The sequence below is a fragment of the Lactuca virosa genome, chromosome 4 (assembly GCF_052849685.1).
Source record: "Lactuca virosa cultivar CGN04683 chromosome 4, Lactuca_virosa_CGN04683_v6, whole genome shotgun sequence".
Classification (NCBI taxonomy): Eukaryota; Viridiplantae; Streptophyta; class Magnoliopsida; order Asterales; family Asteraceae; genus Lactuca; species Lactuca virosa.
Window position 1 is genome coordinate 186,561,367 of NC_136429.1, and position 144,179 is coordinate 186,705,545.

General features: G+C 36.0%; 5 protein-coding genes and 1 long non-coding RNA gene across 17 annotated transcripts; 4 read left to right on the top strand and 2 right to left on the bottom strand.

The window, feature by feature from the left end:
• The first annotated feature begins 56,729 nt into the window (after positions 1 to 56,729).
• Positions 56,730 to 57,548, top strand: LOC145168658 (ethylene-responsive transcription factor ERF003-like). The gene is made up of 2 exons (XM_079087410.1): positions 56,730 to 56,923; positions 57,038 to 57,548. The coding sequence occupies exons 1-2, from the start codon at positions 56,841 to 56,843 to the stop codon at positions 57,468 to 57,470; spliced, it is 516 nt and encodes a 171-aa protein (XP_078943536.1). The 5' UTR covers positions 56,730 to 56,840; the 3' UTR covers positions 57,471 to 57,548.
• Positions 57,549 to 65,836: 8,288 nt separating this feature from the next.
• Positions 65,837 to 70,023, top strand: LOC145107836 (uncharacterized). 11 transcript variants are annotated; one of them, XR_013707993.1, is made up of 11 exons: positions 65,839 to 66,387; positions 66,458 to 66,526; positions 66,725 to 66,777; positions 66,953 to 67,201; positions 67,330 to 67,398; positions 67,504 to 67,535; positions 67,618 to 67,748; positions 67,820 to 67,895; positions 67,970 to 68,030; positions 68,885 to 69,004; positions 69,379 to 70,023. It is a non-coding gene; the product is annotated as an uncharacterized LOC145107836 (long non-coding RNA). The 11 variants fall into 11 exon arrangements; XR_013707997.1 differs by having other exon boundaries at positions 65,840 to 66,387; positions 66,953 to 67,105; XR_013707998.1 differs by having other exon boundaries at positions 65,838 to 66,387; positions 66,953 to 67,535; positions 69,379 to 69,441; positions 69,659 to 70,023.
• Positions 70,024 to 71,313: 1,290 nt separating this feature from the next.
• Positions 71,314 to 82,926, top strand: LOC145105428 (uncharacterized). Its single transcript, XM_079042532.1, has 12 exons — positions 71,314 to 71,990; positions 72,082 to 72,680; positions 72,735 to 72,809; positions 76,315 to 76,782; positions 80,918 to 81,006; positions 81,103 to 81,219; positions 81,328 to 81,537; positions 81,763 to 81,942; positions 82,049 to 82,123; positions 82,233 to 82,319; positions 82,676 to 82,780; positions 82,825 to 82,926. Exons 1-12 carry the CDS (start codon positions 71,314 to 71,316, stop codon positions 82,924 to 82,926), a joined length of 2,784 nt encoding a protein of 927 aa, XP_078898658.1.
• Positions 82,927 to 86,510: 3,584 nt separating this feature from the next.
• On the top strand, positions 86,511 to 91,423 carry LOC145107837 (ATPase 9, plasma membrane-type-like). 2 transcript variants are annotated; one of them, XM_079044793.1, is made up of 13 exons: positions 86,511 to 86,727; positions 86,827 to 86,946; positions 87,354 to 87,452; positions 87,517 to 87,969; positions 88,274 to 88,720; positions 88,809 to 88,931; positions 89,022 to 89,126; positions 89,220 to 89,529; positions 89,717 to 90,231; positions 90,330 to 90,503; positions 90,590 to 90,772; positions 90,860 to 91,005; positions 91,124 to 91,423. In XM_079044793.1, the coding sequence occupies exons 1-13, from the start codon at positions 86,674 to 86,676 to the stop codon at positions 91,209 to 91,211; spliced, it is 2,817 nt and encodes a 938-aa protein (XP_078900919.1). In that variant the 5' UTR covers positions 86,511 to 86,673; the 3' UTR covers positions 91,212 to 91,423. The 2 variants fall into 2 exon arrangements, with proteins under 2 accessions (XP_078900919.1, XP_078900918.1); XM_079044792.1 differs by having other exon boundaries at positions 86,514 to 86,727; positions 90,860 to 91,043; positions 91,124 to 91,421.
• Positions 91,424 to 91,494: 71 nt separating this feature from the next.
• Positions 91,495 to 92,481, bottom strand: LOC145107839 (RNAse THREE-like protein 1). Its single transcript, XM_079044794.1, has 3 exons — positions 92,297 to 92,481; positions 91,961 to 92,072; positions 91,495 to 91,795 (listed from the first exon to the last, which is right to left on the bottom strand). Exons 1-3 carry the CDS (start codon positions 92,418 to 92,420, stop codon positions 91,630 to 91,632), a joined length of 402 nt encoding a protein of 133 aa, XP_078900920.1. The 5' UTR covers positions 92,421 to 92,481; the 3' UTR covers positions 91,495 to 91,629.
• Positions 92,482 to 98,418: 5,937 nt separating this feature from the next.
• Positions 98,419 to 101,774, bottom strand: LOC145107840 (putative receptor-like protein kinase At1g80640). Its single transcript, XM_079044795.1, has 11 exons — positions 101,458 to 101,774; positions 100,994 to 101,167; positions 100,655 to 100,908; positions 100,450 to 100,582; positions 100,023 to 100,086; positions 99,832 to 99,928; positions 99,649 to 99,748; positions 99,452 to 99,570; positions 99,261 to 99,350; positions 99,062 to 99,191; positions 98,419 to 98,792 (listed from the first exon to the last, which is right to left on the bottom strand). The coding sequence occupies exons 1-10, from the start codon at positions 101,642 to 101,644 to the stop codon at positions 99,069 to 99,071; spliced, it is 1,341 nt and encodes a 446-aa protein (XP_078900921.1). The 5' UTR covers positions 101,645 to 101,774; the 3' UTR covers positions 98,419 to 98,792; positions 99,062 to 99,068.
• Between the last annotated feature and the right edge of the window lie 42,405 nt (positions 101,775 to 144,179).

Sequence of the window (144,179 nt, forward strand, 5' to 3'; positions counted from 1 at the left end):
GTTAGAACAACATGCTAGTACTAGGCTAGGGATCTTCAGGAATTGCATGATAGAATTGTCTGATTATATGATACCTGATAGCCTAGGGTCTTTCCTTATATGAAATTGACATCATTACTGTAGTTGCTTAGTGTATGCATCACGGTCGTACATAATTAAGATCTTATAGCCTGAGAATGTTTGGTTTGGCCTTATTTCCTGTTCTTGTTTGATGAAGGGCTTAGGGTAGCATTAGGTATTCGAAAGTCTATAGGGTCCAGCGTTATGTATGGTAAGCATACACGAGTGCTGCAGGGTTGATGGAAGTTTCATGGATGGGTTGTTTGGTTGAGTCCACCGATTATGAGATATTTAGCCTTCCTCTAGGAGTGAGGACTGAGTGCATGCCATGCTTATGTATAGTTTTAGGGCGTTGTGATGATACTTGAGACAAATATGGGTAGGTGTGGAAGGTAGTATGGGCCCAGACTACTGAAAGGACAGGACCCATATGCGTAGCAAGGAAGTCACAACCCCTAGGGTTTTGTTGGGAGTTGGTTTCCGGATTGTTATGTGGAATATCTGATATCTTTTTGGTATGTTTTCAGCATGGTGGTTACGCGACAATTCGTGACTGGATCCGGGTCAGGATTAGGAGAGGGCGGACAGGAAGCGCCGACAGCGCCCGAGACTATTGGCTAGATGAGGCCAGATGAGATGGATGACAAGATCCGGGAGATCCTGCATGATGAGGTTGCTGCTATGTTTCGGGCTTAGTTGCCGGAGATGTTTGGGTCTATCAAGACCGCTATGGTGGAGTACTTTGATGATCGATATGCAGCCCTCACTGAGGCGGCTGCTGCAGCAGCCACAACAGCTATATCGGCGGCAGGATTGGGAGCCGGACGAGTTTTTCAGTACCGGGACTTCGACAACATGAAGCCCCCTACTTTTGATGGGACTCAGGACCCCATCAAAGCCATGAGGTGGTTGTCTGATGTGGAGGGGTGTTTCTTCACGTGCTCGTGTCCTACTGACCAGAAGGTCAGATGTGCCCTGAACTTGCTGAGGTTCGGGGCAAAGGACTGGTGGAGACTAATTACTGGGTCGTATTCGAATGATCAGAGAGATGTTGTTACTTGGGAGCAGTTCCGGGATATGTTTCGCGCTTGCTACATACCGCGGGTCCAGCGTGAGCGTTTAGCTCAGGAGTTCTTGGATCTGATACAGGGTACTGAGTCGGTGACGGAGATCACCCACATGTTCACCGAGAGGGCGATGTTCTGCCCGAAGTTTGCTTCTGAGCAACCTCAGATGACTTTATCTGAGCATGCTCAAGACGGATATTCGATAGTTTGTGGCGACCCGGCGTTGTGATACGCTTCTGGATTTACAGGAGGCAGCTAGGCAACATGAGCTTGAGATTAAGCTACAGTTAAGAGAGCAGGGTCGGGCCCCGGCACAGACACAACCGGCGCCGAACCGGTTGAAGACCGCTTATTCCAGACCAGGGGGACAGCAGGACCACACTTGTGGCAAGTGCGGGAAGGGTCACTCGGGGGTATGTAGATTTAGTGGCGCGTGCCGCAAATGCAGCCAGGAGGGGCATTATGCGAAGGATTGCCGTCAGGCGGCCCCGGTTCAGGATATGAGGATCTGCTACCACTGTCATCAGATTGGTCATGTGAAGACCAACTGTCCACAGCTCGCAGCCAGGCCGGCGCAGGCTCCAGTGCCGGCTACATTGAGGATTACTGACGGGAGTCAGGGTCGAGCAGCGCCCCCGAGGGCCCAGGGACGCGCTTTCCAGCTTACAGCCGAGGAGGCCAGAGCAACACCGGATGTAGTTGCTGGTATGTTTCTATCCCTTATCTTACTGATTATATCTATTTTATGCTTATACGTTTGTATCTATGATTAGGTACATTTTTAGTGAACTCCTTACCTGCTTTTGTATTATTTGACTTGGGGGCGAGTCGGTCGTTTGTTTCTCAGACTTTCAGTAGGGAGTTCGGGTTACCAGTGGGAGGGTTAGAGTGTCCGTTGCGAGTCTCCATCGCCAACGAACATGGGATTTCCACTTCTTCAGTCTATCGGGGTTGCATATTGGAGATTTTCGGAGTATCTTTTCCGATAGACCTGATTCCGATTCCCATGGGGGGATGTTTGTGTGATTGTGGGTATGGACTGGCTTAGTCGCTTTGGAGTTATGATCGATTGTGAGGGTCAGCGAGTGGTGGTTCGAAACCCAAGTGGGGGAGAACTGATTGTCTATGGCGAGGGTACCAGGTTGGGATCAGGGTTTTGTTCAGCTACCAGGGCTCGGCAGTACATTCAGCACGGGTGCGCGGGTTATCTAGCGTACGTGGTAGATACGCGAGCCAGAGATCAGGTTTCAGTTTCAGAGGTTCCGGTGGTCAGGGAGTTTGCTGATGTGTTCCCGGAGGAGTTACCCGGAGTGCCTCCGGAGAGGAAGGTCGAGTTTAGGATCGACCTAGTGCTAGGTGCGACCCCTATCGCCAAGGCGCCGTACCGGTTGGCATCGCCAGAGATGCAGGAGCTGTCATCACAGCTGCAGGAATCCTGGGAAAGCAGTTCATTCGTCCGAGCAGTTCCCCGTGTGGAGCACCGATGCTTTTCGTAAGGAAGAAGGATGGTTCACATCGGATGTGCATTGATTACCGGGAGTTGAACAAGTTAACGGTGAAAAACCGTTATCCACTCCTGAGGATAGATGATCTTTTCGATCAGTTGCAGGGAGCATCTTGGTTCTCCAAGATAGACCTGAGGTTCGGGTACCATCAGGTCAGGGTCAGGGAGGAGGACATGGAGAAGACCGTGTTCCGAATTCGTTATAGACATTACAAGTTTGTGGTGATTCCGTTTGGGCTCACCAACGCGCCAGCAGTATTTATGGACCTGATGAATCGGGTCTGCAGGCTGATGCTCGATCGCTCGATCATAGTATTCATCGACAATATCTTGGTGTATTCCAAGACCCGAGAGCAGCATGAGGAGCATCTGTGGGAGTTATTGGAAGTTCTGAGGCGAGAACAGCTTTATGCCAAGTTCTCGAAATGCGAGTTTTGGTTACGAGAGGTCCAGTTCCTGGGAAACCTCGTTAACCAGGAGGGGATTTTGGTCGATCCGGCCAAAATTGAGGCGGTTATGCAGTGGGAGGTTCCGAAATCTCCCTCAGACATCAGGAGCTTTTTGGGATTGGCAGGGTACTACCGGAGATTCATACAGGATTTCTCCAAGATTGCAGTACCCCTCACTCGTCTGACGAGGAAGGGGGTGGATTTCCGGTGGGGCCCCGAGTAGCAGAGGCCGTTTGAGTCCCTCCGACAGCGACTATGTGAGGCTCCAGTTTTGACTCTCCCGGAGGGAGTGGAGGATTTTGTGGTATTCTGTGATGCATCCATCATGGGACTGGGAGCGGTTCTCATGCAGAGAGGATGAGTGATAGCCTATGCATCGTGGCAATTGAAGCCGCATGAGACGAGATACCCTACTCATGATCTGGAGTTAGGAGCGGTGGTATTCGCTCTCAAGATCTGGAGACATTACCTCTATGGGGTCCGTTGTACCATCTACACGGACCACAAGAGCCTGAGGCACATCATGGATCAGCCGAACCTGAACATGAGACAACGCAGATGGTTAGATGTAGTCAAGGACTACGATTGCGAGATCCTTTACCACCCAGGTAAAGCGAATGTGGTTGCGGACGCTCTGAGCCACAAGTCAGCTGGGTCTTTTATTTCAGTGACATGCATGAGGATTTCAGTAGATTCTCCGCTTGTGGGCTTGATCAGGGAAGCCTAGGCTGAGGGTATGCGTCTGGAAAACTGGAAGAATGAGAGGATCAGGAGTGAGAACACCCGGTTTGTACAGGATAGTCGGGGATTATTGACCTGTTGTGGTCGGGTCTGGGTTCCGATGTCTGGTGGGGTCAGACAGACTATATTGGAGGAGGCTCATAAGTCTCGCTTCTCTATTCACCCGGGGGCCACCAAGATGTACCGGGACTTGCGATTGAGTTACTGGTGGCCGTGCATGAAGCGAGAAATCGCTTGGTATGTTGAGAGGTGTTTGACCTATAGGATGGTCAAGGCCGAGCACCAGAGGCCGCCTGGCAAGCTGCAGCCTCTGGAGATTCCCATGTGGAAATAGGAACAGATCACGATGGACTTCATCACTAAGCTTCCGAGAACGGAAAAGGGGTTCGACACTATTTGGGTCATCGTGGATCGATTGACCAAGAGTGCTCACTTTCTGCCCATTCAGGAGAGCTCATCGGCCGAGAAGCTGGCTGATGTGTATATACGTGAGATTGTCGCTCGTCATGGGGTTCCGGTCTCTATCATCTCAGACCGGGATGTTCGGTTTACCTCTCAATTTTGGCAGAAGTTCCATGAGGAACTGGCCACACTGCTACACTTCAGTACAGCCTATCATCCGCAGACGGACGGCCAGAGCGAGCAGACTATACAGAATTTTGAGGACATGTTGAGAGCCTGTGTTATTGACTTCGGTGGGAGTCGGGACTCCTACCTACCCCTTGCAGAGTTCTCCTACAGCAACAGCTTTCACTCCAACATTGGTGCTCCACCCTATGAGTTGTTGTATGGGCGGAGATGTCGCACCCCAGTCTGTTGGGGTGAGGTGGGTCACAGGGTGATGGGTCGGACCGAGGTAGTCCTGCAGACTACCGATATGATTCAACAGATTAGACAGCGGCTGCAGACCGCACAGAGTCGGCAGAAGAGCTACGCCGACCAACGCTGATCTGAGTTGGAGTTTCAGGTCAGTGACATGGTACTCCTGAAGGTCTCACCCGGGAAGGGTGTGATCCGCTTCAGGAAGAGGGGGAAAATGGGTCCCCGATACATTGGACCGTTCCGGGTCATTTCCAGGGTTGGCAAGATGGCATATAGACTCGAGCTACCAGAGGAGCTTAGACAGATCCACAGTACCTTCCACGTTTCGCAATCGCGGAAGTGCGTTCTGGACGAGGAGGCGGTGGTGTCATTAGATGATATTCAGGTCGATGAGCGCCTGAACTACGTAGAGAGTCCAATGGCCATTCTGGAAAGGAAGGTGAAGGTTCTGCGGAAGAGGGAAGTGCCTTTGGTAAAGGTACAATGGGAGCATCGGAGGGGATCTGAGTGGACTTGGGAGCCGGAAGCTGAGATGCAGGAGCATTATCCGGAGTTGTTTGTCGCAGCTGACTTCGGGACGAAGTCTAGTTCAAGTGGGGGAGAGTTGTAACACCCCGACTCCCAGGTATATATCTTTACAGTAGGGATGCGTTTGTCTACGTGGTATATATCTTTAAGTAAGGTTATTTACTTATACACTACATTTATAAGTATTGGTTATTTACTTATAGACTACATTTAGGAGTAAGGTTATTTACTTATACACTACATTTATAAGTGTAACGTTGTAACACCCCGAATCCCAGGTATATATCTTTACAGTTTTATGTTTATATCAGAAGATCTACTCGACGAGTTGGTGCCCAGACTCGTCGAGTAGGGACGCGTTTGGCCACGTGGTTTAAGTTACCAACTCAAAGATTCGGTGAACCTGACTCGGCGAGTTGGAGCTGGAATGAGAAACCCTAATCCCCGGGGTTTTGCACTCTATTTAAAGGATCCTTTTCCCCCTTAGCCTCCCCTTACAGCCCTTGTGAGTCCAGAAACCCTAAATCACCGTTTTTCTCTCTTTTTGTGTGATATTAAGCTTTATGGTGAATTGTAGAAGGAAGATCTTGAAGTACTCAAGCTTGGAACAAGAGGAAGGCTGTAGATTCGAGTTCTTTTTCATCTTAGCACCATTTTTGAGGTAACAAGTTGTTACCTTGACCTTCTTCTATCTAGATCTATGCATGTATGAGATTAGGGCCATTTTGGCAAGGTTGATATGTTATTTTGGGTATTACGCGTGATCTGAAGTTGCAACTTCAGATCTAGTCTTATCTTGGTCTGGAAGATCATAAAGTTTCAGCCTTTAGTGAGTTAATATCTTCTTCATCCCTTATAACCTTTCTTTAGCTTGATTTGGGCCATTATCACCTTGTATGTACGTAAAGTTTGCAACTTTACGTAAGAAGTATGCCTTAAGAGCTTAGATCTGCATTATGGAGCCTTAAAGTGGCTTAAAAATCGTCTGGATGGAGAAAGGACTGAAGGGACTCGACGAGTTGCATGGCTAACTCGGCGAGTCCGATGAAGATTGTCGTGCAAGGATTTATGCATGGACTCGGCGAGTCAGTAAGGTGACTCGGCGAGTCAGATAGGGATTTCCCGACATTTGGACATGCATGAACTCGGCGAGTTGCAGGGAAACTCGACGAGTCAACTGGGGATTTCACGACTTCTCGAGTTCAGGAAGGACTCGACGAGTCGGTGAACTGCACTCGACGATTCGGGTCAACATGGATTGTTGACCTTAACCGTTGACCTTGACTTTGACCAAGGATTTACTAGTTGACTTCTAGGGTATTTTGGTAAATTGGAAATTTATGGAAATGATTTTATGGTAAATATAGGTGGTGGAGTTCATGGCCGTGGTTCGAGAGTTTGAGTTTATCACTTCGATTCGTCAGCTGAGAGGTGAGTTCTTCTCACTATATCAACAGGGTCTAAGGCACCAATGTCGGCCCTTATCGGATTTGTATCTGGGTTTATTGCATGATATGCTTATTGATTTACATCCTGGTAGTTAGGATGGTGATATGCTTAGTGACCTGGTTAGGTCGGTATCCTGGTATATAGGATGATGCTATGTTAGTGACCGCTTAGGTCTGTATCCTGGTTATAGGATGGTGCTATGATTGATGATCTGTTAGATCAGTTTGACTGTTGTATATGCTAGCGTATGATATTATGTGCACATGTTTATTTTATTGGGGGATTGGGTTGAGGCGGTCCTGCTTTGTGCTGAAGTCCAACATACCCAGGGCGGTCCGGATAGGCTAGAGGCCCAGGAGGGGATGTTGGTCAGACCGAAGGCCCGACGAGCGGTCCGGATAAGTTGTAGGCCCTGCGAGGCGGTTTAGTTGTGCCGAAGGCTCGGAGAGCGGTCCAGATAGGCTGAAGGCCTGCGAAGAGGTCCAGTCAGGCTGAAGGCTCATTATGCATGTTGTTTGTTTATATGTTATTGATATGTTTATGGCGTTGGTATTTTGGGGGTAACTCACTAAGCCTTCGAGCTTACATTTATCGATTATTGTTTCAGTTACTTCGGATGATCGCGGGAAGGCGAAGGCGTGACCGTACACTTCCTCGATTTATGATTATGATTTCTGGGAACTCTGATATGATACTATTTTGAAAACGAATTGTAATAACTTAATGATTTTAATTGTTTTAAAAAGTTCAAATTTGGCATGATTTTTATGGTTGTTACAAACGCCTTGTTTCGATTTGTTCCCAGGTTGGGGATGGTAATTAGGCTGGGTATTATCAGGCTTTGGATCCTCGAGGAGTTGGGTTTTAGACTAAGTTGGGGTTGGATAAGGTATCTTGGATGGTTCGGGTATTCGGTTTGTGTTTTGGAATCTAAGGGCATTTTGGTAATTTGTCAACACGGGCTATTATGGAAAGTAGATGTTAGTTCGGGACATCATATGGTGAGTATGAATTGATAATAGTGTAGAGCGTCTCGATACCTTTTTATGGATATATAGATGGTTGAAATCGGAGTTGTATCGAGAGAGTTATGGCCTTCGAAAGAATTAGGGTTTGAGGAAAACCCTAGTACGTAGAGGGTACCAGGGAGGTAAGCGGGGCGTACTGATGCGAAGCTGTTTACGTAAGGCATAGTGTAGAGTACGCACAGCGTAGGTGCGAGGTTTGGGTCGTGATGTGAGACCTAGTACGTTGGGCGTACAAGGTGGTACAATGGGCGTACGAGGGCAGATTGAAAACCCTAATTTTAGGGTTGTACCCTATATAAGCATTATGTTAGCCTCTTTCTTCATTTCCTAAGTCAACCCCCACCCTCTAAAACCCTAGAAATCGTCATTAAGCCTTCATGGTGGTATCTTGAGCTTATGGTGTCCATTTTTGGTGTATTTGGTCCATTTCTAACAAGATGGAGCTTGGTGTAAGGATGGGAATCAAGGAAGAGCTTATGGATCTTTCTTATGTGTCTCATTTCCAGCTTGTTGGAGGTATAAAGCTTTGAACTTGATCATTGATGTCTTAGATCTACCATTTATGAGTTTTGGTTCATTTTGGTCCCAAGAATGAGATCTAGTGGTCTTGATTCCATTCCATGAGCTTTGAGTTGCCCCTCTTAGTGTTTCTGAGGTTCAAGGTCAATAAAGTTGGCACCTTTAGAGTTTAAGTCCATCCATGCATGAGTTGGGGCCATTTTCATGATAGTAGAATGTTATATTTTTAGGTTGGGTCCATTTGGGGCATGTAAAGTCACCAAGTCAGTGACTTTATGGGTCTATACGTTGTTTAGGACTCAGATTTGTGGTTTGGACCTATGGGCTAAGCATTAAGTGCTTAATGGCAAAAGTGGGATTAAGAGGGGAGTACGCTGGGCATACAAGTTTGTACGCGCAACGTAAAACCCATTAAGCGAGTGCGTGCAGCGTACAACTGAGTACGCCCTGCGTACTCAGTCAAATTGGACTTCAAAATTATGGGCCTCAGGTTAGGCCATTTCTTGGACTTAGTTGCTGTGGGCCTTTTTGGACCATCTGGAAAACAGGTGTTAGACCAAGGAAATTATTGGGTATTAGGATAAGGCCCATTGGAGAGGTTTGGGCCAAATTTGGAAAACTGGGCCATAAGTGGGCCATAATTGGGCTTTGGATGATTATGGGATAATGGACCATCAGAATGCCAAGTGTTTTGGACTAGAAAGATGGTTGGGCCTTAAGGTAAGGCCCATGTAGAGGCTTGGGCCCAATTTGGAAAATTAGGCCATTGATTGATTAATTAGCCTTTGGGCCTTTCAGATTACAGTTTGGGCCATAGTTTGGACAAGGTTAGGTTAGGGGTAAAATGGTCTTTTTACCCCAGGTTTGAAGTTATGATTATGGATTAGAACCCAATTGTTAATTGGTATTGTTTTGTTATTGATAGTTGAGGATCTGTCAGCCAGCAGCCAAGAGTTTTCTGTATGTTTTAACAGTTCGAGGTGAGTCTCCTCACTATATTCATTGGTCGAAGGCACCAATGTCAGCCCATTATATGCTATGTGGTATGTGAGTTGTTTCCGTGTTATGTGGTATGCTAGTTGCTTATGTGATACTTGCATGGAAGACTCTGGGAGGAGCCCGTGGCAGTTGGATATCAGACCATGGGGGGAAGCCCATGGCATTCCAGGTAAAGACCATGGGGGAGCCCATGACATAATAGATAAAGACCATGGGGGGCCCATGACAACTATATGTATGTGCATGATAAACTGTGGTTGTATGTGGTATGGTGTTTTGGGGAACTCACTAAACTTTGTGCTTACGGTTTTCATTTTATGTTTCAGGAACTCTGGTTTTCAAATGGAAGAGCTCGAGTTGATTGCAGAACACACACCACATGGTTCCGCATTTTGTGAATTACTCTGGTTAAAAGATGTTTTGCTAAATATTGGTTACTCTGGTTTTATAGAAACAATCTGTATTAACGATTTATTAATCTAAAAACAAAAAAAATTATGTCGTGATTTTCGGGTCGTTACATTAAGTATGGTTATTTACTTATACACTACATTTATAAGTGTGGTTATTTACTTACACACAACATTTATAAGTATGGTTATTTACTTATACACTACATTTGTAAGTGTGGTTATTTACTTATATACTACATTTATAAGTATGGTTATTTACTTATACACTCGATTTTTGGATAATAAAAATCACATGACAAGTCACATTTTTATAAGTTTAGAAGTTATGAGAACTTTTATTTTATAAATGATTTTGGATACATACTACATACATTCTTTTTTTACGCTGAAGGCGTACAAATACAAAACTTTTTACAAGACGAAGATACGATTTTCATCTACGGAAAGTATCGGATTATTCTACAACTGAACTCTTATGAACTCACCAACTTTATGTTGACTTTTAAAATGGCATGTAATGTCAGTAAGAAATTAAGCTCGGATCAGTGGAGCTACTTTTGAAGGCAAGACACCAAATATCATTACGAGAACTACTTTATTTGATAACATGCAAACCTTGTAATGTATTTTGATACTAAGTTACATTTGGGTCATGTAACTGATATAATCATATGACATGATGGTTGTTTATGTACTTGTGTTTCAATGTATACAATTATTGTGATATTGTGATTCTCGTTCCACCCCCCAGACGTTTCCGCCATCCGGTTTGGGGGTGTGACACATATATCATACATTGATATGATGATTTATTCATTGAATTGAAATTGTTACAAAATAAATAAATAAATAAATACACCTAAACATGTCACAACTAACCTAATACTACATTTCTTAAAAAGATAAATACGTATTTACTTTCTTGTCTAGCATACAAAATATTGATAATTGTTTTCATTATAGTTACATCAACAAAAAAAAGTTTTTTAAGACCAAAACTTTTAAAATTTTATTTGCGGGTTACCATGGGTCAAAATGAATTAAACTATTCGACTTTGATTTCGATTGAGAATGAGAGACTTGAACATATTTATAATATATGAAAGTATAATAGTATATGAAAATATTATAGATTAATTTACTTCTAAAAATACTCAAAGATCGTTGTTTCAAAATAGTATTGTGTTGGTTGTTTATTCTCTTCTGGAAAATTATTTTTAGCAATTTCAATCTATTACTAATGAGTAAAGACCAATATATGGTGCTTAAGTGGGAAATTTAGGAGATGCTTATAATAACCTTTAAGTTTTAAATTTAACCGTAGAGAATTTACTTAATAACATTTTACAAAAATAAATTATGGAGCCTCAATTTGATTTCCACAAAAGACCTCTGAAATGTTAGGATCGGGCTTGTATGGTTGTTATTGGATAGTAACTAGATTAGAATTGGTAGGATAATGGATACTAACCAAATATATATCAAATGAATAAAATCAATCCAATCTAATATCCAATTGGATTAGTTCGATTTGGTTGCATATAATGAATTGGATTGAATCGGTTGACAAAATCCAATATCCAATGAACAAAATGGATTATATCGGTCTCACTAAAATCCATCAGATTTCAAATGAATAGCCTTAGTTAGATGACTTGTTATATTATTTTTTGTTTAATGACTTATTTGTAACTTCTTTTTTTTTGCAAATTTTAGAGTCTCTTTAATTTTTTTTTGAACGGTTATATGAAATTAAAGGCTAGCGAAAGACTAGCAAACCAAAAACAATTAGTTCATAAGAGGATTTTTTTTTTCATCCGCTCATTCCAGTTCCATCTAGAATTACGATTCCTATTGGAAAACCAATTAAAATAAAAAGAAACAATGGAATCAAACAAAAATTCTTTTTTCATTTTCTTGGTTCCAAAGAGACGCGCATTCCGAAACGTCCACAACACCCAAATCAAAATATAGCAAATTGACTCCATAATCACCCTTTGAAACCTCGCAGTCACCAAGCCATCAATCCACTGCAAAAGGTCAATGACATTCGAAAAAATGGGGATTGACTTATCGACCCAAGACTCTAGTTTAAACCATAATTGACGAGCTAGAATGCAATTAAAAAACAGGTGATTTAGATCTTCTCACTCTTGTTGGCAAACCGGACACAACAGGGAATAGAGAACAGTAACACATACACTTCCATTAATCCTACTTCTAGATCTACATCCTTTTTCCACTATTGGATTTGAACCTACAACTATTTAGGGAAGAAGACATTTCCAACATATTTTGGTACGGCTAGGCCAAAGACCCTTTAGTAAAACAAACCATATATTGGATTTTTTTTCAATTAAACAAAACCCATATATTTTTCCATTTTTATTATTTGGCTGTTTCAGCAGGTTTATTAGTAATTTTTTGGTTTTATATATTTTTTTTCCTTGTATGAGCTTTTTTAGAATGAAAAAAATAAAAATAAAGGCAATGTGTAATTTGAAAAAAGATTCAATATATAGGTTTTTTTTATGTAGTTAACTCTAACTTAAAAGAGTCAATTTGGAAAAAATGAAAAAAAAATATATATATAAAAGCCGTTTTAGAAAAAAAAATTAATTCGAAAAGAAAACTTAACATTTATGTAATTAACCTAACCTATAAGCTATCCTTATAATAATTTATGCAGCAATTTCTTAGGTAAATGACACAAGTTTTAACAACATATGACGACTATTATTACTTAATTTATGTTTTGGGCTGCCAATCTTATAATTATACTCAATAAAGCAATAAATAATTTTTTGTGTTTTACTTTTAATTATTTCATTAGGATTAGGGTTGTAAACGAACTGAACGTTCAACAAATTGTTCGCAAACCGTTTGTCGGAAAGTTCGTTTATGTTCGTTTATTTAATAAATAAATTAACATGAACAATGGTATCGTTCGTTCAATTATGTTCATGAACATTCGTTTATGTTCGTTCGTTTAAATACTATATTATATGTTTGTTTATGTTCATATATGCAGTGGCGGAGTCAGAACGAAATGTCATGGGTAGCACACGTAAATTTTCAAGGTATCACACACAAAAAATTGCACTACACCAAAAATATTCTCAAAAAAATTTCACTGCACCTGAAAATTTGAGGGGTACCACGGGCTACCTCGGGCACCTACATAGATCCTCCCTTGCATATATGTTCAATTATGTTTGTTTATCTCTGTTCGTTTATGTTCGTCCGTTTATATTCGTTTAACTTGTTCACGAACATAAATGAACGAATATGAACAATGTAATTTGTTAAACGAACAAACATGAAAAAGAAAACTTGTGCGTTTATCCCTTTGTGTTCGTTCATTTGTTCGGCTAACTAAAATGAATGAACATGAACAAGCCTTTGTTCGTATTCGTTCGGTTCGTTTACAATCCTAACTATGATGAATTTTAACCGGATAAACCGATATTGAATCGATGGTATTGAATCCGAGGTTAAGTCCACTTCGATATCATCAATATGACACGCTTTGTTCATTTCTATCTGCGAGATGTTGACATTGTGTCTAATATAGCATCCATGATACCAAAATTACGGTTTTGAATTTTATTCAAATGATGTAAGTTTGTAACGATAAATACAATTAAAAAAAATACATAACCCAAATAACAAAATCGATAACGACTTTAATTCAAAATATTTATATCGTTTAAAACATTCACGTGAGCCTTTTCAAACACCAGTGACATGCATGTTGACCATGTCTTCAACAATTGTGTGATATGACATCCATGTGTTTATGTTCGTGGTTAAAGACATGGAATTTTTGTTCATCATTAACCATTTCTTCAAAGTCAAATCGGATGATCAACTATAATTGTGCAAATTCTTTTTGCAATTAACACTGAAATCTGCAATAAAATAACATTCAATCTAAATATACACCCCTTATGTGCACATAAACAAAGATAGGGCTTAGGGCCCCCACTTTTAAGGGGTCCCACTTAAACCCAAGTTCTGATTACCTTGTCTATATTCCATTTGGTTGTTCACAAAAAAATCGAATTCCTTGCACGCCTTTGCTGGAATCGTTGCACGCCTAACGCCTCAAAAGAAGTTTTGTTCTTCTTATTGTACAAGCGACGATTATTGTCTTCTTCTTCCTTCTCCATTCTCGGCTTTAACACTCTGAAGTCTGAACCATTGAAATACATTACATTCTGTTATTCTTCTTCCTTCTCCATTCTCGGCTTCTTCATTCTCCATTGAAGGCTGTCACAGACTCACAGTATCAATTAAGCGGTAATATATTTGCAGTTTTTTCACTTTTCACTTTTTATTTTTCCATTATCTATCATGTTGTCATTTGATTATCTAATTAGAGTTAATACTTAAAGCTGATTAGGGTTATTAGCTTTGGTTTGTGGAATTGGAATGGAATCGGAATTTATTTTTTTCGATCAAAATCATGTTTGTTTTAAAAATCCCGATTGAAGGCAGATTGGTAGTGACCATGTTCAATCAAAATCGTTTCTGAGTTGACTGACTATACAACATCTCTTGTTCTTTAGCAGATTCAAACAATAATGAATCTTTCTTGATCTGACTTTTTATTCCATGGGTTAACACTTTTCAGTTCTTATTTTTCATTTATCTGATTTTTTATTCCATTGTTCATTTATTACAACAGATTACAGTATATACAATCATTGAATCAAGTTGGATTGTTGGAACGAATTTGAGTTTTCCGATTTCAAAATTTGACAAGGATACCTAAATTTTTGGTTCACTTAGAGCCCCCAAACTTGTTGAGACGGCCGTGAATATACATACCCAAATTATTATTTTTACATTTTTTTGACAATACATCTTACAAACTAAAAAGTGTTGTTAGTATTTTAGTACATTCTTTTTTATATTATTTTATGATAAAAAGCCAATTTACATATACAAAGTATAAAAAATATGATGTTAGTCGATTTTCGAATTTAAACCCCACTTCTGTGTTATGTTATAAGTTTATATCAGATAAATTAAACATGTAATTACCGAAAATAGAATTTCATTTTTGATAATTGGATTTATTTAATATCTTATTTAATGACAAGCCTATAAAAAACATATAAAATAAGTCTATAAATAAATGTTGATTTTTTTAAATATTTATGCTTCTTATAATAGAATTCATATAAAAATACATTCTCTTTACATATGACTTACCCTTATAAAATTGTAATAGCACATCTAAAAAATAGTTTATCTTAACATTTATATTAAAAACTAAGGAGTACTTGATATGTATATAGTTCATAATCATGTCTATATCTTGATCCTATCAATTAGGCACATGGGTTGTTTCCTATAACTTGGAAGTTTAACGTGATGCATGTAGGATGTCCTTAAAATTTAGTATATAATCGGGTATGTTGAATTGTTGATGGTATATTTGAACTATGTTCTTTTGATTTTATTCTCATGTTTAATAAAGTTAAATCGAGACATTTAAGTCGGTGACATGTAGGTTCTCGTCACTTTGTCAATGTTTAGCAACATGAAACATAATAATTGGCAAGAGATTTTCAGCCTTTTGTGTTAGATTCAAGCAAAATTCAATGATAGGTTAAACTAAATAAAATTTGAATTAGAGTGAGTTTTGTGGTAGATTATTTATGAGGTTTTAAACAATGTTAGACATGTTTTACGGCAATATGAAACTTCAAGCATTTACGAGTCGTTTGTAATGTGTGAGTTAAGATGGTAATATTATATATATATATATATATATATATATATATATATATATATATATATATATATATATATATATAACTTAAGATTTGTTAAAACGTGGCGTAAATTACAAGCATTTGAGCCATAACAAGCTTTTTAGAACCTTGATTATTTTCGTCTAAGATGACTGCTTATATTTTTGAATGCAAAGTTATGATGAAGTCTACCATCTTTGCATGCTTATTGTACTCCCTCACCATCCTCATCAACGGTGAATTCATCCTAAATAGCATCATAACAATATACTGATATTATTGATTACTTAAAATCTAAATAACTGTTTTACAAATTACCTTAGTTGTAGACATATCCTTATAACCATCATAATTCTCATCGACGATGGATCCTTCCTAAAAGACAACATACTAATATTTTTGATATGTTAGAAAACCGAAGAAATTATTAAACAAATTACCTTTCTTTTTAGACATATCTACATCCCCCTCATCAACCTCATTATTATCTACACTTACAACCCTCATATTTCCATCGTTCTCATCTTCTTTATTGGCATTCCCTAAGGACTTGCATATATTCACCATTATTAACATACATATCATCCAAATCATCCATCACCCATGGCGTATTGTTGGTGATGTTATTGCCATCCACAGTCTTACCCATTGATCTCATAAAAGTCATTTCATGTCATATCTTTGCGAAACAATCATATATTTCCTTCCCAATATGCACCGAACCGTCTATAACCCGAAAGGTCTTGAATTCATATATTGTGACCTTGATCGTTGTCAATTTCTCTAAATATGTATGAAATAATGGCATTGGTGAGACCTTATGAGTTACATATGAGGATGAGTGTAACATCCCAATTTTCAAGACCAAAAATTTCATTTTTATATAACGATTTAGAAAAACATTTATAGGAACCATCATTGATTCATATCATTTCATAAAACATAGTCACGTGTCTCAACACCATATCATAAAATAGTAATAATGTCATAGTACAATCCCAAGAATCTCATAATGCGGAAATCATGTGTGTGTGATGCGCTGCTATCGTGCTGGCTCCTTCCCCTTCGACGAAGAGGTACCTGAAACAACACTGAAAAGTGTCAGCACAAAGCTTAGTGAGTTCCCCCATCATACCACATACCATACTTTAAACATACTGCCAGGCATATCTAGCTGCACGACCTACCCTGCTAGGCATACCGGGGTGCCTAACCTACCCCTGTCAGACATACTGGGGTGTCCGACCTACCCATCCGGTCTATCTCAACTGGTTACGGGGACTATTTCACCCCTACTACTACCACATAATAACATAACATAATCATATTGTCAGGCATACCGGGGTGCCCGACCTACCCCCTTTGGTCCTTACAACCGTAACATGGGGACTATTCCCCCTACTACCACTATTGATGGGTTTTAGTATACTACAACATCCTATGGTGCACATACAACCCTAATTACCTTGGATCTATGTTTTCACTAATTATACATGCAAAATGTTTCCAAGGTAATATGCCTATAACTAGCATGCAATTTACATAAAAAAATATAAGACACTAGTTAGGATAACATACCTCTTTGTTGTAGCTTGATTCCATGGAGCTTAAGAGCCTAGTGCCCCAAGTGTGACACCTCAAATGGTTCACACAACACCACCAACAACTTGGAATAACTTGAGAGAAAAATTATTATGCTCAAAATCGGCTAGTCCTCTCATGTGAATCCCTTAGGGCCGATTTCTTGAGCTATGGGGTCTTTATATATTGTGGCTATTAGGGTTACACCATGTAACTCATGACTTTCCATATTCTTCATGCTCCATGGGTTAAAACCTCCATGGACTATCCATGGGTTACTCCATGGGTTTAGCCCAACATGAAGAACTATGGATCATAAGCCCACATATATAAGAATGAATGATTTACACAATCAATCCCCATATATTTAATTAGTCTCTTTTGATCACAAAATTAATTCCAAATTAATTCTTGATCAATACTAATTAAACAATATGATTTCATATTAATATATTAGAACTTATAATATATTAATAAATCATAAATATCATTTTCTCACAAAAGTTTATCCAAATTGTTCCGATGCCATGCAACCCAAATAGACCATGCCAAATCGGGTCAAGTGCATACCAATTATAGTTATGGACTTAGACACTAATCCAACAGTCTCACACTTGGATAAGTCTAATAACTATTATTGCAAGTATGACTTTGCAACCTGACTAGCAATCGTAGCTCTTAAAAGCCGCTGTCGAACTCTGAACAAATCAATGACGCATCCATTAGATAAGGGATCATATATTCCTCCATTCAAGATATCATATGGACTGAGACATGGATTATAATCATTCTCTCTGTCCATCTGTTGTTTTCCGATTTCCGATTTATGACGACCGACTAATTGAACAAATCAAATCAGTCCAGGCCTGGCCGAGCACTTACGTTTGTCATCACTAAATCATCGAGGGGCCCACAGATATCGCTTTTATCCCTCCAAGGGTAAAAGGAATGGATAAACTTCGACTCATATGCTTGTACTAACCACTTGTTGAATCATACACAAAGGTACGTTTTATAACATCAAGTTACTGATGCGTTTTCGTACAATCAATGTATAACCAACTCATAGTCAACAAATCATATCTCTAGGTTTGAAGAATATAAGATATTATCGTCTCATGATCACTCGTGATAAAATCCATGAAGTGATTCAAATGAGCGTGGGTTTAATCCAATACTCGAATCTCATTCCAGGAGCACCCATGAATGTTGCAGCAACTTTTGCTATGTCTAAACACTTTAGACATCTACAAGCCCAATTCATGACAGTCTTGATTCATACCTACTTCCAAAGTATGATTGACTGTGGAGAGTTTGAATAACCTAGTTATTCAGGAAGTCAAAACATGCAAAGTGAAACACAAGAATAATACTAATCTTGTATGGCCCCAAGCACCTTTGAGAGTAAATAAAACACCTTTTATTTAAACACCATATTGATTACTCATTATTCATTGTATAATGTTTCGGATAATCAACTTAATACTTGAACTGAAACAATAGTCATGCCATGCTCCAAGCATGCACACTATGTTTGCCCAAACAACAGTTATGCCATACTCCAAGTATGCACACTATGTTTGTCTATGATCCTTACTTTGTGAAATAGACCAATTGAACATGATTCCAATGATGCTCATTTCACAATCCCAAATCCTTACCGTAAATGTAAGAATACCAAATTCTTGTCATTTACTGTAATTTGTTAGATTTTAAACTTATATGCAATTATCCTCTTGTAAAGACTATGCACAAAAGTCACAGAGACTCGGCAACAGACATTACAAAGTATTCCAATGGAGAGCAATTCCATGGAAACGAAGTCTCAAATTCAAAGTACATTCCTTTGAACATCCTTCTTGCATTAAGTTTTCTAATCTTACACAGATTTAATGAATAACTTCCACCTATGGAAACATTTCCACATTCCCATTTTGACTATCACTTCTGAACCAGAGTTGCCTCCTTTTAGAATATGTCAATATGGTCCTTCCAAAATTAACATTGTACTTCCAATTGTCCATGAGCAACCAATCTTGGGTAAACCTCAGATTGTCCTCGACAATTGCTTAATCATTTTAGTCATATCCAGTTCTAGACCTTTTCCCCTCTTAATGCCCTAGGCATCTGGAAAATTTAGAAAGGTTAAATATTATAGCACATGTAATCGATCCTATACCCGAAGTATATGGGACACGATTCATGATCTCTCACATAAATACATGATCCTAGACCAGTCTTTTGCTACAATATTTTTTACTTTCCATGTTTTCATAATTCGACTATGAAGAGAGATGTCGTAATCATAATCGAATTTTGAGAACGCAATATATATATATATATTATATATATATATATATATATATATATATAGAATTTCCTTATGTTGAACCATTCCAACATAAAATTCATATATATATATATATATATATATATATATATATATATATATCATTGACTAAAGATGATTAAAATCTCAATCTAAGCTTTTAGAATTGAAATGAAGTTTAATTTCCTCTCCCTTAATTATAGCAAAACAACTTTTCCCAATTGAAACTTTTGTTTTCTATAATTAACATTGCTAACTTGCAACACTTATCATAATTGATTATGCACCCACTAGCATAATAATTACTATCATAACAATTATGCTCCCACTAGCTTTGACATGTATCCAGAAATCAGTTGGACTTCTAGAAATCAATACTTTATTGACTTTCTTACCAAAGTTCAGATTTCTGATACGAGATGCTTTGATAAGACTTTATTAATATCTTACACCTTCTTTAGATAGCTCATATGTGTGTCTAAACAATTTTTAGAACTATAAAAGGGATGTCGTAATCATAGTCTCAATTATTTAGACCTTTGTCATTTCTCACAAGTCCTTGTTAGTGTGCCGGTTAACCACACATGCTCCACTAACGACTTTGAGAATGCAAATATCGCAATTGCTATCTACTTAAAAACTATTTAGCGAAAGCGTTTCCTCACCATCATTTTCATGAATCGGAGAGAAACCTTATGACACTTAGATTTTATGGTGTATGTGTTCCTATCCATGTGAATTTCTCATAACCACAAGAGGAGGTTAGTGACAAATCTAAACTTATATGGACTGAACTTGTTCAATCTTAACTTCTTGTCACCTGGCAGCACAAGGCCTACCATTGCTTCTAGGTTGTTATGCAAACAATTGAGAACTCATAGAACTCACAAGCATATTCAACTTTAACTGGAATGGGCATAGAAATAAGAAAATGTCAACACGATAGGTTACAAACCTCAAGTCGTGTGCTAGTGAAAAACAATAGGTTTTATTCTTGATTAGTTCTTGAGACCCTTTTCAAGATCATTAAGACTCCCACTGACCTCTTGACATATTAGATTCTCTTGTCAAGAACCATTCCTTGACAAAACAAATATTCAAGAGTTAGTGCGAATACTTATCAAGATGAACACTTCACACAATTGGTCTTAGTTGGTCTTTGTTTTTATCCAAAACATCACAACTTACCAATTTCAAATGCACAAGAGTAAGAAAACATTTTATTCTACATTTGACAAGTGTTATAAACCTTCTTAACATTATGTCACTCAAGGCTCGATCTTGGAGTGTTACTCTAAGACTCAATTTTGGAACGAAGTATGATTCATCTTTTGCTTTAACCATTTCAACAATTCACGATTCCTATTCTTAGTCAACCAAATGCACTAAGATGTCCTTAGAGGATCAATTGTGAAATGGTTTTTTCCTAATCTTTAAGATGGTCATAAACATGATACTGAAGTACTCTCCCATCTTTTCAGATTGGAGAAACTTTTATCTTTCTGCCTAATTTGATTCTTCTCATTCGTCCTGCCATACATTGAAACTTTTCCAATGTTTCAGAATTATACTTAAACTTGTAAGCATAACCATATTTACTAAACTTTAGTAAATCATGACGAATAGCCTTATCGTTCTTTGTGGTGGACCTGATCAGCGCACAACCAAGTGTACCCGATCTCCTAGTCCTTCATTTGACTCACATATACATGTGCACAAGGAATTAGTCTTAATTTCCCAAAGATGAAAATTCACATTCATCATACAATACAAGTTGCATGATTCCAAGTTTCTATCCAACTGAAACTTGGGTGATGAGAATCTTTCCTTATTTGGTGAATTATGACACTACCACAAACGAAAGAATCAAATCCATTTTCCAATATTGCTATCAATGGAATCATATAAACAACAAATTTTCACAAATGCCATTGTAAGGATACTTAAAATAAATAAAATCAAAAACTTTTCTTTTATTTAAAACTTGCGGAAAAAACTTATCCTTACAATGAAAATGCATATGAAAAACATGTTGTTATCTATTCCTAAGCAATATATCATAACTCTTAAGTAGCAGCTCAAAATTCTGATCTTCAGATCATGCATTTGAAATCAATCTCTTCACGATCAGAATTAGCTTACTCTTCCTTTAAGCTTCCTTTCTTCGATTCTACAAAACATCAAAATGTGACCTAGTCACATCATGTAATAAAAATCTCCATATAGGAACTTAATAGAGTTAAATAGCAGACTTTACCCGAAGCACAGTCAAATTTATTGACATTTACCATCCTAGTAAACTTTCAGGTAAATAGGGCAGCTTCGCAACCAATGCCCCTTCCTTTGGCAATGGACTCTTTAGTAATGGTACACGAGACTGTCTCAGACTTATCCTTTCTCTTTACCAGTTGGTCAACTGGGTTGACTATGGTCAATCTCTTTCCATTGGGAAGAGAAGACTTTTCTGGGCTTCCAATGTTTCCATTGTCCATGTCCATGAAAGTTTGGGAAGTAGATATTCCAATCAAATTTGATTTACCAGTGCCCTAAATCATTGTTGATTCAGCAACAATAAGCAAATAGGTAAGATCATTAAGGGTCATGTCATAGTCTCTTACATAGTAGTCCTTAAAGAACTCACTATGTGACTTAGGAAGTGATTGAAGAACCCAGTCAACAGCCAACTTCCTTGAGACTTTGACACCCAACTCTCCCAGCCTATCAATATGTGACTTCATCTCCAAGATGTGAGTGCACATACACTTGCCAATAGGGCTTGAGTGACCTTTGTCACACCCCCAAACCGGAACGGCAGAAATGTTCGGGGGTGGATGACTTCATGTATAGTATCACAACCATTGCATTACAGTAATCAAAGTAAACACAACCATTACATTAATTAAGTAAAATATTTACATCGGTTTGATTCATGTTTATAGACATCAAAAGTATGACAAAAGTAAAAGACGAGACTCTATACGCTCCGTCTTCTCAAAACTCCAGGAGGTACCTGTCTACTGATTTCCTGAGATAACAAGCAGTTTTGAAAAAGTATCAGCATAAAGCTGGTGAGTTCATAAGCTTGTTTTTGAGAGGAAAATCGGTTAATGAATCAATAAATGTATTTGTATGCTTCCAAGAAAATCCATTATTTTCTAACTTGTGTATTTTGTTACTGAATCTCATTGAATGTGTTGTGCATTGTTTGATTTAATAAGAAACCTCTTTTTACATGAAAACCCCTGATTATCACCAGTATGTATAGTAAGTTCGGAAAGCTCTGAAAACTGTAATATGTATAGTAGTTCTATTACTTTATAATAAAACTAATTAAAGTTATTACCATTCATACATTAATCATATTTTCTTAGAAAACTTCCCTTATGCTCTGCATAATACAAAAGGGATAAAATATCTACATATTTTATAAAAGTATAGAAACTGTATGATTGTATCAATTGCATCCGTTTTAAGTTTATTGAAATCCTTTTGTATAAGTTTCACAAAATCAATAATGTTTGGCTTGTATTCCCCCCTGAAAACGTTAAAAACAGTAAAGACATAGGGGTATGAACTCACAGTTAGTTGTGTGCAAACATCGAATCAACGAACTGGAATGAAGACCCTCGAGTTGTAGCGTGTGGCACTTAACGGAATCCTAATAACAATTAAATACATATATGTATCTAAATTAGTGATTTCGTTAGATAAAGTGTTAGAAAAACACTTGTTTTCGGTTAAGGAATGTTACTGAGACTTGATTGAATCGAGGAAAGTGGGTTTTCAGTCTAATGCACCACTTAGGAAAGGTGTGTACAGCCGTGAATGGGGTTTATGTCACACCCCAAAACCGGAACGGCGGAAACATTCTGGGGCGGAGGACGTCATGTTTAGTATCACAAGACATGCATCATAGTAAGCAAAGTAATAAACAACCATTTCATTAGAAAGAAAGTGTTTACAAAGTATGTGATTCACATAATATTGAAATACATAGCAAATAACAAAAAGACATGAAGCTATATTGCTCCATCTTCTGAATACCATTGCGCGAACCTGTCTACTGGTCTCCTGAGAATACAAGTTATTTTGAAAGCGTAGATCAGCATTTAAGCTGGTGAGTTCATAAGATTTTAGTGACGTAGTAAGTAGTAAGAAAGTTTGTAGAAAGTTGTAGTAAGTTGTAGTAAGTTCTTGTTTAGAAAAGTTTGCCTGTTCCTCCAGAAAATCCTATATTTCCTGCTTTGATGAAAGATAAGTAAAAATGACTCTACAGTCCTTTCTATGAGTATTAAATGGATACAAGTTATATAAAACCCAGAGTAAACAAACAATCGGTTGTGTGTATCTGCCCTAAGCCCACAACCAAACAAGGAACATGAAATGAGGCGGAAGACACACATCCCATTGTTTGTTAGATCATCGTTGTATATAACCCCTGCGTATTCACTCGGTACTCACGGAGTTAACTGTAATAGTTCCTTTATATTTGATGAAAAGATCCTTTAAGAAAACCCTTATTTCTTATAATAAAATGATAACCACAGTAGTTCCTTCTATAATCACTTAGTTTATACTAGTTATATATAATCTAATATCGAACAGATAGTTAACTGTGTGAATCTGCCCTAAACCCACAACCAAACAAGGAACAGGGAATGAGGCGGAAGGCATACATCCAACTACCTATCGGATATTAATTATATATAACCCTGGTATATAAACTAAGGTATTATAGAATTAACCACCTAAGGTCCTTTAAGTTTTACTGGTTTAATAAAATAGATTAAACCCTTTACTGGTTAAGTTTCTAGTTTTGAATACCAAAAGTTCTTTATTTGAAAAGTATGTTTTGTACTAGAAAATGGTGCATTGAATTAGTGTCCTATGACCTGACCCATACATGGTACCCCTTATGATTACTTGGTGTATACGGAACATATATATAGCTAAGCTCGGATAGATAGTAGGCTGGGTGTATCTGCTCTAAGCCCACAACCAAACAAGGAACAGGAAATGAAGCGAAAAGCACACATCTTACTACCTGTCGGACCCGATTAATATATATCCCTGAATGCATACACTAAGGAATCATAAAGTTAGCATTATAGATCCCTTTCTACTGAATGTACTAGACTCGACTGTTCTGTGTGTCGTTTGTAAAATGTAAGTTTTCCCTAGTTTATAACTATCGTGACTCGAAAATAGTTTGTATTAGCTTTCAAGTGGAACTGTCACTTACTGAAAGTAATGGGAATTTATAAGTACACAGTTGTCTTTTGAATTGACATTCTGTAGTACTAATTACCTTAAAACATGTTTGTTTTAGTAAGGTCATAATGTGAAGGCTAGTACCCATACAATACGCTCTCCTTGTCAAGAGATTCTGGGAACCAAACGCGACTGCAACAAACAATTGCTAGCCGTGTAATTCACATTAAAGTTATATGATCATGTATACCCAATTTAACTATCACCTTTTGTTAAGAACAATGAGTTAGTGATTCATTGGTATAATTAGATCTTGTAGTTGTTCTATGCTATAGCATCTTAGTATGTTCGTTCTGTTATAGTATCTTAGTATGTTCGTTTTGTTATAGTATCTTAGTATGTCTCTCTGATGTATTGTATCTACCTCCCTGTTTCTCTTTATGTTATCGTGTATTGTATCTACCTCCCTGTTTCTCTTTATGTTATCGTGTATTGTATCTACCTCCCTATTTATCTTTATGTTATCTAGTATGAACTGAACCTCTAATCTATACCCCTTATAGTTTACTAGTATTTTACTTGAACTGTTATTGAAAAGACTCATTTTACTACTAAGTTATGCTTGTACTTTAAAAATGGAGTTTTGTTAAACTATAAAGTAACATAACTTTAAAAGAGTTTTTGAAATGTTTTGATTACTTATAAATGACATAAGCAATCCTTTAAAAATGTTTATAACAAACAATTACACAATTATCATTGTGTTCAACTTGTATTCCCCCCCCCTTAAGAGCATTTAAAACAGTTAAAAGATTGATTATGGGGTATGAACTCACCTTATGTGGATGATTCAAACGAATATGCGCGTAAGGATGAGAAGTTCAACGAATGAAGTCCCGAGACACAAACGAGTCCTAAATGACATATAAGGCATGTACTGGCATGAATATAGTGTTCAGAAGCAAACACATGCAAGGAAACACCTTTATGGACTAGGAAACACTTGGACCAAGTGTTAGAATCACATGTGATTCATCAAAGGGGAGTGTACGGCCACTAAGTGGAGTTTACGGTCAAGGTGTTTACGACCCTATGTGTTTACGGCCCTATGTGTTTACGGTCGTAAACACGTGAAGTTTTGTGCCAAAGGGGTGTTTACGGTCTATGGGTTTACGGCCAAGGGAGTTTACGGTCGTAAACTCCTGGAGATCATCCTCAAATCGTTTGTTCCAGGTGTTTAGACTACTGATTCTACTAGATAGCAAGTGTATTGAAGGAATACTCACCTTTGGAAGGGTTTGGGGTGTTCACAGCCACCAAGAACAAGTGTGTGTTCTTGGTGTTCTTGGTGAAAGTTGAAGATCTAGCCAAAAGACGTTTTCATGGATGAATTCAAAGGTGATTCAAGAATAAGAGATGTATTAACACATAGATGGAAGGAATCACTTACATTTTGAGGGTTTTGAAGCAAAATCCTATGATACGTGAGAGAGTTTTCAAGTTCCAAGCCTTGGAAATTGAAAAAGTGAAGAAAATGGCCCAAGCTTCATACTTATAGGCTAGAGTTTTCGGCCCTGGTTGAGTTTACGTCCGTAAACTCATGTGTCTTGGCCGTGAACTCCTTTTTGGTGGTGCTAAGGCTTGAATGTTGCACAGTGTCTCTAGCAGGTACATTCTAACACTCAATCCTCATGTACTAGGCTTAAAACCCAATAGAATGACCCTTAACCAGGCTAGACGACAACAATATTTCAGGTTGTCACAGTTTACGGCCGTGAACAGGTGTACGGCCGTGAACAGGCTCTTGAAGGGTGTACGGCCTTTGAAGTTTTGAAGTGTGTACGGTCGTAGACTGGTGTACGGTCAATGAAGATTTGCAGACTTGAAGGGTGTACGGTCGTACACTCAAGAACGAGGATGCTGGATTCGACGAAAAACGTGTTCTAGGTGCTCCGAAATGACTCCCAATGACGATTCTTGATGATTTTCGGAAGGATAAGAGTGTTTTAGGGGTGTACGGTCACGAGTTTAGAGAGAGAAGGAGTGAGTGTCCGGCCAGAAAAGTGTAAATGAGGGGTAGGGCCTCGTATTTATAAGGGTTTTCGAGGTCGGTGGTGGGGTCCACCTGATGCTGGCCGTAAACTCGCTTAGGCCGAAAACCGATGTTTTGATCGATGGATAATTCGAAATTTCTTGAAGTTTTGGTTCCGACTCATATAAAAATTTAATCATATAACACTAGATGATTTTCTAAACCAAGAAGTTTGACGAAAACTTAATAAAATTCAAATTTTATTAACGGAAATCGGATAACGGAAACGGAAAAAGGTTCGGGTTGTCACATCATCCCCCCGTTAGAGGGAATTTTGTCCCGAAATTCAAACACTGAATACAAATCATGGACTCGGAAATAGATGAGGGTACTTCTGTTTCATTGAATCTTCGCGCTCCCAAGTAAATTCAGGTCCCCGCTTGGCATTCCAGCGAACCTTCACTATCGGGATACGGCTTTGTTTCGTTCGCTTGACTTCCCGATCCATGATTTCTACGGGTTCCTCTACGAAGTGTAAGCTCTCGTCTAGTACGATCTCATCGAGGGGTATCACAAGTGTCTCGTCGGACAGACAGTTCTTTAGGTTCGACACGTGGAAGACGGGATGTACGTTGCTAAGTTCTCGTGGTAGGTGAAGTTTGTATGCTACGGGACCGATCCTAGCGAGGATCTCGAATGGTCCTATGTATCTCGGATTCAGCTTTCCACACTTTCCGAAGCGTATCATGCCTTTCCAGGGTGAGACCTTCAGAAGAACATGGTCACCAACCTGGAACTCCAAGGGTTTTCCTCTCTTATCGGCGTAGCTCTTTTGTCTATCTCTTGAAGCTTTTAGTCGTTCCCGGATTTGTATGATCTTTTCAGTAGTCTCTCGGATGATTTCTGGGCCCGTGAGAGTGCTATCGGGGACTTGACCCTTGAATAGCTGCGTGTCACCCACCTCAGCCCAACACAGAGGGGATCTGCACTTACGGCCATAGAGGGCTTCGAACGACGCAGCCTTAATGCTGGTATGGTAGCTGTTGTTGTGGGAAAATTCGACCAAGGGTAAATGAGTGTCCCACGACATGCCGAAGTCGATGATGCAGGCTCTCAACATATCTTCCAATGCTTGAATGGTTCTCTCACTCTGCCCATCTGTCTGTGGATGGTAAGCTGTGCTCATATCCAGCTTAGTTCCAAGAGCCTTCTGTAGTGACTGCCAAAATCTCGAGGTAAACCTGCTATCTCGATCGGAGATAATGGATACAGGCACACCATGAAGGCGAACTATCTCTCGAATGTAGATTCGTGTCAGTCTCTCCATTTTAAAGTTTTCTTTGATTGGCAGGAAGTGGGCGGATTTAGTTAGTCGATCGACAATTACCCAGATGGCGTCGTGCCCACTCGGAGACTTGGGCAACTTAGTGATGAAAACCATTGTAATCCTTTCCCACTTCCACTCAGGTATTTCCGGCTGCTGAAGTAGACCTGAGATCTTTTGATATTCCACCTTCACCTTGGCGCAAGTCAAGCACCTGCCCACGAAGGTAGCGATCTCTGCTTTCATGTTCGGCCACCAATAGAGTTGTTTGAGATCCAGATACATCTTATCTGAACCTGGGTAAACGGAGTATCTAGTCTTGTGAGCTTCGTTCATGATAACCTTCATGTAACCACCGTACCTCGGGGTCCAGATCCGGTTCATGAAATAGTAAACTCCGTCTCCTTTGACCTCTAAGTTATTTCCCATTCCTCTCAAGGCTTCGTCTGTCATGTTCTCTGGTTTGAAGGCTTCCAACTGAGCCTCTCTGATTTGTGCGGATAATTGGGAATGGATGGTCATTGTCAGTGCCTTCACTCTATAACCTGAATACTCTTTTCGGCTGAGGGCATCTGCTACCACATTGGCCTTGCCGGGATGGTAGCGTATTTTGTACTCGTAATCACCGAGTAGCTCTACCCATCGCCGCTGTCTCATGTTCAACTCTTTCTGATCAAAGATATGTTGTAGGCTCTTATGGTCGGTGAAGACAGTGCACTTGGTTCCGTAGAGATAATGTCTCTAAATCTTTAATGCAAATACCACTGCTCCCAACTCTAGATCGTGAGTTGTGTAATTGACTTCGTGTGTTTCATATGTCTCGAGGCATAGGCAATGACCTTTCCTCGCTGCATAAGCACACAGCCTAGGCCATGATTGGATGCATCACAGTAGACAACGAAGTCCTCCGTCCCTTCGGGCAGAGACAGGATAGGTGCGCTGCATAGGGCCTGCTTCAATGTTTGAAACGCAGTGTCTTGCTTTTCTCCCCAACTAAAGGTTACACCTTTCTGTGTCATGGTGGTTAAAGGCTTAGCAATTTTGGAGAAATTTTGGATAAATCTGCGATAGTAGCCAGCGAGACCCAAGAATTGACGGATTTCTGTGGGCGTCTTCGGTGCTGACCAATTCTCAATCGCTTTGATCTTGGAAGGGTCCACGTGTATGCCTTCCTTGCTAACCACGTGACCAAGGAAAGTTACTTTTCGGATCCAAAATTCGCACTTTGAAAACTTTGCATAGGGCTTCTCCGTCCTTAGAGTTTCCAGTACTAGTCTCAAATGTTGTCTATGATCTTCCTTGCTTCGGGAATAGACAAGTATATCATCAATGAACACGATTACGAACTTGTCTAGGAAAGGGCGGCACACCCGATTCATCAAATCCATGAATACCGTCGGTGCGTTGGTTAGACCAAAGGGCATTACTACAAACTCGTAGTGTCCATAACGAGCTCGAAATGCTGTCTTGGGGACATCATTCTCATGAACTCGCAACTGATGGTACCCTCATCTTAGGTCTATTTTCGAGAAGTAACTGGCTCCCTGAAGTTGATCGAAGAGGTCGTCGATTTTGGGTAAGGGATAACGGTTTTTGATGGTAAGCTTGTTCAGTTCTCGATAATCAATGCACATCCGAAAGGATCCATCCTTCTTTTTCACGAATAACATCAGGGCTCCCCAGGGTGAGGAACTTGGTCTGATGAATCCCTTGCTGAGCAGTTCATTGAGCTTACTGGATAACTCTTGCATTTCCGCCGACGCTAGACGATATGGGGATTTAGCTACGGAAGTAGCTCCGCGGATTAAGTCGATATGGAACTCGACTTGGCGCTCGGGAGGGATTCCTGGAAGATCTTCGGGGAAGACATCAGGAAAGTTGTAGACTTCGGGGATGCTCTCGAGGTCCTTATCTTCCTGCTTTTCGTTAACGACGTGAGCTAGGAATGCATGGCACTCCTTTCGTAGATATTTCTGGGCTTGGATGCATGAAATGGTACAAAGGTTTGAGCTGAGTTTATCACCGTAAACTATGAGACTTTAGCCAGAGGGTAGATTGAGACGAATGGCTTTTTCATAACAAAGGATATCGGCACGATTGGGGCTCAACCAATCCATACCAATGATGACATCAAAGCTTTTTATGGAAACCGGCATAAGGTCGATTGGGAAGGAATGATCGTTTAAGGTAAGAATACAGCCTATGAATATGTCGTTAGTGCTCTATTTCTTTCCGTTAGCCATCTCAACGGTAAATGTTTCGGTTAAAGGTTGGGATTTACATTTGAGTAGATGTTTAAATGTATGACTAACAAAACTTCTCTCCGCACCAGAATCGAAAAGAATGCATGCATAAGAGTTGTCGAGGAGGAACGTACCCGTAACAACTGTGGGATCATCAACTACCTCCTACTGGCCCATCGCCAGCACCTTCCCTGTGTTACCACCTGTTGTTGCCTTGGGGAAATTTCTTTTGAAGTGCCCAACCTCCCCACAGCCATAACAGGCTTGTCCCACACCTGCTTCAGTAGCCTGGTTGGTCGGTTGAGCTGGTGTCTTGCAGAATCGCGCTGTATGCCCCAATCTGCCACATTTGTTGCATTGCATTTCTCTACAAACTCCCAAATGATGGAAGTTGCATTTGTTGCACCAAGGTAGGTTTCCAGCATAGCGGTTGGGAGTTGTTGGAGTAGTGGGAACAGCGGCAGGAGTAGTAGCAGCGTGAACTGCCACTGTTTGTTGTTTCTTGGAGGGCTCCTGCGAAGACTGGCCCTTAAGCTTGTTCCAGAATCTCTTCTTCCCACCACTCTCCTTTGGTGGTTCGGGAGCAGTTGTTACTTCATCCAGATCAACCCTGTGATCTATCAAGGTCTGCGTCAGGCAATTGGCGCTGTCAAATGTGGTAGGCTTAGCAGCCAAAACATTTCCTTGTGTTGGGGGGCGTCAATTCCAAATGTATCTTTCTATCTTCTTACTTTCCAGGGTGACCATCCCCGAGCAGAGAAGAGCTAGATCGCATAATCTAGCTGTGTAAGCGGTAATGTCGGAACCCTTCATTTTCAGGTTCCAGAGCTCGTGCTCTAACTTCTGTATCTCGTCCCTCGGGCAGTACTCGGCGAGCATGAGTTCCTTTAAACTCTCCCAACCCATTGCATTCGCTATCGGCAGGGTTAGGGATTTGACCCAGCTATTCCACCAAGTCAACGCTCTGTCAGTGAAGGTGCACGCGGCAAACTTCACATTGTTTGCCTCTGAACACGTGCAAATCTCGAAAATGGATTCGATCTTCTCGAACCATCGAGTTAAGGCAATGACTCCTCAATTGTCGTCGAAGGGTTTGGGTTTCGCGTTCATGAAGTCCTTATAGGAACACTCCTTTTGATGTCCCTGATCGCCAAGATTTTGGGGATGAGTACCTCCTCCGGATCCGCTAGCCCCACCGGGGTTTATTTGTGCCATTGCTGCAGTCACGACGGTTGTAACTGCTGCCTGGAACATGGCAGGATCGAACTGAGGAGGTGGTGGCGGCGGAGGTTCGTTGTTCTTCCTGTTGGGTCTCTTTCTGGGAGGCATCTTTTTCTAGAAATAATCAGGAAGAAGAGGATGGTAAGTCCCCTAGATCTTAAATCAAGAGATATGAAACAAGATATATCTCATCTTTGATAGATAAAGTGTTCTACTAAGAATTAAACAGAGAAAAGTTACTAATGCAGGTAAACTATCGCTAAGAAGAAATAAGTAGCAACACTTGGAATGAATTTCTATATTGTATTAGGCTTTAGCTAAAATACTCCTATAGTATTTTAAGTTGTATGCTCTGTTCTATCTATATCTTGATGTATGTAGCTCGGTAAGTTTTAGGCTTGCTGCAACACCATGATCACTCCCAGACACATGTTGGTCATGTCTCAAATAAATATAGTTGATTAGGCTATATTGATCCCAGACATGATTACATAACTATCCAGGTTTAACCGCAGTGTTCAACATCCAAATACTTTTGTTTTGTTCTACTTATGATATCGTTTTCTGGTACTTATTGATACTTATATACTTTTTATAAAATACTTATATTTTAAAAGTATACTTTTAGTTCAGAGCACTTCGGCCCCATAGTGTTTATAGTTGTGAACCATGTAAGGTTTGGTATACTTAGTTCACTATAAACAAGAGCTCTGATACCAATCTGTCACACCCCCAAACCGGAATGGCGGAAACGTTCAGGGGTGGATGACTTTATGTATAGTATCACAACCATTGCATTACAGTAATCAAAGTAAACACAACCATTACATTAATTAAGTAAAATATTTACATCGGTTCGATTCATGTTTATAGACATCAAAAGTATGACAAAAGTAAAAGATGAGACTCTATACGCTCCGTCTTCTCAAAACTCCAGGAGGTACCTGTCTACTGATTTCCTGAGAATACAAGCAGTTTTGAAAGAGTATCAGCATAAAGCTGGTAAGTTCATAAGCATGTTTTTGAGAGGAAAATCGGTTAATGAATCAATAAATGTATTTGTATGCTTCCAAGAAAATCCATTATTTTCTAACTTGTGTATTTTGTTACTGAATCTCATTGAATGTGTTGTGCATTGTTTGATTTAATTAGAAACCTCTTTTACATGAAAAACCCTGATTATCACCGGTATGTATAGTAAGTTCGAAAAGCTCTGAAAACTGTAATATGTATAGTAGTTCTATTACTTTATAATAAAACTAATTAAAGTTATTACCATTCATACATTAATCGTATTTTCTTAGTACCAAATTTATGATTTGTTATAACCATACTTGACCATTGAATTGCCTGAACGACGTTCTTCATGTGTCGGAATCGAAATGACTTTGTCACCCAGGCCTTCCGGCCTAACTGTAGCTAACAGTTATGGTGCGGGATTGTCAATCTCGTATAGATCTATACACAAACTCACGTTCTCCCTCCAGGAGACTCTGGTTATAATCTCAGGACTTTTGTTATTACTTAGATAAGTACGCGAAGAATGCTTACTCATAAAATGATATACTAACGATTACATGTAGAATTAAATGAATCCATTGAATTTATCTTGCTGTCTATATGTCTCATAAACTACACATTATATAGTTTATATGTCTGGTTGCATTGAATCGATGATTTGTACATTGATATGTTAATTGTTCCATAAACTATACCTATTATAGTTTATATGTTCATTCATGTATTCAATTCATGTTTTACATTGAAAGCTTTGTAATTAAGATGAAAACTTCCCTTATGCTCTGCATAATACAAAAGGGATAATATATCTACATATTTTATAAAAGTATAGAAACTGTATTATTGTATCAATTGCATTCGTTTTAAGTTTATTGAAATCCTTTTGTATAAGTTTCACAAAATCATTTATGTTTGGCTTGTATTCCCCCTGAAAACGTTAAAAACAGTAAAGACATAGGGGTATGAACTCACAGTTAGTTGTGTGCAAACGTGGAATCAACGAACTGGAATGAAGACCCTCGAGTTGTAGCGTGTGGCACTTAACGGAATCCTAATAACAATTAAATACATATATGTATCTAAATTAGTGATTTCGTTAGATAACGTGTTAGAAAAACACTTGTTTTCGGTTAAGGAATGTTACCGAGACTTGATTGAATCGAGGAAAGTAGGTTTTCAGTCTAATGCACCACTTAGGAAAGGTGTGTACGACCGTGAATGGGGTTTACGGCCGTGAACAAGCTCTTGAAGGGTGTACGGCCTTTGAAGGTTTGAAATGTGTACGGCCGTAGACTGGTGTATGGTTAATGAAGATTTGCAGACTTGAAGGGTGTACGGCCGTACACTTAAGAACGAGGATGCTGGATTCGACGAAAAACGTGTTCTAGGTGCTCCGAAATGACTCCCAATGACGATTCTTGATGATTTTTTGAAGGATAAGAGTCTTTTAGGGGTGTACGGTCACGAGTTTAGAGAGAGAAGGAGTGAGTGTCCGGCCAGAAAAATGTAAATGAGGGGTAGGGCCTCGTATTTATAGGGGTTTTCGAGGTCGGTGGTGGGGTCCAACCGATGCTGGCCGTAAACGAGTGTACGGCCGTACACGGGTTTACGGCCGTAAACTCACTTAGGCCGAAAACCGATGTTTTGATCGATGGATAATTCGAAACTTCGTGAAGTTTTGGTTCCGACTCATATAAAAATTTAATCATATAACACTAGATGATTTTCTAAACCAAGAAGTTTGACGAAAACTTAATAAAATTCAAATTTTATTAACGGAAACGGAAAAAGGTTCGGGTTGTCACAACCTTGAACTATTCAAGTCTTTAAACTTGTGGGTTAGGGAGAATTATTGGAGGAGATGGAGAAAGCTTGTTCCAAGAGATTTGGGAAGATCATAGTTGTCTGAACTAGACTTCTATGTAGGAGAAATTCAAGTTAGTTGATCTAAGTCCTTAATATAACACCCAATATGAAATATTAAGGCTAGGACCCAACACAATATTTTATAACTTGGAAGAGGGATGCCGTAATCCAAGCTACAAAATATTTGAAGGTAGGTAAATGACGATTTACCAATTTCCACCATGAAAAACGAAAAATAATTTTAGGTCTTAAGTGAATTGAAACTCCTGGATCCTTTGAGATTCATTGAACTTTTCAATGGCATGTTTAAATCTCGATTGTTCCCTCTCAAGTTTGTGACTGGGATGCCGAGGATCACAAACAAGATGTGAATAACCATGCAAATTAACTTGGTACCCTTAATTTTTATCACCTAATCGATGTGCCGGTTACCCACACGCGCTCCACCAATCTATGATAAACATTAAGTTACCCTTTGCCACTCTTACTAGTCCATGTTAGTGTGTCGATTACCCACACACGCTCCACCAACGACTTGGTAAGGTACAAAGTGTAATTTCATGGGTTAGCACCAAATTCACATTTTCCTAAAGTAACTAAGATTGGGAATTTAATAAGGTTTAGTTACCTTATATGTATCTTTATACTTTTAATGAAAGGAGAATTAATGTCCTGTCAAACCCGTTCGGCTAACGACCCTCCACCAGTCAAGGAAGCGGTGGGTGAGAGTGGACACCCATTAAACTGCCATTTTATAGGCAATAACCTTATACCCCCTTATAGACCGGCTTCATGAATGAGGCCTACTAACGGTAAGACTGACTTTGTTCTTATACATATATATAACTATTAACTATTAATATTATAATAGTATAAGGGTTGAATTTTAACTTTTAAAATTCTAAGGGTTTAACTTGGAATTAAAGTATTCATGGGGAAAAACTTTACAAATTCCAAAACTTGAGGGCAAGTTTTGAACAATTCAAAAAACTTTTGGTTTCCATAACATATGAGTTTAAAGTAGTTTTAATGAAAAAACTCTTCAAGTTCCATAACTTGAGGACAAGTTATGGAAGACTTTAAAACATTTAAAAATGACACTCTTCATTTTCATAACTTATGGAAATCTTATGAGTTTTAAAAATCATAAATGAGACTTTTCATATAACTTGAGGACAAGTTACAAAAACACATATTATGAACACCTTTTAGATCAATTTGGATCGAAAACAAATTATCACATAAATTTTCTATTAATCTAAACTAACTCATAAGAACAAGATAATTCATATCATCAATCTTCAAGAAATTAGCATAAACATATAAACTAATACAAATCTTGAAAATATGACAATTATCTTTTGAATTGGATTAGCATGAACATTACCACATCAAAAAAATAGGTTTATAAGTTCAAAAACAGCTTAGGGTAATGTTCCTAGTCCAATTCCAGGCTTAAAAGTCGAAAAACTGCACTCTGGAGCACCAACTCGTCGAGTACATGAACTAACTCGGCGATTTGGTCAGATTTGTACTTGGACTCGGCGAGTCCATCAGTGGACTTGGCGAGTCCAAGGCAAAATGCATGCTACTCGACGAGTCTGTCAGCGGACTTGGCGAGTCCACTGTCCAGACAGCTAGAAAATCAATTTTTTCAGCAATTTGCATCTAGTATAATTAAAAACAAGCCTTGGCTCTGATACCACATATGGATTTTAGTATACTACAACATCCTATGGTGCACATACAACCCTAATTACCTTGGATCTATGTTTTCACTAATTATACATGCAAAATGTTTCCAAGGTAATATGCCTATAACTAGCATGCAATTTATATAAAAAAATATAAGACACTAGTTAGGATAACATACCTCTTTGTTGTAGCTTGATTCCATGGAGCTTAAGAGCCTAGTGCCCCAAGTGTGACACCTCAAATGGTTCACACAACACCACCAACAACTTGGAATAACTTGAGAGAAAAATTATTATGCTCAAAATCGGCTAGCCCTCTCATATGAATCCCTTAGGGCCGATTTCTTGAGCTATGGGGTCTTTATATATTGTGGCTATTAGGGTTACACCATGTAACTCATGACTTTCCATATTCTTCATGCTCCATGGGTTAAAACCTCCATGGACTATCCATGGGTTACTCCATGGGTTTAGCCCAACATGAAGAACTATGGATCATAAGCCCATATATATAAGAATGAATGATTTACACAATCAATCCCCATATATTTAATTAGTCTCTTTTGATCACAAAATTAATTCCAAATTAATTCTTGATCAATACTAATTAAACAATATGATTTCATATTAATATATTAGAACTTATAATATATTAATAAATCATAAATATCATTTTCTCACAAAAGTTTATCCAAATTGTTCCGATGCCATGCAACCCAAATAGACCATGTTGCATACCAATTATAGTTATGGACTTAGACACTAGTCCAACAGTCTCACACTTGGATAAGTCTAATAACTATTATTGCAAGTATGACTTTGCAACCTGACTAGCAATCGTAGCTCTTAAAAGCCGCTGTCGAACTCTGAACAAATCAATGACGCGTCCATTAGATAAGGGATCATATGTTCCTCCATTCAAGATATCATATGGACTGAGACATGGATTATAATCATTCTCTCTGTCCATCTATTGTTTCCCGATTTCCGATTTATGACGACCGACTAATTGAACAAATCAAATCAGTCCAGGCCTGGCCGAGCACTTACGTTTGTCATCACTAAATCATCGAGGGGCCCACAGATATCGCTTTTATCCCTCCAAGGGTAAAAGGAATGGATAAACTTCGACTCATATGCTTGTACTAACCACTTGTTGAATCATACACAAAGGTACGTTTTATAACATCAAGTTACTGATGCGTTTTCGTACAATCAATGTATAACCAACTCATAGTCAACAAATCATATCTCTAGGTTTGAAGAATATAAGATATTATCGTCTCATGATCACTCGTGATAAAATCCATGAAGTGATTCAAATGAGCGTGGGTTTAATCCAATACTCGAATCTCATTCCAGGAGCACCCATGAATGTTGCAGCAACTTTTGCTATGTCTAAACACTTTAGACATCTACAAGCCCAATTCATGACAGTCTTGATTCATACCTACTTCCAAAGTATGATTGACTGTGGAGAGTTTGAATAACCTAGTTATTCAGGAAGTCAAAACATGCAAAGTGAAACACAAGAATAATACTAATCTTGTATGGCCCCAAGCACCTTTGAGAGTAAATAAAACACCTTTTATTTAAACACCATATTGATTACTCATTATTCATTGTATAATGTTTCGGATAATCAACTTAATACTTGAACTGAAACAATAGTCATGCCATGCTCCAAGCATGCACACTATGTTTGCCCAAACAACAGTTATGCCATACTCCAAGTATGCACACTATGTTTGTCTATGATCCTTACTTTGTGAAATAGACCAATTGAACATGATTCCAATGATGCTCATTTCACAATCCCAAATCCTTACCGTAAATGTAAGAATACCAAATTCTTGTCATTTACTGTAATCTGTTAGATTTTAAACTTATATGCAATTATCCTCTTGTAAAGACTATGCACAAAAGTCACAGAGACTCGGCAACAGACATTACAAAGTATTCCAATGGAGAGCAATTCCATGGAAACGAAGTCTCAAATTCAAAGTACATTCCTTTGAACATCCTTCTTGCATTAAGTTTTCTAATCTTACACAGATTTAATGAATAACTTCCACCTATGGAAACATTTCCACATTCCCATTTTGACTATCACTTCTGAACCAGAGTTGTCTCCTTTCAGAGTATATCAATATGGTCCTTCCAAAATTAACACTATACTTCCAATTGTCCATGAGCAACCAATCTTGGGTAAACCCCAGATTGCCCTCGACAATTGCTTAATCATTTTAGTCATATCCACTTCTAGACCTTTTCCCCTCTTAATGCCCTAGGCATTTGGAAAATTTAGAAATGTTAAATATTATAGCACATGTAATCGATCCTACACCCGAAGTATATGGGACACGATTCATGATGTCTCACATAAATATATGATCCTAGACCAGTCTTTTGCTACAACTTCTCCTGAAACTCCTACACGTAACAGCCTTCCTTAATTACCATTTCATACTCGTAACCCCTTCAAGGGTCAACTCAGGTCAAAGTCAACATCCTGGTTGACTAAACTCGCCGAGTTGATCCACCAACTCATCGAGTTCCATAATTCAGAGAAACTCGTATTCGCGATCAGACTCTTCGAGTTACCCTCTAACTCGCCAAGTTTCTCCTTATGACAGAATCGAGACTTTCCACTTGAACTCGTCGAGTTCTTCCTTGGACTCGTCGAGTTCTCCTTCATACAGATCGGATTCGCCGAGTTCATCCTTGAACTCGTCGAGTCCAGCTTCATAACAGTTGGGACATTGTCTTGAACTCGCCGAGTTCATCCTGGAACTCGTCGAGTTCTTTGATCTTCAAGTCCATATTCACGTCCATCTTGTTGAGTCCTCTTCTAGACTCAACCAGATTGCTCAAAAACAGAAAAGGTTGGGGAACCATGACCTGAATCGCCGAGTCCCATGAACGACTCGTCGATCCCCCAAAGTCCAAGTCCATACAGTCGATTTCAGTCGGGTTTATTGCATCCAAAGCATATATCTGACCTCCTAGGGTCGATATAACACGTAAAGTTACAAGCTTTACGTGCATTCATGGGTGTCATGAAGCTAAAACACCAAACTAAGCCATAAAGGAGTTCTAATGCATGGGATAGGGCTATAGCTCAATAAAGGCGACCACTTTGATCTTCCGGAGCCCAAAAGTTCCCAGATCTGAAGTCATTACTCTATTATGCACTCAAATCCTGAGAGTGACTTAGAAATGGCCCAAAAACGACAAGATGCAAGCCCTAAAGAAGATCTAAGTGATGGAAAGCCAAGGTTGAAGATTTTTACCTCAAACAAACTGGAAATGTCACTAAAACTCTGGATCTACTGCCTTCTTCTTGAACCTCCAAGCCTTTCCTTCCTTCTCCAAGCTTCAGATCACTAAAATGGCACAAAATAGCTCAAGAACACTCACAAACTGATTAGGGTTTCGAGAATAAGGTCTTAGGGTTTCATTCAGACAGATCTACTTGTCGAGTCGGGGCTTCCGACTCGTCGAGTAGACTCTTCCACCCGCGTCTAAGATTAGCCCCTACTCGACGAGTTTGGGTCCACCAACTCGTCAAGTCCCAATATAAAAATGTAAAACTCATATTTAAAATACGTACCGGGAACCGGGCGTTACAAATATCCCCCACTTATTTTAGACTTCGTCCTCGAAGTTTGCTGGTGCATTTGGAAAAAGCTCGGGGTAGTGTTCCCTCATCTCGTCCTTCGGCTCGTTAGTCCATTTTGAGCCCTTGCGATGCTGCCATTGCACCTTCACCAGCTCGACCCTCTTGTTCCTCAGATCCTTCGACTTCCTGTCGAGGATAGCTACTGGTCGCTCGATGTAGTTCAGAGTGTCATCCACCTGAATATCCTCTAGAGGCATCACCGCAGAGTCGTCTACCAGGCACTTCCGCAGCTGGGAGATGTGAAAGGTACAGTGAATCTGGCTAAGCTCGGCTGGCATATCCAGCCTATACGCCACCTTTCCCACCAGGGCTGCAACCCTGAAAGGTCTAATGTACCTGGGGCCCAACTTCCCCGCTTCCTGAACCGGATGCCACCTTTCCAAGGTGACACCTTCAGGAGAACCATATCCCCGACCTGGAACTCCAGGTCTAAACGGCGCTTGTCGGCATAACTTCTCTGCCGACTCTGAGCAGCTTGAAGCCTGATCCGAACCTGTTGGATCCTCTCTGTCGTCTTGAGTACCACTTCGGTACTCCCCATGACCCTCTGCCCAACCTCACCCCAGCATATCGGGGTCCTGCACTTCCTCCCGTATAACATCTCGAAGGGAGGACGGTCAATACTCGCATGGTTACTATTATTGTAGGAAAACTCTGCCAAGGGAAGGTAGGTGTCCCAGCTACCACCGAAGTCTAATACACAGGCTCGCAACATATCCTCTAAGGTATGGATAGTTCACTCACTCTGACCATCCGTCTGAGGGTGGAAAGTCGTGCTAAAGTGCAGACGAGTACCCAACTCGTCGTGGAATTTCTTCCAGAATCTGGAAGTGAATTGCATGTCACGATCAGAAATCACGGAAACTGGCACTCCGTGTCGAGCTACTACTTCTCGGATGTAGATATCGGCCAGCTTCTCGGCCGAGATGCTCTCCTGGATCGGTATGAAATGAGCACTCTTGGTCAACCGATCCACGATGACCCAAATCGAATCCACCCCTCGTGCGGTCCTGGGAAGCTTTGTGATGAAATCCATAGTAATCTCTTCCCATTTCCACATAGGGATATCCAAAGGCTACGTCTTGTCGTGAGGCCTCTGGTGCTCGGCCTTGACCTTCCTGCAGGTCAGACATCTCTCGACGTACCAGGCTACATCCCGGTTCATACAGGGCCACCAGTAATCAGGACGAAGATCTCTGTACATCTTCATCGCCCTAGAATGGATGGAAAACATGTATTTATGCGCCTCCTCCATCAAGACCTGACGCACACCTCCATGATATGGAACCCACACTCTACGGTGTAGTGTCAGCAACCCACGACTATCATAATCGAAGGAGGAAACCTGACCCACAATACGCTCACTCTTCTGATGTTCCTCCTTCATAGCCTCCTGTTGGGCCTCTCGGATCTGCTCCAGAAGCGGAGTCACTATTGTCATCCGCAAGCAAATGTCCCTGATCGGGGCTGCCTTACGGCTAAGAGCAGCGACCACAACATTGGCCTTCCCCTGGTGGTAGAGGATCTCACGATCGTAATCATTCACCACATCTAGCCACCGACGCTGCCTCATGTTCATATTCGGCTGATCCATGAGGTACCTCAGACTCTTGTGATCCGTGTAAATGGTACATCAGACCCCATAGAGATAATGTCGCCAAATCTTGAGGGTGAAAACAACCACCCCCAACTCCAGATCATGTGTCGGGTAGTTCGCCTCGTGAGGCTTCAGCTGCCTCGAGGCGTAGGCGATGACGTGCCCTCTCTGCATCAGCACTGCGCCCAAACCCGATATGGACGCATCGCAGTATACTACAAAATCCTCTATGCCCTCTGGCAGGGCTAAGATCGGCGCCTCGCACAATCTCTGCCTCAAAGTCTCAAACGCTGCCTGCTGCTCAGGCCCCCAGCGAAATACGACAGCCTTTTTCGTCAGCCGGGTCAAGGGTACTGCTATCTTGGAGAAGTCTTGAATGAACCTCCGATAATAGCCTGCTAACCCTAGGAAACTCCGAATCTCAGAGGGAGACTTCGGAACCTCCCATCTCATCACGGCCTCTACTTTGGTCGGGTCAACCAAAATCCCGTTCTGGTTGACAAGGTGCCCAAGAAACTGCAACTCGTGCAACCAGAACTCACACTTGGAGAATTTGTCGTACAAGTTCTCCCTCCTCAAGGTATCCAGCACCTCTCGAAAGTGTTCCACGTGTTGCTCCCATGTCTTGGAATAAACCAAGATATCGCCAATGAAAACTATCACAGACCGATCCAGCATCGGTCTGCACACGCGATTCATGAGGTCCATGAACGCGGCAGGAGCATTGGTGACCCCAAGGGCATCACCACGAACTCGTAATGGCCATAGCGAGTTCGGAAAGCAGTCTCCTGCACATCCTCCTCTCTGACTCGCATATGGTGGTAGCCTGAACACAAATCTATCTTGGAAAACCAAGATGCCCCCTGTAGCTGGTCGAAGATATCATCAATCCTCGGGAGTGGGTAACGGTTCTTCACCGTTAGCTAGTTCAGCTCCCGGTAATCTATACACATCTGATGTGACCCGTCCTTCTTCTTCACAAACAAGATCGGGGCTCCCCAAGGAGAACTGCTCGGTCTAATAAATCCCTTGTCTAGCAGCTCCTGCAGCTGCGTAGACAACTCATGCATCTCGAGAGGAGCCAACCGATATGGTGCCTTGGCTATCGGAGCTTCACCGGGGACTAGGTTGATCCAGAACTCCACCTGCCTCTCCGGAGGTATCCCAGGCAGCTCCTATGGAAATACGTTCGGGTACTCTCGCACCACTGGCACATCACTTACGGTCACCTTACCCGCTTCCCGGGTATCCATAACGTAGGCGACGTACCCTGCGCAACCCTACTGGAGGTAGTGCCTAGCCCTCACTGCTGAGCACAAAGTTGGTCCTTGCTGCGCCTCTCGCCCTGAATCACCAGCTCTCCCCCACTTGGGGTCCTGATACGCACCAGCTGCTGCGCACAGTCAATCACCGCCCCATTAGGGCTCAACCAGTCCATACCTATGATAACCTTTTTCCCACGTAACGGAATGGGAACTAAATCAATGAGGTAACGCTCGTCATACAACCTCAACATGCAGTCTCTGAAAACCTCTGATGCTCGGACAAATCGGTCGTCTGCAATCTCAACCTCTAAGGGATAATCCAACATCCCCGAAGACTCAGAAAACCTCTTGCTAAGATCAAGAGAGACAAATGATCGGGTAGCCCCCGAGTCGAATAACACCAGAACTGGGATGCCGTTCACATGGAACGATCCTAAATATAACACATAAACACAGTACATAAATATTATAATCAACATGAAATAAGAGTTAGGGAGAACAAACATACCCGTCACCACATCAGGTTTGGCACGCGCCTCCTCGGCTGTCAGCTGGAAGGCTCGGCTCCTCACCACCGGAGCATCTGTCTTGCCCTGTCGGCCATCCGTAATCCGTAGGGTCGCTGGAGTTGGCGCTGCCACTGGCGGTGCTGCTGTCAATCTAGGGCAGTTGGCCTTTTTATGGCCCTTCTGATTGCAATGAAAGCAAATCAGGTCTGATGTCTGGAAGATAGGTGTAGGAGTAGTACAATCCTTGCCCAAGTGCCCAGTCTTGCCGCACTTTGTAGCAGCCCGATGACCCTAGTCTACAAACCCCCTCATGCGGCTTGCCGCACTTCCCGCAGTGGCTCCGACCCTGATGGTCCTTCGACCTAGAGTCGAACCCCTTGGGTTTCTTCCCCGAAACCCCAGCACCCTGCTCAGTCTCCGCCTTCCTCTTCCGGATGTGCTCAATATCAACCTCCCTCTCCCTCGCCCTCGCAATCATGTCATCTAATGTCGAGCATGCCGAGTAGCTCACATGTTTCCGAATGTCAGCTCTCAACATGTCGTGATAGCGGGTCTTCCGCATCTCCTCGTCCCCTGCATACTGAGGTACCAATAAGGCCCTCTCCCTAAACTTGGTGGTAATCCCCCCCACCGACTCCGTCGTCTGCCTCATATCCATAAACTCCCTGGCCAGCTGCTGAAGCTCCACAGCCGGCGCAAACTTAGCCCTAAACCTGGTCACAAAGTCCGACCAAGTCATAGCACTCAATGGTTGGGGCTCCCAAAGAATCACTGACCGCCTCCCACCAATCTTGAGCTCGGTCCCTCAAACAACTTGCAGCATACCGGACGTTCAACCCCTCAGGGCAGAAGCTCGTCAACTGAGCAGACTCCATATCTGCAATCCATCTCCGGGCAACAATGGGGTCCTTCACCCCATGGAAATTTGGCGCACCACATCCCCTGAAGTCCTTGAAGGAGAGTGTGCGTGTCCATGACTGAATGGCATCCATGTCACTCTAAAATGCCCTGAGGCGATCCTCCATCAGCTCGATAATCCCTTCCTTGATCGACCCGAAAATCATCGGGGTCGACTCAAGGTTGCCTCTCGTGATCTCAGAAGCAATGAACTATCGTAGTCCCTCGTCAACTGGCTCGTCACCCGATCCCGAACCTGATCCTGAACCTGATCCTGACCCTGAACCTCCCCCTCCGTGTCGCGTAATCACTACCATTCTGAAACAAAACACATAATTTCAGGGTCATACATAACCTCGAGAGGTCTCACACATTCTACAAGTTCCCTGGTTCTATCTCAGCCCTCCTTGACTCGAGTACTGATCCTCTGCTTTCAGTAGTACGGGCCCATACCACCTTCCACATCTATCCGTACTTTCCTCAAGGATTGCCTTGACTTTACCAAGTCCCTTCTACTGCTACTGTTTACTGCACTAATCTCATCCTAGGCTTACCCTAGGGTAACTCTCCGACCTACTCTCCGCCATCAGTTGCATAAGGAATCTCAGCCACCTTTACCTAACTAGCTTGCGAATACCATTACATATCACTAAAACCAGATAATTCTTAAAATGAAAGGTCCTACCCTACAACGGTTGGACTCAAACAAGAGCTGCGCAATAGGGCTAAACCTAACCTTCTGAAATTATTTAGTCCTTGCAATATGTAACTTAACGTATTCGTTTACTAGTTAGTTAAGGATAACTGGAACTCTTAAAAGCACAAAGCAAGCAGCATTCGAGCATTGAGTAACCATACCAAGCATATCCTATTCAGGCCATCATATTACTAACTAATCAGTTCTAGCATGTAACTCAATAAGCACATATAGCAGGCATATAAGGCATCTTCCTAGATCCTTATCCCTAACCTAGCATGCAGTTCTCATACAAAGACAATAAGCATATAAGGCATCATTCCTAGATCCTTAGCCCTAATCTAGCATGCAGTCCTCATAATCATATCATATCATAACATAACATGTATGGGTATCTTGGGGAAAACTTACTTGAGCTCGGCTGGTCGCACGCATCACACACCTTGTTCTTTCTCAAAACTCCTTATTTTAATTTTTAGAAAAATTATTTTCTTGTAAAAATATTTCAAACCCTCGATTTGAGTCCAGACACCCCCGAAGGCGTGTCCGAATCCCTCAAACCAAGGCTCTGATACCAACTTGTAACATCCCAATTTTCAAGACCAAAAATTTCATTTTTATATAACGATTTAGAAAAACATTTATAGGAAACATCATCGATTCATATCATTTCATAAAATATAGTCACGTGTCTCAAAACCATATCATAAAATAGTAATAATGTCAGAGTACAATCCCAAGAATCTCATAATGCGGAAATCCTATGTGTGTGTGATGCGCTGCTACCGTGCCGACTCCTTCCCCTTCGATGAAGAGGTACCTGAAACAAAACTGAAAACTGTAAGCACAAAGCTTAGTGAGTTCCCCCAGCATACCACATACCATACTATAAACATACTGTCAGGCATATCTGGGTGCCCGACCTACCCTGCGAGGCATACCGGGGTGCCTAACCTACCCCTGTCAGACATACTGGGGTGTCCGACCTACCCTTCCGGTCTATCTTAACCGGTTACGAGGACTATTTCGACCCTACTACTACCACATAATAACATAACATAATCATACTGTCAGGCATACCAGGGTGCCCGACCTACCCCTTCAGTCCTTACAACTGTAACATGGGGACTATTCCCCCTACTACCACTATCACCTAACATCATGTCATACTAGCATATAAAACATATCAGATAGTGGCAAACCCAGGTAATTATCACAAAGACAATTACCTGACAAACAATTCCTACTAGTGGGCCGACATTGTGGCCGTAGACCCACTTCTATTGGAAGGTAACTCACCTCGATGTCGTGCAGTAACCGAACTGTCCTCGGTGCTGGGATCAACTTCTCCTCAAACTCCTACATGTAACAACCTTCCTTAATTACCATTTCATACTCGTAACCCCTTCAAGGGTCAACTCAGGTCAAAGTCAAAGTCAAAGTTAACGCCCTGGTCAAAGTCAACATCCTGGTTGACTCAACTTGCCGAGTTGATCCATCAACTCGTCGAGTTCCATAATTCAGAGAAACTCGAATTCGCGATCAGACTCGTTGAGTTACCCTCTAACTCGCCGAGTTCTCCATCTTGTTGAGTCCTCTTCTAGACTCAACCAGATTGCTTAGAAACAGAAAAGGTTGGGGAACCATGACCCGACTCGCCGAGTCCCCCAAAGTCCAAGTCCATACAGTCGATTTCAGTCGGGTTTATTGCATCCAAAGCATAGATCTGGCCTCCTAGGGTCGATATTGATGGGTTTTAGGTAGAACAAATAAACTAGAAAACAATTCCTAAGTTCACATGCAACCTACTTTGGATCTATGTTTTAACTATTGAACATATAACTTTGAATTGCAAAACAAGAACCCTAGAGGAGAGATGCTAATTTCGAAATTAAAAAACTAGGGTTTAGGAGTTACATACCTTTCAATTGTTATAGCAAACAATTGATAATCCTCTTGATCTTGATCTTGATCTTCTTGGAAGCTTAGCACCACAAATGTAATGCCTCTAATGGAATCACACCCAAGAACTAGCAAGAAGGAAACTTGGAGGAGAGAGGATGGAGAGAGTATGCAATTTCAGCCTTAGGGTTTCTTCCAAAGAAATCAGTGACCTCAAATGTGAGCCAGGAGGCTCCTTAAATAGCTGAGGGATCTAGGGTTTAGGGAAAACCCTAGTTATCCTTTGCTTAGGGCCTAAGCAAGATCCAAAGGCCTTATTTGGACCCCTTGGACGAAATCTCTAGGGTTTCCCCTAAGAATTCCGTCCACCTCCTTCCAAGGGGGTTCTGGAACCTTCCACTCAACTATTAGTTAATTGCAAACTAGTCCCTACACTTTATAATTAATTCTTTTAACCCCAAAATTAATTCTGATTAATTTCTGGCTAACTATTAATTAAACATAATGATTTCTAATTAATATATTAATCTTTTAATATATTAATAAATCATTTATATTAATTCATTAATCTTATAAATTAATATCTCTCCTTTCATAATTTCCTTGTCCAGTTGCTAGGTTGAGGGCAACCCAAAAGGACTGTGCTGCTATCAATTCAAGTACATACCAATTGTAGTTATGGGCTTAGACACCTAATCCAACAGTCTCCCACTTGGATAAGTCTGTAACTATAATTGCTAGTATGCCTTCTAAATTTGACCAGCAAATTTAGCTTCCAACAAGCTGCTGTCGAACTCTGACCCAGTCAGTTACGTGTCCTAAGATAAGTGATCATATAATCCTTCGTTCTGCCAGATATCCCTAGACAAAAGACATGGGATGTAATCAATCTCTTTGTCCAGAATCTATGTTTCCCGATTTCTGATTTGTGATGATGTAGGACTTCTAATCGAACACATCAATCTAGTCCTGGCGGGGCCCGGCACATAAGTCAACACCAAATCATCGAGGGGCCCACAGATATCGCTTTTCCTATTAGGGCAAAAGGAACGAATAAACGTTGACTCATATGCTTGTATCTTTTACTCATCAAATTATACATGACAATACGTTTTATAACACCAAGTTACTGATGCGTTTTCGTATCACCAATGCATGACCGACTTGTAAATTGCAACTCATATATCTTCGTTTCAAGATTATAAGATATTATCGTCTTAGTATTACTCGTGATGAATTCCATGAAGTGATACTCTGAGCGAGGGTTTATCCAGTACTCAAATCTCAATTTATGAGTACTCATGAACGTTGCAGCAATTCTATTGCCATGTCTATCCTTAGACAATCTACAATCCAGTTCATGACAGTCTTAATTCACTACTTACTTCCAAAAGTATGAGTGACTGTGGAGTTTGAATAATCTTATTATTCGGGAAGTAAAACATGCAAAAATGAAACACAATAATAAACAATTGATAAAAGGCAGAAACCAAACTTATAAATAATACTTTATTATTTAATCACCAAAAGTCAATTACATTTACTTTGTTACAAGTTTCAGAATAAAACTAATCTAACTACTAAAACTAATATCATCTTTCAGTCCTATGCTCCGAGCATGCTGAATATGCTTAGCCCTACTCAGACCCTTTGTGAGGGGATCTACTGGGTTATCTTCAGATGACACCCTCTTTACTATAAGATGGCCTTCTTCAACTCTATGTCTGATGAAATGGTACTTTCTGTCGATATGTCTGGTCTTACCATGATCTCTCGGTTCCTTTGTCAAGGCAACCGCTCCTTCATTATCGCAGAACAGTTCCATAGGCTCCTGGATGGTTGGAACAACTCCAAGATCCCCGATGAAGTTCCTCAACCAAGCTGCTTCTTTCGACGCTTCACCTGCTGCTATGTACTCTGATTCACAAGTAGAATCAGCCACCATATTTTGCTTGGAACTCTTCCAAGTAACTGCTCCTCTATTCAGTAAAAACACCCAGCCCGACTGAGAACGGAAGTTATCTCTATCCGTCTGAAAGTTGGCATCACTGTAACCATCTACTCTCAAAGTATCACTGCCACCAAGCACAAGGACCCAGTCCTTTGTCCTTCGCAAATACTTGAGTATATTCTTAACTGTTATCCAATGAGCTCTACCTGGGTTTCCCTGATAGCGACTGACCATGCTCAAAGCAAATGCCACATCAGGGCGAGTACATGTCATAGCGTACATGATCGATCCGACAGCGGAAGCATAAGGTACACGACTCATGTCATCTATTTCAACATCTGTACTCGGGCATTGAGTCTTACTCAATTTGGTATTGCTCTGGATAGGTAGCTCTCCCTTCTTGGAATTTTCCATACTAAACCTCTTTAGTACCTTATCCAAGTATGTGCTCTGACTAAGTCCAATTAGTCTCTTCTTTCTATCTCTCAATATTCTAATCCCAAGAATATAGGCAGCTTCTCCAAGGTCTTTCATGGCAAAACACTTTCCAAGCCAAGACTTAACTTCTTTCAAGGTTGGAACGTCGTTACCAATGAGTAATATGTCATCGACATACAACACCAGAAAAGTTACTATACTCCCACTAGCCTTGATATACACACAGAACTCATCTTCACTTCTAGAGAAACCAAACTCTTTGACTTTCTCATGGAAGCAAAGATTCAAACTGCGAGATGCTTGTTTCAATCCATAAATGGATTTCTCAAGCTTGCACACTCTATTGGGGAACTTTGCATCAACAAAACCCTCTGGCTGACTCATGTAAACATCTTCAGCCAACTTCCCATTAAGGAAAGCAGTTTTGACATCCATCTACCAGATTTCATAATCATGAAAGGCAACTATGGCGAGCAATATCCTAATATATTTAATCTTAGCCACTGGCGAGAAGGTCTCATCATAGTCAACCCCTGGGGTTTGAGTGAAACCTTTTGCAACCAGTCGAGCCTTGAATGTGTGCACATTTCCATCCATGTCTGTCTTCTTCTTGAAGATCCATTTGCACCCAACTGTCTTACGACCTGGTGCACTATCAACCAAATTCCAAACTTGGTTGTCATACATGGACTTAATCTCGCTGTCCATTGCCTCTTTCCACTTGGAAGCCTCTGGGCCTGCCATTGCTTCCTTATAAGTGACTGGTTCATCTAAGTTTACCAGTGTTCTGTCACTTATGAATGTGTCACCATCTGAAGTAATATGAAAACCATACAACTCAGGTGGCACACTCACCCTAGTGGATCTTCTAAGAGGTAATGAGTTATCGATTGGTTCAACAGGAACTGTTTCCTCTGGTTGAGTGCTAGTGTCATCTAAGGTTCCTTCATTGGCTGACTCTTGAATTTCTTCAAGGTCAATAGTGCTCCCACTGTCCTCTTTGAATATGAGCTCTCTTTCAAGAAAGACTCATCTTCGTGCTACAAAGACCACGTTCTCACTAGGCCTGTAGAACAAATATCCAAAAGACTGCTTTGGGTAACCAATGAAAACACATTTCTCACTTCTAGCTGCTAGCTTGTCGTGAGTCTCTCGTCTTACGAAAGCTTCACAACCCCAGACTTTAATATGTGCTAACGAGGGAACTTTCCCTGTCCACATTTCGTGAGGTGTTTTGGAAACCTTCTTTGTAGGGACAAGATTGAGGATGTGGGCGGCTGTCTCTAAGGCATACCCCCAGAAGTGAATGGGAAGCGAAGCCCGACTCATCATAGAACGAACCATGTCTAACAAGGTTCGATTACGCCTCTCAGCTACACCATTTAACTGTGGTGTCCTAGGAGGACTCAATTGTGAGACTATCCCACATTCTTTCAGATAGTCGTTAAACTCGATACTAAGATACTCCCCGCCTCTATCGGATCTAAGTATCTTTATCTTTCTGCCCAATTGATTTTCGACTTCATGCTTAAACTCTTTGAACTTTTCAAAAGTTTCTGACTTATGCTTGATCAAGTAGATATATCCATATCTGCTATAATCGTCAGTGAAAGTCACATAGAATCGATTAGCATCTCTTGTAGTTGATCTGAAGGGCCCACACACATCTATGTGTATGAGATCCAACAGACCTTCACCTCTTTCACAAGACCCTGTGAATGGTGATTTTTTCATCTTTCCCAAAAGACAAGATTCACACATATCATCTGATTTTAGGTCAAATGATTCCAACACTCCATCCTTTTGGAGTTGGGCTATGCGTTTCTTGTTAATGTGTCCAAGACGACAACGCCACAAGCATGCCTTGTCTACACTATTAGACAAGTCAATATTAAGTACACTATTTCCTAAGCTATCAACACAAGTCACTGTTTCATACACACCATCACAAGGTAAAGCTTCAAACATAAAAACACCATTCTTATAAACAGAAATTGAACCATTCAAATCATTAAAAGAATATTTGAAACCTTGTCTGAACAATGCATGAAATGAAATAATGTTCCTCGTCATCTCAGACGAATAGCAACAATTTATTAAATCTAATCTAACATCATTGCTAAGCAGAAGCTGATAAACTCCGATCTTGGTCACTGGTGAAGACTTTCTGTTTCCCATGATCAAGTTTATCCTTCCTCGCTCTATCTCCTCACTTTCCTTTAGTCCCTGCAAATCAGAACAGATATGAAAACCACATCCTGTATCAAGGACCCATGAACGAGAAGATAATGAGTTATTAGCAGAAATAGTGTAAATACCTGCCGAAGATGGCTTCACTTTGCCATCCTTGATATCTTGCAGATATTGTGGGCAAGATCTCTTCCAATGCCCCTTTTGATTGTAGTAAAAGCAAACGGCCTCTTTTGGATCAGAAACATGGGGAGTGGAACCATTGGGCTTAGCCTTTGGGCCATTACTAGATGACCCAGCTTGAGCCTTGCTCTTCCAGTTTTGCTTGGGAGGACCTTTCCTCTTTTTCCCCTTTCCCTATCCAATAGCCAACACAGGGGCACTTGTAGGCGTGGAGGGTATACTTTTACCCTTCATTCCTGCCTCAGCTGTCTGCAACAAGTTGTGCAATTGGGCCAAGGTCTGCTCAGTATTGTTCAAATGTTAAGTTAGAATAAACTGACCATAACAATCAGGTAGTGAGTTCAAGACCATGTCAATGGCCAATTCCTCATCAAAGTGAATGTTGAGCTTGACCAAACGCTCTATGTAGCGTTGCATTCTTTGCACATGTGACACAACCGATTCCCCTTCTTTCATCTTGCAAGCCATGAGTGACTTGACTACTTTAAACTTTTCTTGACGAGCTCGCTTATGGTACTTTTCCATAAGGTCCTTGTTCATCTCAAAAGGCCAGTAGTCCTCATAGTACCTCTGCAGTTCTGGGGACATGGTTGCCACCATGATGCACGCTACTTTGGTAGCATCATCGTAATGTTTCTTGTAGGCAGCAAGATCTTCAGGAGTAGCTTCAGACTCATCAAGCTCTTTGAGCTCCTTTTCAAGAACATATTCTTTGTTCTCAAAACGAAGAGCCATCTTGATGTTGCGCATCCAATCGTTATAGTTTGAGCCATCCATAACGACTTTGGAGCAGATATTGAGCAAAGAGAAGTTCTGGTTGGAGGAGGATGAAGCAGAAGTGTTTCCAGGAGTAGACATCTGAAAAGAAAGAAAGTTTTAGTTAGATTTCAAGATACCTCAATATAATAACCCAAAGATAAAATATCAAGGTTAGGATCCAACTATGAAGATTCACAACTTAGAAATGGGATGCCGAGATCCAAGTGTAAATTTCATAAAGGTAGGTGAATGACGATTCACCAATTCCACCATTAGACGAAACAAACGAAGTGAAATTCCTAATTCTTTTGAGATACATTGAAACTATTCAATGGCATGTTTTAATCTCAGATTATGCTCTTCTATTTGTAACTGGGATGCCGAGGATCACAAACAAGATGTGAATAACCATGCAAATGTGCTTGGTAACCTCATTGTCTTTATCATTAACTATTGATGTGTTGGTAAACCACACACGCTCCATCAAAATGACAATTATGAGATACCCATTACTACTCTTTATTAGTGCCCTTTAGTGTGCTGGTTAACCACACACGCTCCACTAACGACCAATAAAGCATAATGTGCAATTTCATGGATTAGCATACTTTTCACATTTTTCCTAAAGTAACTAGAGTTGGGATTTTAAAAATAATGTTCTAGTACTTTCTTTAATGTCATTATACTTTTAATGAGAAGTAGTTGTCCTATCAAATCCGTTCTGCTAACGACCCTCCACTAATCAAGGAAGCGGTGGGTGAGAGTGGACACTCATTCAACTACCATTTTATAGGCAGTTTCCTTATACCCCCCTTATAGATTAGCTTCGTGAATGAGGCATACTAGCGATTTGACTGACCATATTCTTATACATATATAATATTAAACTTTTAATCATAATACATATATAGGGTGTGTTTTAAAACATTTTAAAACTTCAAGGGTTTATATAAATTTCGAAATTCAAACTATTAAATTTAAATTTAAATAAACCAATTAACTAGATTTAATATTTATCTTTTAATTAACTATTAATCAAATTATTAAATCTTGTAAGGATTATCTAATTAAATTAATCAATTAATTTAATCCTAATCCTTATCCCTCTAAATTTCGAAAAATAGGGTAAGGATAATTATCCAATTAATCTAATTAAGTAACAATTATCCAAAACAAGAAACCCTAAAACTTCTAGCAATTTCGAAATTTACAAGGGAGGAGGCTAGGGTTTTCAAAACCCTAACCCTAATTTCGATTAGGGTTCTTTGGAGGCTAGGGTTTTCGAAAAAACCCTTTTATCCAAACCCTAGAAATCGAAAATTTGGCCTTTAGGGTTTAATAGCTATAAACCCTAATTTGCAATTCAACAATTATAGCAATTCAATTTAAAACAAACAATGGCTCTGATACCACTGATGGGTTTTAGGTAGAACAAATAAACTAGAAAACAATTCCTAAGTTCACATGCAACCTACTTTGGATCTATGTTTTAACTATTGAACATATAACTTTGAATTGCAAAACAAGAACCCTAGAGGAGAGAGGCTAATTTCGAAATTAACAAACTAGGGTTTAGGAGTTACATACCTTTCAATTGTTATAGCAAACAATTGATAATCCTCTTGATCTTGATCTTGATCTTCTTGGAAGCTTAGCACCACAAATGTAATGCCTCTAATGGAATCACACCCAAGAACTATCAAGAAGGAAACTTGGAGGAGAGAGGATGGAGAGAGTATGCAATTTCGGCCTTAGGGTTTCTTCCAAAGAAATCAGTGACCTCAAATGTGAGCCAGGAGGCTCCTTAAATAGCTGAGGGATCTAGGGTTTAGGGAAAACCCTAGTTATCCTTTGCTTAGGGCCTAAGCAAGATCCAAAGGCCTTATTTGGACCCCTTGGACGAAATCTCTAGGGTTTCCCCTAAGAATTTCGTCCACCTCCTTCCAAGGGGGTTCTGGAACCTTCCACTCAACTATTAGTTAATTGCAAACTAGTCCCTACACTTTATAATTAATTCTTTTAACCCCAAAATTAATTCTGATTAATTTCTGGCTAACTATTAATTAAACATAATGATTTCTAATTAATATATTAATCTTTTAATATATTAATAAATCATTTATATTAATTCATTAATCTTATAAATTAATATCTCTCCTTTCATAATTTCCTTGTCCAGTTGCTAGGTTGAGGGCAACCCAAAAGGACTGTGCTGCTATCAATTCAAGTACATACCAATTATAGTTATGGGCTTAGACACCTAATCCAACAGATATAACACATAAAGTTACAAACTTTACGTGCATGCATGGGTGTCATGAAGCTAAAACACCAAACTAAGCCATAAAGGAGTTCTAATGCATGGGATAGGGCCATAGCTCAATAAAGGTGGCCACTTTGAGCTTCCTGAGCCCAAAAGTTCCGAGATCTGAAATCATTACTCTATTATGCACTCAAATCCTGAGAGTGACTTAGAAATGGCCCAAAAACGACAAGATGCAAGCCCTAAAGAAGATCTAAGTGATGGAAAGCCAAGGTTGAAGCTTTTTACCTCAAACAAACTGGAAATGCCACCAAAACTCTGGATCTATTGCCTTCTTCTTGAACCTCCAAGCCTTTCCTTCCTTCTCCAAGCTTCAAATCACTAAAATGGCACAAAATAGCTCAAGAACACTCACAAACTGATTAGGGTTTCGAGAATAAGGTCTGAGGGTGATGGAGGCTGGAGTGGAGGCCATATAAGGTGTTTAAATAGGGTGCAAACCCTAAAATTTAGGGTTTCATTCAGACAGATCTACTTGTCGAGTCGGGGCTTCCGACTCGTCGAGTAGACTCTTCCACCCGCGTCCAAGATTAGCCCCTACTCGACGAGTTTGGGTCCACCAACTCGTCAAGTCCCAATATAAAAATGTAAAACTCATATTTAAAATACGTACCGGGGACCGGGCGTTACAATGAGTAGTTGTCAATATAGGGTTACAACAGGGCCGGCCCAACACATGGGCGAGTGGGGTAAAGGCCCAGGGCAGCAAGCTGGGAAGGGGCATCATCTTAAGCCTGGTACTTGTAGTATGTATAAAATTTAGCCCAAACTTAAATGTGGCCCAAAGCTTTGGAAATCCTTAATCAGTTCAACGACATAGGGTGGGCGCTAGATTTGAGAGACGGATGCACGCCAGCCACTCTTGCACAATAGACGAGAATCGCTTCGATTCTTGAGCATCGATTGATTTCACTACAGCCGCATCACATATAGTGGTTTGATGGAGTAGAGAGGACGTCAGGACTCAAGACGAGACTCATGGCTGCTTTCGATATCCAGGCTCCAACATTCAAGATAAAAAAAATAGAAAAATCAATATCCCATCCTCTTTTTCCTTTGATTTATTTTTATCTGTTATCTAATCTGATTTCCTAAGTGCAGTCTTGCTAATTAATTGATTTCTGGAGATCGGATTGTCGGAGCTTCTGTGGAGACTTGAGAAGCGGAGATGGAAGAAGAACATTGAGTGTTCTTGATGCTATTTGGAAATGAGAAGGGGCATCTAGTTTTTCAAGGCCAATTAAAGTGCAATAAGGCACATGTGTTTAATTTTATGTTTTTAACGAAATATATTTGTGTCAAGGGACTCAAGGTTTTTTTTTTTTTTGACTTTGAATAGTGGTTTAATGTTAACAGTAAAAAGAATATTACATACTCAGATTCGATTTTGATAAGTGTTATAAGCAAAAGTAGTTGTTTTTGAGTTTGTTACTATTATGGCTATGCTATTTCTAGTTTTGAAGTTATTGTTATTGTTACCAAAACTATTGAAGGTCCGGTTTTGATCCTATAAATTCTGACCTCACCCACTTTTGAAACACAAATGAGTAAGGGTCCGGTTAATGGACAGTGATTAATAAACCATGTTTTATATTCGTTTACCTACATGTTTTCTTAGCAAATATAAAACAGGGGCATAATTTTCTTATCTCGCCCTGGGCATGGAAAAACATTGGACCGGCCCTGGGTTACAATACGTAAAAAACACAACATTGCTATGAAACAACTTAAAAATGCAAAATGTACTCGAGAATATGGTCTTGAACCGTTTTTTATTGTAAATTTGTATTTGAATAAGAAAGATTAATAATCACTTATTTGCGTTATTGTCATTTCCTCCTTCTGGACAAAGAATTATGATGATCTTTGAGCATAGTTCGCGTATAAAGCGACATTCTACATACAATAATGACCTTATATATATGTTTGTCTCTCACTCGCCGAGTGGTGGTATAAAAGTTCTGATGTGTGTCGTCATTTTACTAAATAAGAAGAAAAATTGCACGGCCGAAGATATAGTCATTTTATTTTATAGGCAAACAAAGTTTCTTTTCTTTTCTTTTTTTTTTTTTTTTTGAAAGAAAACTTTCCTAGGGAGGGTTTTCGGACTAGCTTTCGCGCACTGAGTAATCCCCCGCTGCAAACATGAAGTTATGCTTCATGCCGTGGAGTCATTGCAGACGAACCTTCATAGCCACAAGGGCCGAGTAGGGAAACAAGCAAAGTTACATATAAAGAAACATTCTTTTTGTTTTGATTATGAAAAAAAAAACAATTTCAAAAAATAAAAATTAAAAAATTAATCAAATAAAAACCATATATACAACAAGTAAATTTTTTGTTTGAAATTTTGTCGGAGAAATTTTCCCATCCACATGGGCCACATTGATCGACGGCTAAAAAGAAGTGTCCAAAGTCCCTACAAAGAACCCATATAAAATCTGCCATTCCTCAGTCCTCAGTCCTCACACTCATACAAACTCCTAATACAACTCCTAATAAGTCCTACCATTCTCACTCAGACCATATCACAAACACCTTCACGACAACCCATCAAAACCTCTTGCACAATACAAATCACCATGGCTAGATCTCAACAACGATACAGAGGAGTTCGACAAAGACATTGGGGATCTTGGGTCTCCGAAATTCGCCACCCTATCCTGTAAATTTCTAATCTCGATGCCTCTCATTTCAAACACGACAACTGAATCTTGGTGCTAGCTAGGCATAATTCTGAAACATTTTCGTTTTCTAATCTTTACATTTGTGCTAACAGGAAGACAAGAATCTGGCTAGGGACATTCGAGACAGCAGAGGATGCAGCAAGAGCATACGACGAAGCGGCTAGGTTCATGTGTGGTACAAGAGCGCGAACAAACTTCGAAGGTTCGCAGTCATCTTCTTCAAAGCTACTGTCTGCAACTTTAAGAGCAAAATTACATAAATGCCACATGACATCTCTTGCAATGACGAAGAAAACAGAAGTGAGTAACCAAGAAGATCAACAGACTCATCAGCGGTCTCCCTGCTCTGATACAGGGGACGAGTTCATGGAGAACAGGGGCAATTTCGGGAATATTGTGAATTGGGAGGGTCAAATGGAGAATATGCAACAGTACAAGTCTTCTGAAGATGAGCATATAGAGCAAATGATCCAGGAGTTACTTGATTATGGAACAATCGAGTTTTGTTCTGTTGTGCAAAACTAAACGAATATCTTTCTTTTAGTCTACAAAATGACACCGTTCATGCACACTTATTATTAAATACTGTGCTGGGAAATACCGAGCGACATATATATATATATATATATATATATATATATATATATATATATATATATATATATATATATATATATATATATATATATGTGATTAGTGAAGCCTCGAGTATCAATCACTTCCTTGAGATCGAACGAAAAAAATCACCATTTTAGAAAAAATCAAGCAAATACAGTAGGGGGGATAATTTTGTAATTTTCATCATGGTTGATTTCACTCTTTGTACCAAAAATAAATAATTGAGTACTTGAGTTATGATTTTGGGTATTACAAAATTTGTTAAAAGATACTAATTTTGCATGTTATGATGTCTAATATTATACTTCAGGACATGTTAAAAGACACTGACCTTATGATTATATTGTCGTGACTTTTATCTCATGTATATGATTATTTTAGTATTGCAAACAAAACTGTTCCAAAAGATTCTAGATGATTGATTGCAAATTATACTCTAATTGGTATCACTATCGATAAACATGTAATGATGTGGATATAGGAGTGATAATAAAAAGTTTGACACATTCCATAAGAACCTCGGACAGCAATTTTAGATACCAAAAATGTTTGCTCTTTCGACAAAGTTTTGCGTAAAATCATATATGTTGTTCAATATTCGTTAAGGGTCGAAGTGGTATGAATGTCATGGGTGATAAACTTTTTTTTTTTCTTCCATTAAATGTTTTATAAGTAAGTATTAAATGGATAAATGATTTATTTTGTAATGCAACATGTGTTATATATGTAATGTTTCTTTTATAGACCGGCCGAACATGAAAAAATGAAAATGATTATGTGATTTTTTTTGGCCAGAAATGACATCGTATAACAAATAATTATTTATCCGAAAACTGTTATAAATTATTAAAATTGTAAAATGATAATGTTAATATAAATCTAAAAATCCAAAAATAAACCTATAGTAATTCCTGAATGTATAAGAACCATATAGGATTCAGGTCTTATCACATAATAATATTTTTAATATTCATGAAATTCAATTAAATCGGGATTTCAGAATCCATTGCATGATGAATTTGGTTGATAGATCAATGGAATTCAATCCTAACGAAATTCGTCAAATACTATATTTGATGGTTTTCTCCATTCCTCATAAAAATAGAAGGAATTCAATGCCTAATGAAATATTATGAATATTTATATATAAATAAAAGGTAAAAAATAGAAGGAATTCAATGCCTAATGAACTATTATGAATATTTATATCTAAATAAAACGTTAAAAATGTATATTTAATATTGAATTTCAATTTATTTCTAACAACAAGATGCTTGATGGATTATTATTCCTCCAAATTTCAATTGTTTCGCATTGGCCATTGTTCTCTTATAATATTAGATTGAATTTAAAAATATATTATAGATCACTATTAATAAAATATGTATAATATATTAAAATAAACTTTCTCCATCAACATCGATAACTATATATCCTTTATTTGGGGATCTTAACAAAGCATATGATGAAGTAACTTGAAAAAGAGACGTTAATATGAACAAGACTAGAGAATAAATGGCTCAATTTCATCATCTCTTTTAAGTGGTCTCAACTCTACTTTCGATCGGATAATGACATTTTTCTTTTTCCTATAGTTTTTGGCTATTCGACCTTTTTCTTAAAATAACCAATAAATTACATAAAAAAATATCCTTTTTTCTTAATATTTGTAGCATTATTTCCTTTTTAGAATTAAAATGAACCGTTATGTGTTTACCAATCTTTATAAACCATTCATGCTGAAAATTTCATTATTCTATCCGGTGGCAAACTCGAAAAAAAAAAAATTGGGATAACATATCTAATTTTAGGGGTAACACGCCATGAAATTTATAAAATATCAAAAAAATTCTCAAAAAATTTTCACTACACCGAAAAATTCAAGGGGTAACAACGTTACCCTGACCTTCCACTAAAGTCTACCATTGATTCTATCAATATCATTTTTTGTTTTTAAATGATCCTGATATATCATAAAATTGTTATCAAATAGATAAATAATTTTAAAATATTTTTTTATAGCTTTAGAAGTTGTAATTTACTTTCGACAGAAAAGGCATTTTCTTTTGACCCGCATATCATACAATATTGTCACATATTACATCTTCTTTTATCTTTGATTAGACAAAAGCCAAAAGGAACAACTTCTAATGTTGGTTTCTTTTTTATTAGAAGAGACAAACTTCATAACCCTTGCTTTGATTTGTTTTCAACAAATAATGCTTTAATCCTTTATCAACTATTTATTAAACCAATATTTAATTTGAGTTTGGGGTAATGATGAAATTTGGTCTACAGCAATTACCAAAAGAGATTATACAAATATATTGTTCAGCAGTCTCATTCTATCGCAAGATATATTTTAGAATTAGAGTGTTATTTATTTATTTATTATTATTATAGGGACGACCATCCCAATCCTAATCCAAACCCGTCAACCTAACCTGAATCCAACCCAATAAATAGAAGATTGTGTTGAGATTTTGAACTCATTTAATTAAATGGTCAACCTGTTTAATTAAATGGGTTGAGTTAGGGTTGAAATTTTTAATCCGTTTACAACCCACCAACCATTTAAAATTTTTAAATATTGTGTAATTTATATTTATTTAGTATTATTATTTAGTTAATTATTATATTTTGATTATTTTTATGGGTAAATAGCACAAAAGACAATCAGTTTACACTAAAATTCTAATTTGACACTGTGTTTTTTTTTCTCAAATTTGACACTTTGTTTTCCAATTTGTTACAATTCTGATCACTTGACCGGTCAACCAGGTTACATGCTGACGTGGCATTATGACGTGTCAGTTTTGATGACATGATATGCTGACGTGTCAAATTTGAATTTTTTTCCACAAAAGACACTAAGTTTTCACTTTTTTTCGATTTTGACACTAAGTTTAATTTTTTTCTTTTAGTTTTGACACTATGTTTTTTTTTCCAAATCGAACATCATTTTTTCCAATTTTGTTCAATGTTGACAATTTTCTATTTGAAACCGTATAAATATTATTTTAATACATTTAAACTGTATAAATATGTTTTTTTTAATTAAAACTCATAGTTATGTATAAATACAAGATTTTTTTTTTACATTCAAACCATAATTTTATGTATAAATATGTATTAGTTATATAAAAACCGTATTTTATATTAAATACGCAACTTTAAAATGAGTTTGGAGGTTTGGAGGCGTGTAGTCGATCAAAACTCGGATGTCAAGTTTTGCAACCCGTGAAATTTTTACATCTTATTAGAAGCTTATGGTTAGTTGATTCCCATAATATAACTAATGCATATTTATACATTATGCTTTGAATGTAAAAAAAAAACAAAAAAAAAACATCTTGTATTTAAATAAAAATGTGGTTTTTAAACGAAAAAAAGTATATTTACACGGTTTAAAATTTAATAAAAAAAAATATATATGTATACGGTTTCAAATGGAAAATGATCAAATTTGATAAATGATGTTCGATTTGGAACAAAAAAACATAGTGTCAAAATTGAAAGAAAAAATTAAACTTAGTGTCAAAATAAAAAAATAAAAAAATAAAAAAAATAAAAACTGAAAACTTAGTGTTTTTTGTAGAAAAAATTTTCAATTTTGACACGTTAGCATATCATATAAGCATGTCACGCCATCAAAACTGACACGTCATCATGCCACGTAAGCATGTAACCTGGTTGACCGGTCAAGTGGTCAGAATTGTAATAAATTGGAAAACACAGTGTCAATTTTGAGACAAAAAAACACAGTGTCAAATTAGAATTTTGGTGTAAACTGAGTGTCTTTTGTGCTATTTACCCATTTTTTATTTATCAAAAACCATGGTAAGTAACTGTCACTGGATTCGAGTTGGTAAAAGTGATAGTCAGGTTGGGTAAAATTTAAAAATTAAACATTTATATTGTTTTATGGTTGTAAAGACTTGATTTGTGTTTGTGTTATTGGCTTATAAAATTATTGGTGTATTATTTTCAATCTTGAAAAATTATTATATCTTTTAAATTGTATGTATTTTATTTGATGGATTATTTGATTTTTAAGGATTTTTTTTGTGAAAATTTAAATGGATCAACCCGGGTTTAACATATTTAGTAAATAGGTTCGGTTGGAAAAATAATAGATAAGTCAACCCGATTCCAACCCATTTACTAAAAAAGTCGGGTTTGGTTGAGAACTCTCAACCCGTTTACCAAGTTAGGTTGGGTAGAGACTTTAAACATATTTATGTCCAACCCAACCCATTGTCATCCCTAGACTACTATTTGGTATTGTTTTTTCTTATAATTATTTTAAAAGTTATGACATATATTATGTTTTGCAAAACTATCTAAAAGCTAGTAACTAATAGCTGAAAGTTAGTAGTTAGCGGTTGGTAATGGGTAGCGTAAAAGCTGGAGCTTTTATTTGTGTAAAATTATTCGAGAAAAGTACATATGTTTTGAAATGTGTACAATGGCATAAAAAAACTAAAAATAAAAAGCTTCTAAATTTTTTCAAAAACTACTTGAAATGATTTTTGAATTATAAGTTTTTGGGTTAAAATAAAAGTTTTAAATTCATACTCATACACAAGACATATTTATTAATTTGAGTTTGAGTTTCATAAATGTAACACTATAGTCATGTAACTTTATGGTTTTAAAAGAATCAAATTCAGTGCATCTTATCGACATGTGTTGTAAGCGTGTGTTTAAAGAAAACCCAAACACAAAAGATGGATACAACTGAAATATTAGTTTATAAAGTTTTCAAAATAAATACTGGTTAACTTTTTGTTCTTTAAATATAAAGCAAAAGTAGAAAATGAAAAATATTATTTAGAGAATACTTAATTAGTTTTGCTAACGAATTATGCTGTAGCTCATATGTCCAAGACTCACATGTGAGACACACTTGCCATGATGTTTCATGTGTTTTGTGTTATTCTCATTTCTCACATGCTCCCACATATCGGTTCCTACGTCCTAATATAATAAAAATACTGTTCTTATTTTTGTAAATGAAATCAGCAATCGTAGCATCATAAATTTGATTAGGCAAGTGAAATTTATAAATTAAGAAATAATTTGGTTCCTATCAAATTGAATATCTTATTTGGTCTGTGATCCTTAATTCTATTCTTACTCAGTGAAGCTTGTTGATAAAAATATAGATTTAGACTCTTATCAATTGTCCAAATTGCAATGGTGACATCGAGATTGTGAAGCTCATTGGTAGATGGTGGAACTTGGTAGTCCAAATTCTAACTCGGCCGTTGATTGGTTAAAGTTGACGGATAACTCTAACTGAAATGTGGTGGAACGGAAATGTTTCGATCTAATGATTGTTACTACTTTTTTGGGTAGGTGCAGGGGCGGTTTTACTATGGTGCCCGTAGTGGCACCAACAACGTCTGGTTTTTTTGAACGCAGTGTAAAAAATTTCGAAATTTTTCTACTATCTTGACACTACTAAAATTTCCTGTGACACCCCTACTATGAAATCATTCGCTCCTGAGCAAGTGAAAATTTCAGAACTGTGTTCGCCCCTGAGCAGGTGAAAATTTCGGAACAGGTTTTTCTTTGTAACAACTATAGCTAGAAAAACATATATCTTTGACGACATTGTTCCGCCTTTCTTCGGAACTGCGTTCGCCCCTGAGCAGGTGAAAATTTCGGAACATGTTTGTCTTTGTAACAACTATAGCTAGAAAAACATATATCTTTGACGACATTGTTCCGCCTTTCTTCGGAACTGCGTTCGCCCCTGAGCAGGTGAAAATTTCGGAACAGGTTTGTCTTTGTAACAACTATAGCTAGAAAAACATATATCTTTGACGACATTGTTCCGCCTTTCTTCGAAACTGCGTTCGCCCCTGAGCAGGTGAAAATTCCGGAACAGGTTTGTCTTTGTAACAACTATAGCTAGAAAAATATATATTTTGACGACATTGTTTCGCCTTTCTTCTGGATTTGTAACAAATGTAAAAAATATAAGGTGGACTAGGACACTTGACTTCATAACCGTTCTCTAGCTATTATGTCCTTGTAATATGGTCTTTATTAGCTCATTGCTAGTAGTTTAATATAATTCCGTGTTCCAACAAAATCACAAAATAGGTCCATGTGTTTAACATATTTTTCTTTTTGGGTTTAGGTCAAAAGCAAATAGTTTTAACATTTTGGTGCTTATTAGAGTTTTTAAAATGTTTTTCGTCCATGTTGTAATATGATGAACACTTGGCAAACATAAAAATCATAAAGTAGAACCCAAGAAATTTAAGTGAAAATCTAAACAGGAAAACAACAAAGGCACTAGTATTAAAATCGATTATAATGAGAAGCTTACAAATTGCTTTCTTGAACCTAATGTCGACAGGGACAAAAAGACGTGAAAGGAATAATAAAAACTATATATTAAATTTTTTATATTTCAGTAAAAAAAATCAAACCATATGGATTATTTTTTAGTTTTCTCTATTAAATTTTTTTAAGACAATTACAGAAATGGTCCTTGTGGATAGTTTGTTATTTTGAATCAGATTAGTTTTTCAATTTTAACCTACATCCCCTAAAAACTATTTGTGTCACATTTTTGGTCCATACTTCGTCTAAGGTGCTGTTTGATTTTCTGAAGCAAAAATTCATGAAGTCTGCGGACCACCTCTGCAACCCTCTGCAGTAGAAGAGGTGGACCAAACGGCTGCAGAGTGTAATAAGAAGCGTGTTTGTTTTTTTAACATCTGCATACTGCTGCAGATATTAAAAAATTAAAATAAACTAATTTTATAAACCGAAAATAGTTTTTTAATACGTAAAATTTAATAATGTATAACATTTCGGCAACAATTAATGATATTTCAGTAAAAAATAATGATATTTTAACAAAAAAATAATGATATTTTAGTAAAAAATAATGATATTTCATTAATAAATTATCATTATTGAATATAAAAAAACGAAAAAAAATTCAACAAGAATAAACAAAAAAAAAACGAAAAAAAAAGGTGAAATAGAATTTCAACAACATATAATCAAAATTACAGCAAGAAAAAAAGAAGAAGAAGAGGTTGGAAGAGGTTTGAAGAGGCAGTACAAGTGTTGCGCCAAACAGAACACGCGCAGAGGTTTTTGACTCCGAAGACTTCTAAAAAACAAACAGTTGCGAGATGAAAAGTGATGCGCGTGTGCTGCGCTGCGCAGCAATAAGAGGTTTGAAGATGTTTTTTTCAAAAAACAAACAACACCTAAGTAAACTGTTTATCTATTAACTTTTTCTAAATGACCAATATATCCCTATTTATCATCTTCTTCCTCACGTTTGTCATCAACTCATCATGTTCAAGAACCCTGATTATAATTAAATTAGGTATTTAGGACAAACCAATCTATTTTGTTTGAGGGTTTCATTTTCAATTAAAAATTTGAGAACGTTGGCAAAAGAACTTCATTCTTTCAAATCCTTCATTTCCCCATCTAACATGCTACGGGTAAAAAAGTTTCTTTTGGTTATTTAGAGGTCATATGGTTAACCGAAATCATTTGTGTATTGTGTTGAACTCGAGGTCTGAACGAGTAGGACATTTTGCTTTTTATTTATTATTATTATTATTATTTTTGTGAATGATGTGAGCTCTAAATGAATCGGATTCGACAAGTTTGATACAAAATAACATCTCAGCGAATCAAATTCTTTGAACGGTTAACGAATCCTATATTCTCTGAATCACTAATGGATTTGAATCATTCAACACTAAGACTATGTTTGGCGTACTAGGTATTAGTTGAAAAGATAGCTGATAACTAAAAAGCTAGATGTTGTACGAAAAGTTAGCTGATAAAAAATAACGTCTGGTGGCATTCAGTTCAATCCACTTCTCAGTTTTTGGAAACATCGAGAATTTTAAGTAGGCAAAACAAGAAGATTACAAAGAATCTTCGGTCTTAAAGCTAATCAATCCAATAAAGCTTAAAATTTAAGGTGGCGTTCGGTTCATATAATGTTTCTGAAATAATTGGAATCTATTAGGAATTGAAATTTGTCACATATTGGAATCCAATTCTATATTTTGTTTGGTTGGAAGAAGTGGAATTTGAATCTAATTATTATATATATATTAAAGTTGTGAAGAAAAAGAACATTTATTTGTAACATTTATTTGGTAGAATTGGTCCCTTAAGTTACATTTAAGTTACATTCCTGGTCCTGTATTTTTGTATATATTACAATTGTTGTCCCTTAGCTACAGTACCTAAGGAGGGTGCTAACCACGGTACTCGTACTCGGTTAACTTCCTCAACCATGATAACCGCCACGTCTTATCTCTCGATCCTTCCTCGTTCCACTATCCCAGAAACCCACCGCCTCATAACCCCGCTGAGGTTTTCCTCTTCTTACACCTGATCGGATCGTCGGTGGTGGCTTTCTATATCCCTTTCATCTGCCTCCGTCTTTTCGAGACAATCACTCTCCACGCCTCGCCTACGACTTATCTGTATCTTCTCCTCCCACCTACCGACTCATCGATCTTCAACATCAGACTCATCACAGTTGAGACCCAAAACCCTCTCACCACCACCGCCCTATACGCCGCTGCTCACGATCGTCTTCACTGACTCACCCCGCTGCTTCTGCTCAGTCTTCAACCTTCTCCATTTTCAAACCGAGCGAAGCTTCCATCTTCGTTTCGAGGTCGTCGTCCTACCCTTATGTCGACTCGGCCTCTTCCTTTCGTTTTAGGGCTTTAGGAAGAGGGCAACGCCCAATGGTGGTGGTGCGGACCATCGCAGACAATACTGAAAGAAAGCAAGGATTTTTGTCGTTGATGAGGTAATTTAAAGTTTTTAAATTTCTATTGGTCGTTGGGAAACAAATAAAAGGGCCATTTGCTTCCATACAGGTATACCCTCCAAATTACCCACCCCGGCTCCATCTGCTACGCTGATTTCACTCGCATCTGAAAGAATCGGTAAGCTTATTTTTTTCATATCACTGCAACTTTAATTGTTACCTGTTTTCAAAGTTGCCGATTGTAAAACCTCGATGGTTGAGGACCATATCTGTTTCTTTAAATGTTAACTATTTTCCAGTTGTGTGTGATTTTGCAGTAGGTGGTGTATCTGTTCCTATGATGTAACCTTTTCTTTTCTGTTTTTGATTTATGTAGATTTTTCAGCTGTTTATGGGATTCAGAAAGAAATTGATCGACTTTGTTGATAGGTACGTATTTTCACTCTATCTATATTAATTTAGATTTTGGAATTCCTTCTATTTTCCATTCACAAAACTTTTTGATTTTTGAGGTTTATTCTTCTGCCTACTTCTAGCTGTTACATGTTTGACAAAATGACTTCAAGACATCCACACAACTGACCCGGAAATATTGACTTTGTAGTTTGGTTAATCGAAGAAGAGTGGGTGTTCCTAAGGATTTATGATTGTGCTCGGAAATGAAGACTCTGTTCCTAATTGACTTTGTCTTCTGCTTTATGGTTGTCATTTTGAGTTAAGGTCCAAGTCTCTATCCCGATATTGGCAAAAAAAAAAGGTTTTTTTCTCCTTCGGAGCCCAGAGCATGTACTTAACTTCATCATGTGTAGTTTGTGATTTGTACCTGTTTGAGTTACAGTTCTAGAAAGCAGGGGTAAATATGTCAAACTTTCTACAAATCTCCATACTAGAACCTTCATATTATATTGCCTTTTTTAGGTAATCTGTAAGTATTGGATATTAGTTTTAAACACTTAATTGTCTATTTTGTGTCAATATCAGGTTAATGGCAGTTTTTAGTTTGTTAATCAAGTATATGAAACCTCCAAACCAACAAAACATGACATAGAGGTTATTGATTACCTAAGAAATGAGTTATATAAACATGGTTGATTTTTTATTTGTTTGTAAGGAAAATAATGGAGTTGCATGACAACTTTATTGCATATGTTACAGATTGCTTCATGAATCATACATTATTTCACAAGGTCAGTTTCGTCTTTTTTATCATGTTGTTTATTTCAGTATTGATTACGAAAAAAATTTACCCTATTTTTTGTTTTCCTTTAGGCCCTAAAACAGGCATTTGAGGTTTTTTGTAATAAAATTGTGGTTGGTTGTGTGATTTTACTGTCACAATATCCTGAAAAAGGGGGCAGGGAGAAGTTGAGTGATGAGGCAATCGAAGAAACTTGGATAAGGTAGCCTCCACTATTTTTATTTGACATTGTTGGTATGAGATATAGTGATGACATGGACTTTGATTTTACAGGTAGTTAAGCTCCTTGCTTACATCAACAATAAAGACCTAACTGTGACTTCAAAAAGCAAATAAGTGAAAGGAAAAGGTGCGACATATTTCTTCTATTTGTCTTCTTTTAATGAGAATTAAAACTGATGTTGACACTATTTTTTCTCATAGGCTCAATTGCTTGCTACTGTTATGCCCTTCTCAGCTTAATTCATTAATTTGTGCAGCAAAGGTATCCTAAATTCCCTATTTCTTTAGCCTTTATATACATATTTTAAGCATCATCCCTACCTATTAGAACATTGTAATCTCATGATTGTATAGTTAGTTTCGTTTTCATCATTTTTAAGTAGATCAAGCATCAGAATATGTATTTTTTTTTTTCCAGATTTCTTTAACATTTTCTAGGTCTGAAAGAAGGTTGGGTGAATGGATGTAAAAGAGGGTCTAGATATAGACAGTTAAGGCAACAATATTTTATATGTAGAACAACCGTTGAATTGCATTCTTCTAATTGTAATGGCATTTGATTCTTCTATTTTATAAAGATAAAAAATTGTATTTTAAAATATTAATATGCTCCATAACAAACGATGATATCCCCCAAAGTCCCACCCACCATCATATGCATAGCGTTGTCCCTTATTTATTCCTGTTTTGGTGTTGCAGTTTGACCTTAGTTCAGCAAACAGGCTGCCATCTCCACGTGGGGGCACAAATAAATGTAGATTCATGTTTAAGTTTTTTAAATAATTTATTTTTCTTGAAAAAAATGCAAAAATAAAATTATGTTATCTCATTAGAATTATCATTTTTTTATTGTCCGCAATGTTATTTTACTTTTGAATCTTACTCTTTTTATTTTATTTTCAATCTTACTCATTAACAGTTTTGTGACTAAACTACCCATATATATAGTTTTTGTTCATGTTTCAATTTTCTTGCAAGACCAATCTGCCCCTGTACTCAAATATGCCACAGCGCAGTAAAATGGGACAGACTATGCAGTTTTGTTGCAAGACCAATCTGACCTTCATTGTTAAGCATTTATTATATATATATTTTTTGTTTTTTTATTGGATGCAGTTTCAATGGTGAGAAGCCATAAAAAAATTTGCACAAAATGTGAAAGGTATTCTATAGGAAGAAGGTTATGAGGAAAACTTAAAATTTCTACCAACGAGGGTTGATACATTGTGAAAGCAGGTGATCTTTATGCCTATCAAATATAAGTAGGATGGAAAAAAGTAAGAATGCGAGCAAGTAAATTGGTTAAGATGGAGATGTTGTCTTTTCCACACTTTTATAAGATATATATTACATGTAAAATCGATAATAAGATAGATAATTTATAGCTATATTTTACACAATTTTTTATTATAGACATGGTAAAAATAAGAAAATTTTATTTTTAGTAGTCGGTCACTTTTATGAGTCATTGTGGAGAAACAATATAGATATAGATGAAAAAATTTGGAGCTAATAAAATCTGGAAGTTTGTTGCTATTTTATGCATGTACATGGCGTATAATTTCATATTAGCAGATTTTCTGATGTAAAACAACAAATGGCTTTTGCAGGTAACACAATTAGATTTGGAGTGGAGTGGTATCTTTGCAAAAAAATAGGAGGACGTCAAGTTGGTATAGGATCATTGATGAATTTTTTTTTTGCCCCCCTCGCCGGCTAAAAATAAGTCGTGCCTATCACACCATTAGATGTCATGATTGTTCAAGTGTTGGAAGGAAAGTGGAATCATAAAAGGACTAAATTATCCAATAATAATTACAATCTTTTGGTTTGATTTTTTTTTTTGTACCTAAACAATATTGTATTTTCAAGATTTTGTGATTTTTGTAGGTATTGGGAGAACCCGGGAGTGAAGGATCATCAGAAACATGGAACAATCCGTCAGCTATAGATTTTGCTTTTGAATGTCTTAATTTCTTAAGCAACTGGTTGTACTGCAGTCAGATTCATACAAAACTGTTGTTGACAGTTGCAACATGCATAAATCAGAGAAGGTCATTGTCATCCTTTTCGTCCGTATTATATAAAACTTTATCATAGCATTGTACTTTTGCTTCTTTCTAATATAACATTGTACTTCATCAAACACCTTTGACCCATGCGGAGCATGGGTTCACCCTCTAGTTTCATATTATGTTTGTTTGGTTGGAAATGGAATTGGAATAATGTAAAATGACAACATTTCCCTTCTTGTATTTTTGCTTAACTTTACTTTGTCTTATAATTATATGTAAAGATATATTACAAAAATTATATAAATAGTAAATGGTGGTGGTGATGGTGGCGACGACGGTTGTGTTGGTTGAAAATAAATGAAGTTTGCAATCTCATATTTATTGGCTTAAAATGAAATATAAAATTGATAAAGGGTATTTTATGTTCAATATACATTCTTTTGGTTGTGAAAGTAATTTGCAGGGTTAAAGACACGCGGGTTGTGAGTTTGGGTCAGATTATGTTCGGGTTAGATTCATATCCGGTTTCTGAAGTATAAAGGAAGAGAGAGAGAGAGAGAGAGAGAGAGAGAGAGAGTGTAGAATGAGTCATTCAGTCGTTTTCAGATCAAAAGATTAGGGTTTTCTCTCATAGTGTTCTTCATCTTCCCTCTCGGTTTTCATCTGTTTAGTTTAGGGTTTGTATACATTTTATGTTTACATAACTCTTCGTAGTTGTTTCTATTATTGAATAGACTAGGTTGAGTGAATAATACTGAGGGTAGATTAGGTTCTTTGTAGTGAGTTTTGAGTTGTAAGTATCTTAAAAACCATCTGTTTTTAATCTTCAAATGGTATAAGAAATGATGATGTTGGGAAAGTTTGATTTGTGTGTTTCAACATGGTATCAGAGCGGTAAGGCTCTTGTTCATCAATCCTGAAGTTTCGTTGGTCATTTGACGTTGTTTCCATGACGATCGTTTGAAAGGTACTTTTCATTTGTTTTTTAATCCTTGTAGTTGTTTCACAGTTGTTTTTCAACTGTGAAAGATTAGGGTTTTTTGTTCTTTAGGGTTTCCGCTTTAATTTCCCTAAAGTGAAACGTTATTTTGTTAAGATCTTGGTACTGCGAGTTTCTTGGTTTGCTTTTGTAGATCTTTGAGACTGTTCGCTGTCTGTGGTGTTTTGTTAACAATACTTGGTTGATCGTCTTAAGATCAAATTGATTAATCCCTCTAATCTGAAATAAATCTCTTGAGGTCGGATTTCATCACCGATAAACTCTTAAAGAGAACGGATTCAGAGAGTCAATTCTTGAACATCTCTGCTAATTGCACTTTGAGGGTTTCTTGTTCATTTCTTTCTTTTTTAGCTGTAGACGTGGGAGATCCTGGTGTCTTGTGTACACCAGTTATTGTTTGTTCAAATTGTTTTTTGTGCACTGTGTTGATTGTCTTGGGCCCCGACATACTGTGGTGACCATCTGGACATTAAGTCGACACAGCTGTCTGTATTCTATCTTGTTTGATTTCTTTGTTATATCTGTTCATCATGACTGGTGAAATACCTGAAGGGAGTGGTACTCCTAAAGATAGTCATGTTGATTTTGATGATCCCTTATATGTTCATCCTTCTGATAATGCTGTAACTTCTATTATAACGATTAAACTAACTGGAAATGAAAACTATCGTTTGTGGCATAGTTTTATGTCTAGTGGTCTTAAGGCTAGGAATAAATTAGGTTTTATGGATGGTACTCTTACTCTTGAAAAAACTGAATCTTCTAAAGCTTCTAAATGGGAGCGTGTTAATGCTGTTGTTTGCAATTGGATTTTAGGGTCAATTTCTAAAACTATATATGCTAGTCATGTATATTGTGATAAAGCTCGTGATATTTGGGATGAGTTGTTTGAAAATTTTAATAAGGCTGATGGGTCTGTAATCTTTAATATTCATCAACAAATTAATACTTTAAAACAAAATGGTTCTTCTCTTTCTGATTATTACAATAAACTTGATTCCTTGTGGAAAGAGTTTGATGGTTTAACTAGTTTAACTGAATGTGTTTGTGAGGCTGCTACTAAGCTTAATGATCATTCTAAGCTGATGACGCTAATGCAGTTTCTAAGTGGTCTTGATGATATTTATAATCAAGTCAAGAGTCACATTCTTTTGATGGAGCCCTTACCTAATGTTAAAACTGCCTTCTCTATTCTTTCTAGAGAAGAGTCTCTTCAAAAGAATGGCTCTTTAAGTTCCACTACCTCCTCAAAACCATAGGTTTCTATTTTTTAATAGTAAAGTTAATGATTTTAAAAGGAGACAAGGTCAAAATAGATTCAAAAATCAGGGGTTACAATGCAAACATTGTAATCTTAAAGGTCATACAATAGAAAGGTGTTATAAATTGATTGGATATCCAAAGGATTTTAAACCTAGGAATGAAATTAATAATCAAAATAAGTCTTTTTCTGTGAATTCTTCTTCTGCTGGATCTAACAGCAGTGTCACGGCTTCTTCTGAGTCTGTACTTGGCAGTGATGCTCACTATCTCACTAGTGAACAATACTCCAAGTTTCTTCGTCCCATTAATGAGAGTTCTACTAGTGATGATGTATCTGCTACTGCAAATATGGCAGGTACATCTATGTTTCAGTTTAGTAATTCTTTTGTTACTTCTAATAATTCTCAAAGTTGGATTGTTGACTCAGGGGCAAATCAACATATGATAGCCTCTGAGTCACAACTTAGAGATGCAGTGGATGTGTCTAGACTGAATCTTCTTGTAAAATATCCTAATGGTTCTTCAGCTCCTATAAACAAAATAGGAAATATTCAGTTGTATTCACATCTCACCTTATCTGATGTGTTTGTTGTTCCAGACTTCAATGTTAACCTTTTATCTGTACATAAACTTCGTAAGGATAGTGGCTGTGAAGTTGTTTTTTCTTAACATAATTGTAAAATTCAAGATTCACTATCAAAGGAGATGGTGGAGAATGGTAGAGAATCTGGGGGATTGTATTTTCTTGACTGTCTTCCCTCAGGTATTCCATCTAATATAACTAATTCTAGGTGTTGTGTCTCTAAACTGACTTGGCATAGTAGACTTGGTCATCCAGCTGACCAAGCTCTAAGTTCTTTAAAAGAAAAATTAAAACTTGGAAATGGGTCCCTTCCTCCTTGTGATGTCTGTCATAAAGCAAAACAGACAAGATAATCCTTTCCACATAGTCAGCATAATTCAACTAAACTAGGTGAATTGATTCACTTAGATGTTTGGGGACCTTATAGACTTGCATCTGTTGAAGGTTTTAAGTATTTTTTAACTATTGTGGATGACTTTACTAGGGTCACTTCGGTTTTTCTTTTAAAATCTAAAATTGAAGTTTTTGATTGTTTTTAATATTTTGTTAATATTCTTCTAAATCAGTTTAATGTTAATATTAAAGTAGTACGTTTAGATAATGGAAATGAATTTGTCAATAATCAAATGAAGTTTTTTTTTTGAACGAGGTGTCATACATCTACACGGGGCTATCTCAGACTCAGCCTTTCTCTTGCGTAGAGGAAAATTTTCTGCACTTCCAATATTGCCATTGCCCACAGAAGGTTGGGACATTGATTTACCAAACAAATTTGATTGACCAGTGTGCCAAATCATCGTTGATTCAACAGCAATAAGCAAATAAGTCAAATCAATGAGGGTCACGTCGTGGTCCATCATATAGTACTCTCTAATGAACTCACTATATGATTCGGGAAGCGACTGAAGAACCAAGTCAACAGCCAACTTCCTTGAGACATCGACACCCAACATTCCCAATCTATCAATATGCAACTTCATATCCAAGACATGAGCACATACAGACTTTCCATCTTTGTGTCCTTTTGTCAATAGGGCTTGAGTGACTTTGAACTTTTCAAGTCTTCGAACACGTGGGTTAGGGAGAACTATTGGAAGAGGTGGAGGAAGTGAAGCATGATTTCTATTTCCACAATCCAATCGTGGAACATCATCTTCAAGTGGAAAACTTTTTCCAACGGATTCGGGAAAACCATAGTTGTTAGACTTTGACATCTACAAAACGGGAGAAATTCAAGTTAGTTGATAAAATCCTCAATATAGCACCCAAATGAAATATTGAGGCTAGGATCCAACACAATATTCTACAATTTGGAAGAGGGATTCCGTAATCCAAATTGCAGAACATTTGAAGGTAGGTAAATGACGATTTACCAATTTCCACCATGAAAAACGAAAAAGAAAATTAGGTTTTAGATTAATTGAAACTCCTAGATCTTTTGAGATTCATTGAACTTTTCAATGACATGTTTAAATCTCGATTATGCCCTTCAAGTTTGTGACTGAGATGCCGAGGATCACAAACAAGGTGTGGATAACCATGCAAATTAGCTTGGTACTCTCGAGGATGTCATCACCTAATCAATGTGTCGGTTAACCACATACGCTCCATTGATCTATGATAATCTACTAGCTACCCATTGTCATCCTTCATTGGTCCCATATTAGTGTGCCGGTTAACCACACACGCTCCACTAACGACCAACAAGGTGCAATGTGCAATTTCATGGATTAACACCAACTCCACATTTTTTCCGAAAGTAACTAAGATTTGGGAATTTATAAAAGTGTTTAGTTACTTCGTATTTATTTATACTTATAATGGAAAGTTTGTGTCCTATCCTACCCGTTCGGCTAACGATCCTCCACTAGTCAAGAGTGCGGTGGGTAAGAGTGGATACCCATTCAATCGCCATTTTATAGGCAATTTCCTTAAACACCCCTTATAGACCAGTTTCGTGAATGAGGCCAACTAACGGTAAGACTGGCATTTACTTATACATATATATAATATTAAACTTTTAATTCTATATAATATAAGGGTGTATTTTACACTTTTAAAATACTATAAGGTTTAATCTATTAATAAATTAGACTTTTAATTTGATTAACTTAAACCATATAATTATGGATTTATTAATTAGCTCTTTTAATTAAACTCTTAATTGAATTAATAAAACCATAAAGGTGTAAATTGAACTTTTCAAAATACTAGGGTCTTAGAATTTAATATTTTAAAATTAATATCTTTTAATTAAATTTTAAATTCCAAAACTTGAGGACAAATTTTGAAACCTTTCAAAATATTAGGGTTTAACTATTTAAATTTCAAAACTAAAACTTTTAAGTTCAAATTTAAATATAAAACCTAAAGGGTGTAAATTGAAACCTTTTAATCTTACTAGGTCAAATATTTGACTAATAATAATCCTATATTATCTATATTTAACCAAATCCATCAATTTTGATAAGGATAACCATTCCAAACTTAAAAAATCGGATTTTGGCAAGAAAAACGAGTTTTGGCAATTATCCTCAACAAAATCTGGCTAGAAAATCGAATTTCCCGGCACCAGAGCCCTGGACTCGTCGAGTCCACAATGTAACTCGTCGAGTAGGACCTACTCGTCGAGTCCATTCATGGACTCGGCAAGTCTGCCTGTCAGAAGGTGAAATTTTCGATTTTCTTGATCTTTGTTGGTTCACTTTTGCATCTATTCACTAGAAAAACGACCTAGGCTCTAATACCACTGATGGGTTATGAGCATTACATCATTACTATGGTGTACAGGCAACCCTAATTGCTTTGATCTAGGTTTTCTACTATGAACACAACAACATTGAATACCAAAGCATAAACCCTAGATCTAACATGCTATTATCGAAATTGACATAAGATTGGGGTTAGAAACTTTACCTTGATTGTTATGTAGCAATAACAATCACAATCCTTCTTGATCTTGACTTCTGAAAGCCTAGTGACTCAAATGTTGCACCTTTAATGGAGTCACAAACACTCAAGCAACAAGATGAATTTAAGAGAGGGAAGATTTTCGGCCCTTAGGGTTTCTTAGAAGCATTGGCCGAAAATCCCTTATTCATGGGGTCTATTTATACTTGTGGCTGCTAGGGTTTTAGGTGGAAACCCTAATGTGACTGCTTAAGCCTTAAGCAGACCATAGACTCCTTCCTTAGAGCCCTTTGGACGAAATCTTATTGGGCTTCCTCATAGATTTCGTCCACTCCACTTTATGGAGTCCATCAGCCCATTTATGCAACTATCAATGATTTGCATAACAATCCCTAATTATTTAATCAGTCTCTTTTGACCACCAAATTAATTTCAAATTAATTTCTGATCAATACTAATTAAATAATATGATTTCCAAATAATATATTAATCTTGTAATATATTAATAAAATCATGTTGAGTACGAATTTATTATTCATATAATAAATTCTACTCTCTCTCCTCTTGTCATCCTTTCAAGTTGCATGAGTGAAGGCAACCCAAAAGAACCATGCTCATAATCGGGTCAAGTACATACCAAAATAGTTATGGGCTTAAACACCTAATCCAACAAAAAATTCAAATGACTTTGGCCCTAGTGATCCTTTTTCCTATGATGTTTTTGACACAAATGAATATGTTAATGATTCTATTAATCTTGATGAGTTGAGAGTAGAATCCCAGTTGGATGGTGTTGATGCAGCCATTAATCTGGATGATGCTAGTTTTAATGAGACTATCAACCGAAGTGGCGAGGTACATGTGCCTCCTACTGGTACTTCTGTTCCTTCTTCCTCAAATGTGTCTGAGGAAAGTAGTCATTCTGTCTTAACTCCTTCTCTAGAGCGGTCTTTAGGCACTTCTAGAACTAGACGTGAGTCACATATGCCAGTTAAGTTTGATGATTATGTTGTTGAAGGAAAATACAAATATGGTATTGAGAGATCTGTTAACTATTCTTGTCTTAATACTGAAACTAAATGTTTTATTTCTAATCTCAATAAAACTATTGAACCCAAAGATTACCAAGAAGCTTTGTCTGATCCAAACTGGGTTAAGGCAATGAATGAAGAAATGGATGCTCTTCATCGTAATCATACTTGGGAAATAACAAAATTACCTAAAAACAGAAAACCGATTGGATGTAAATGGGTGTTCAAAATTAAGTACAAATAAAATGGAGAAGTAGAGAGGTATAAGGCACGTTTATGTCACAACTAGAAAATTTGGCTAGGAAGTTCTATCCTTATGTAAGCATTATCAATAATTGTAACCATGACTTGAAAACATGATGTTTATTCAATAACAACAAAATTCCATCAAACACTCTATACAAACACTTCAAATAGTCAACAAAAGATTGGAAACCCTAAAAATCCCGGTTTAAGTCCAATAAGGACTAGGATTTTCTTATTGGGCCTAATGGACCAATAAGTCTCCAATTTGACTAGTTTGGGCTTAGAACTCGTAATTGGGCTCTAATTCAACCCACTTTCATGAAACTTAACATTTTGGGCCGTAATGGGCCTAAAATCGATTGGTTTACCTTAATGGGTCTTGTGGGGCCATAACAAATCCAATAAGCCCTAATGGGCCATAAAACTCATTCTTTTATGCAAATTGGGCCGTAAACTACCCTAAAGGCCCAATGGGCCGAAAACTTCTTTATGGACCTAATAATTTCGAACCAAGATAAGAAGTGGGTCAAATCAAATTACCTCCTTCCTCCTAGCCCAAATATCGGCCCAACTACATATAAAAAAAGAAAAAAAAAAGAAAAAGGAAATAGGAAGAGTTGACTTTTATGATTGCCACCTCCATATTATACAACAAATAACCATGCATGGTCCAACATACATCCACAATAGTCATTTCAATCCTTTCTCTCCTCTCTCTTCTCTTATTCACGGCCGAAGGAAGGAACACACACACACAAACCATTTCAAAACTCTCTCTAAGTATAACACATTCAAGAACACCCTCCCCTCTCATCAAGAATTTTCGAAGAACTAGAAGCTTTTCAAGGAGGTTTCAACCAAAAAAAATCACATCAAGTTGCACTCTAGTGGTAAGATCTCACAAATCTAAGTGACATACTTTCTTTTAAACTCATTCATCCATCTTACCACCCTAATTTCGTGGTCATGCACTCTAGTGAACCCATCCAAGTTCGAAATCCACACAAGGTGTTGCTAGGACCAAAAATCTTCTTCACATCTTCTTCAAAACCGAAACAACTAAGCAAGGTGAGTTCATACCCCCTTGTTTTCGGTTTTTACTTTTTTTTGGGGGAGAATACAAGTACTATGTGATGATCTATGTGTGTTTGCATGTTATGTGTGATTTCCTTAGTTTTTGGTTGTGATAATGTGTAATACTTGTGATATTTCGAGATCTATAGCAAACAGGGTGAAAGAATCATAAACAAAAACATAATAAACAACATACATCATAGATCTAAGGGTCCTTGAGTTTTTAAAAGTGAAAAACAAAGCCAAAGAACTTTACAAGTGTCATTTTTGCAAAAATTACAAAGATTGGGTGTAAATGGATAATTATCGGTTTTATGAGGGTTATAAGATATATAATTGTATAAAAGCTGATTTTTATAAAAATAATACTTTCCAAAGGGTCAAAAACATATATTTTAGCTTATTGGGCTTTAAATTGGGCCTCACGAGTTTTGGGCCCAAGGTTGCGAAAAAATGAAGTTTTGAGCGGCTGAAATGTAAAACTTAACAAACTATAAGTCTAAAACGTAAATCAACTATTTCAGGGGCTGAAAACGATTTTATTACCAAATTGGACTAAAAATGTAAAGTTTTTGATTTTGGGGTCAAAATTGTAAAACTTACGGGAATTGGGCCAAAAATGTAAAATTTTTACAAATAAAGGCTGGAAATGGCAAATGCAATAGTTTTGGACTGAAATTACTATTCAAATAAAGTTTGGGTGGAAAATGTCAAGAAAAATGGTTTAAGGACCAAAAATGTCAATTTTCATAAAAAAGGACTAAAAGTGCCATTTTTAAAGAAAAAGGGATCAAAATGGTCAATCTAAATGTTTTTGGGCCAAATAAACAATTATGAATGTTTGGGTTAAAAACATCAAGCTTATAACGCATGATTTTAAATATATATATATATATATATATATATATATACATATTTAACTAAAGCTTCGTTATAATTCGAACGTTAAGATATCTTTTTTTTTAATAAACATTTAGGTGCTGTTTGTTTTTTGGAAAAAAGCTCTTCAGACCTCTTATTGCTGCGCGGCGCAGCACACGCGCAACACTTTTCATCTCGCAACTGTTTGTTTTTCAGAAGTCTTCGTATTAAAAAACCTATGCGTGTGCTCTTCTTGGCGCAGCACTTGGTTTGCATCTTCCTACCTCTTCCAACCTCTTCTTCTTCTTTTTTTCTTGATAAAATATTGATTATATATTATTGAAATCTTATTTCACATTTTTTTTCGTTTTTTTTTTGTTTATTCTTGTTGAAATTTTTTTTTCTTTTTTTTATATTGAATAATAATAATTTGTTGATGAAATATCATTATTTTATGCTAAAATATCATTATTTTTTGTTAAAATATCATTATTTTTTGCTGAAATATCATAAATTATTGCCGAAATGTCATACATTATTAAATTTTCGGTATTAAAAAACTATATTCGGATTATAAAATCAGTTTATTTTAATTTTTTAATATCTGCAGCAGTATGCAGATGTTAAAAAAACAAACACGCTTCTTATTACAGTCTGCAGCCGTTTGGTCCACCTCTTCTACTGCAGAGGGCTGCAGAGGTGGTCCGCAGACTTTATGAATTTTTGCTTCAAAAAAACAAACAGCACCTTAGTGAACAACAAATTACCAACAATACGACTTAAACTCGATAAAACATAAGCGATTCAATGGTTGGGCCCTAAAAACCTTCTATTCGTGCTATTGAGCCCTTGTGGCCCAATATCATGATTATTGGGCCCAATATAATTATACATGTTTATTGGGCCTCAGGTGACCCAATTACATGCCTAATGGACCCTCAATGGCTTTTACATGCTATTAGGCCGTAGTGGCCCATTTGCATTGCTAGTAAGGTCCAAATCAATCATAATGTGTGATGAGCTAACGTGTCTGTCGCATACTCGACAGCCTATAATAACATACGTGATCAGTGGGCCCCGTAGTCCTCTTCTCTTCGTCTGTTAGGCTTACCCTTTTATTCAAGTAAACATAAATCAGGTTGTTAAACAAGGTTATTCAATTTCATTGGATTTAGTGAGTAATAACGGGCGACACCAATAAGTGTCGGTCGTAGTCTGTAGTTATAATCAAAGTCTCCTGGAGGGAGAGCGAGAGTTTGTGTATAGATCTATATGGGGGTGACTCCCCCACACCTAAGCTGTTCGCTACAGTTAGACTCGGCCAGTCTACGGTGACAAAATCTTAAATTTAATACCGGCTTTCACTAGAATGCCAAGACAGACGAAATAGTCATTATTATACATGGTTATAACGACTCACATAGAGATCCAAATACCATCTAAGTAATCATGGGAAATCATATTTATTCGTTGTGACGATACAATAATACAAAACGATCATATTATTTATATCGGAAAAATCGGGTTTTCCGGGGGAACAACATTATTCACTTTCACTTTCGATAACTATAATGCAAGAATTCATACTCCTTTTACACGTTTTGAAATCATTCACGCATATACTTATGGATCATCACACCTATTTCGTAAACAATCGTCGTTTCAGAAAATATCGGATTTTCTGGGTTTTACAAACTACACAAAACATTTTCATATCAAATCTGCTTATGAACTCACCAACATTATATATGTTGACCGTTTTCAAAATAACTTGTGTTCTCAGGTAACCGTTAGAATGAAGAATTATCAAGCATGTATCTGAATGTCTTTTATGTGATGTCATTTGAGAAACAATTTATTTTTGGGATTATGTAATGTAAACAATGTACTGGATGTGAACAATGACGGTTGTAAGGTATTAATGCATGGCGATGTTTATGTTGTGTTTCATGTATATTCATTGTGATGATATTTCAATTTAAGTCACACGAGCCCTCAGACGTTTCCGCCGTCTGGTTCGGGGGTGTGACAGTTTAGTTGCTAAAGGATATAATCAAAGAGAAGGAATAGATTTTGAAGAAACGTTTTCTCCTGTTGCAAAAATTGTCACTGTGCGCATTATTATTTCATTATCTGTGCAAAATTCTTGGCCCTTATATCAATTAGATATAAATAATGTGTTTCTTTATGGTGATCTCACGGAAGATGTCTATATGTCTCTTCCACATGGTTATTATTCTGATAATGATGCTAGGGTCTGCAAACTTACTAAGTCTTTATATGGCTTAAAGCAGGCTCCTAGGAAATGGAATGAAAAACTTTGTGCGTCCTTTTTTATGTTTGGTTTTCAGCAAATTATAAGTGACTACTCTCCGTTTGTTAAAAAATTTGAGGGTTCAATAACTGTGTTATTGGTATATGTTGATGATATTATATTGACTGGAAGTAGTGAAACAGAAATTCAAAAGGTCAAAGACTTTATGAAAAGTCAATTTTTAATTAAGGATCTTGGAATTCTTAAATATTTTCTTGGAATAGAGGTGATAAATTTTGATAATGGTTTATGTTTAAACCAGAGAAAAAAATATTGTCTAGAGTTGCTACATGAATATGGAATGCTTGGTTGTAAACCTGTAAATACACTGTTAGAAACAAATTTTATAATAAGTTCAGGTGAAACTGATAAAGGAAATGAATTGTTGAACAATAAGACAGAGTTTCAAAAACTTATTGGTAAGCTTATTTATCTTATAGTTACTAGGCCTGATATATCTTATACAGTTCAGGTGCTTAGTCAATATATGCACAAACCTAGAAAGTCTCATTTGAATGTTGCTTTCATATTGTTAAGGTATTTGAAAAGTAATCCTGGTAAAGGAGTTGCATTTACTAAGTCAAGTGTGTTTGAATTGAAAGGGTTTGTAGATGCAGACTTGGCTAAGTGTTTAGCTACAAGGAAGTCTGTATCAAGTTATATGGTTTATTTTAACAATTGTTTGATTTCTTGGAAGAGTAAGAAACAATCTACTGTTTCTAGATCTTCTACTGAATCAGAGTATAGAGCTCTTGGATCTATTACTTGTGAAATAATTTGGATTTTGAAAATCTTGTTTGAACTGGAGGTAAAACATCTTATTCCAGTTTCTGTTTTTTGTGATAATGACTTAACAATTAAGTTAGCTCTTAATCCTGTATTTCATGAAAGAACGAAACATTTTGAAGTTGATCTGCATTTTGTTAGAGAAAAAATTTCTAATGGTGTGCTAAAATTAGTTAAAATAAGTTCTTCTGTATCAGAATGCAGATATTCTTACTAAATCTTTAAATGTAAAACAACATGATTTTTTAACAAGTAAAATAGGTCTTATTGATGTTTTTAGTAAACAAAAATAAATATTTCGATTGAGGGGGGATGTTGAAAATAAATGAAGTTTGCAATCTCATATTTATTGGCTTAAAATGAAATATAAAATTGATAAAGGGTATTTTATGTTCAATATACATTCTTTTGCTTGTGAAAGTAATTTGCATGGTTAAAGACACGCGGGTTGTGAGTCATTCAGTTCGGGTTAGATTCATATCTGGTTTCTGAAGTATAAAGGAAGAGAGAGAGAGAGAGAGAGAGAGAGAGAGAGAGAGAGATAGAGAGAGAGAGTGTGTGTGTGTGTGTGTGTAGAATAAGTCATTCAGTCGTTTTCAGATCAAAGGAGAAGGGGTTTCTCTCATAGTGTTCTTCATCTTCCCTCTCGGTGTTCATCTGTTTAGTTTAGGGTTTGTATACATTTTCTGTTTAATACTGAGGGTAGATTAGGTTCTTTGTAGTGAGTTTTGAGTTGTAAGTATCTTAAAACCATCTGTTTCTTAATCTTCAAATGGTATAAGAAATGATGATGTTGGGAAAGTTTGATTTGTGTGTTTCAACAGGTTGTGGTGGTGGAAGTGGTGATGGCGATAGTTATTGTGGTGGTGGTAGCGGTGGCTGTATGGATGGTGGTGGTCGTGGTGGATGTGATGGCGGTGGTGGTGGTGGTGATGGATGGTAGTTGTGGTGGTGGTGATGGTGGTGTTGGTAGTGGTTGGTGGCGGTGGTGGATGGTGGCGGTGGAAGCGATGGCGGTAGTGGTGGAGGTAGTGATGGAGATGGTGTTAGTGGTTGTGGCAGTGAATGGTGGTAGCGGTGGGTAGTGGTGGAGGGTGGTGGAGGTGGTGGATAGAGGTTGCAGTGGTGGTGGAGGTTGTGGGCTTGTGGTGGAGGTGGTGGCGGTGGTGACGGGTGGTGGCGGCAGGTTATCATATGTAATGTTAGAAATGAAAAAGGCAATATGATAATCTTCAACATTACCGCTTGAAGAAATTCTAACCCTCTTATCTTTTGGATGGAATTTGTTTTCCATCAATAGAAGGAAAGTTAGACTCATTTAGGAATCCAATTCCTTTTGAAATATTGAACCAAACATAGGAAGGTGTTGGAATTAAATTTCAAGTCCTAATTCCAACAGATTCCAGCGAACAAACCTAAGTTTACTACTCTTATTAAACAACCCAAAACAGAATCGTGACACAATAAAATTGATCATAATGACTTTTTTTGGTTTTCTAATTCTGAAAATCGTGTCTTTTCTATACTTCTAAATTGATCAAGACACTTCTTCTATAAAGAAGATTGATTGAGCAAGTTCTTCACTACATCAACACACTTCTTTTACACTTCTTTTATAAAGAAGCTTGAGCAAGTTCTCCCACAATATTCACATTCCACCATCAAACTATTTGTGCAAAAATATTCATCGCAAGAATACAAAAAAACGTGTGATCCGAATTCTCATCGGACCACCGACATATAGTGCATAAAAGAGTCCAATTCAATCCCCAACCAATCAAAATTAGCCTTTTCGAAAGTTTATTTTGCTTCAATCTCCAAGCCAAAACATTCACCTTGATGGACACAAGATTGTTCCATCAAGTAGGAGATCCTTCCACAATTAAAGTACACTATCTATTAAACGCTTTGCAAAAGTAATTGTGTACTTCCCAATAGCTTCTAAATCCTACCTCCATCTGTCACATTGTTAGGATAACACGTCATTCTGTAATAAAACATGCAACCCAATCCATTCATCTGATTTGACATCCCCTCTAGGTACACAACACAAGCACAAAGTCCACAAATCAAGCGGGAAACGATCATGAACCGAAACATTTTTGTTTGGATCAAGGCAGTAAACTCTAGGAAACGGATTTTTGAAAGCAAGTTTTCCAACCAAATATCGTCTCGGGATCTAATATTTCTATCATCACCCACTTTTTCAAGCAAAAAGAATCGATATTAATACATTTTTCATCACTTGTTTTTCCAAACGAAAACTACTCGCCCAAGGCACCACATAAGAAGTAGGATCATTTGAACTCCAATGACCATAAACCCACAAGTCTTCATGATTATTAAGGAAACGATACTTCCACTTAAACAAGAGAGGTCTATTAAAGGTACAAACTCCCCACTCCAAGACCTTCTTCCTCTTCTTTAATTGACATAACCTTCTTCCACTTGATCCAAGTACGCTTTCCATCGCCCAACTCGCCACCCACAAAAAAAAAAAAAAAAAAAAAAAAAAAAAAAAGTGCTTCTAAACAATTGATGATTGTTTACAGACACAAACTTAAATTGACTTTATTAACAAAATTGACTAGTAACTATTAGTGTCTTATTGTTTGGTGTACCGATAAATTGTAGATTACAATGGGTTAATTGTTAACTCAAAAAATTGCACAATATGAACATAGTTCAAGCAATATTCTGTTTTTAACCATTTATAACCCAATCATTTTACACTGCTTTATTAAATGTTAACCATTTAATGTAGGCCACTGATTCTTCTTCCACATGAGGATTTTGATAAATTCACTGAAACTATAAGGGTATTGACAACTATACCCTTATTCAAATTTATAATGTATTTTCTTGTTTTATGGATCCTAATTATTGGTGAGCCAATTCCGCCCAATTATAACAAAAGACATTCCATAGATAGTTTTTACCCCTTGTTTTTCTCATTGGTGCTTATTTAAACCATCATATTTTTCCTTTTTGACATTTCACCCCTCATTTTAATTTTTTTTTCTTTCTGTAGTCATTTTTTTTAACAAACAGCACTTATTTTTAAAGAGTTTATAAACACACTATGATAAAACTATTATACGGTAAACTACTTAACAAGAAAAAAAAAAACACAACTTCAAACTCATACATATCAAATTAAATCACAATAAATGTTTGTCTAACAAAAATATTCAAACTACTTATATGATATACCATCATTTGAAAATGCTAGATATATATTTAGTTCAAGTAAGTTGCTCTCTAACTAATATTATCAAACACTTCATTGTTAATTTGGAAAAACACAAGTAGAATTAGAATTAAAGTTTTAGGTTTTTGTGATGATTCCACAATCTCAAATCTTAAAGGGTCTCGCACGGTAGAATTTATTCATCTTTCTTTTTGCTTTTGGAGGTCTACCATTTGATCGACGAATTATAGTCCAAAGAATGTGTTGAATTTAGTTAAATGTTTCGTAATCATAGACATATAAGTTAGAAAGTGAGAATAAAGTTTAGGAACTTTTAGATTACATGTGTTAATCCATATTTATTAGCCCTTGTTTTACATGTTTTTATCCATATTTATTAGCCATTTTTATAACTATACGCATTATTAATCTTAACTATTGTACGTTATTTTGTGCTTTTAGTTTAGCCATTCTTTTGTTATTATTAATATCTTGTTTTATTTCTTACAAGTTGATTGCATTCCATGAGACATAAACATTCTCACTTGATTAGTTGTTCAAATGTTTGTTATTCGGATTTAACGGAAACCGAACCAATTAAATTGACTCATTTAAAACCGAAAACGGTTAAATCGAACCTTATTTGGTTTGGTTCGTTTAATATATTGGAAGTCAAAAAATCAATCAAACCAAATGGAACAAACTGATAATCGATTAAACCTGCCAAATAACATCCCTAATCATAATCAATGAATTAATATTTTTTTTTGATATTCAAAATAAACAAAATCATAATCGTCAATATTCACAAGAATCATAACCTCTTTAAAAAAGGGCCGGTGATATAAAAAATAACCAAAAAAGAAAAAGAATAAAAAGTACTAAAATGAGGGGTGAAATATTAAAATAAATAAAATATGGTGGTTCGCAAAGGAAAAGAGGGTAATAAAGTATAAACTATCAATTAAATGTTTTTTTGGTGGAATTGATCAACGAATAATTAGCACCAAAATAAAAAACAATACAAATTTAAATGAGGGCATAGTTGTCATATATTTATAATTTAAGTGGATTTATCAAAATGTTCGGTGGAAGAATCAACTCCCTTTAATGTAGCAATCATATCATTTATGTAACATTCTTTTCTTTTCTTTTTTTTACAATTTTACATGAAAGAAAGTCAGTTGTATGTAATAACATGTATTAGCCCTAGAATAATAATATAATGTAACAACTTATGTTACTATAAGACAGGAAGCGAATATAATGTAGAAAAACACAGAAACTAATTAAAGAAAAAAAAAAAAAACTAGTGAAGATGCGATAGTAAGTAAGTTTGTATGATTGTATGGTTAAAGTAATAACATAGGCGTAAATGTAGACTCCTAACCTAATGGGTCTTCTCTAAATCGCATCCACTAGTTTGAAAAAGTAAACAAGTATAATGTACATACACACATATATATACATATTTGAATGTAAGTTCTCATAATCACTACTACGTAAATTGCTCTTTAACTTCTTTCTCTATTCTGACCTCTGTTTTCTATATATCATACACATACTTTCTTATATTCACATAACTTACTTTCTGCCCCTATAAGCTTTCCCAGAGCTTCTTGAGACTCAACAATGGCAGACGGTGGCATCACCTGGGATGACATCATGAAGGAGACTGTTGATCTTGTACAAATGACCTTTCTACCCTTCACCTCTACTCTTTTTTTTGCGAAAACAAATATTTAAAACTAATCACCAATGACGTTTTTTTTATTATTATTACAGGAGCATATGCCAATGGATGAGCTGTTCGACCAATTGAAATGCACCAAACAGGGATTAACCGGTGATGAAGGAAGGCGAAGGCTCGGCATTTTTGGTCCAAATAAATTGGAGGAGAAAAAGGTAATTTCATTACCCAAATTTAAAACCATAAAATATAAATCAGACTATTTTACACCATCTTTCTCCAAACCAACACCCTCTTTTGCACCATGTTCATGTTGCTTAAACTTTCATATGTTTCGATTTTAAGTACTTTTAATAATCAATATATATATATATATATATATATATATATATATATATATATATATACATATACGAATATTTATTTATTTGGTTATAAATGCTTAATAATATAATTAATACAGATATTGTAACAAAAAAGATGTAAGACAAATTTTTTTAAAAGCCAATAAACATAATGGTAATTTCAAATATATTAGAAATATTCTTTTTGGTTCAAAAAAATGGTGATGAAAGTTGGAGATTATCTTAAGAAGCATATTTAATTTATAACATTAATACAGGAAAACAAACTCCTCAAGTTCCTTGGATTCATGTGGAATCCTCTCTCATGGGTCATGGAGGCTGCAGCTATCATGGCAATTGTCTTGGCTAATGGAGGGGTATGTATTATATGTATATGTATATGTATGTATGTATGTTGATGGTGAAATATGGATCGTGCAGGGGAAGCCACCAGACTGGCAAGATTTTGTTGGAATCACAACACTGCTAATTATAAACTCGACCATAAGTTTCATAGAAGAAAACAACGCAGGCAATGCAGCAGCGGCGTTAATGGCGGGTCTTGCTCCAAAAACGAAGCTTTTACGCGATGGAAAATGGTCAGAAGAGGAAGCTGCGGATCTTGTCCCTGGAGACATTATTAGCATCAAGCTCGGAGATATTGTTCCGGCTGACGCGCGTCTTCTAGAAGGTGACCCGTTAAAAATTGACCAGGCGGCGTTGACCGGTGAGTCATTGCCGGTTACTAAGAAGCCTGGAGACAGTGTGTTTTCCGGTTCCACGTGTAAACAGGGTGAGATTGAAGCGGTTGTGATTGCTACTGGGGTGCACACATTCTTTGGCAAAGCTGCTCACTTAGTCGATAGCACAAATCAAGTCGGCCATTTCCAAAAGGTAAAATAGTTTAAAGATACTCATCGGGCAACAACCAGCCCGATGAAATATAAGAGAGAAAATTGGACAAAAGAATATACGTCGAAACTCCAAAACCGATAGACAAAAAACATAATATAGTTTAAAAAGAGCAAAAAAAAACAAAGAAAATGAAAATGATCACTGAGGTTCTTCTGAAGTCAAGACCAAAATTTATTGCATCTCAAGAAAAATTCACTATATGAGAAATTGTTACAATCACATAGACTAATCTCCAAAAAGATGTGTTATATTTGCAACAATTGTGATGATTTTTTTTGGTTAGGTGTTGACGGCGATTGGAAACTTTTGTATTTGCTCGATTGCGGTTGGACTGGTGATAGAAATAGTGATAATGTACCCAATTCAGAAACGAACATACAGGAATGGAATTGACAATCTATTGGTTCTACTGATTGGTGGAATCCCAATCGCAATGCCGACAGTGTTGTCAGTGACAATGGCTATCGGGTCCCACAAGCTATCACAACAAGGAGCTATAACGAAAAGAATGACAGCCATTGAAGAAATGGCGGGAATGGATATTTTGTGTAGTGACAAAACTGGAACACTCACACTCAACAAGCTCACAGTCGATAAAACTCTTATTGAGGTTTTCATAAAAGATATGGATAAAGACACGGTAGTTTTAATGGGTGCAAGGGCTTCAAGAGTGGAGAATCAAGATGCAATTGATGCTTGTATTGTGGGAATGCTTGGTAATCCTAAAGAGGTAATTAATTATTATATTGTATAGAAATTAATATAATAAATCATAATGTTTTACCTAATAGAGTCATGGTATGGTTTTGTTGATGTAGGCAAGAGCAGGGGTGACTGAGGTACATTTTTTGCCATTTAATCCTGTGGACAAAAGGACAGCAATGACGTATATCGATCAAAGTGGAAACTGGCATAGAGTCAGTAAAGGTGCACCTGAACAGGTATATATAATTAATTGAATATAAAAAAAATAAAAATAAAAAATTCTCTTTTGTTCCTTTACTAAGATAGTAGCTTGCTATTTTTCAAAGATTGTTGAGCTTTGCAACTTAAAGGATGAACCTAGAAACAGAGTTTTCAACATCATTGATAAGTTTGCTGAACGTGGGCTTCGTTCTCTAGCTGTTTGTACACAGGTGAGTTTTTGTATTTCTAGGTAACAGACGATTCCCAATCCTAGTCTTAGAATTGGGTGATTTTGAAGTGTTTTTGGTGGTTAATGTATGCAGACGGTGCCCGAAAAATCCAAGGAGAGTTCCGGAGGCCCGTGGGTGTTTGTTGGTCTCCTCCCTCTCTTTGACCCTCCAAGGCACGACAGTGCCGAAACCATCCGGCGGGCCCTCCACCTTGGTGTCAACGTGAAAATGATCACCGGTGACCAGCTGGCAATTGGGAAGGAAACTGGTAGAAGGCTTGGAATGGGGACAAACATGTACCCCTCTTCCTCACTGCTTGGTCAAAACAAAGATTCAGCTATTGCTAATATCCCTATTGAAGAGCTAATCGAGAAAGCCGATGGCTTTGCTGGAGTCTTCCCTGGTAAGGACACATTCAGATGTAACATCTGAATGTGTAAGCATACAACCTCTAAATGGTTAAGAGACCCTACCTTCTCTTAACCATTTAGAGGTTGTTTTAGCTTTACTTGGTTCTAGTTATAACTTATAAGTTATAACTAACCGTATTTATACATAATAACTCACTCTAAAAAATGGGTTGAATGCAGAGCACAAGTACGAGATTGTTAGGAAGCTACAGGAAAGAAACCATATTGTAGGGATGACAGGAGACGGTGTGAACGATGCACCAGCGCTAAAGCGGGCCGACATAGGAATAGCGGTTGCAGATGCAACCGACGCGGCCCGCGGTGCATCAGACATAGTCCTGACTGAGCCAGGACTAAGTGTGATTGTGAGTGCGGTCCTTACTAGCCGAGCCATTTTTCAAAGAATGAAAAACTACACCATCTACGCTGTCTCGATCACCATTCGTGTTGTCCTTGGTTTCATGCTGATTGCTCTTATTTGGAAGTTTGATTTCTCGCCTTTCATGGTTCTCATCATTGCCATTCTTAATGATGGAACCATCATGACCATATCAAAGGATAAAGTCAAGCCTTCACCTATGCCCGATTCATGGAAATTGAAGGAAATTTTTATTACCGGAATTGTTTACGGTACTTATTTAGCTGTCATGACTGTAATCTTCTTTTGGTTGGCTCAAGAATCCGACTTTTTCTCCGTAAGATATTACTTCCTTACTTCTATCTCACAACGCATTATATTTTCGGTTCTTTTGTAATTTGCACATAATTTATGGAATTAATGTTTATTTTTCAGGAGAAATTTGGTGTTCATCCAATCAAAGACAATGATTATGAGCTTACAGCAGCTCTTTATCTTCAAGTTAGCATTGTTAGTCAAGCACTTATTTTTGTTACAAGGTCAAGAAGTTGGTCATACACTGAACGCCCTGGTCTTCTACTTCTGACAGCCTTTTTCATAGCACAGTTGGTAAGCTTTTATATGTTTCTAAAACTTTATAAAATGATTATTTTATTTGTAATGTAATAATTAATTATTGTTTAATGAAATTGAAGATTGCTACACTTATTGCTGTGTACGCAAACTGGGATTTTGCAAAAATCCATGGAATAGGTTGGGGATGGGCTGGTGTGATTTGGTTGTACAGTATCATCTTCTATTTCCCTCTAGACTTGTTCAAATTTATCATCCGGTTCTCATTGAGTGGAAAAGCATGGAACCATATGCTCCAAAACAAGGTAAAAAAAAAAAATGTTCAAATTTACTTTTAAGTGCTAATTAACTCTATAAGTTGATTGATTGAATGATTTTCCATGAGAAACCAGACCGCTTTCACAACCAAAAAGGACTATGGTAAAGGAGAAAGGGAAGCCCAATGGGCCGTGGCCCAACGGACTTTACACGGGCTCCAACAGCCAGAGCAAGCAGGGCCTTTTAGCGATAAAGATGCCTTCAGGGCTGACGTGGCTAGGTGAAGTCAACCTAATCACACTACAGTCTACACACAAGGTTAGGGTTTAACTTAAGTTTCACATTACAAAAGAAACCATCTTTTCTTGTGTATTAATAATATTCACTTTTGTTTGTAGACTAAGGGAGCTTCATACACTAAAGGGGAATGTGGAATCAGTAGTGAAGCTGAAAGGTCTTGACATAGACACTATTCAACAACATTAGAGGGTGAAGGTGGAAATAGTTTAGTTCTTTCTCGAATGAGGAAAGATTTTGGCAAAGAGAAATAAGGGTATAGGAACGTTGTTTTTTCATGAATGAGATGTTGGAATAAAAGATTTTAATAAAAATGGGTCTAAAAGAAGCCTTTGTAGGCATGATTTTTCATATTTCCTTGCTAAAATCATTGTATTTTGAACTCGGTTTTCCTTGTAGAAATCTATGTTGCTGTTTACTTTGTCTCTCTATCTCTATGCTTTCATTCTTCAAGTGTTTATGTATATCATGATAGCATAAGGTTCGATGATGGATGGATTTCACATAGATGCACATTACTAGATAAATATGATTTTGGAGTAAATAACAGCAAGATAGTGGAAATTATCTAAGCTAAACTACTAATCACCTTAATTTCTTGAGCGAATCATGCTTTTTTGGGATAACCTAGATGCACAAGGTACCATAAAACTCCTTCAGCAGCTGAATCTGCTGCATTTTTCTTGTTGAATTGAGGCTTTCCAATACACTCCACCAGTATCCATGACTTTGAGTCTTCTTCTTTCATCTCAACAACTGCCTTGTAGGTGAAGCTGTTTCATGTACATCATCTCTAGGGTTAACATAGAATTGAAAAGAGTTTATTCAAATCAAAATATATAAATGTGTTAAGTGAACTAGAAATTGGAAATTAATGATTTTGTTGAGAATTTTGATCCTTTCTGTAATGGAATAACAATTAGAGTGTATGAACTTACGATCTGAGATTAGTCGGACCATTTTCGTTGCAACAAGTGAATACCGGACGTTTCCAGCGACTTTTCGCACATATCTCGTACAAGCATGATCTCGCCGTTAACTTGACCGGATCTTATTCCGGGAGAAAATCGATACCAAAAAAAGTAAGTAAATGCAAACACAGTAACAAGTTATTTATAGTAAAACCTAAAAATGAGCAAAGGGGGGTTTTTTGGAGCTTAAAGTCTTAAAGCCTGCAGTTTATAAGCAAAAAAGCGTCTAAATGATTCAAAAACAGGGAAATTGGAGTGAAATAAGTGAGACTTGGTTGGTAACTGTATTACAGTAGCATATACCTCGGGGAATAGGGGAGGAGGGCGAATTAATTGCTAGAGAATCGCGTGACTGCGGCGGAGTTTTGGCGGAGTGAGTACTGCTCCGGTTATCATCTCCGCCGCTTGGGAACGGCACCAGGCTCATGGTTTCTAATTCTTCCGGTAGACTTGTGAAATCCACAGTAGGACTGCACCAGTGTAGAGCATATTATATTGTTATTACTGTTATAGAAACTTGGTAACCGATTAATTACCAAGGTAAATACTAAAAAGGAATACGAATTATTATTAAGGTAATTAACTTTTCGGTTTGTTCACATCTAGGTAAATAACTAATTATTTTTTTTTTGTAAACATCTAGGTAACAAACTTGTTGGAAATATTCACATATTACCATTATGACCTGCTGTAACGTGAACACTTTTAACAAGTTTGTTACCTAGATGTGTAAAAAAAATAGTTAGTCAAATATGAACAAAACGAAAAGTAAGAGTAATTACACGAATGTCTCTGTGGTTTGGGGGAATTTGTGTTTTTGGTCCCTAACTTAGTTTTTTAACTCGGATGGTCCCTACTGTTTATTTTTATTGAGCGTTTGGTCCATGTCTTACCTAAAAAGACTATTGTGCCCTTATTAATTTATTTTTTGATTAATTTTCTTATTTATGTATTTATTTTTTATATATTTAAAAACATTAATAGACTCCACATATATGTATCTCCTCACCGTAAACCTGAAACCACATTTGAGAAATTTAATTTGGGTCTCATCAGTCACCATCTCATCTCTCATCCTCCTCAACTTCTATTTCTTTTCCATCTTTAGTGACATCGACGTCTTCACCATCCTTCTTTTTTTGGTCCTTCAACTCTGGCGAACCAACACCATAACCCACTGTCTCTTCGTCTTTAGTGCGTTGTGGTGTTGATTCGACGGGGTTGAAGGACCGAAAAAAGAAGGGATGGTGAAGACGTCGATATCACTAAAGATGAAAAATAAATAGAAGTTGAGGAGGATGAGAGATGGGATGGTGAGATACAGATATGTGGTGTCTATTAATTTTTTTAAAATATATAAAGAATAAATACATAAATAAGAAAATTAATTAAAAAAAATAAACTAATAAGGGCACAATAGTCTTTTTATGTAATTCAGGGACCAAACACGCAACAAAAATAAACAGTAGGGACCATCCGATTTAAAAAAATAAGTTAGGGACCAAAAACACAAATTCCCCCAAACCACAGGGACCATTCGTGTAATTTACTCTTACTTTCCGTTTTGTTCATATTTGACAAACTATTTTTTTTGTACACATCTAGGGAACGAACTTGTTAAAAGTGTTCACATCTAAGATGTAACCTGCTACAGTAGGTCATAATAGTCATATGTGAACACCTGCAACAAGTTTGTTACCTAGATGTGTACAAAAAAAAGATAGTTACCTAGATGTGAATAAACCGAAAAGTTAATTATCTTAATAAGTCATATTCTCATACTAAAACAACACACACCCGACGTTAACATTGTTATTAACGAAAATAAATTAGTTAATGTTTGTATAGGGAGAAATTTACTAAAATAGTCGATTTTCTTTAATGATTTAGCTAAAAATTTACTTTTATCTAAGATTAGTCAACGAAACTATAGATGTGGCATGCTCGTCCTCGGATCATTAAATGGGTTGCGGTTTCATGGTCTCAAGGTTATTAGTCCATTATATTTAATCCTTAAAAAAATTCCAGATACAATCTCTGAAATGACCCAAGACGAAATTGTCTTTGTAATCTTTTATATATATATATATATATATATATATATATATATATATATATATATACACACACACACACACACACGAAAATAACACATTATTTTAGCTAGTTAAACACGACGAGGTATCATTGTTCACTCTTGTCTTCGGAAAATAGTTGGAGATGGGAGTTATTAGGGACGAAGCTAGGTAATGCTAAGGTGGGTCCCTTGACCCACCTAAATTTTAAAATTTTTCAATAAGTTATATTTAAAAAAAAAAATATTTAAGACCTATCTTAAATATTTTGAAAGATCCATCTTAATATGTTCGACAAAAAAATGAAAGAAAAAAGTGATATAAACCGTAGACAATCGGAAGCATATCATATTTTTTGGTATGGAAGAATCAAACACACATCGACTCCATAAAGAAAGTTGTGAGGATTTTCTATTATAAATAGTTGTTTCCTCTTTCACACTTCCAACTTACTGTGTGAGTATAAGTTGGTTTTAGTATATATATATATATATATATATATATATATATATATATATATATATATATATATATATATATATATATATATATATATATATATATCGATTTGGCTCTGTCCTTTCACCACCAACTTTTATACATGTTGCACCGGTTATTTATTTTTTTTTTTGTTGTACCGACCCGATTGAAACGGATTTTCTTTTGAGTTGAAATCGGTTAGGGAACCACGTACTTTTCTACTCTAGACTCGCCACTAGGAGGAATACACGATTTTGGGAGGATGTTTGGTTTGGAGATGTAGCTTTAAAAATTAGGTTCACGCGACTATATTATTTAGATACAAATTGTGCTTGTCTTGTTGTGGATAGGTGGCTAGGTTGGGTTATGTCGTGGATTCGGTGGATTATTGGTGCGAGGCTGCAAGGTCAACTGGATGGGCATCTTCTTCTTCTCGGGTTGGTCCACCTTTCTCCATAGAATGATGCTTGGCGGTGGGAGTTGGATGATACTATTGGCTTAATTTACGGTTAAAGAGACTTGTCGGTTTATTGATAACGAGATTCTTCCGGATGAGATGGAACCAATATGTTCCTCGAAAGATTAATATTTTGTTTGGCAAACGATGCTTGATAGACTTCCTATGAGATGGAATTTAAACCAAAAAGGTGTGGAAGTTCCTTCTTTGTTATGTATGGTTTGCTATGTTCGTGTGTAAACGAAAGATCATGTGTTTCTTAGGTGTGAGTTGGCAACCAATTTATGCCAAAAGGTATTTCAGTGGGTTGACATGGCTTGTGTAATTGGGTGGACTCGGTCATTTTTTCAAGGAATCGGAAGGCAGCTTTGCACTTGATTGTTGTCACGGTCTTATGGTGATTTGGAGGTTTAGAAATGGAGTTTTATTTAGAGATACACCTCCCATTAAAGATTTGTTCTTTGACAGTATAGTTGTTTTGCTTAATTGATTTATGTATAGAAACAATTATGTTAATGTTAGTTGGGTTGAGTAGTTTCAAAACCCAATTTTAGTTATTCGTGTAAATTTTTTAAACTTGTTGTTAGTAAGAAAAAGTCTAAGCGACATAATCACCACCAGTGTCATAAGGAACCCATTTATCTCATATTCTCATTAGGCATTACGCAATGCAAAAGCACATACAAGAGAAAATTAAAACCATATACTCTCTCTATGTGGAGGAAATTATGAAGCATTCATTACATATCCGGTGAGAATTACTGAATTAGCATGTGTTCTTGTTCTTAGTCCTTAATATAATTTTAGTTTGTATTCTATCTATGTAGTTTATTTGGAAGTCATTTTTTTATTACACTATGTATGTTGCAAAAGTACCAAATTGTCTGTATTATTTCATAAGTACTTATGTGAAAGGTTCAAAAAGAACCACGAGTATTCGCATAAGGTGGCCAAATATAAGCCCGATTAACTGATAAAGTAGTGGGTGCATTGAATGTTTGTATTTTTTTTCTCAATATCTATAGTAGAGAGTGGCGGAATTTCAAAGAAAGTGATTTAAAAGTGTTATAATTTAATGAAAGTTGGAAAAGAGGGATTCATGGGAATTAAAGTTGTAGAGCTTATCAAGTGAAACAACTTTTGTGATGTTGCTTTGCATTTGATGAAAGGTTGGAAAAGAGGGATTCATGGGTATTTACTTATTTACCTATTTTAAGCATTTAACATACATTAATGTAAAATAGATAGTATTTTTTAAGGAAAATTGTTATGATCCGAATTTTATGGTAGGATCATTTTCGGATTTACAAGATCGTGATCATAAGATCATATTTGATTCGTAAGATCTTACAAAAAAAATTACATATTTGTAGTATTTAAAACATGAAAAATGCATCTTGTGTTAGGTGAATGAAACAACCCTTGAAACATGGAAAATATCACCCTTGCTTTTATGTAAAAAAAAATGAGTAGGATTTCATATATATTTATCGAAATGAAGAAGTGTGATTTATTGTTGATCAGGTTGTATTATAATTTGACCTAGATATCAAATGACGATTATATTGTGTTAGGTGAATGAAACAACCCTTGAAACATAGTTTTCGATTGATATGTGTATGTGTAATTAAGTGAGAGCGTTTATGTGTGTATGTGCATTCTTTAATGAAGTATTATGAACCTTCCATTAGGCAAATAAGGTGGATGCAAGTCTTCATTCACTAGGTGAAGTGAAGAATGTGGATTTGGATTTCCATCGATCGTATGATTTGTATCAAGTAAACAATGCAATTGTTGGATTTTGTATTGATATATAACTAGAGTGTCCATTCAAAACACCAGGTGTCCATGATTTTGGATACATGGATATTCACAAATTTCATTGAAAATCCGTAGATATGGAAAATTGTAGGTGTAGTGTCCATAGTCCCATAGATAGCATTTTGGGTGGCTTGGTAGTGTTATCTATATGTTTTTAATACTCAATTCTTGTAATTTCTTCTGTCCTAATATTTGCAAGAACCATATTTATACTAGATAAAGAGAGATTAGATGAAAATGAAATCAGTATACGTCGGAATTTAAAAAGCACCGTATAAATAAAATGGTACAAATGTTATAGAAAATTATTAGGTCCAAACAGAAAATGCATGATAAACTTAATGATTTTTAAGCAATTAATCGAAAAGAAACTACATCGATCTATATGATTTGAGACTTTCATAATAACTGAATTAGATGATATATTCTTCTTTCAATTTTGCTAGCCTACATGTTTACAAAATGAAACAAAGCTCTTTCTACTTATGACTATGATGTCCATATGTATGCCTATACAGACAATATTAGATAAAATTGGTTATATTTAAGTCTGTAATATGTAATTTGAAAAATGGTGAACTGCATCATTTGAGCAGTCCATGTAAACATGTCCCAAGACTCGTATAAGAGGTCAATTGTGAAACACTTCCAGTATTTTAAACGTACTAGGGTTTGAACCATAAACTTTCTATATGGAAATTCGAACCTGATTAGGTTACCATAATTTGTGTCCATTAAGTGGTTTTCAACTTTACATAAGTATACACAAAATAAAAACTAGTTACCTAAATTAGGAGAAGAGTGGAAGTTCATTATTACATCGGATATCAATTAAAAACCTTAAAAATACATTTAAGAAAATTGAACATCACCAAAAAAAAATAGACAACACAACCAACATTTACAAAATTGGTTACCAATTCACTTTACGAAAATATTTTGAAACAATCATTGTAAGCGTTTATATTTTAAAATACATTTTTTGTTGGATATGCGACAAATATTTTATATGATAATTGATATAGAGTTATAGAGTGTATTTAGCAAAGATCTTTTAAAAAATTTTACTTTAAAAAAAAAAAAACTAAAAACTAAAGAAAACATATATTTTTGAAATATGACCTTTTACTTTAGAACAGAAGAACTCTAATTCAAAAATTATTTTTAAAAGAACTCTTATCTATTATAACAAAATTACTAGGTTACACATCTATTATTTAGATGTCCTTTTATCTAATTTTATAATTTTCAAAAACTTACCCTTTCTTTTGCCAAACATACTCGTAGCATCTAAGCAAAGTCGTTGGCACATTACTTGAATGTATAAAAAAAAGAACATACTCACCATTACTACATAAAATTTTATATTTTAGACACATGAAAATGTATGTCTTAAAAACACCAAAAACATGTTACTTCAAACCACATGAAACTAAACACCATCCAAACGAAAGTAACTCAAACCGGTCAAGTTACAACTTGTTGAAAGTACAATACCAGAATCTCAAACCATTAGTACATCCGGTTCGAGTTTGACCCGAAAGTGACCCATAACCAAAACCACACAAAATCCAATCCCACACTAAATCATGTGACACAAAATCCAACGTGATAACATGGAGCTTTCAATCCATTAATTCAAAAGAAAAACCCACTAAAAAGTCGCATAATGAGGATGTTTTGTTGGCCTGTACATAAAAGAAAAAACACAAAAGAGCCCATGTACTACTTCTTCTACTCGTCTTCTATTACATTAAATGTTAACTCATGTACATCGTACTCTCTTGTTCCAAAAAAATTATTACTATGACGTATGACCCCTCTCTTCACATCTTTATATCGGATTTTTGACACGTGTACAAAAGGTACTCTCGTACCTCATAACACACAGCTATTGTAGCACCCACAAAAACATCATTAGATACCCAAAATGATAAATGAGAAGGAGCCAATGTTCACGTGTTTCCTACAAAAATTTTAATAAAATTCATGTATGAGATATTTAAATTTTTAAATACATGAAAAGAAGCGTACAATTTTTTTAAATTCTATTGGGACAAATGATGTAAAAAGTTAGGACCTAATGCATAAACCATATTTGTCATTCTTCTCGTGGTTAAAATTTAACATTATGAAATTTGTTTTTTTTTTTTTTTTTTGTAATGTAAAGGTAAAATGACTATTTAGTTTCATTTAAAAGTTTATTCAATTTGGAAGGGTAAAACGGTCATTTACTTAGTTTTTAAGCTCTTAGTGATCCTCCAAGCTCGACTGGTACCAATGGAATGAATGAATGCAATACGTCTGTTATCAATGGCCTGTAACTCGGTTCAGGTTGAACACAAAGCACAGCTACAGCAGCAACCTATAATTTCATTTAAAATTAAAAAATAAATTGACTTTTAAGTTTTTAAATTAATTATATAATACTAACTTGATATAAATGCTTCAAGTCCATTGTATCTCTAATCACAGGGTCAACAATGTTTGGAAGCTTTGATCTGTCTGTTAGCTGAGGAACTGCCTGTTTATCAAATTAATTGTTTCTTAATTAATATCTTGCGATTTATTATTTAATAAATAAGTTATGTTAACATTAACATTAACATAAAATAAAATCGTTACCCATGTGACAATAGATTGAAATAAAGAAGGTGACATTTTCTCCACAGGTCTTTTCCCTATTAAAAGCTCAAGAAGTATAACTCCAAACGCATACACATCACTTTTATCAGTGAGTTTACCTGTAATAACAATATTTAATAATCTTAAAAAAGAATAATTTAATTAAAAGGTTACGATTTTATATTATTAATTCATACCATCTGATAAATATTCAGGGGCCACATAACCTGAAGCTCCCGAAAGCTTTACTTTGTTTTTAACATGAAACTCAGTGGTAGCAAGTCCAAAATCAGATATCTGAATTTTTATTAAATCCAATTAGATAAAGAAATTAAATCATATTAGATTCTTGATAAATATTTATATATAAAGGATCTTACTTTAGCATTGAAGTTGGAATCTAGCAAAATGTTTGATGATTTGAGATCTCTGTGAATTACAGGTGGGTTGCATCGTTCATGAAGATACTCTAATCCTCTGTTTAAAGTTTTTTTTAAATTATTAATTTAAAGATTAAAAAAAAAAACATAATCTTGAAAAATCAAGAATTAGAAGTAAATAATGTGGATACCTTGCGATATCAAGTGCAACTTTCATTCTACGATGCCATGTTAAAGCCGATCCATGAGAAGGTCCTAATGGTATTGAATAAGAAAAAGGTTAAAATTGTAATTTCCCAAATAACTAGTTGGATTTTCCCATAATGTTTAATAAATTGTGTCATTTTAGTTAACATTGTGGGAAAATACAAATATTAGCATAAAGTGAAACATATTTAATTTTGAGAAATTGAGTTCTAGATAATCACTACCTTTAACAAGAACAAACAATAATGGAATGATGGCAAAACTGTAAAATGTATTAAAAAAACATTCTTACAAATAGTCCAAAAGTTATTCATTTTTAAAAAAGTAGTTTTTTTTTTATTCTTTTTGTTTATGCCTTTATGAATTATGCTCTCTTTAACATGAAAAGCGAAAGTAGTAAAGAAACTTTACCATGCAATTGGGATTCTAAAGAGCCTTGATGCATCATTTCATACACCAAAAATCTATTGTCATCATGAATGCAATAACCCAAAAGATTGATGATATTTTGATGCTTCAGTTTGCCTAACCAATCCACAGCATTCTGTAAACAAAACCCAATGAATTAAATTTAAAAAGGGTATAATTGTAATTTCATGAGGATTAAAAGTGTTACCTCAAATCCTCTTTGGGTATCTGGACCTCTACCATGGAGTCTTTTCACAGCTGCAACAAAATGATCATTGAATCGAGCTTTATAAATATGCCCAGATGAATCTACACGAACGATATGATCTTCATGAAAATCGTTTGTTGCAGAAATCAACCATTCGTAGTCGATAACAGTTACAGAGCCCTTTTTACCGGATGCGATTCTTGTAGGGGTAAATTTGTCCAAGATTGGACCCAATGATAACCCTTTTGAAGAATCTATATGAATATGATGTGATAATAATATTAGAAAAAGGTAAGTTTTTTTGGAATGTTTTAGTCAGTAAAAAAAGATTAAAGATACCTTGGCCTTTTGGGGGTTTGTTGATATTGAGGGGTTCTGTATTCTTTTGTTTAAAGATCCAAAAACAGAATAAGAACAGCAAGATTGCAGCAAGGAGAGTTGAAGCGATGATGAGTGCGATAAGAATCGTCGTGTTCAAATCCTCATGGTGAACGACTTTGATTTCTGAGACTCCTGTTTAAACATAATCGTTTAGCTAAAGCGAGTGTCACTGCGATTGCGAACCCATTTTGGTGAAATTATACGTAAAACATATCATCGAGAGGTGATGATACAAGCGTATTACAGGTGAGTCATATCATCGAACAGATGGAGTGCATTTTACTCGAGATTAACAAGGTACTCATCAGTTCAAAACTAGAGTGTGATTTACAGTTTTACACCTCACAGTGACGAATCACAAACGTAAAAGAAGATTCGATTTTTTTTATTTATGAAAAACTAATGATTTTAGTGAGATTTACCTGGAGAGTGAGCTTCATTGTCCGTGGGTATGCGAGAAAATGGAGGCTTTTTCTCGGTAGGAAGAACAGGATCAGCAATGGAGGAAAGAGGAGGGTATGTCCTGATTGCTTCAGTTGGCTCTAAAACTACGATTAAAGAGGACAAAATCCAAATGGGAATCATCCAATTCTTCGAAAGAAAATTCATTCCCGAAATTTGCTAACAGTTTTCAAGAATCTTTTAGGAACATGAAGGAAGTAACAGTTGTGGAGAGACAATAGAAGGGAAGGTGAACATTTAGGATATCTTGTGTTTGGTCTTGATTTTAAATCGGAAACCCACTCTAAATAGTAAATCCTGTTAAATCTCCATCTTCTCTTTCCTGTATTTGTCTCCATCTATAAAGGGGTGTTTGGATAAATAGTTTTTAGCTTATTAGCTTATTGTTTATTTGCTTATTGTGGAGAGAATAAATATTTTTTTAAAATGTGTTTGGATTAGCTTATTGCGATGGGAATAAATAATAAGCAATAAGTGTTTGGCAAAATAAAACAGCTTATATGAGTAAAATGACCAATAAGCAATAAGCATTCTCCCCCTTGCTTATTAAAATCAGCTTATTTTGCTTATTCCTACCGCAATAAGCTGATTTTTAAAGACTCCTATCCAAATACTTAAATTTACTTATTGCGGTGGGATTAAGCAATAAGCAACCTATTTTTTCCCTATCCAAACACCCCCTAAAATTCTTTGTTTTTTTTAAACCTTAATAAATAAAATAAAGGATACAATGAACAAATAAGACATATTATGGTTCTTAAAATACTTGATTAAGTAATCTAACATGTAAAAAAAAAGTTATCTAACATGTATGAGTGAGCTTTTTAAATAAAATAATTTTTTCATTTTTTTAAAATAATTATTTTCTTCTAATGCTTCGTTTGGACTATTGTTTTCATTTGGAAAGCTCCATGTTTGATTTTCAAATTCCAAAATTATTTTTTGGTTTTTTTCAATTTCTTTTTTTGAAAAAAATATCATATTTATGTTTGAAATGTTTATTTCGAAATGTTTTAATGTCACTGTTTTCCAATAAAATTGTTGATTTTATGTACTAATATCGTATATAGTTCACATTTGTTATGTTTGTTTAACTTTTTTGTTAGATTTAAATAAAAACAATTTTTTTCTTCAAATTTTAAAATTGTTTATCGGAATCGAATTTGTTCTTCAAATTTCCGGAGTTTTTTTTTTTGTTGAAATCCAAAAATTTTGTTAAAAATTAGAATTTTAAGAATTTATAAAAAAAATTCCAAAACTAATAGGGACCTATGTACATAAAACTCTATTTCCTCACAACAAAAGTTAATCATCTAACTATAAGTTTTGCAAGATTTTTATTTCTTTTCAGTTATGCTTAGAATTTCTATTTACAATAATTATTTGTGTAATCAGATATAGTTTAATAGAGAAATCATAAAAACTTCAAAATTATTTCGACGATTTGACGTTCTAATTTTTCAAACTATGACTATAAACCAATGTTCTAAATAACATTAGACGTGACTTTGTGGTAATGTCAAGCTTCAAGTTTTTTATGATCCGTGACGAGCTATGTCGTTTGTAAGGCAGCAATTTTGTACATAATTAATAATTTTACATATGATTTCTGTTATTGTTCATTTTTATATACATATATGATTTAAAACGACATTTTTTTAAAGTTTGACGTCAAGTACAAGTCTTGGAGTCATGAAGATCTTTTTAGAACCTTACTACAAACTCATCACAAAAGAATAAGGGTGATACATACAAAACCTCAACTAGGATTCAAAGGTCGTGTTATACAACTACCACCGGTGATGTCTGGATGAAAAATATCATGAATAATTTTTGGAAATAAGAAGGCATTATTGTATCCCGTCAATATATTGTTGTAACATCCGAGTTCCCGCTACATAATTTATTCTAGTTTTTATTTTGCTTTATCCACTGAAAATTTGAAATTTGAGAATTATATGGTGGGCGTGGCGTGCCTATTTATTTGGCGCGACGCGTCTAGAACAATAGGTTAATTGTTTTATTTAGGGTTTTGTGAGTATTTAAAGGTCATTAACCCTTAGGGTTTGTTCATTCTCAGCCTCCAACACCCTTAGAACGGTTCTTGAGAAACCCTAGCCTCCATTTCTTAGTTTTAAGTCTCTCGTCTCTCTCCTCTCATCCATTTTATGTGTTTAGGTGGTTTTAGAGTGAAGTATTCTTGCAAGATTGAGTTTTGGAACTTTGCAACATAAGATTTCAACTTTCATCTATCGTCTAGACCTTTGTAAGTTACAAAGATCCTTGCGTTATTGTATTTCATCTTTGGATTTATAAGATAATGGTGTTTTGATCCCTTCAATGGTTTGATCTTTGGAGTTTGGATAACTCAATGACCTTAGAATTATATTAGACTTCATATATGACATTTGGTTGAGCTTATATGAGCTTTCTTTACTCCATGCTCGAAGTAAATGAGATCTTGGACATTTAGGAAACTAAGGCTTTAAATATAGTTAGTATGGGGTGTTTGAACAGATAAAGTTGGAAACTTTATCCATTAAGACGTCATTTGGATCCAGGTCTAAAAGTCGCGAGCTTGGACTTAATGGATTAAATCATTTTGAAGTTGATGAAACAGAGTAGACGCGGCTTGTCTTTTATAATAATAAGTTATTCAAAGTAGTTTTTTAATTAATTATCAACAACAATTGAAATGAGAAAAAGAAAGACCGGACATAATAATCCAATATCTAGTTACCGTAAAATATGTTTCAATGTAATTCAATAAGTGACTTATATTTTTGAAATAGCGTTCATAAATCAACGAGTATTCTTCGGTGTGCGGTAATAACTCATCTTTATATATATTAAAAGAGAAACCTGATTACATCATCTTCAACAATCAGGTCCATTGATTGCTTTCCTTTATAGTTTTCCACCCTTTGATCAATTTGATGATGTCATCCTCAAAATGTTAATAGGATTTTTTAAATCCTTTCAGAATGTTTATTAAGGAAATAATTATTTTTTTTTATTTGACATTTATGATTAAAATGTAATTAAGGAAATAATATCTTTAAATCATTCAAAATCGTTGACCCTTATAAAGTTCAAAACCATCATTTAATCAAATCCCATTAAATATGCATCTAATTCATCTATTTTTGATAATTATTTGAATTTAATATAAAATCCTGCCTCCTGTTTTCCAATTATCTCTTGAAAATCGTTAATCAACTCTGATTCCTTATTATTCTCACCAATATCATTTAATTCCAATCTTTGGAATATTGAATAATAGATACATATTGTCTCCAATTTAAAGTAGATTTTAAACGATTTTGTTTCTCATTGTTCGCGTTTTGAAAATTATTAATTATTCTCACATTTCTCATTTCTCCTTCACATGTCTGTTCTTATATCAATGCACTACAGAAATTGAACAAAACAATACATCAACCTTCACATCAGTTTTATTACGAATCTGCAAGGTATGTCCTTCTCTGCGTGTGCTTGTTAACATGTGTGTGTGTGTTGTGTTTCCCTTTGTTGATACCTCTTATATGTGTTAACTAATTATTTGTAACTATTCTCAAAGAAACCTGCATAAAAAGATTTACAAGTTCATAAAAATATTAACAACTTCATTTTCTTTATATAAAGCAAAGTGTCGAATTTCTGCATATGTACACATTTATATTGACTCTTATAGATAGGGTCAGACCTAATATAAGTGAAATATAGAAAATCATAGGTACATGAATATATTCAGATTTCTATAAACATTTAGAATTCGTATAATCATTTTTTATGTTATGAGATCCATCTATGAATTTTCTAATCTTTCAAACCTGATATAAATCAAGCAAAAATAGCTAATCTGCATCATGCAAATTCAAAATAACATTTGTATGTGTTGTGTTTCTCTTTGGTGGTACCTCTTATATGTGTTAACTAACTATTTGTAAATGTTCTCAGTGAATCCCTTCATTGCCCACTACAGAAATTAAAATATATATTGTTAACAACATGAGTTATTCACTTTGATACTTTTGCATGCAAACTTAGCAACCAAAGTCTGAGGTTTTTTCTTTTACTTTGAATAATTATTCTTTTTGTTTATCTTTTAATTTCAATAATGGAATATTGGAATTTATTGTTTTACACGGTGTCTTGACAGTAATAGAATCTCACGACCATAAAAGTTGTATTTTATTTGCTTATCAAATAGTAGTAAAATAGTTATTAAGAAAACAACTTAACTAAGATTTTATTTAAATAGTATCTATTTTTTCTTAGTCTCATAATTATCTCTAATAGTTTTGTGTTTCTCTTTACAGAAGGTGAAATGACACATACCAGTGGCAATGAAGTCGTCTTTGATAGTCTTGCTACATAGATGCCTCGAATGAATCATAGAATATTCGTTTTCAAGTAGTCATGGTTTGGAAGCAGACTTACAAAAACAAACCAAACATGGTGAGAAGCTTGGACATGATTTTAATGGACCAACAGGTGCGATTTTACTAAATTAAAATAAAGTTATATGTTATTTTTTTCAATAAAATAACATTGGTTATCACCTACAAGGCACTAAAATACAGACAACAATCAAAAAAAAATTCATCAATGCATTTCAAGACCTGTTCGATAAAGGAGTTGTTAGGGAAATCACTAAATTTGGTACATCTAGAAACGAAGGATATTACATGTAAATAACTACTCAATGCATGACATTTATTCTGATTTATTTTAAGAATGGATTTGATTAGTTAAATTATGATGTGTCACTAAAAATAAAATTGAGGATTTAAGACTATACGATTCCATCCAACAATCTGTCATCCAACTTTGTTTGGCCAATGCTATTTGGTTTTGGGCTGTATGGATTTGCAAACTGTTTGTTTTTTTTTTTTTTTGTGGGGATTAGGGTGGGGGTAAACCTTAAAACAAGATTTATGCCAACAACAATCATTGTCCATATGAATAAGCAATTTTTAAAATTAGACACAAATTGAGAATTAGGATCATTTCTTTGCTTATTGTCATTCAATTTGCAATAGAATCTAGTATAAAATGACTTTGATGGAGTATATCGATCTATTACGAAACAGTACAGGGGCATTTCCGTTAATTTTGACGCAATACCACACATTAATCCTTTGTTTTTGGTCATTTTTGCTGACTTATTTGGTTAGTTTCACATTCCTTTGTGAAAATTTGGTGTTTTTTTTGGCTTTTGGTGCAAGTGTATGGTTTATAGTTTCTTTTTTCATTTTTTATTTATTTATAGCAAAGTACTTTTCTATTTGCGTATACGTCTTTATAAAACAAAAAAGTTTTTTTTTTTTTTGGTTTGTGCGAGATTTGGTCTTAAAGTAATTATTTTTGTTAAACTGAAATAGCAAAATGTATTAATCTAAAATTATAAAAATATGATTAGAGGCATTTCTAGCCATTTGGCAACGTTTAGGTTTAAAAATACAAAACATGATCAGGGGCATTTTAGTAATTTGACAAAGTTTCAATCTAAACTTGTATATGATGTTTTGAAAATATCATGCTGAAAAGTTTATGCTTGAAAAATTGAATTTGAAAATATCATAACAATGTATATATTAGTTTTAACTAACAATTATGATAAAACATCTATCTTTTTAAATTAATAGTTTTTTGCGAAACATTGATTAATTATTACAATTAGTTATAACTAAAGATGAAATTACGTTTAATATATGTTGGTTATTTTAAAATTTTATTAACATTTAAAAAAATGAAGGAATGATTTAACTTTTATTTTATAGATATTATTTAATTATAATTCGAGAGAATGTTAAGATTCCAATTAAAAATGGTATGATATAATTTTTTTATTTTAATAAAAATATTGTAAAAACCTTATTAATTTTTGTATGATGTTATTAGATGTATATTATATTATAACTTTAATTAATTTAAAAAATAATAGAAATTAATTATCTTTGGAAGAGAACTGTTCATGTGACACTTCAAAATTAGTATATATATATATATATATATATATATATATATATATATATATATATATAATTTATATATTAGAGATGATTGTGATTTTTTTAATTGTTATGTCATAAGAATCCGATTAATTTTGGTGTAACATCCCAATTTTCAAGGCCAAAAATTTCATTTTTACTTAAGTAACACATAAAATAGTTTACCAAAAACATTACCAATGTCGAATCAATTTATAAAACTGTAACAACGTGTTTCAAACCATATCATCGATAGTAATAAAAATCAGAGTACAATCCCAAGAAAATCTCATAATGCGGAAATCATGCGTGTGTGTGATGTGCCGCTACCGCGCCGACTCCTTCCCCTTCGCTGAAGAGGTACCTGAAACAAAACTGAAAACTGTAAGCACGAAGCTTAGTGAGTTCCCCCATCATACCACACACCATACAATAACATACCGTCAGGCAATTCTGGGGTGCCTGACTACCCAGGTCAAGCCATTCTGGGGTGCTTGACTTACCCGTCGGTCTATTTCGCCCGACTACCGGGGACTATTTCACCCCTACCACTACCATATAACACACATATACTGCCAGGTAATTCTGAGGTACCTGACTACCCAGGTCAAGCCATTCTGGGGTGCTTGACTTACCCGTCGGTCCTTACGACCGACATACGAGGACTATTTCACCTCCTACTACTACCACATAATATCATAACATAAACATACTGTCAGGCATATCTGGGGTGCCCGACCTACCCTTCGGTCCTAACGACCGAACTTGGGGACTATTCTCTCACTGCTACCACTATCACATATAACATATCATGCTAGCACATAAACATATCAGGTAGTAGCAAACCTAGATGAATATCACAAAGACAATCATCTAACATACAACTCCTACTGGTGGGCCGACATTGTGGCCGTAGACCCACCGCTACTGGAAGGTAACTCACCTCGCTGTCGCGTAGTGTCTGCGCTGATCTCGGTGTGGAAATCGACTCTCCCCGACTCCTCAATCCCTACACGACAACTCTTCTAAGTTATCAACTCATACTCATAACCCTTGCAAGGGTCACTCAATCCTAGTCAATGTCCAAGTCAAATCCATGGTCAAAGTCAACATCTGGTTGACTCGACTCGCCGAGTTGGCCCGTCAACTCGTCGAGTCCCAATAACCACAAAATGTCATAAACCCCTCCCTACCCGTCGAGTCTAGCGAGAACTCGACGAGTTCGCCTTCAACAACACATCAGACAAATCTTCAACCGACTCGCCGAGTTCGTTCTTGAACTCGCCGAGTTCATCTTCATCCATAAGAAGATGTTCAGTCGATGACTCGCCGAGTTCCTCTTGAACTCGCCGAGTCCGTCTTCATAAGTTGGGAGATTGCCCTACACTCGCCGAGTCTGTTCATACACTCGCTGAGTCCTGTGACGTCCAGGTCCGTAATCACGTCCATATTTGTTGAGTCCTTTTCTAGAATCAACCAGATTCCTCAAAAACAGCAAAGGTCGGGAAACCATGACCCGACTCGCCGAGTCCACTAAGTCCTTGCTCCATAAACTCAATTTTTTTTGAGCTTATTTCATCCAAAGGGTAGATCTGACCTCTTAGGGTCGATATAACACGTAAAGTCACGAACTTTACGTCCATGCATGGGCATTTAAGCTCAAAAGGACAAAAAATGAGATCTACAAGATGTATGGGGCTCTTATGGCCATAAAGTTGGCACCTTTATGCCATGAGAACCCTCCAAAGTCCAAGATCTGAAGCCATTACTTCTACATTACCCTCTAAACCCGAAATAGCTTAGGAATACCCCAAAGATGTCAAGATTCAAGCCCTAAAATAGATCTATCAAATAAGAAGTCAAGGTTGGAGCTTTTTACCTCCAACAAGCTGGAAATGCAACCAAATCTCTGGATCTACTGACCTCCTCTTGGATCTTCAAGTCTTTCCTTCCTTCTTCAAACTTCAAATCACCAAGAATGCACAAAATGGCTTAAGAGCACACAAACAAGGGCTTAGGGTTTCAATCTAGGGTTTCTGGAAATGAGAGGGACGATGGAGGCTGGTTTGGGACGAGTTAAGTTGTTTAAATAGGGTGCAAACCCTAAATATTAGGGTTTTGTCCAAACAGCTCCTACTCGTCGAGTCGGTCTTCCGACTCTTCGAGTAAGTCACTTAAACCCCCGATCATAAGTCGAGTCTACTCGACGAGTTGCGCCTCCAACTCGCCGAGTCCCAGAGTAAAATGCAATATTTTCTTTAATTTAAATGCGTATCAGGAATCGGGAGCTACATTTGGTATGATTTTAAAATATTTTGGTATGATCTTATTACACTTTTAGATTGATTTAATAGTAAATAATATATAATCTATTTATGCATCATTTGAAATTAAGTATAGAAGCGATTTTGTTGACAACTAAAATATATGGGTAATAATTTCGAAAATTGTCTTTAAATTTCTTCTCTATATATATTGTATGTGACTTCCTTAACAATTACTTTTATTCACTGTGAACATCAAAGCTCTCTAACATCGGAATCAGGATATCGAGAAATACACGAGGTTAGTGATTTCATTCTTTTTACGTATACAATATCAATTTTTTTTACTTGACACACATTGAAAGACGACTATTACCTCCTATTTTGCTTATTAATTGTTAATTCGACTTATCAGATCACTTCAATTCATCAAATCAATAATGGAGTACACTTCGGGCAATAAAAGTAATGATGTACAAGATCACCCATCCATCGTATGTGGTTTACATCTTATTGTCTAACAATGACATTTTGCGATTCAATGTATATTCAGAAGAATATTTAGTGATATATGCACCTTCTATTATTAATGATTTCAACTCGTGTGCATCGATGTTTATCAAGTTTGATGGAAAATTGAGATATTTTTCTATAGGTGGAGATCGTTTGTGGGGTATTTGGTATTCAAAATCGATGGGTTAAAATAGATGTTAGTAATTACAATGTCGATGCACATGAATGGTGAGATTATCGAAACAATCTCCTTAATTTTTTTTAAAGAAAATACGATTGAGTATGTCGTTCCAGCACATCGTTCTCATGAAAGATTTTCATTTTGTTGAGATTTTGAGATAGTGACTATGCCAAGTAGAAATATATTTTAATCGTCAACTCATGTTTTATTTTGTTTAATGATATTAATTTTTTTATGTTACTTTATATTATGTTTTTATTGCGTCGATTTTTTATAACTTTATATGAATTTTTTTATACGTTACATGCGTTTAACGCATGTCATAATCTAGTTATATAAATATGACATGATTTTATGCCAATCATTTTCAAAATAATAAAAGGAAACAATAATTGTCTAAAATCTATAATTTATTAGATAGAAATTGACAAAGTTAATCTCGTACACCTCAACATATAACTTCTAAAAACATAGAGCTCAATCAAAATTTTAAAAATTAGACTAAAAGTATAAATACATGTAAACCATAATAGACCAAACTATAATCTACCATCATCATCATCATCATCGTCGTAATAATAATAATAATAATAATAATAATAATAATAGAAAAAACAACACAAGATAAAAGTAACAACAAATGTTACAAAAAATAATAAGTGGTACAATAAGTAATATTAAATATAAAAATATTAGAAAAGGTTGATTTGATAGAATTCGAATTGATTTGACTAGTTTTAGGGTGAACAAAGTGGTTCAAAAACGTTGGTGGGTTAGGAGCGGTACCAACTACACCGTCTCATGGTCGGGAGGTATCCAAATGGAAGAAAATGTTTGTTAGGGCAACCTCTCTCTCTCTCTCTCTCTCGGCAACCTCTCTCTCTCTCTCTCTCTCTCTCTCTCTCTCTCTCTCTCTCTCTCTCTCTCTCTCTCTCTCTCTCTCTCTCTCTCTCTCTCCTTATTGTTGTTCAACGATTAATTTTTTGATTTTTTTTATTATAACTCAACTATATAAACGACAATCATCTACTACCACTAACTCACTCTAATTCCTTCTAATAATCTCCAATTTCTTTCCAACTTTTCCAATTTCATTTAACCATTTTAAAAAAATCTAACCGTGTGGATATATGTAACGGAAGAAAATCTTTTTTTATTCATCTTCATCTGACGATGAACCCACCGATGTTCATTGTTTCTCTGCATTATATCGAATTCCACAACCGCTTGTTCATAATAATGCAAGTTCCAACATAGTCAGGATTTCAAGTATTATGGTCCAAAAAGGTCGTGAAGAGGCAAACAAATTATTGATCTGACATTACTTTTCAAATAATACAACATTTGGTGACGAGCAATTCCACAAGAGGTTACAAAATATCAAACATTTATTTATACATATTGTTGGTGATATGGAGATGAATTATCCATATTTTCAAACAACATGAGATGTAAGACATCATAAAAGTTTCGTGTACGCTATAAAAATGCACTTTAATAATACATCAACTAACGTGTGGGAACACGTTAGACGAGTTAGATGAGTATTTGTATATGTCGGAAAGAATTTAACGTGAAATTATTCAAAACTTATATTATTGTGTTGTCCATATATATAAAGTATAGTATTTATGCCAACCAACATCTATCCATATTCAACTTTTGTACAATGCACACGAAGCCAGACATGCATTTCCATGAATGCTTGGTAGCATTGGTTGCACACAATATAACTAAAGTAATTGTCCAATGGAATTACGATGCCAGTTATAAGGGGTGATCATCAGTATTCAACAATGATACTTAAAGTAGAGGTGTCAAAGGATCTAGGGGTTTGACATGCATTATATGATCGTAGCTGGTTCAAACAATGATCTTAACATCTTCTACCAATCACTACTATTCGACGAGAAATATCATGGAAGCACCCCATTAATCATTAGTTTGAATGGCGAAGAATATAAGCATGACTACTATCTTGCAAATGAGATATATTCAACTTGGGTGATATTTGTAAAATCATATCCACATCCAGTAATTAATAAAAAAATGTTCAAGGCGGCACAAGAATCAACAAGAAAGGAAGTTGAATATGCTTTTGGGGTCCAAAAACCACGTTGCAACATAATACAACAACCGACATGGTCGATATCGTTGAAGAGAACAAAATATATAAAGTACATTTGCATTATACTACATAATAAGATACTGCAAAATGAAAGTGTTACGATATCTTATGTTCATCATACGATATCTCATGTTCATCATTATGATACTCCATTGACGAAAAAGTGGACCAAGAAAGAAATATTGCATGGATTTTGTAACGATGAAAACCTACCATCAACTTCGTTCAGATCTTAGTTATTACATTGAACATACCTACGTATCATATTTAGATAACTAGTTATTTAAATTGTTGTTTTCCTATTTAAATTGTCATTTATCATTTTAATTTATATTTTGTTGTAGTATGTTTTTTTAGTTAAGTGCTATGTTTTTTTATTTTAATTTAATAAATTTTAAATTTAAAAAATGGAAAAATAAAAGTTAATTCGATTGAAAAGTATGAGAAATATGAGTTTCTAACTTTCCATGATGATGAGAATAGTGAAAGTAAGAATTGAGAAAAAACATGGTGATAAGAAAAAATAAATAGCCTTTCCTTTCCTTTAGAGATACAACTAGAAATGAATCACCCCATAATATAATGTTGCAGGAAAAGTAGGAGGAAGGTGGACTGGTAACACCGATCGCTTTATTCAGTGGCAAGGGAGAATCATGTGGCGGTTATCAAAAGATGGATATGTAAGGCGGGGAAAAGCAGCGAGGCTTTGTACATGGCCTATGAAATGACGGATTTGCCCTTCTGACGTTTCAAACTTCGCAGGGCACACCGGCTATAGTTCCTTATTTGACGGTACATTCTTTGTCCGAACCATAAATACCAATAATGAAGCAATCTTTGCCTTTTAAGTTATTAATTCATGGATAACTTAAAAAGAATATTAGATAAAGAGTATGGAATTATGGATTATATTATACATATATATACTTTTTAATATAACTATTAATGAATAGAAAGTAATAAGAAATTGAAATTTAGTTTTATTATAACAATCATCTCATAAAACTTTATTTTACAATATATGATTGTTGTGACATAAATATGCATGTTTTAAATATAGATATGATGATCTATTTGTATATTCTGTTTGAACTATTTTCTTTAATGTTTATACTCATGTTATATATACCACGATGTATGTTTATTGTATAGTATTTTTTAGTAGAAGTCCAAAATCTTTACAATTGTATTAAAATTGAGTAAAACCATCTTGAAATTGGTGTCAAGACTTTTACGTTAAAATTACAAATTAAATAGTTATTATATACAAAAGATTGATTAAAAAATAGGAAATGCGAAGTGGAACAAAAAAGGAGATCCTTCTTTTTCTGAAAATGTGAGCCATTATTCTCCTCCACCATTATTACACATATAATTACATCCCAACTTCCACCATTATTCTTCTGAAATTGTAATAAGTTTTTAACCTAAAAGGTTATCACTGAGATTTTCTTTTTGAAGTAATCGAAATAGGGTCAACATTTATAGAAAAATTAAATACATTTATGTCTTTTGTCGCACCAATTCTCGTATTCATATAATCAAGATACTTGTCTATATTTTGTTGTTTTATTTGATTGAGTATAGGAACGGTAACAAGTGTCTTAATTATATAAAATAAGTGGATGAATATAAACATAAAATATGATGATATTTAATTGAAAATTTAAAAATCCTCGTATCTTTTATTTTTATTCTTCTTTCTACTCTACTCTATAGAATAATGACATAAACACACTATTAATTCTTTCTTTTAATCTTCTTTTTAATTTTTACACTTGTTCTATAGAATACTAGAACTTAAACTATGATGTTTTAAGTTCATAGTATTGTTTTGCTAGCTGTTTGTTAGTTTTTGCCTCTTTAATAGTATATTTTTTGGCCTTTCTAACAAAAAAGTTATCACGTAAACAGATTAAAGTACATCTATACTCGTATAATTGTTCTATAAATATAATACATATAATATTGATGTTAAAAATGCAAATCATAAACTACAAATTGTCTCAAATATTTAATTACACTGTCTATGCATAAAACGTGTATACATTTTGAGATAGTTTTAAGGACTTATCCTTTTAAAAGTAATTATATAAACCTTTGATCTTATGTGATTAAATTTAAATTAATTGTTTTTTAAAAGTATAATCCTTAAAAATGTGAATTGACCAAAAAGCCAAGAGCACATAGTCCCAGTGGACAGACAGACAGGCATGCCTACGAGGCGCAGAGGCTGTGTTCAGCTTTGTTTTTTTTTTTAATAAAAAATTAAAAATAAAGGAATGCTGGAGCGCAGCTTTCATTTTTCTGGTTGACAATTGCTTCCGATTTCACGTGTGTTTTGTGTGTTGTCTATTTTATAGATGCAAACAAACATTTCTCATTTTGTCATTACTTCTTATTCTTTATTTTGTTATGGTATCTCAATTCTTCACTTATTTAAAATATCATTTTATCATCTATGTATGTAAAAACAAATATTTTGTTCATAGAAAATGATAACTCAATCACAAATATTATATCCACGACAAACAGTCGACATGTAACGAATTTGCGGTTCATACTTATTTATATACTCATTTCCTTTAGGAATGTTTTTGGGATGATCATTTTTTTAAATTTATTTCTAGTAATTTCACCGTTTCACCATCTTTATATAACAAAGTTGTTTCTGAATTCTTAAAGTTGTGAATTATATTATAAAATTCGGACTATATTATTACGTTGAGTCTGTTATATGCATTCACATCGCAATTTTCTCATAAGACTACAAACAAAATCTCACCTTTTTTATTTTATTTCGCAACTTCTTATGATGACAAAAAGGTATATATTTAAAGCTTTAAACTGAATATGTTAATAAAGAACAAGAAGAAGATGATCATGAGATCACCTTATGATCTTCGTGCTCAAAATAAGAGGGTCAATGAGCCGGTATATATTAGAAGTAACTTTTAAACAACATTTGAGCAATAATGGATTAAATGATGCTTATGCTTTCAACTACCTTAATTGTCATCAAACCAATAAAAATGTAAACTACAGTCAAAAGATCCTGAAATCAACATCAGATGAACAAATCAATCATTCTTATTAGCCAAAAATAATTTTTGCAATGAAGTTGTGCATGCCCACAAACATCATGAGCATTTGCCAAGTTTAGTCATTCAATAGTTTTTTTTTTTCAAACGACAAAAGATATTAAAGAAATCTAAAAAAGAGTTAGAAAAAATTAGAATTATATAGAACTAAAAGCGAAAATAGGGTCTTTAATCCACTTAAACCAATCAACCTTGATTCTACGGAATCTAATCAAAAACCAAAGAAAACTAGAAGACAAATTTATTAAATAATTCATTTCTACTCGGTTTGGTAGTATTAAAAATAGACAAATTACGAAACAATCAAATCGGCCAAAAGCACGTAAAAAGCTCGTATATTTTAGCAAATGTTGGTATTACATACTTAGTAATTTAAAGACAGTGAAGACTTATAGATGTTGGACATTCCATATCAGGTAAATGAGGTGAAGATAATATTTTTCTTCTAGAACCTTACTTGGTATCATATATTGAGTTTTCCCTCTTATTTTTAGGTTGTACAACATATTTGCTTCTTTCCTTCGAATGTCATAATTTTTCTTGACCATCTGATTTCTAAAAAATGTTTAAAACTATAACTTTTGGATTACGCCCTACTAGGGCCACAAAAACTTGGGGATATATGTGCCTTAGTCTGACCAATAAGAAAAGATTACATCTGCAAGTGTCCAAAACATTGTATGATGTTGTTCAAAAGAAAATTTTATGATATAATGCACATTCTCGTGTTTACAAACAATTTTCAAGGTCACGCGATACCATTTGGGAAGAGTTGCATTATTCATTTAATCTTTTACAAGAAAAATTGAATGATTGGTTCTTTACGGATCGTCTTATGGTTATTTATGCAAGATAAAAAGTTCAATCTAAGTATTTTTGATATTTAATTCTTAATAAATTAATCATCCTTTTGTTTTCTATAAAATTAATTATATAAAGAGTTTTTTTGGGTATGCAACAATTACATAATTGCAATCTTATGAAATTCTTACTTATTTATGGGAATTTTAGATCAACTATCCATGACATGTTTAGTCCAATCTCATGCTTAGAGTTTTTTGGATATACAAAGAGTTTTTTTTTTTTTTGGTATGTAACTATTACATAATTGCAATCTTATGAAATTCTTAGTTATTTATGGGACTTTTGTAAAAATTAATGCTATAAATAAATTCAACGCCTACAATTATTTGTTAACACTTAAAATTATTTTTAAATCTTAAAATTATTTATTTTAAGTTTTAAATAACCCTTTTTAAGTTGAAACTTATTTTATATTGTTTTATTGAAGGGACACATAAACAACATTAATTGAACTATTAATTATGAGGAATATTACCATAATTAAATGTAAAATTTATTAATTATAGAAAATATTCTTCATAATTAATGCATTTCATATTTAATTATGGTAATATTTCCTATAATTAATATGGCATATTAAAAAAATTGCAGTGTTACAAATATATTCATGCATACAATACATTTGTTAACGTTCTATTAAATTCCAAAGCACTTCTAAATTTTTTTAACAAATTTGGTGTGGTTAAATAAAGTTTTTAAATGACACATGTTTCCACCAAACAAAATAAAAAGCAACAACTATGCACTTCAATATACTTAAACAGTTAATAAAGCATGCGTTGCACAAGCCCGATCTTAACTAATTGTTTCTTGAGAGGTTAAGAAATAATTAAATAAAAAACAAGAAATAATTTTTACCAAACATAAATTTTTTTTTTTTTGATATATTAAATTTCACAACCTAAATCGAGAAAAATATCCACTACCAGGATTGGAGAAGAGCTGTCGTTGGGAGGGAATATCATCGGCACTACCCACTACTACAAATCATCAACTTTGGCCCAAAACCCTACAATTTTGAAAGAAAGAGAACTCGGTGGCCCAAGTGGCAGGTTGTCTTTCTTGTTCAGTTGTTTGGTCTAATGTTGCTAGGATTTTGGTTGTCGTTTTGATATGTATATTACAACTTACACTTAAAAAAATAAAATACATAGAACATCTGAAAAATCACAACCCAAAATTGCAAAGACCTTTGCTAAATTACATGAACCGAGCTATTGTAGGTTGCATCTATAGTGTTACCATACAAGTCAATCTAAATGACTACTACATCTTTCTACAACTAAATCAAGAGCATTTTTTTTGTTCCTTGCATGAAAACAAACATTTAACATTTTGTCACGGAGGCAAAAAATATGGCTAAGATTTATTGCGGAGAAAGGGATGATATTTAGGGTTTCTTGATAATTCTTGGCCAAAACCAATAAGTTGTATTTATTATGTTCTTGCATTAACGGTGGGATTTAGGCTAAGTCAATACGTCATTAATAAAGTAAGCCAAAAAAAAATAAACAACTAATTTTCTATTTGATCATAATAAAACTATTAACATTTTACTATGTTTCTTATCTCTCTCTTCTTCTCACAACTCATTAACAACTTACTAATGCAACATCATTTCCTAACCTTGGTGAGAATCATATGAAAATGTGTTTTGATGATGTGATCATCTCTTTATGCTTAAGAATACTCACCAATTCCTTTTAGCCTAAGTAACAAATTTTCACCATTATTAGCTTGAAATTTGTAACAGACATTAGTTGTGGTAAATTCAATCGTAACCCGGAATCGTCCAACATCCTTGAAATTCTTGAAATTATTGATAGTTAACTTGCAATAAAAAGCTAAAAAATAGTTATTGATGATGTATATCTCTTACTTGAAATTCTTGATACTTATCTTGCAATAAAAAGCTAAAAAATAGTCATTGATGATGTATATCTCTTATTTTTTAGCCCATAACATACATCTTAAATCTAAAAAAGAGATGAATAATCTATTATTGTAATATAAATAAAATATAAAATAAGTTTGACCGATGTTAAGTATTTATAAATAGCATAATTTGTCTTAGGAAAATCTTAAAAAATAATCCATGCGGTTTCCACAAAAAATCAAGTTTGATCATTAATTATAATTATTTATTATTTTTGTGTTTTCAAGGATGATCCATATGGTTTGAAAAACTTTTAATGAATTGTCATTTTGGGTCACTCCGTCACTTTTGGTCCGTTAAATTTGAAAATATGCAAGACATGTGAGGGCATAAATCGTCTGTCACATACTTCTAGGACCATTCATGAAGTTTTGTACATTTTGAAAGAAAAACCCTAATATGACATTGTCCTTATGTCTGGTGCATATAAGAAAATCCCCTCTAGGCATCTCCATCGCCGGTGGGTGGGTCGTCGAGATTGGGGTTGAAGAACTCTGGTGGTGAGCCGCCCACACCGCCATCTAATTATACAACGTAGAAGACCGCCTGGGGTACGAACCTCAAACAACTTGGGTGAGCTATTAACATCTGTACTAAAATGGCGGAAGATGAGTACGATTACTGTGCGAGGCGGCGACGTACGAAGACGCTTAGAAACTGCAATCCCTAATAGCTTTCGGAGCTGACGTTTCCTACTTTGACCATGACAGTTTCACACCTCTTATGCTTGCTGCCAAACAAGGACACGTCGATGTAGTAAAAACCATGTGTCGCGTAGGTGCTCCATGGTGGACCCTCTCTCATTCCAATCTCTCCGTTGGAGACTTCACAACGGATGGCAGTCAACAAGATGCCTTTGAGATTCTGCTTATTATTGGTACTTCGTCAGTCAACAAGATGCCTTTGAGATTCTGCTTAATACTGGTACTTCGTCATATCATCGTCTTCACATCAATAATTATCTGTTTCTCACTTCTTCTTCTTTTTTTTTTTTTTTTTTTTTTTTTTTTTTTTTTTTACATTTTCATCATTATATCAAAATTAGTGTTTTTTTTAACATAACTTGATCAAAATATAGGTGCTTTCATTCTTAGAACTTAAACATTTTTTGTATATTCAATTAACCTGAACAATTGTGTTAATGTCCCCTCTTTCTACAGTTTGTATAATGCATTGTTTAAGATATTCTTAGCAAATTGTTCCTTGTATGTACATGGATACAAGCAATCGCAAGAAAAGAAACTAAAATTGGCGATTTAGATAGTGACTACATAGAGAACAAAGTTAGTTTCAACGAAGATAAACTCATGGATGCCAATAGCAAAGTTGTAACGATGGCTTGAGAGAATCCATTAGTGGAAGCTCATGTAAAAGCCATATGCTCAAGAGGTAGCCACATTCTAAACATAGGATTCAAAATGGGTCTTGTGGATACAACTATATCGCCTGTGGTACGACCATCCGAGCAAAGCCGTCGACTGGTTTATTAAAAAAGCTAAAGCCGCCATTGATGAACTCGCCGAGCTTCCAACTTGGAACCCCACTTCCACCACCACCACCACTAACACCGGCGTCGTCACAAATTCAACTTCAAATTTGAATTTTGAGCAACACCAAAATGATTGTATTATTGATAATCAAATGAGTAACGTCCAAAATTCAAGCTTTTTACCTCCACCTCTTAATTCAAACTCCATTGTTGATACGATTAAGTCGGGTTTTTTTTTTCGATGGGTGGCTCCTTAACGCCACCCAACAGTTACTTGTCGGCTGTGCAATTTCAGCACAGCTTCTCACTGATGGAGTAGGTAGGTTATCTAGATTTCTTATTCTGGTATATATTCAAATTTCAAAGTGAACAAGAGGAAGATGACGACATCTCTGATAAACCGTCCTTTGCTTCATTTGATTCTTGCCACTAATTCACCTTCGTTCTTCTTAATCTTCTCTCGAACATGTAAAAATCTCAAACACCTAATTATAAAAGGAAGAGGGCCTAGTGTAATTTTGAAGAAGAAAAGAAGGGCTAAAGTTTTTTTTTTTTTAAGACAACTTCATTCATGAATGGCCCATGTAGTATTACGTAAAATACGATTTATCTCTCACATGCACATGCTCACATTTAACGGACTAGTTAACCATAAGTACGTTCCATTAAAAGTTTTCAAACCACATGGTTCATCATTGAAGATAAAAAAAATTAAGAACCAAACTCGATTTTTTGGAAACCACATAGATTATTTTTAAAGATTTTCCTTTGCCTTATTTTTTCATTATATGTTTTCTTTTATTTATTTTTTAAAGATTTTCCTTTGCCTTATTTTTTCATTATATGTTTTCTTTTATTTATTTGTTCATTGTATACTTTATTTTATTTATTTAAGGATTACAGAAAACAATGAGTTTAGAACATTCATTATATTACAATCCTACATTTAACGAGTGTTTTTTTTTTTTTGTAAATCAGGTTACAATACATAATGATCATTAAAATAGAGTTTTAAAACTATAAAGTATAAACGCCACTGTTGATTTTACTTTAAAAATGAAAATGTTGGATCAAATATTTATTCATTAAGGAAAACATAAAACAAAATCATGTGGGAGTATACAATAGAGGCTGCAATCAAACTACAAAATCAAAAGCTTATGCTAGTAGCTTTACGAACAATGTACCCGGGTTTAAATTGTTAAATATAGACAAAATTGCAAAAATGGTCCCTGTGTTTGGCAAAATTATGCGAATTTGGTCCAAAACAATACCTTGGTGCACCACTGGTCCAAAAATGGATTTTTCTATTGATTTTGATCCCTCACACTAACTTCCATCCATTTGTGTCGTTAGCTGCAATAAAGACGAGGGTATTTTCGTTTTTCCACCTACAGGGACCTTTTTTGCAACCTTATTCAAAATAAAAACAGGAGCTACATCAGTCTTCCATCTTCAATTTCATTAAAGCTTCATATTCTTCCTACTCTGTGTTCGTAACTTCTTAGACATCAAAAATTCAAATGGTGATGTGTTTCTGTGGTAGGGACACGGTGGTTCGCACCTCCTGGACATCAGCAAACCCTGGTCGGAGGTTTCTTTCCTACCCTCAACAGGTAAGTGTTCCATTTTGCTATTTTACCCTCATTTTGGAAAATCACCCTCATGTTTAAGGGTTTTTTACGTGAAGGGTTCCAGATGCAGATTCTTAGGATGGATTGATCCTCCAATGTGTGCAATGTAACGCCCGCAGATTCGGGCTAGTCAATTTAGAGACGATGAGCGTCAAAAAATGACTCTTTGATAGAGGATTATTTAGAATAAATAATCTTAACTAAGTTTTAGTATATGTGATAAGGTTTCCGTACATATAAAGAACGCTGAAATCCGAGTTAGAACGAAGAAGTTATGACCCGTCGAAGTTTCGCAACAGAACCGGCACGACACAACGTGACGTAAATAGTGAATTTACGATAGAATGATTTTTAGCCTTAGTAATCTAAACGAAAGTCGTAGTGTTCGTTAAACCGAGAGCGTGCATAAAAAGAACGCCCAAATCTGACTTCGTATGAGGAAGTTATGATTTTTCTAAGTTTCAGTTTAGCAGTAGACAGCTAAAAAAACTCGAATTTTAGATCAAGTGATTTTTAGCCGACACAACCTAAACGAGAATCGAAGGTCTCGTCAATAGTAGTACAACGGTAAAAAGACAGACGAAAACGGACATCGGATGAAGAAGTTATGAATTTTTAACGGATTTTCCTGTCCCGGTCTGTTAAAAATAATAATATTAAAATTAAAGTCAAAATTAGCCAACGGAGTCTAAACGAAAGTTGTAGATTATATTCCCGCCTACGCGTGCATATAAAGAACGTAAAAAACGGAGATCGTATGCGAAAGTTATGAATTTTGGAAGTTTTTGGCTCAAAAATCGAGAAATCCTTGAAACTCAGATAATTTCGCATGAACAGTAACCGCCACATCACCTCGCACCCGCAGCCGCCTAGTGTCCGCCTCGTGTCAGTAGCTGATTCGGCCGAAGCCGCGGTGCAATGGGAAACCGACGCGCCTCGCATCCGTGGCGTCTTCCGAGCTCGGACGCGTGCCATCTCCGTGTCCTGTCCGAAGCGCGCCAGCTGCCTCCCCTCCGAATCCGAGCCTCGCATCTTCTGCCGCGTGGAGCCCTCTCAGCCGCTGATCTTCTGTCCAATCAGCAGATGACACGCGAGACTTCGGTCCAATCAGCAGATGCCACGTAGCAGACACGTGGAAGCCTCGCATGCGAGGGTGACGTGGCCGAAGAGGGTCCATGCGAAAATTCCCGGTTTTCAACATTTCTTGATTTTCGTGCCAAAAACTTGCGAAATTCATAACATTCGCATACGAGCTCCGTTTTTGGCGTTCTTTATATGCACGTGTAGGTAAAATTATACTCTACAATTTTTATCTAGACTTCGTCGGCTAATTTTGACTTTATTTTTAATATTATTATTTTTAACAGACCGGGACAGGAAATCCGTTAAAAATTCATAACTTCTTCATCCGACGTCCGTTTTCGTCTGTCTTTTTACCGTTGTACTACTTTTGACGAGATCTTCGATTCTCGTTTAAGTTGTGTCGTCTAAATATCGATCGATTTATATTTCGAATTTTTACCTGTCTACTGCTAAACCGAAACTTAGAAAAATCACAACTTCTTCATACGAAGTCAGATTTTTACGTTCTTTTTATGAAAGTTCTCGGTTTAAAATATTCTACAACTTTCATTTAGATTGTTAAGGCTAAAAAGCCTTTTATCGAAAATTCACTTTTTACACTGAACAGTGTTTTGCTGGTTTTATCGCGGATTTTCGATTGGTCATAACTTCTTCGCTATAACTCGGATTTCAGTGTTCTTTATATTTTTGGAAACCTTGTTACAATTTCTACCACTTTGTTCATCCCAATTACGATTATTGATCAATTTATTTTTGACCTAAATTTGACTGGTGTCACAGTAAAAGAGTATCATAAAGGCACGTCGTATATGTATATTGTAAATGGTTGCTGAAGTTTATGACACACAAATGCGTGTCATCTTCCTTTATGACAAGGGCTATAATGATACGCAATGTGTGTCCTAAACGCGCGTCGTAAGGCTACAACACGCAAATGTGTGTCGTCTTCCTTTATGACAGGGCCTTCCTTGATACACATTGTGTGTCGTAAATGAGCATCGTAAATGCGTGTCGTAACTGCGCGTCGTAAATGCGCGTCGTAAATGCGCGTCGTCTCTCTTTATGATAGGGCCTTCCTTGACACGCATTTGCGCGTCGTCTGAGCGTTTTACGACACGCATTGCGCGTCGTAAAAGGCTATTTTTCTAGTAGTGTCACTTTCTTGTTTTAACACGGTCACATGGTTCAATGATCAGAATTTGGAGCTACTACTACGGAGTTAGGATAATTTAATAGATTGCTATTCTCTTAGGAGATGCCTAGAAACATAGTTTTTCATTTTATGCGTTGTAAGGACAAGTTCCAATTTTTTGTTTATTTTCAATAAAAGTGAAATTTTGTTTTATCTTGTTGCCTTATTTATATTTCCTTGCAATGACATTTATGAAAGTGTTGGTTACGTTTCTAATATTAGTAATATTAATTGTGTATTTGATTCTTATGATATCGCATGTGGTATTGTCATAATTGACCAAGTGAAAAGAAATCTCATCACCAACTGCACAACTACTTGGTATTGTACAAGTCGCATTGTATAGTATATCAGAATATTGTTCATTGGAAAGTTATAACTAATTCATTGATGACATGTTTATGTGAGTCAAGTGAAGGACTAATAGATCTAGTACATGTTGATATGGACTATTCAGATCCACCATAAAAGACAATAAATCTATTGGTCATGATTTTCTGATGTTTCAGTAAATATGGTTGTGGTTATAAGATTACTCATAATTCTGATACTTTGAAAAGATTCAAAAAGTAGCAGAATGAATAAGAAGAATCTATTAGGCAGAAATATGAAAGATTCTCTAATCTGATTTGAAAGGAGAATGCTTTAGTATCATGTTTTATGATTACCTTAGTGATTATGGATTTATATCATAATTGATCCTCAAAGAACATCTTAATGCAATTGTATGACTAAGAAGAGGAATCATATATTGTTGTAAATAGTTCGATCATAGATTAGTCATACTTCGTTCCAAATCAAGTTTTAGAGCCATACTCTAGTAACTATGAATCATATCTTGAAACTCTCTTCAAACTAAGAAGGTTGAAAACACCTCGAAATATATGGAGTAAAAATGTTTTCGTTAATCGAGAAACAAAGGATAAATTGATACCTATTCTATGAAGTGTTTTCTTGTTGGGAATCCACATGAACTTTTGAATATTTGTTTTAGCTCGTCAAGGAATGTTCCTTGAGAGAAAACTCATATGTCAAGAAGTCAGTGGGATTCGTATTGATCTTGAGAGTTTCAAGAGTCAACCGACAATAAACCTTTTAGTTATTACTAGCACGCGACCTAAGGTTGATAAACTATCGTGTTTGGTTGACACATTCTTATTTATGTGCACTTCTAGTTGAGATGGCAATGCTTATGAGTTCTATGTTTTTCATTTAACTGCAAAAGCAAAATGCACGTTTGTTAGTGAAAATACATTGATCAATATGGGTGAACTGCTAACAACATGAAAGCATTGGTAGGCCCTTGAGCTACCAGAGGGCAAGAAATTTAGAATAACGAATTTCAATCCATAAAGGAAAGTTAAATTTGAATTTGGACTTGTCCTAAACCTGTCTTATGATTTTAGATTGCAAATGATAGATTCACATGGATGGGAAGGTATGCGCCCTGAAATCTATGAGGTAAAGATTCACTGTAATTCATGAGAATGATTATGAGGAATCACTTTCGCTGGTAGTTTTTAAAGATCTGATAAAGATCAATATGGATATTGGCTATGTTAATTGCATTCTCAAATTCATAATATGATTATGACATCCCTTTTCATATTTGAATTTGTGAGGAATGGCAAAGGAACTGTTTGAAATTTCATGACATACATCTATAAGTTCTGAAAGGGTTTAAACACACACAAATGCTCTCCAATTAAGGTGCATATGCTTAAGAAGTCTAGTTGGAGACTTATCGAAGCATCGCGTAACAGAAATCTGTACTTCAGTAAGAAAGTCAAGAGTATTGACAATACTGTTCGTTGGGAACAAAGTTTTCAATTTTCAAATTGCAAAGTTTGGGAATTGTTTCGCTATAGCAGACTTAAGGGAGGGGACACTCATACTTCTTTTCGAATCTAAAAGGTTTAGATTATATAGTTTAATAGAGCTTAGTCATGGACATATATGAATATCATGCTGAAAGGGTTCAACATAGGGAATTAAATATATGGAAATATTATAGCAAGAAATTAAACATATATCAGATCCTTATGTGAGACATAATCAATCGATTCCCATATGCTTCGTATATAGGATCGATTATATATGCTATAATATTCACTTATTCTAATTTTTAAACGCTTAGAGCATTGTGAGGAAAAGGACTAGAATTTTGTGTGACTAAAGTTGTTAAACAACTGTCAGGAACACTGTAAGGTTATACCAAAAGACTGGTTGTTTGTGGACAGTTAGAAGTATGATATTAATTTGGATAGACCATAGTGACATGATTTTGGATTGAGATGGTTCTTGACCAGAATTGATGGTTATATGGAAATATATAAATGTTTCCATAATGGGAGATACTTGAAAAGTCTACATGTGAGTTGGAAACTTTAAATGCAAGAGAAGTGTTCAAGGAGTGTACCTAGAATTAGAACCTTAATTACCATGAAATTGTTTCTAGTAACAAAGTTCCAATGAGATATTCTGTAATATCAAAGGATCAGTCTTTGAGACTTTAGAATCTTGATATCACAGGTGATTAATGCATATTAAGTTGAAATTCCACCATATCTTGGATAGTGATAAGAATTTGGAATTGTGAAATGAGCATCATTGGAATAATGTCTAGTTAACCTGTTCACAAAGGAAGGACCATAGAGAGGCATATTATGCATTTTCATAACATGGCATGACTGATATTTGATTCAAGTGGTTAGTTGATTATTCGAAACATTATAAAATGAATAAAGTCGTAATTATTTTGGTGATTAAATAATATAGATTATTTATATTCAATAGTTTTGAGACCATAATTAATTAGTTTATTATTGTGTTTCGTTTTGTATGTTTCACTTCCTGAATGATTTGATTATTCGAAATTTCACGGTCGCTCATACTTTTGGAAGTAAATAGTGAACTAAGACTGTTATGAATTAAATTGTAGATTGTCTATGGAGATTAGACATTGTAATGGTTGGTACAATGTTCATGAGTACTTAGAAAATGATTATTTTTGAGTAGTGGATAAACCCACACTCAGAAAATTACTTCATGGATTATATCACGAGTAATTATGAGACAATAATATATTATATTCTTAAAATGGAGATATATAAGTTGTAATTTACAAGTCGGTTGTACATTGGTATTACGAAAATGCATCAGTAACTTGATGTTATAAAACGTAGTGTCATGTGCGATTTGGTGAGTAAAAGATACAACATATGAGTCAAAGTTTATTCGTGTCTTTTTCCCTAATGGGAAAAACGATATCTTTGGGCCCCTCGGTGATTTAGTGTTGACTTATAGTGATGAGCCCAGCCATAACTAAATTGATGTGTTCAATTAGTATGTCTTATGACGTCATCACAAATAAGCAAATCAATACAGAATTTTGGACAATGAGATTGATTTTAATCCATGTCTCATATCCATATGAGATCTTGAAGAACGAATAAATAATTGATCACTTATCTAAGGATCAATATCTGATCGAATAAGAGTTTGACTATTGCTTTGGAAAGCACACTTTGCTGTTTGATTCAGAAGTTATACATGCAATTTAGTTTTAGATTTATCCAAGTAGGATACTGTTGGATTAGGTGTCTAAGTCAATATATATATATATATATATATATATATATATATATATATATATAATATTGAATTATTAGCAGAGTCCTTTGGGTTGCCCTCAAACTTGGTAATTGACTGAAATGTTTTTTGGAGAGAAAAGATAGGTTTATTAATTTATTATATGGTTAATAAATTAATTAAAAAACAAAATAAATAATTTATTAATTTATTATGAGAATAATATATTAATTAGAAATAATATTGTTTAATTAAAAATTAATCAGAAATTAATTGAAATTAATTTTGAGATTAATTGGATTAATTAAAAGTAGAAACACTAAACGTGACAATGTTCAAAAGTGGAGCATTGACCATGTCTAGAACCTCCCATAGAAGGGACGGTTCTAGAGGAGTTCTAGATGGTTTCTAGAGCTTTTCTTGGGCTCTATAGAAGCTTGGATGCCTTAGGGGGGAAAGCAAAATGATTATGGTTATCTAAAGGAACATGTTTTATCCTTAACCTCCTTATCACTTATATAAACCCCCTTGTGTTATGATTTTCAAAATTCACCTCATTCCATAGAGAATTTTGAAATTTCCCTTTCTCCTCCTCTCTCCTCTTTAGTCTCCAATTTGTTAGTGTTTGTGTATGAGCCATTAGAGGCACGTGACTTCTGGTGCTTGCTTTCTGAAGACCAACAAGGAAGGAATACTAGTTTATTTGCTATAATAAATTAAGTTATGTATTTTCTAATAACCATTTATTAATTTTGAAAATAACAACATTCTTTTAGGGTTCTTGATATTCAATAGTCGTTTGCAATTCATAATGAGAACATAGATCATTTAGGGTGCATGTGAACTTAAGGTTTATATTTTTCCGCCAAAATAAGATTTTGTAACATATAAAACTCATCAAAGTGGTGGCTAGAACCTGCGATGCAATTCAGAGATGGGTGGAGGTGTAACAATTGAGGTTTCACACGGTTCATGAATTGGTCCAAAAAAATGACCAACTGTTTCTTAGTTAAAAAATAGTACTTGATGCATGTGATCGTTTGTACTGCTATCTCGTATCTTTGGAGGTTCAGAAATGACAATGTCTATGTTTTGGAAAAGATAAAACAAAATGATATTGTGGACTCTATTAGGGAATTTTCTTTTCTTGGTTCCTAATAAAAATATGAAATGTTCCTTTTTTGGGACAATTGGCCACAAAACCCTTGGTAATTGTTTCGCTTTAACATCTTGTTTGTGTTTTCTTTCTTTAGTTTTTAATATATGGTTGGCTTTTTGAAAGTAATCGAAGTTCTGGTTCTGTCTAAAAACTAATGAAATTTATGATTGTATTTTTATTTACCGTATACGTCAAAAAAAATATTATAAACATAAAAAAAAGGTCAAAACTATCAACTACTATCTGTGTATGTGTGGATTATAGTTGTTATCAAGCATTAAAATAGGCACGTAAAACTATGAGAAAACGCTCATTCAATTTAATTCAATCCAATCCTCATAATATTTATGTAGTGTATCGATTCTCGTAAATTATACAACAAGTGTAAACATCTTCAATGCCACCATTCATTTACACCCATGCTTTTCAGCTACGTCTCCATTTTCGTCTAACACGATTTGATTTTTCATACCATATTTACTGTCTTCAAAAAATGTATAATACTGATTAAATGATACTTTAATATTTTATTTCTTTTAACTATATATACTTTAAGATAAAATAGAAATCTATCAACCCACAAACACATCAATTGCTCAACAATGGTGGTGCAAGTGCAAGTGCAAGTGCAACACCACATTCTAGTGTTCATATGGCTTTCATTACTCTTGGTTACTTCGTCTATTTCCGAACCCATCACCACCGATCACCACCGTCAATTTGATGTGGACAAGAGAACGATAAACCGATCTCCGGTGAGGAACCGTGGAAGAGCACGTAGCCGTGGTGGTGGTGGTCGAAGGGTGGGTGGCGGTGGTCAAAGGGTGGGTGGTGGTGGTAGATCAAGAAACGGAGGTGGATCATTAAACTGTGACCCATTATACGAGTATCTATTTGGAAGATGTGGTCAGTGGCCTTTCTCTCGTACTTCCCCTAACAACCCTTTTTTATCCCGGCCTTCCCCTCGCCGTCCGCCATCTTTACCTCCACCGGTAATCCCTTCTCCGCCACCTCCGGTTCCACCTCCATCTCCTGCTCCTGCTTCACCATCACCACCACCTCCCGTGGTTCCGTCTCCTCCTCCACCTGATCCATCGCCTCCGCCGCCACTTGTTGCTTCACCACCACCACCGGTCCCAACTCCACCTGTTTTGTCTCCACCTCCAGACTACATCCTTCCTCCTGCTGTACCTGAACTACCTCCTGGTAATCCGTTTCAGGCCCCGCCATTGGTCCCAATATCGTTTTCGCCGCCTTGGAATGGTGATTTCAGTCCTCCATCGCCGATAGTTCCTATATCATTCTCACCACCAGCCGACAATACCAATCCGCCGGACTTCTCTTTCCTGCCACCACTCGTTCCTATATTTTCTCCACCGCAAGGAGGCACCGGAACACTTCCAGAGTTGCCGCCGATTGTCGATCCTGGACAGCAGTTTCCGCCGGTAGTTGACCCTGGACAACCGTTTCCGCCGGTAGTCGACCCTGGACAGCAGTTTCCACCGGAACTCAACCCCGGACAACAATTTCCACCGGTAATTGACCCTGGACAACAGTTTCCACCGGCATTCGACCCTGGCCAACAGTTTCCACCGCAACTGCCGTTTACGTTTACACCTCCGGTAGAATGGGCAACGCCATTACCGGGGATAGAGCAGTCGCCAGAAATCATAATGCCACCGCCGGTGGATGAGAATCCAATGACAGAAGGGCAGCCGTTGTTTTCAACGAGTACGCCGGAAACACGAGAGGTTCCATTGGATCTGCCACCAGAAGGGATGGATTCTCCCCCGCTAGCTTAATCAACTTGAGCGTATGACCTTTAATTTTAGCTTGTAACATATTTTCTGCCTTCTTTAAATTTAGTCAAAGCTAATGTTATCCAGATTAACATGGTGTGACAATGAGGATTGTACTGGTAACACTAAAATAAAAATAATTTAATTTTTTTGATTAAGTTAGGGGCCTTTGGAGTTGTTTTTTAAATTTTAAAAGGAATTTTGACAAAAGGATTTATTGAATTATGATTTTTTTAAATGAGATTTTAAAGAAAGTGTTTGGAATAATTTTTGTAACGAGTTAAAAATTGTTTGATTAGTTCATATATGTAAAATGAATTTGTAACTTCTTGAAACTTGCTTTTTTAACCATACCAAAAAAGCCAAAATAATTTTTTTTTTCTTATATCCAAACACTTTCTTAATTTATGAGCTTTTTGAAAAGTCTTAAATTTAAAATTTTTCTCCTATCCAAACACTTTTTTAATTTATTGATTTTTTGAAAAAATCAATAAATTAATAAGTTGTTTCAAAAAGCAATCACAAACACTCCTTTATTTCTAAATTACATATTTGATCCATGTGGTTTTCCATAATTCAATGATGTCCGACTATTGATTTGGTTACATGATATTGTTCCATATACAAAGAGTATCTTACTCCTATTAATATGTTTTTGCTTTTCATTTTCCTGTTAACATATCTTAATAATAAAAATAAAACTCATACCCCTCTCTCTCAAGCATGACCATGTTCATGACTATACTCTCATTTGAGCTCATCCATCCTTGACTAAGGAAAGTATTAAGCATACCCTTGTGGGGTTGAACTTGCAAAATGACATTTTTATAATTTCCAAGCCAATTTTAGTAAGACGGGGAGGGCTATATTGGTAATTTTAGTCGCATGAGATTGGGTGGTCGTGGTGGACTTCACTTTCGATCTATTTCATGTGGAAGCTTGCAGTTGCAGGTTGAGCATGCAAACGATTAAAGAGTACCCTCTTCCCTAGTGGGCATGTACTCACCACATCCATTTGTTTTGATCTTTATAGTTGAAACTGTTTGGTTATTGACACATTCTTTGTCCCTAATAAGTTATAATCATCATGTTATGTTATTGTTGGTGTAGGGTACTAGTTTAGTCTTCGCCATTGATGAAGATGAGGATGGTTATGTAGGTTTATGATGAAGATGGGACAATGTGACTGTTTTGTGCAGGTTCATGATGATTGTATTAAGGATCATTTTGTTGAACGCATTCCTTGCACTATAAACATACCCACAAAGCCAACATTTGAACTAACTGTGCTCCTACATGTAAATTGCTATCCAGACCCTTAATAATTACTTGATTATGAACCCATCCTCCCAAACATGGACCACCCTACCCAAAAACTCACACCCTTAAACAAAAAAGAAATACATAAGGGGGAGGGAGTCATTCCCTCCCAACCCATTCAACCCACTACCACGTCAATTTTTTTTTCTTCATCTTTCCCAACCCACAACACACGGAAACCTTATCTTTTTCAACCCACTCAATTAAAAAAATACAAAAAACTAAGGTACAAGTCTTAATTAGCAATAGAGTTACCACTGATACCTCCAAGATATCACTCCCTCTTCAGTGGCTTGGGAGGGTTAGGAGTGGTGGGTTGTTTAATTGGTTTCACTAACCCGCTTCATCATCTCTCTCTAATTTCTCTCTCTTCTTTTCTATTATACCATGTGTTTTAAGACTTGTATCTTAGTTGTTTTGTATTTTTTTTAATTGAGCGGGTTAAAAAAGATAGGTTTTTCATGTGTTGTGGGTTGAGAAAGATGAAGAAAAAAAAGAGAAAAAAACTGATGTGGAAGTGGGTTGAGTGGGTTGAGTGGGTTGGGAGGGAATGACTGCCTCCTACCTAAGAATCAAGTCTTAACCCAATAAGTCGTGCTTTATTTTTTACTTCACATGTAATGAGTTTGGAGCAAGGGTGAGCAAAAACAAACCTGGAAACCGAAAAACCAAGGAAACTGAAACTAAAACATAAACTGGCGGTTTGTGTTGGTATTATTTAGAAACCGAAAATTTTGGTTCGGTTTTGATTTTAGGAATGTTCAAACCCGAGAGAAATCGAACCGAACTGAACTTGATAAAACATATGAATTCTTCTATTTATGTATGTACATATATGTTTTCCACAAGTTGTAAACACAAATAGATGGTTGGTTTATTGGTTGGTAAGACGCACAGGGCTTAAGCAACATGTCCTAAGTTCCAACTGTATACTCCACTTCGTTTCGTTTCTTTTTATAGTTACAATAATTATATGTGTATTTTATTATAATGTTGCGAAACTTAAGCACAAGTATTAACTTGTCAAGTTGGTTAAGGCGATGGACATTTAATGTAAAAGACCCAGGTTTGAATCTTTGCTTTATGTGTGGTGGGTTTATTTTGTTTACCAATGCTTATCCCAAATCCCTTCCAAATTCTTTCTTTTAATTTGGAAAGTGAAACTTGTCCCACATCGGCCAGAACATTAAACATTCTTCCTATTCATAACTTATATAAGGCAACACAAACTATCAAATCCCACCAAGTTAAGTTTTGAACGAGTTCGGGCATAAAACCGGGAAAACCGGGAAACCGAGCCCATCGGTTTGGGTTCGGTTTTTGGTCAAAGCTGACACCAAACGACTCATGCTCACCCCTAGTTTGGAGGTGATCGAACATGAGACAACATTCGAGTAAAATGGTCAATTTGGTGGTGTTGATGATGATCCGTCATTGAAGCTGAGCTTGAGTATTTGGCTATAACAGCGGCCTATTGAGAAACACATATGACATTTTGTAAAAGAAAACAAGGGATTTGGAACAGAGGGATTAGAGAGAGCTTGTTGATTTTGAGTGTTTAAAGGACATAAACATGGGAGAGAGAAAGGGATTAGGGTGTAGGGGCTTTTTTATATTGTTTTTATTAAAATATATAAAGGGTAAATTACACCAATCGTCCCTCGTGCACATGCCAGAAAGCGTGTTTAGTCCCTATTTTCAAAAATTAACTCGGACCGTCCCTCGTTTGTTTAAAATTTGCACGGTTCATCCCTCAAAGAAGAATTTGGTGCAGTTTTAGCCTGTTCCATATTTGAAATGACCATAATGCCCTTATGTATTTATTTTTCAATTAATCTGATAATTTTTATTCTTATTTAAAATTTAAAAAGTTAATGGACCCCTCTCCCAACACCCCTCACCCCACCCCATCACACCCCACACACTCGTTATCCTCTTCTCCCGATCTGCTCTTCTCCGACCACCCCAATTTTCACCTTTCACAAGCAGTTCCCAAATCTGAAACATGTACCAAATGGTTTTAGAATTTGGAAATCAATTAGAAATCAAAATCAAACGAAGATTCAACTTGAAACCCAAATAGTTCTGATTTCCAAACCCACAATCTAACCCGAAATCAAACCCATAAATCGTACCTGGAAATCAAATCTACCATCGAGACGCAGAGAGTGGGACAAGAAGAAGATAGGCGGAGAAAGAAGAAGGGCATCAGCGAAACTGCTGATGGTGGTGTGGTGGCGGTTGTGGCGGTTCCTACCTTGATGACGATGGTGATTCAAGATGATGGTGGTGGTGGTGGGAACCCCGATGAACAGAAACAGATGCGGCGAGTCTTTGTCGCCGGAAAATTAAATCTGGTGACATCTTTGCCGCCGGAAAAACGAATATGGTGCCCCGACTAACAAAACCCTTGACACGATCTCTAGAATAACATCCAGAGAAGATCTTTATACAACATTCTTGCATATGTGTCTCAGAGGAAGGTTTTAAAGGGTGTGGATCGTGAAACCCTAGAGCCGTTATCACCAGTTATTCACTTGAAAACCTTTATCGTCTCAGATCCACGCCACCATCTCAATCTACGATGTTGCTTTAAATCTACACCATCATCATCATCAACTGTGTAGATCGTGTCAAGTCATTTAACATGTTGGTTGTTTCCAGGGAAGTGAGGAAGGTAAGTGGATATAGAGGGTTGTTCGAGTCTATAGAGGTGGTCGGAAGTCCATTGACATTGTTGCGTTTTCCGGCAGAGCGGCGGTGATAAGTGGTGGGCGGTGGTTGGGTGTAGGTTTTAAATATACGAAAAAGATGGTCAACTGGTATTCTAAAATGGGTGGTCCAAAATAATTTATTATATAATTTTTAATAGGTTAATAAGAAATACATAATAAATACATGAAAAAAGAAAAATATAAGGGTAAAATAATCTTTTTATGACACCAGGGACGAAACATGCAACTTTTTACGATATGAGGGACGGTCCGAGTTAATTTTTGAAAATAGGGACTAAACACGCTTTCTGGCATATGCACGAAGGACGATTGGTGTAATTTACCCATATATAAATGATTAGAAAAGGTAAAATATATTGGAAATATAAGATGGTCTTATCATATAGACCAAGGACCACCATTGCAACAAATGTAAATCATAAGGACTAGCCAAGTGTGAATGTAGGGAAACCATAGGGACCAAATATGTAATATACTATAATAACTATGCTTAAAATTAAACGGTTATTGTGTTTACTAAACGTCACAAACTTAGTCTTTGCTGTTTTTTTTAACGAACAAGGTCCCTATTGTTTCCAAAATTTGCGTGAATGGTCCTTTTTGCTAACACAGTAACTTTTTGTCCGTTAGTGTGGGGGTAATTTCGTCTTTTCAGATGTCGGAGACTGAGTTTGTAACCATAAGTAAACCATAAGAACCATTTATGTAATTTTGTCTATATTTTATGTTTATAAGCTTGTGAATTTTCCACCTTTTAACTTTTTAAATTTTCACTACAATCTCTTCATTTTAAACTTTGTAAAATATTATTTTTACCGCTTTATTTTAAAACTTCCGTATTTATCCCCCGTAGTATATGTAAATTTATTTTCCTTAATAACTTTCGTTTGTTAACCTAAAAAACTAATTTTTTGCATGCTTACTCTTATATATGTGTCGGTATAAATTTGTCAACATTTCGACGCCAATTTAGAACTTATGTTCGTTAATTTTTTTTTTTAAAAACTTATTTGTTTTTTTATGCTCGTGTCGGTTTAAATTCGAGTTTGTCTACGTTTCGACATAATATTTTTACGTTTTCGTGCTTAATTTTATATACATTTCCTACGTATGAGTCGGTCATATATAATAATTTTTGTTTGTTAATTTGAAAAATCGTATTATATTCGAATTTGTCTATGTTTCGACGTAATTTTTATTTACGTTTTTGTGTTTAGTTTTATGTATGTTTCCTAATCGTATGTATGATTCGGGTCGTATATAATAACTTTTCTTTGTTAACTTAAAAAACTAAATTTTTACGTACTTATTTTTATATATGGATCTGTATAAATTTAAAGTGGTCAATATTTTGACATATTCGACATAAATTTAGAACTTTCGTTCATTATTTTTTTTTAAAGAAAACTTGTTTTTTATTGTACTTGTCTTGTCGGTGTAAATATGAGTTCGTCTACATTTCGATGTAATTTGTTTATGTTTTCATGTTTATTTTTATGAATGAAAAAATAAGCACGTACATAAAAATAAGCATAAAACATAAAAATAAATAAATTTAAATAACATAACGACTAACGGTTCATTTTTGTAAATTTAGTTGATACTTTAAAATTTCAAATCTATAAAAAAATGTTCATAATCATCATGACAAAAATAAGCAAATTAAATGAGTTTTATAATGATTTGGAGTAAAATATGTAACTTTTTTATAGCTTTAATCAGTTAACCAACAAACTCATGTTCTTCTATTGTGAAAAAATTATAGCTTTAGTTAGTTAACAAGTAAATATTTTTGTATGTTTTTGTGCTAATTTTTTACTACATGCTTATTTTTTCACTCATAAAAATAAGCAAAAGAACATAAAAAACAGAATACGTCGAAACGTACACATAAATGTTCATAAAATTAAGCACGGAAACGTAAAAAAAAACACGTTGAAAAATACGCAAACTTGAATATAATATATTTTTTTAAAGTTAACGAACGATAGTTATTATATGTGACCGACTCATACGTATGAAATATACATAAACGTAAACATGTAAACGTAAAAAAATTGCACTGAAACGTAAACAAAGTCTAATTAAACCGGACGAGCATAAAAAACCAAGTAAGTTTATTTTAAAAAAAAAAATTAACGAACGAAAGTTCTAAATTGACGTCGAAACATTGTCAACCTTCGGTTTATATCGACACATATATACAAATAAAAACATAAAAAATTAGTTTTGTTTAGGTTAAAGAACAACAATTATTAAGGAAAATTAAATTATATATACTACGGGGGATAAATACGAAAGTTTAGAAAATGAATGGATGAAAATAATATTTTACAAATTTCAAAGAGAAAGTCAAAATGAAATTTCAAAAAGTAAAAGGGTGGAAAAGAAACAAACATATAAACATAAAATATAGAAAAAATTACATAAATGGTCCCTATGGTTTACCCATGGTCACAAACTCAATATCTGCTACATGAACATACTAAATTACCCTTATACTATCGGACAAAAACTAACGGTGTTAGAACAAATGACAATTCATGCAAGTTTTGGAAACCGCGATGACCATTTATATGTTTAAGAACACACTCATTTTGACTTGCTAAATTTTCATTTCTCGATATCGATGCCACTGAAAGTCCGATCTTCTTCTCCAGCATCCATCATCTTCCTTTTTCAGACAACTATGCTATATTTTTCTCGTATCGCCCACATCAATCAACCCTCTAATTTCTTTATGCTTTGCCTCCTCGCATGTGTTTATATGTGTTAACCCCCCCTAAAATTAAACACCATAAAATCAAAAACAAATCATCATAAACATTTCCTCACCCCTTCACCTCATGCAACTCAAACTATTTTCTTGAACAATCATGCGTCATATGTTAACCGAGAGACGGTAATGAACAAAGTACAGTTGTATATGTGATGTAGTAAAAAAAAGTCACCAATTTTCAGGGTCAATTCAAATCCTAATTCATACGGTTTTCAATAATTATTTTCATCATTACCATGCTTTTTCAATTTTGAGTTTATCACAACAAGAATTAAAGAGTATTGAAAACTCTAAATCGAAATTTTAAGTCTAAAAAGTTATTGGCAGAAGAGAAGAATCCAAAAAGACGATATCCGGTCTGGAAAGGTAGCAATGTAAGTTCTTGTTTTTCTATAGATTTAATTGGAATTAGGTTTCGATTTTGATGAACGTGAAATGAGTTTTGTAGTATAACTTATTTTCTTTGTTGGTAAAGGATCACCGATATAGCTATAAAACTTGACTTCATTGGCTCTTACTGAAACTAATGCTAAGTCCAAGAACCATCACTGATAGGAGGGATGGGGAAGCAATGTTATATCCGATGATTGAATCTACCAAGCATTTATGTTAGGCTGCCATTGATTTGTCATTTCTACCAAAAAAGTGCTTGGTTGGGTTTGTTCTACAAATCTCACCATCTAGGGTTTCAAACCCTCACGATCAAATACATGGTTTCAACCATGGAATCACCATGAAAAGCTTCTAACTAGCTTCCAAACACTTACAATAACATCATAATCAAGTTACCAAGAAACTAATCCAAGCTTCCAACTCAATTCACAAATTTACCATGAAAGCTCACAAGCTTAAATCGAAGAGAAAATCTTACATTTTTGTGTTTCTAAAGCTTAGAACTTGTTTCCCTTGATTCAAGCCTTCTCTACACAACTTCACAACCTCAAAATCACCCTAGTAGAGCTCTCATTCGAACCTTGTGAAATATGTTCGAGAAAAGCGGTTTAACAGATTAAATATTTGTTCTGGCAGCGTCATCGCGCCTATAACGTCCCAAAAATACTAATATTTTTTTTCATTTTCAAACCATCAATTCCATACAACATTTGTTCCAAAATCAATCATGGTAAAAATGTATCTCAAACATCGTATTGAAATGATAATAATCAGTGCGAAAAATCATTAGGGGATGTTGTGCAGTCAAGCCGAGCCATTCCCTTTGGAACTGGAAGTACCTGAAAATATTTAAACCAACAAACCGTAAGCACAAAGCTTAGTGAGTTCTCCAAAATATCACATACAATACATATTAGTGAGCCCAACCCTAGGGGTATATTTCAACCCATGTGGACGCTATGATCCAACCATAGTCTTCCAGTCACTACAAGACTACAGTCCAGTCACAACCTTTCTGCCATGATCCAACCATGGTCTTCCGTGAAAGTCACAAAGACAAACAAGTGTTGTGATCCAACCACAGTCTTGCATACTAGTGTTGTGATCCAACCACAGTCTTTCATACAAGTGTTTTTGATCCAACCACATTCTTTCATGCAAGAGTCACAAAGATAATCTAACAACCTACATAATATAGTGAGAGGAATCACCTTGCAGACGTAGTCAACAACTAACGGCTCTCACAGTCAATAAATCAAACGATATACACCTCATAATAAACCTTACAAGGTAAACCCTTAGTCCACCTTCTAAAACTAGCCAAATGGCCAAAAGTCAACCAAGTCAAAAGTCAACGGTCAAAGTCAACTTCAACAAGTCTCCACGCCGTGGCCTCCTATTGGCCACGTCGTGGCAGAATAAGTCACGATCTCTAAACTAGGTCCTAAATGAAAACTTAAGGTATGAGCTCAACTATTAAGCACTTAAATCACCAATTCCACAAGTCCATAACTTCCAGAAGGATTTCGTACACCTAAATCATCATAGAAATCAGTGCTTTATGGACATGCATGTCCAATGCATGTCTCTTCCAAACAAGGTCAAAACATGGAAGAAATGAACTTAAACTTGTGCATGCGACCAAATACACCATAGAACTCTAAATCTGGAACATATAACCCCAAAAGGAGCTCAAGGATCCATAAAGTTGCCAACTTTATGGAATCTATTCCTCCACACTTCCTCAAAATGAAGAAAAAGGGGCAAGGAGCCTAGATCTAGAAGCATGAAAAATAAAGCTTGGATCTCGAACACTTACAATGGTCCATAAATGTGCTAGGAGATGATGATTATTCTTGCAAGCTAAATCAATGAGCCAAGGGAGCTTCCTTATCCTCTAAGATGCCAAAAACACCACAAGAACTTCAAAAACTCAACAATGGAGGCTAGGTCTTATTAGGGTTGGAGAGGAAGGTGTTGGAGGCTAAGGGTGTGAAAACCCTAGCTCCCACCTTCCTTAAATAGGGATAAAGGCCTGAAAAATTAGGGTTTTTTCTTCAGATGGTCGCCACGTCATGGCCTAATACTTGCCACATCGTGGGGCAGAAAAATGATCCGTGATCATTTCATCCATTCCACGTCATGGGGCATCTTTCCTACGCCGTGTCCATTAAACCTGATGCATAATTTTATAAATTAATTATACATGGAATTTCGGATGTTACAACTCTCCTCTACTTGAATCAGACTTCTTCCTCAAAGTCCACTGCTGCAAATAACTCCGGGTAATGCTCCCTCATCTCCTCCCCCGGTTCCCATGTCCACTCCAAACCCTTCTGGTGCTGCCATTGCACCTTTACCAAGCCCACTGCCTTGTTGCGCGAGGTATTCGTCTTCTTGTCAAGAATTGCAATCGATCTCTCTATATAGTCCAGGCGCTCATCAATATGAATGTCATCCAAGGGAACCAATGCGGAATCACCAAACAAACACTTCCGCAATTGAGAGACATGGAAAGTGTTGTGGATCTGACTAAGCTCATCAGGCAGATCCAACTGATATGCAACCTTGCCCACCCGAGCGATAATTCTGAAAGGACCAATATACCTAGGGTGCAACTTGCCCCGCTTCCGGAATCGGATGATATCTTTCCAAGGTGTAACCTTTAGAAGCACATAATCTCCAACCTGAAACTCGAGGTTCGAATATTGCCGCTCAACATAACTCTTCTGGCGACTCTGCACGGTCTGCATCCGATCGCGCACCTATTATATCCACTCAGTGGTCTTGAGTACTACCTCAGTACTCCTCATAACTCGATGCCCGACCTTGCCCCAACAAATCGGGGTCCGACATTTCCTCCCGTAAAGTATCTTGAAGGGAGGTCGATCAATACCGCTGTGATAACTGTTGTTGTAGGAGAACTCGACCAATGGAAGATAAGTATCCTAACTCCTGCTAAAATCTAGTACACATCCTCTGAACATATCCCCGAGCATCTGAATAGTCTGCTCACTCTGATCGTCGGTCTGGGGATGATATGTTGTGTTGAAATGCAGTTGAGTACCGAGCTCCTCGTGAAATTTCCTCCAAAACCTGGAGGTGAAACGGACATCATGGTCAGAGACTATTGAAACTGGAACTCCGTGACGAGCGACCACCTCCCTGATGTAGATGTCAGCCAACTTCTTGGCAGAATTGCTCTCAACAATAAGGATGAAATGAGCATTCTTGGTCAATCTATCGATAATGACCCATCTAGAATCAACCCCACGTGTCTTCCTTGGCAACTTCATGATAAAGTCCATGGTGATCTCCTCTTACTTACACATGGGAATGGGTAACGGCTGCATCTTGTTGTGGGGTCTCTGATGTTGGCCTTGACTTTCTAGAAAGTCAAGTACCGCTCCACATACCAAGTTATCTCCCTCTTCATGCAGGGCCACCAATAGCTCAATCTCTAATCTCTATACATCTTTGTGGCCCCTGGATGTATCGAAAGCTTCGACTTGTGTGCTTCCTCCAACAATCTATGTCTAACCCCACCAGCAACCGGAACACATACCTTGCCGCACTGAGTCAATAATCCGCGATTATCCCTAACGAATAATAGAATCTGGCCCTTGATTATTTCTTCCTTCCAATTCTCTTTCTTTAACCCCTCTACTTGTGCCTTATTGATCAGATCTAACAGTGGTGAAACGATAACCATCCTCAAACATAGATATCTGACGGGTGCACTCGCTGCCTTGCGACTCAAGGAATTGACCATAGCATTGGCCTTCCCAGGATGGTACAGGATCTCACAATCATAATCTTTCACCACATCTAACCATCTGTGTTGCCTCATGTTCAAGTTCGACTAATCTATCAAATATTTTAGGCTCTTGTGGTTTGTAAAAATAGTACATCTGACTCCATACAAATAATGTCGCCAAATCTTGAGGGCAAAAACAACATCCCCCAACTCCATATCATGAGTAGGGTAATTCGCCTCCTGAGGCTTCAAATGCCTCGGTGCGTAAGCACTCACATGACCCCTCTATACAAGCACTGCGCCCAATCCCAAAATCGACGCATCACAAAAAACCACAAGTTATCCATGCCCTAAAGAAGGGTCAGAATAAGAGTCTCGCATAATCTTTGCCTCAACGTCTCAAATGCTGCCTGCTGCTCAAGCCCCCACCAAAAAGCAACATTTTTCTTTGTCAATCGGGTCAGAGGAACAATAATCTCGGAGAGATCCCGAATGAACCTCCGGTAATTGTTGGATTAGGTGTCTAAGCCCATAACTATAATTGGTATGTACTTGACCTGATAGTAGCATGGTCCATTTTGGGTTGCCTTCACCAGAACAATTTGATAGATGGATATTTGAGTAAGAGGTTATTTATGATTTATTAATATATTATAAGTATAATATATTGATTGAGGAATCATATTATTTAATTAGTATTGATCAAGAATTAATTTAGAATTAATTTAGTGATCAAAAGAGACTAATTAAATTGATACATATGAGTTGGGCTAATGATCCATGGTTTGATTTGTGATGGGCTTATGGGTTAATCCATGAAGTGTTTATCCAAATCAAATAGGTGGATCATAAGCTTATGGGTATGGATTAGGGTTACACATGAACCTTGATATTCTACATACATATATATATATATATATATATATATATATATATATATATACATATATATATATTCATAAGCTAAAATCGGTGACACCTTGCATTCCAAGAAGTAGAATCTGATTTCTAGTCTCCTAAATCTCTCTCATATCCATCTAGTTGTTTATTGGTGTTTGTGACTTGTTTGAGGCACAACACTGGGGATGCTAAGTTCTCACAAGGCCAAAGTCTTACTAGCTACATAAAAAGGTAATCTTCTAATTAGTATTATGATTCATGTATCAAATTTTGTATGCTAGTTTAGGCTTCATGCTTTGGATATCAATGTTGCATGTATAATTAGAGAAAACTTAGATCCAAAGCATTTGGGTTGTATGTGCACCATAGGAATGTTAGAGTACATAAAACCCAACAGTAGTATTAGAGCCATGGGTGTTTTCTATTGTATTGATGCAATTGTGTAATTTTCAAAGCTGAAAAAACTGCATTTCGGGATTCTGCCAGGGCCAACTCACCGAGTCCATCATTGAACTCGACGAGTTGGATGATGTTTGCCTTGAACTCGACGAGTCCATTATGGCACTCGACGAGTTGGTTCATCTGATGGCAGAATCTTTGAGTTTTTGGCCTGTTTTGGATTAGGATCATTACCACAAACTGTTTTGGTTCATAAAATTTGATTTTACTAGTATGGTAATGTTATCCCCATCCAAAACCATGAAGGTTATCAAATTTTAAGATAATTACTTGATTTTATGAAAAACTAATTATTGGTAAATTTTGAAATTATCTTGAATATGAACTAGGTCAAATTGGTAAATGATGAATTATATGATAATTGGATTAGTTTAATTTGATCTATGTGTTCTTGAAAAGTTCCATAACTTGTCCTCAAGTTATGGAATATGAAAAGTCATTATTTATGAAACTATTAACTCATGTAAGTTATAGAATTCAAGAGTCTTGAAAGGTTTCATAACTGGTCCTCAAGTTTGGAATTTGAAAGGTCTCATTCATGGAACTTTAAAATCCATAAGTTATGGGAATCAAAAGTCTTGACAAGTTACAAAACTTGCCCTCAAGTTTTGGAACTTGAAGAGTCTCATTTATGAAACTTTAATTCCAAACCCTAGAATTTTAAAAGATTAAAATTCAACCCTTATACTATTATAATATTAATGTTTAATAATTATATATATGTATAAGACAAGTCGGTCTTACCGTTAGTAGGCCTCATTCACGAATCCAGTCTATAAGGGGGTATAAGGTTACTGCCTATAAAATGGTGGTTTAATTGGTGTCCACTCTCACCCACCGCTTCCTTGACTGGTGGAGGGTTGTTATCCGAACGGGTAGGATAGGACATTAATTCTCATTAATAAGTATAATGAAATTATTAACGTAACTAAACTTTTATAAATTCCCAAGTCTTAGTTACTTTAGGAAAAATGTGAAAAATGTGTTATTCCATGAAATTGCACTTTGCACCTTATTAAGTCGTTAGTGGAGCGTGTGTGGTTAACCGACACACTAATTTGGGACTGACAATGTGTGGCAAATGGTAGCTTGATGTTAATAATGGATCAATGGAGCGTGTGTGGTTAACCAACACATTGATTAGGTGATTTGTAACATTAAGTGTACCAAGCACATTTGCATGGTTATTCACACTTTGTTTGTGATCATCGGTATCCCAGTCACAAACTTGAAGGGCACAATCGAGATTTAAATATGCCATTGAAAAGTTCAATGAATCTCAAAAGAATCTAGGAATTTCAGTTCATTTAAAACTTAATAATCGATTTCATTTTTCATGGTAGAAATTGGTAAATCGTCATTTACCTACCTTCAAATATTTTGCAATTGGATTACGGCATCCCTCTTCC

What these genes read in the sequence shown, in the direction of transcription:
- LOC145168658 (XM_079087410.1), top strand. Translation starts at nt 56,841, where the DNA reads ATGGCTAGATCTCAACAACGATACAGAGGAGTTCGACAAAGACATTGG. An exon ending in GAAATTCGCCACCCTATCCT is followed by an intron (nt 56,924 to 57,037) that starts GTAAATTTCTAA and finishes TTGTGCTAACAG; the next exon opens with GAAGACAAGAATCTGGCTAG.
- LOC145105428 (XM_079042532.1), top strand. Translation starts at nt 71,314, where the DNA reads ATGACTGGTGAAATACCTGAAGGGAGTGGTACTCCTAAAGATAGTCAT. An exon ending in TTTATCTGTACATAAACTTC is followed by an intron (nt 72,681 to 72,734) that starts GTAAGGATAGTG and finishes GTAAAATTCAAG; the next exon opens with ATTCACTATCAAAGGAGATG. An exon ending in TGATGGCGGTGGTGGTGGTG is followed by an intron (nt 82,781 to 82,824) that starts GTGATGGATGGT and finishes TGGTGTTGGTAG; the next exon opens with TGGTTGGTGGCGGTGGTGGA.
- LOC145107837 (XM_079044793.1), top strand. Translation starts at nt 86,674, where the DNA reads ATGGCAGACGGTGGCATCACCTGGGATGACATCATGAAGGAGACTGTT. An exon ending in CTCTAGCTGTTTGTACACAG is followed by an intron (nt 89,127 to 89,219) that starts GTGAGTTTTTGT and finishes TAATGTATGCAG; the next exon opens with ACGGTGCCCGAAAAATCCAA. An exon ending in AAGAATCCGACTTTTTCTCC is followed by an intron (nt 90,232 to 90,329) that starts GTAAGATATTAC and finishes TTTATTTTTCAG; the next exon opens with GAGAAATTTGGTGTTCATCC.
- LOC145107839 (XM_079044794.1), bottom strand. Translation starts at nt 92,420, where the DNA reads ATGAGCCTGGTGCCGTTCCCAAGCGGCGGAGATGATAACCGGAGCAGT. An exon ending in CTCCTCCCCTATTCCCCGAG is followed by an intron (nt 92,073 to 92,296) that starts GTATATGCTACT and finishes TCCCGGAATAAG; the next exon opens with ATCCGGTCAAGTTAACGGCG. An exon ending in GGTCCGACTAATCTCAGATC is followed by an intron (nt 91,796 to 91,960) that starts GTAAGTTCATAC and finishes TACATGAAACAG; the next exon opens with CTTCACCTACAAGGCAGTTG.
- LOC145107840 (XM_079044795.1), bottom strand. Translation starts at nt 101,644, where the DNA reads ATGAATTTTCTTTCGAAGAATTGGATGATTCCCATTTGGATTTTGTCC. An exon ending in CAATGAAGCTCACTCTCCAG is followed by an intron (nt 101,168 to 101,457) that starts GTAAATCTCACT and finishes ATGTTTAAACAG; the next exon opens with GAGTCTCAGAAATCAAAGTC. An exon ending in TTTAGAATCCCAATTGCATG is followed by an intron (nt 100,087 to 100,449) that starts GTAAAGTTTCTT and finishes CAATACCATTAG; the next exon opens with GACCTTCTCATGGATCGGCT.